We start from the raw sequence: 144,179 nt of genomic DNA, 5'->3' as shown, positions 1-144,179 counted from the left end.
AGGCTGCCTCTGTTTTCCTTCCTTCACTCCTCTGGAGGCTGTCAAAACCTCAGGACTGCATCCCTAGACACTGGGGAGTGCCACCGGCTGAGTGGAATCACCACCGGCACTGGTGTGTAGCCATCGGCACAAAATGAAGCTGTCGGCAGAGAAATTGTTGCCGGCCGGCACCTTACACTGCCGGTCGGCAGAATGTTCCTGCAGAATCTGCAAATGACAGCAACAGAGGGCAAGGCAAAGCATGGCAACACAATTCAAGGCATATATGCACCAACCATGTCCCTTATCATGATAATGACTCAAAGGGGCATGTGCCTCGATTCTCGGACCACCAATCACGCATTTCCATGCATGATGGCCCAAAGAACCAAGTATGCAACTTTGATTTCAAATGCAATGCAAACCAATCAAACCAAACAAGGCCCAATTCCTATCATCAAGTCAAGGAACAAGGCATGCATGCAAGATGCAATGCAACCTAAGCATACAAACTAAGGATGCAACATGGCATGGTGACAAGCTTATGCAAGCATACAAGCAAACATAGGGGCATGCAAATGGATGCAAAGATGGACTTAAACATGAATTAGGCACATCTAAATAGGCCTAAAACAGTAGCCATTAATGCCCAAAAATGGAGACCAAAACACATGCACACATACATATGTTGGAAGGCCAACACTTAGGCACAAATTAGACAACCCTCAAGCACACTTGAAAGGGACAATCATGGACTAAAAGCATGCAACATAAGCTCTGAATATCATGCTAATACATGGTGCCAAACCAAGCAACAAGATAAGCTAACATTCACATGCAAAATGATCCAAATGTTCAAAGCAAGCCAATGAGGCATTGAACTACACTTAACAAGACCAAACATGGCATGAAAGGAAGGACCAAAATCAGAGGTTTAGCATGTTAAAACAAAGCTAAAGGACTACTTAGATGGCATCTAAGTGACTCAAAAACAAAGGCATGCATAAACACCGAAACATGGAGCATTGCTACACAAGCTTAAGAGGCATTAAAGATGCATGCAAGGCAATCAAACAAGCATGGAAATGGGACTGAAATAACATATAAAGTGACCCCAAATCACCAAATCGATGCAAAGATGTCATGCTACACATGCACATACTCAAGGCCAACAAGCCCAAATACAAAGGAGCTATATCAAGCATGCCAAAATCAACCCAAACACTTATGGACAGACCTAAAACATGGCAAAATATGCACATAATCTTCACAAGACTAAGCCTAAAACATGCTCCAACAAAGGCTAACAACCTAAGGCATATTAAGGCATAAACAAGGCATTACATGGCGACTATGCTAAGCATGCATGGAGTACCAAAACCAACTTGAAATCATGTTATATTATGGATATATAAGCATGAAAAATAGCCCAAACATGCTCAACACACACTCAAGCATAATGCTCTCTCAAGAGGCCAAAATATGCCCTTTTCAAGGACAACAAGGAGAGGGGGTGGCCCTCTCCTTCTTGGGACTTCAAGGCATCATCTTCACCACTGAAATCCCTCAAGATTTCAGTGGTGAAGAGACCCCAACACCAAAATCCCAGAGCTAGCACAAAATGGCCTAAAATGAGGCCTTTCAAGGCCTAAGGGGGGTCAACCACCCTCAAACAACAAAACACTCTTAATAAACAATAAAGAGGGCTTAAAAACAGAACTTTTTTGTATTATACAATAAGCACAAAAATAGCTCTAAGATAGGTAGAAAATCAATGCAAAAATGGGGAATAAAGGTGTAAGTTTCTTACCCTTGATGATCCCTTCACAAATGGTGCTCCAATGGCCTCCTTTAGCTTGGATCCAACACCAAAACTTCAAAACCAGTCCCTTAGAACCTCAAGAGCCAAAGGAAGGTGAAACACTAGGTGTTTGTGTGCAATAGTATGAACTAAACACTATTTTACACACACAAGAGGGAAAAAAAGAGAGAGATAGGATGTGTATCTAATCCTAACCCTAAAACCAGAGCTTGGTCTGTATTTTTCTCTCCCTCCAATGTCCAAAATCTCCAACCCTTGCCACAAGAGAGAGAGCTCCTCTATATAGAAGCTTCTTGTCTTGTAAAGCTTACAAGACAAGCTTCATAAGAGGGAGATCCCTCCATACACGTGTATGGAGGGATGCAAAAGTAAGACAGCTGTCTAAAAATATCTGCAAAAGCAGATGAACAGCAATCGGCCGGCCAAAAATGCCATCTTGGCCAAAAAGAGTGCCGACTGGTAACAAAAAGTGCCGGCCGGCAAACTATATTGCCGGTGGCAGCAAACACCAGCCGGTGGCCTCTAGCCACTGCCGGTGATGGGTGGGGATGGTCTACAAGCCCTACCCTGCCCTTTCAAGGCAAAACACAAGTGTTTGGTGCAAAACCAGACACTAAACGGTCGAGTTCGGAGATCCTGAGGCAAGGCACGCGAGCCAAGGCCTCCGGGAACTCCAAACGAACACAAACATGGATAATCACCGAGTGTTCAAACGGTGACGTCCAAGTCTTGAGGACGGTCAAAAATGGGGTGTCTACAATAAGCAGGGGCAAAATAGTAATTTCACATCAGGGACAACCGGGTCGAAGATCAGGATCGGGGTCGGGGTTGAAATGTGTATCCCTATCCCCGCCCCGAATATCACATCGGATTTAATTTTTAATGCCATCCCCTGCCCGTCGGGGGTATTTTTTGAGAAATAACCACTCAATTCGAGGTCGGGGGATCGGGTCCCCATCGGGCCGGGTTTCGATTGTCATCTCTAAGTTCGACAATCATATAGGTGATTCTTACTGTGAGTATCTCTTATACTCGTCTTGATTTTTAAGCCTAAATCAATATATAAGTAATTATTAAAAACGAAACTTATCCTTAAACCCATACATGCAACACATGTTGCAGATACCACCCTCACCATAGGAATGGGTAGAGAATTTTAATCCCTTGGTGATTTCTGGTGAGCCACACATAACTTAGTTGTCCCTGTGAACTTAGTTCTTGGGATCTCCAGTCATTTAAGTAGGATTATCATTATGATGACTCTTATATAATAGGCTTTAATCCCATCTCCTTTTATGAACTGTACACTTGCTCTTTTGTCAAACCTTTTGTTAACAGATCCGCAATATTCTCTTTAGATTTTATATAATCTATTGAGATTATTCAATTTGAGAGCAATTGTCTTAAGGTATTATGTCGGCGACGAATATGTCATGACTTACCATTGTACATATGACTTTGTACCCTGCCTATTGTAGATTGACTATCACAATGAATGCAGATAGCTAGCACAGGTTTTGGCCACATTGGAATGTCTTCTAAAAAGTGGCGAAGCCATTCTAATTCTTCTCCTACTTTGTCTAAAGCAATGAACTCAGATTTCATTATGGATTGTGAGATGCATGTTTGTTTCATGGACTTTCAAGAAATAGTAGCGCCTCCCAGAGTAAAGATATATTCACTAGTGGATTTTGAATCTTTAGTATCCAATATTCAATTTGCATCACAATAGCCTTCGAATACTATTGGATATCGAGTAAACTTTAAGCTATGATCATGGGTAAATCTTAGATATCTAAGAATACAAATGATCACTTTCCAATGGTCTTCTCCGGAGTTACTAGCGTACCTACTTAATTTACTAATAGCATAAGCTATATCACGACGAGTGCAATTCATTAGGTACATTAGGCTTCCAATGATTTGCGATTATTTTAGTTGAGACACTGCATCACCTTTATTTTTTGATAAATAAAGACTGATGTCTATAGGTGTTCTAGCTACATTCATATCATCCTTGATAAATTTACCAAGAATTTTCTCAATATAATGAGATTGAGATAATGCATATCCATCAGATATTTTAGTAATTTTAATTCATAATCTTACATCTGCGACCTCCATGTATTTCATATCAAATCTTTTGTTCAGCATTTGTTTGGTTAATTTGATCATGTTTTGACTACTTCCAACGATAAGCATGTTATCCACATAAAAACAAACGATGACATAACCTTTGTCAGTGTTTTTAACATAGATGTAATTGTCACCTTCGTTTATCTTAAACTCATTAGTAAGCATAGGATGATCAAATTTTCCATGCCATTGCTTAGGTGTTTGTTTTAATCCACAAAGAGATTATACAAGCGGACAAACTTTCTTTTCTTACCCTAGCACTACAACCCCTTCGAGTTGCTCCATATAGATCTCTTCATTTAGATCACCATTTAAGAAAGCTGTCTTGACATTCATTTGATGTATCTCTAGATTATACAACGCTGCTATAGCAATAAACACACGGATGGATGTTATTCTTGTCACGGGGAAATATGTGTCAAAATAGTCCAGACCTTCCTTTTGTCTGTAACCTTTTACCACAAGTCTTGTTTTATACTTGTCTATTGAACCATCAGCTTTCATTTTTCACTTGAATATCCATTTATATCCAAGAGGTTTAGAACCGGGTGGAAGATCCATCAATTTCCAAGTATGATTTTGCATCATGGATTTAATTTCATTATTAACAGCCTCTTTCCACAAATGTGCTTCAGGACCTGTCATTGCTTTCTTAAAGCTTTGAGGTTCATTTTCTAACAAGTATGTTAGAAAATCTGGACCAAAGAATTTTGATGTTCTTACTTTCTTACTTCGTCTTGGTTTATCATCAGTTAAATCCTGTTGGTCGAGACCATTACTAGTCTCTTGTGTTTGATTATCATTAGTTTCTTTACTTCGTGTACAATCATAAGTTCTTTTCTCTGAACTTAATTCGTGTCATTTCTTTTAAGGAAAAATATGTTCAAAAAACACAACATTCATTGACTCTATAATAGTGTTCACGTTTATATCTGGTATTTTTGATTTATAAGTCAGAAATCGGTATGCACTACTATTCTGAGCATAACCAATAAACACACAACCCACTGTTTTTTATCCTATTTTAGTCTTTTTCGAAACATGAACTTCTACCTTTGCCAAACACTCCCACACTTTTAAGTATTTGTAGGAAGGTGGTCGACCCTTCCACAATTCATAAAGAGTACTGTTAGTTTTCTTGTGGGGTATTCTGTTAAGAACATAATTAGCAGACAATATTGCTTCCCCCCACAAGTTCTGCGGTAAGCTTGAACTTAGTAACATGACATTCATCATTTCTTTAAAAGTTATATTCTTTCTTTCAGCAATTCCATTTTGCTGTAGAGAATATGGTGTTGTAGTTTGGTGAATAATGCCATGTTGTGCACAAAAATCATTTAAAGGTGCATCATATTTACCACTTCTATCACTTCTAACCATTTTCATGGTTTTACCAAGTTGATTTTCAATTTCAGTTTTGTAGAGTTGAAACATTTCCAAGACTTCATTTTACTTCTAAGTAAATATACATAATAATATATTGTACAATGATCGATAAACGTTATGAAATACTTTTTGCCTCCTCTAGTTTGAACAAATTTAAGATCACATACATCTGTATGAATTAATTATAGAGAATCGATTTTTCTTTCAACCGATTTAAATGGAGCCTTAGTTAGTTTTGCTTCTACACAAATCTCACATTTGTGATTGTGATCAATTTCAAACTTTCGTATATTATCCAAACCAATTAGTCTACATAAGGTATCAAAATTTACATGTCTTAATCTACCATGCCATAAATTTGACTTAAGAATATAAGCAAAAGATGTGTTATTCTTATTAATAGTAAGTTTTGGTACAACAGTCATTATATTCAATTTGAAGAGACCATCACTCATGTATCATTTACCAACATACATACCACTCTTTGTTAATACAAATTTATAAAACTCAAATACAAGCCTAAAACCATTTTTACTTAACAAAGAACTAGAAACTAAGTTCTTCCGGATGTCTAGTACATACAGTATGTTGTTGAGGGTAAGTTCCTTCCCTAATGTCATCTTCAAGATTACCTTTCCTTGTCCAGCCGCAGTAGAAGTAGAAGAATTTTTCATGAAAAGTTGTTCACCATTTGCTGCTTCATTGTAAGTAATGAACATCTTCTTGTCCGCACAAATGTGACGAGTTGCCCCAATGTTAACCCATCATTCCTTGGAATTTCCAACCAAATTAGCCTTAGACACCACATTAGAGAGATTGATGTCATTTATCTCGTTAGAGATGTAGTCTAATTCTGTCAAATTGGCTTGATTAGTAGTCTTTTTGCTTGTACTTCCGCGATCCTTCTTAGAGCGGTGGCAATCAAAAGCACGATGTCTAGTCTTGCCACAGTTATAGCATTTTTCTTTGAACTTCTTATTGTCATTGTTGTCGCCTTGTTTAGGATCGTTTATAGCAAACTTCCTCTTTTTGTTATGTGGTTTGGGTACATGTTCAACCACATTAGCCTTGGACTCGATGGGATTTTTACCATTCCTCTTTTCAACCTTACGGTTATCTTCATCAACTCTTAGTCTTACAATAAGTTCATCCATGGTCATCTCTTTGCGTTTATGTTTTAAATAACTTTTGAAATCTTTTCAAACCGATGGTAATTTTTCCACTAACGCAGCGACTTGGAAAGACTCGCTCACAAACATACCTTCAGCATGAATATCATGCAAAATTAATTGAAAACTTTAACTCGAGAAATTACTGTTTGGGAATCTACCATAACAAAGTCTAGAAATTTACCGAAAACAAATTTCTTTGTGCCGGCATCCTCTGTCTTGTATTTTTTCTCCAAAGAATCCCACAATTCTTTTGCTGTTTTTGAAAGGCTGTAAACATTATACAGCATGTTGTCAAGGCCATTGAGAATGTAGTTTTTGCACAGAAAATTAGAATGTTTCCAAGCGTCTATAGCGGCAACAACTTGCCGATCACTTTCATCCTCTCTAAGTACTGGAGCTTCTTTATGGAGAAACCAGGCCAGATTTAGAGTTGTAAGATATAACAACATTTTCTGCTGCCATCTCTTAAACTCAATGCCATTAAACTTTTCCAATTTTTCTCCATGATTTATTGGAACTTGAACATGGTTCCGAATAGGGACCACAGTTGTTGTAACAATTGAAGTACCACTTTCAGTTGTAGTAGCCATAATATCTTATTACAAAAAAAAAAAAAAAAAAAAAAAAAAAAAAAACAAACAAACAAATAAACAAAAAACACAAATTAATTTTCTAGTTACTAAAATCAGAAAATAAATTATAACACAAAATAATTTTACTTTTCTAGTTACTAAAACCAGAAAAATAAAATACTACACAATAATTTTCTGTATTACTATTACACAAATTAATATTCTGAAATTTTTAATAACACCAGTATATTACTATTGGTTGTCAAAGAAAATAAACAGTATATTACTACTATTTGTCAAACAGTATATGACTACTATTTGTATTTTTCAACTAGAATATCACTTTGTGAAAGCACAGAAAAATAAATACAATGAAGACACCAAAATTAGTTTGTCATAAGATTATTAGACAATTTTCACTGTATTACGAATAAATTATGTTTGTGTACTTAACACCAAATAAAACACAAAAGAAATAAAAGAAATGAGAGAGATTGTTTGATTACAAAAATCAAACCTAAATATAAATAATAAAAAAATAACAGATATTTATTTTGTTACAAAAACAAAATCAAAATCTGAAACAAAAAAATAATAAAACAAAAAGTAAATTAATTGCTTACCTTATTAATTTTTTGACCAAAAATTTGATCAAGTATAGTGTTTAACACTGTGTCCTTAAGACAGATTCGTCCTCTCAACAGTGCTTTCAGATTGTGGACATCTATCTCCCAGAATAAAATGATTGACAACGAATAATAGCAGCACTATAAATTTTTCGCACAACGAACACACTTTGTATTTACACTCTTTCTCACAGAAAATTCAATGCAACAAAAGGCAAAGAACAATAACAGATTTGAGGATGAAAAAATTGAGTAAAAAACCAAATGAGGGACTGCTTATTTATAGATATAAAGGTGGTTGTACATATTTGAATCCAACAAGTATGGAACCTGTTCGAACAGATAAAAACCTACATGGTTTGAATTAAACAAGTAAGGCACTGTTTCAACAGATACAGAACAGTTTGGGTTTAAAATTTGAATAGATACTGAAACTGAATCTATTCGGATAGAATTTAAACAAATATAAATCTGTTTGGGTGAGAAAAAACTGGACAAATTTTTTTTTGCCAAAAAAATAAAATAAATTCAAATGTTTTTGGCCCAAAAAGAAAAGTATTGGACCGAACAAGCCCAACCCAACCTTACACCACGCACCCGCGCCCAAGCCCAACCTAGCCCACTCGACCGACCAACTGGACAGATAATGGCAGTGCGCTCGTGTGTTTATTTTTGGGTCCAATGGGTCCAGTCCACTTTGTCCATAACCTCTCCCTTCTACAAACTTAGGGCCTTCCAAAGTTGCAAACTCAAGCCTTATAAGCCCATAAAAGTTTTCCTACCAAACCAATGTAGGACAAGCCTTTAATTCAAACCTTTAAGGAATTTTCACCGAAAACTCCATTTCCATAGAGCTCAGTTTGGCTTCAATTTCCCATTCACCCGATAATGCTTTTGAACAACCAAATATACTAAGTGAATCACAACGCGGTATAGAACGCGTTGCCACTTAGATCCGCCAACTTTGGCGCATGGGTCCCACCTAAAAAAATAAACCAAGGTTAAGGAAAAATTTGTTTTTCCAAAACCATTTCTTACATGAACTTTGTAAACATATTAATCACGAGTTTCAGCATCCTAAATATCAATTTAGGGATTGGTATTTTAAAAATCTTGATAAAAATCAATTACAGTTTTACAAAAATCAATTTTATTATCATCTGTCAATATTCTAGAAAATTGTTTCTTTTACAAAATGGTTTTACGAATTTGTCACTATTATAGAGATTTTACCCGACGCTGAAATTAATACTTTAGATAATTTTTTTAAAACATGGTCTAGTATTGAAGGTCGAACTTTTAATTCTTTACATCCACCCACTGAATCTGTGGAGTTAGTATCTAATAACACTAGTAATTCCAAGCCTTTATCTATTTCTACTTCTGTTCGTCCAACAACCCATGAATCTAATTAGGACAATATTGTAAGGTCAGTGACCTTAATGCTGTAATTAGTCAAAATAATTATTCTACCCTCCATTTTCAAACTATTGGATCTCAGTTAACTCATATTAAAGAATCTATAGACATTATACTCACTAAAAGTGACATTCCGCGAACAGTACAATCATCCCCTATTCAACATGTAAACCTCAAACCACCTGTTGCAATCTCTAATTTTAAATTATCATCTTCCTTTAAAAATTAAGAATTTGCTAACTCCTTACTTACCAAAATGAAAGATTTAAATATTAGAGGATCTTTTTCTATTAATGTTTTAGACTCTCTAGCAGACACCAAATTACATTATATTCTCTAACTTCAACATAATTTCCCTCTTCAAGACTCTATTAACCAAACCTCTTTTACTAATAAACTTGCTCCTGATCATTATTATTCTAGAACTACTCCGCAGGATATTTTATATGAAGAAGATTTTCTTCATGAACAAAAATCTTATCATGGTAAAAGCATTTATTCTTGGAACATTGATGGCAAATCCGAATATCAATTTTTTGAAACTGTCCGTGAAATGCTCGCTTATAGTTCTGTTTGTCGTCAAAATGGTATTACTGATAGTCAAATTGTTCATTTTGTTACCACTGGTTTTACTGGTGTTCTTAAAAGATGGTGGGACAATGTACTCGCCCCTACTCAATAATTGGATATTCTCTAATATGTTAAGCAAGAAACTAATCCTTTGACTAATACCCCTCAGCAAGTTAAGGATGTGGTTTATGCCCTTTCCCAAACGATTTTAATGCATTTTATTGGACCAGGTTCGTTGCCTTTCTCTTACCCACTTTCGTTGCTATAAAGATGCCTTTTTAATGAAAGTCATGCAATGAACTGATGCTAATAGTAAACACTGGAAAGCCAAATTTATGGATGGCTTACCTACACTTTTTGCTGAAAAAATTAGTAAGAAACTTAGAAACCAAAATCATGGTACGAATATCCTTTATAATAATTATACTCATGGTTAATTGATATCATTATTGAAGAAGGGTTATCTCTTTGTAATGATTTAAAATTACAATATGAAATGAAAAGAGAAAATCTTATAGGTAAAAAAAAATTAGGCGAATTTTGTGATCAATTTGCCTATGATGTAAAAATTCCTTACCCGAAGAAAGATAGAAAAGTAAAGAAAATAAAAGACTACAAATCTAATTACAAAAAGAAAAATAAATAATTTCCAAAAAAGAAGTCTTCTTATCAGAAAACCAAAACTAAACAAGATTCTAAACCTTACCAAAAGAAAGATAAATCTTCAGCAAAATGTTATAAATGTGGCAAAATAGGACACTATGCTAATAAATGCAGAACTAAACAAAAAATAAAAGAATTAAATATTGATGAAGGATTAAAAACCCAACTCTATAAACTTATGATTAATTTTTCTAAATCCCAAGATAACTCTGACCAAAATAGTAATGATCTGGCAGAATTATATTCCAATAGTGAAACTTCTTATGAAAAACCTGTACAAGAAGGTTGCAGTAATGGTTATTGCAATCTTAATAATGAATATAATTATTGAAAAGCTATAGTCGAAATGAATGGCTTTCTACAGAACCTAGCATTAATGTTCTTACTGATGAAAAAAATCAGTCGTAAATCTTATTGATCAAATCGAAGACCCTGAATTAAAGCTGAATATGCTTGAAGTTTGTTATCAAAAAACTCAGGAACAATCTTCTGAAGAAAACATGCAGCCTAATTACTATAATCTTAAAGAAGTAGTTCAAGGCATTGAAAACAATATTCTTAAACTAGAAACACCTGCTACTCTTAATGATCTTAGTAGATAAGTTAATTTGGTCAAAATAGAAATTAAAGAGTTAAAAATTTATCAACAACAAAACAAGCAGGATATAACTCAAGTAAAACAACAAAACTCTATGCTAAATGATCACCAAAAAAATAAAACAAAAATTGGTGAAGTTTCCGAAGACTCAACTTTTGAAAGTCAAAATTTGATATTACTAAACCAAATAACATATCAGAAATGGTTTATTAAAATTACTCTTGCTACTAGTAATAAATTTGTTATGAGATATGCAATAGCTCTAGTTGGTAGTAGAGCTAACATGAATTGCATTCAAAAATTTTATTCCTTCTGAATATTCTGAAAAAATCACTCAATCATTAACTAATGCAAGTGGTACCAGAATGATTATTAAACATAAACTTTCTGAAGTTCTTATTTGAAAGCAAGGGATTTGTTTGTCAACTTCATTTGTTTTAATCAGAAATATGTCTCAGACATTAATTTTTGAACACCATTTTTATGTTTTTATATGCCTGTTGAGAAAATTGATTCTGAAGGCATTCATACAATCATCAGAAATCAACATAATGTTTTTGAGTTCATAACTGAACCATATACTAAAGAATTGGATCAAATAAAAGATTTAATAATTTATAAAGAAAAATAATTAAATTTTCTACCAAAAAAAAATCCATTCTTAGTATTGAACAAAAACTTCAGCAAACATCTTTACAGAATAAAATAAAAATAATTACTTCAGAATTCCAAATAGAAATTTGTAGTGATATTCCTAATGCTTTTTGGGATAGGAAAAAACATATTGCCACTCTTCCATATAAACCTGATTTTGATGAAAGACATATTCCTACAAAGACTAGACCTGTCCAAATGAAAAAAAGAATATATGGAATTATGCAAAATTGAAATTTCTGCTCTTCTTAATAAAAATTTAATTCGCAAAAGTTATTCTCTTTAGAGTTGTACTGTTTTTAATGTTAATAAAAATGTTGAAAAAGAAAGAGGTGCTCCTCGACTTAGTATTAATTATAAACCTTTTATTGATTCTCTTAAATGGATCAGATATCCAATTCCGAATAAAAAAGAACTTTTACACAGTTTGCAGGATGCTGTTATATTCTCTAAGTCTAAGTTTTATCTAAAATCTGGCTATTGGTAAATACAAATAGCAGAACAAGACAGGTACAAAGCTGTTTTTACTGTACCATTTGGACATTTTGAATGGAATGTTATGCCTTTTTATTTAAAAAATGCTCATTCACAATTTTAGAATATTATGAATGATATCTTTATTCCTTATTCCAAATCTACTATATGCTATATTGATGATGTTCTTCTTTATTCTTCATCTATTGAACAACATATTAAACATTTGCATATTTTTAAAAATGTTATCATTAAAAATGGACTTGTAGTTTATGCTCCGAAGATGAAACTTTTCCAAGCCAAGGTCAGATTTCTTGGCCATAACATTCATAATGGCACAATAATCCTTATTGACAAAAGTATTGAGTTTGCAGATAATTAATAAGATTTACTTCTGGTGCTTGGAAAAATGCATATCTAAATTATCCAACTATTAAAAAATAATGTTTTTATTTATTTATTGTCAAGTGTGTTTTAAAATTTCAAGATAATTTGCTTAATCAACATTTTATTATTCATGTTGATTGCAGTGCAACCAAATCGATTTTCAAAAAAGATGTAGAAAATCTTCTCATAAACAAATTTTCTCCAATTGGCAAAGTCAATTATCCATGTTTGAAGGAGCCACTAATTGCCTCTCTAATTTTTTAACTAGAGAATTTTTGCAGGGATCACATGAGCTGTCTGGTTCGGGGTCGTAACCGTGGTTAGAGGAGAGGAACAACTCCCTTTGCTCATGGAAATATTTATTCGGATCTTATTGAATTTTCTTGGATTACTGTTCAACATAAAAAGAACTCATCAGTACATGAAAGCCCATATTCCACTAAATCCGCTAAAGATGTACTCTTAACCGAAGAATTTGAAACTTATTAGGCAAGTCCCCACGAGGAAACCATTTTATATTCTGAAAATCTAGATATCAAGTGGATGACTGACCCTTGGGAAATCAAGGATTGCTATTTGCATAATCAAAAATTTTGACCTCAGTTTAATCAGTATCGCTATATTTATAAGCAAATGCTTAAAGATACTGCCTCCTTAGATTTTACTCATACTTATTCCGAATAAAATAATCCGAAGTCTGCCATCAAATATAGCAAGGCAGTGATTAAAAGAATTATGAGCCCGGAGAAATGGGGATTAAATCCCAACCAATCCCATGCTATTTATTTGCATGATTAGAAATATAATTATTGGGATTATGCTCAAGCTTTTACTACAGCCTTTTATTATATGAACCCTAACTGTAGTCATTCTTGGTTCATTAAAGTTTGTTCTAAAACATATCAAGTCTTCCAAACTGGTTTTTTGTCTGGTGGGAAAATTTTGGCCCAGATCCATCCATTTTACTAGAACCAATCCACATACCTTTTAATGCTTGGGTTTAAGCTTTTCAGGCTATGCTTGACAATCAATTTTTTTTTTTTGGTAACCAAATCCTTTGCTATTTTTATGACTCATTTCAGTATCCCTTGGATTTGGAGATGGGACCTAGCATGTGATTTTTAGAATAAAATTCCCCTCATTAAGCGAATCTTATTTTTTAAATGGTGAAAGACTCTTGACTCTTCCCAATATGAGATTATTGAACAAATCAAGCTTAATAATAAAGCTTGTTATGGTTCAATACCAAAGCCTTCTATTCCTGAATCATCGGCTACTAATTCCTTTATTCGTATCCAATCTGAAATTAAAAAGCAATATCTGGATATTTCTAATAAAGATCTACTCGTCAAATATATGGAATATATGAAAAAATAATTTCTACAGTCCATGGAAACTAACATCAAAGATGATGTCTCTATGATCTCCGCAACAAGTCAGGACAAGGATCAGGATAAAGATGGAGTTGATCCCACTAATACTTTCACCGTCCTTATAGAAGAATCCCAAGATCTTGACCCAAATGATGATGGTGGGTCCCTTGGTATTTTTTGGGATTCGCTTACTGATATTATTGCCGACAAAATGGAACGTGATAAGGCCCACAAAGGCAAAACAAAAGCTAATCAGTAGCTTTTAATTTCACTATCTATATTGTCCAGGACCAGCTGTCCTTTTATCTTTTGTCTGTATATGCCGACTTATCAATAATCTAAGGCATTATCACCGAGGAGATAAGGATGATCAACTCTAGCCAATCCAGGACACGCCACCTGTCTCCTTGTATCTTAATGTAATAATTCCGAAGATATACTACATGGCTATATAAAGGGAAGGTCTCACCCTTGTTGAGACAAGTTTTTTGAAATATCTTTTTTTTTCTCTCTCTCTCTCTATAATCCTCTTCTACTTGTAAAAGTTTCTTTTATGATATACAAGTGATGTATGGACAACCTAGCATGCTTTGAGTCTTCTATTACTTTGTAAGTGTTTATCATGTTTTATGTCTGCTGATCGATTATCTGAATTGCATGAGACATTAGAATTTCATGAAAATACAATCACTACTTTATTTCCATTCTAGCATATTCCTACTGTATCAAATTGGATTAGTGAAATTAATCAATTAATTGTTTTAACTAAACAAGCTTTGCAAAAAGAAATTCTTCGATTGGCTTTTAGCCAACGACCCTCTCCTCTATCTTAATAATTTATTAATGAGACCATATATGTATTAATTTATAATTAGTATATTGTTCATATGAACAGTAATATTCCTGGGTTTGTGCTAATAGATGTTTATCTTACTTTCTGTAGACCAACACCCCAAATACTTGGTAAGAGTATGTCTAGTACTAGTATATCTAGAAGTCTACCTTACGAGGTTGATATTCCCCAAACTTCTAGAAATTATGTATCTTCTAATCAACATGGAACTTTTATTAAAGGTCTTAGATTTTTAGAAAATTGTATACCACATGAAGTTTATACTGTTACTCCTACAAAATGGCCTATTTCGGATAATGAGCGAAGGGAAAGCCCAACGGCTAGAAATGGCAACGGGGCGGGCCGAGGTGGGGACTACACCTCCCATCCCCGATCCCCGAAATAATATATGCCCCGTCCCCGCCCCCGATCCCTGACGGGGACCCATAGCCCGGCCCCATTCTCGCCCCCGATCGGGGATCGGGAATCGGGGATCTCCGATCCCGAAAAATCCTCAGTGGTTTTTTTTTTTTATATGTAAAAATATGTAAATGGATTAAAATATATTTGTCATATTTGCCAATTAAAAAATTATATAAACATCTAATTCAAACATATTTGTCTAGCAGCATCAATAAATCAATAAATATCTCCTAAACATCCTGTAGCAACATACAAAACGTTCATTACATCCTGTAGCAATATCTTGAAAATTTAGCATCCATTATATCCATTACATCCTGAAAATTCAACATCCATTACATCCTGAAAATTCAGCATCCATTACATCCTGTAATAACATCCTGAAAATTCAACATCCATTATATCCTGAAAATTCAGCAGCCCATACACAACCCACAGACAAAACATCCTGTAGCAACAAAATAGCACAAACAAAACATCTGTCCAGCAGTCCACACACACAAGAAAATTCAACAAGTAGCAAAGATAATAATTAATCCCAAGCACAACCCGCAAGGGATAAGTTACTCAAAAATTGAAATTAAAAAATAAAATAAAATATCCATTACAACATAAAAAATCAAATCCATTGTTTCTTCAATACCCATACAAACCACACAATTTCCATCATCTCATTCAACTTGAATTACTGTTAAATAACAAAAGGAAAAAAATAAATAATTAATACTAATAATAAAATGTAAAAAATGTTAACAATTAAAACAAAAAAGATGACAACTAACACAAAAGTGACACATGACTGATCCGACTCGATCTCATCATCATCATATATAGTTGCATAGCCCACGATTCCAATGTTGAATTTTCTAAAAAGTAAAGAATATAAATTCAGTATTGAAATTATTCCATGGTAATATAAATAATAAAAAGTGAAATAATAATATGTAGATTGGATGAAATAATATCTTTCATCTCTGCACCCCACAACCAACTTTGTGCACACATTAATGCTTCTAATGTGTTTGGATGAAGTCTACTACGATGTGGACTCACCAACCTTCCACTAGTACTAAATGCTGACTCAGAAGCAACAGTGGATACAGGTATCGCTAAAATGTCCCTAGCTATTGTCTGTAAGGTTGGATACTTTGGTCCATTAGCTTTCCACCAATTCAAAACATCAAAACCTGAAGTTCTTGGCAAAACATCATCTTCTAGATAATGGTCCAACTCTGATCTTACATTCTTCATTTTTTTACTTCTCTTTCTACTAATAAACAAATCAAATTCTGAAAGGGTCTCTGTAACAATTTCTAGATGAGTAGAAGAGTCACCAACAACATCAGTCTCCATACCAACTCGGTGCTGATACTCTTGCAACAAATCATAACAAATATGACGAACTCTATCAACTTCATCTTCAGCTTTGTCTCTATAAAGTTTTTCAAAATAAAACTCTAATACACTCATCTTATACCTAGGATCAAGTACAATTGCAACTCTAATAACACCATGTATCACTAACCAATATTTATCAAAATTTTCCACCATTTTTGATGCCATTGTTCTGATCACTTCAATTTCACAAGAGAGTCATTGAGACAGTGTCATCTTAATCTCACATAAAGCTGGGAAACAAACATTGGCTGTGGGATACTTTGTACCAGAAAACAACTCTATGATAGAAAAAAAAATCTTAAACCTCCCACTAATCTCTCTAGCAAACTCCCATTCTTGCTCAGTTGGCACAGTCTTATATTGGGGCACTCAAATTTTCAACCTAGAAAAGACGTCCTTATATAATAAGGCTGTCTGAAGCATCAAGTAGGTTGAATTCCACCTAGTTGCACAATCAAGTCCTAATTTCTTAGTATGTGGAATACGCAATTGGTTGACTATTTCTTCAAAATTTTCTAGTCTTTTTGGTGTTGCTGTCCAATAAGCTACACTCTCTTGAATTTTCTCCACACCCACTCGTATGACATCCAATCCATCTTTCACTATCAAATTCAAAATATACGCACAACAACGCATATGAAACAAAGTACCACCCAACAAAAACGATGTATTACTTAACTTATCCATCAACATGGTAATCATGGCATCATTTGTGGAGCAATTATCAACAGCAACAGTAGAATTTTTTCTATCAATATTCCAGTCCATCATACACTCGAGCAAAGTATCACAAAGAACTTCTTTTGTGTGTGGACATGGAACATAAATAAACCTAAAATATGATATTCATAAACAAGTATTAATAACATGCAAATTGAACTGAATAAGATAGAATTTTTAAATGATTTGCAAATTTACAAAAATATACCTCAAAATGCGACTTTGCAATGTCCATGAATCATTAATAAAGTGTGTGGTGACAGCCATGAATCCTTTCTTTTGATTGCTAGCAGTCCACATATCAGTTATGATTGCCGCCCTACTTTTATTATGCTCCACCAAACTCAATGTCTTCACCCTCTTATAATCATAAATCTTTAAAATATCACTCTTTATCGTATTTTGAGAAGGCACTTTAAACAATGGTTGAAATGCTGCTGAATATCGTTTAAAACCAACATGGTCTACGATGGAGAGGGGATATTCATGCAAGATTATGGCATGTGACAACTCTTTCCTAGCAAAATCTTGATCAAAAATATAAGAATTCATTTTTGGACTCTCTCTACTAAAATTGTTAGTTAACACTTTTTGCCTCATGTCCATCACTTTTTTTCTAGTACAACTTTTATGGTGATCATGCAAATGCCTAGTTCCATTTTTTGAATCACTTCCAAGATGCTTATTACAATAATTACATATTGCCTTCCACACCCCATTGACTTGTTGTTTTTTAAAATGTTCCTACACAACACTAGGTTTTCTTTTAGTTCCTCCACAAGTAGTATTAGACTCTTCTTCTAAATCAATAACATTTTGATTAGAGAGGGGAGACGGTGAGTTCGTAGGTGAGTTTGTAGCTGGCGATGAATGTTGTGACGCGTCACTCTCAAATGGTACTTGAGAGTTAACGGGTCCTTGAGAATTAACGGGTACTTCAAAGTTAACTGGTGCTTGAGAGTTAACATCTGACATTTTTAACCTTTATAAAAATAATATGGATTGAATTAATATTAACAGAGGTAACATAAAAGTAGATTACTGGAACTAAGAAACAAATTAATAATAACTAATAACATCATCTAGTAAAAGAATCAACACATATCTAATAAAGCAAGCTAATAATCACCTCAATTCAGATTCTAATAAGAACTCGATGAATGATGAATAAGCAACTCACTCCTATCAAGAGCCCAAAAATAGTGTAAGCCCAAAAATAGACTGCACCACATGCTTGAGATCACGCCAAAAAGAACCAATAGCAATTTCCTAAACATTTGAAATTTCACATACTATGATAATTTGGAAATTGGAAAACTTTTAAGCTGGTGACACCTAAAGGAGAAAACACAAACTAAAAGCATGCTCACTCAAATTGAAAGGTTTTTTGATTCAATAAAAAGGTCTGATTTGTTCTAAAAATTCTAATGGGCCTTATTGGAAAAGCAACAACATCAGCCATACAACAACAAAATTAAATTTAGTAACCCAAGTAATCAAAAGAAGAAAAAAAAAGAAAAAGAAATATCCAACTAAACTTAGTTCCAATTGCATGCAGGTGCAGTTCTAATATTAAAATGACCCCAGGATAAACTAAGAAAACTCAGCATAAATTTATTTTTCTAATATTAAAATGACCCCCCAAAAAAATCATAGAACTAACACTATCTTTCACCATTTCTCATGTTATCAATGGATTTTTTTTATACTACGAAAAAGGTTTTAGAATTAAATTTATCGATTTATCCTTTAGATTAGTCCTATTTGATCAACTTAATTGCCAAAAGAGGATAGAATGTCACATAATGGTAAAACTGAATCAATTTGAGAAATTAGAGAATTATTTGAATGAAAATTTAGTCTTAATATAAAAAATTAAAAAATTAAAAAAGGTGGTAACAAAAATTAAACTACCTGACATTTTTTTTTTAAAGTTACAATATTTATTTTAAATAAAAATTTAACAAAGCTATGTCCAGCAAACTAAGGGAAAAAATATATCTTCTACTTTTTATTTCAATTTCAACTAAGGAAAAAAAGAAATAGCCAACAACAGTATTGATAAGGAAAAACAAATATATATATATATATGTATGTATGCATGCATGCATTTGAAGAAAATAACCAATCTAACTATTAATAAATAAATAAATAAATAATTATAATTTTTTTTTTTAAAAAAAAAGTCTATCACAAACAATATTGCTGGAATAGTGCAATGCATAACATTTTGTATTGAGATCAATTCATAGTTCCAATCTTTCTTTCTTTTTCTTTCTTTTCCTTCATCTTTCTATCACCAACTCCCAATTTTGCCTTCCTAAATTAATCTTCACATAATTTCAACTTTCAACAAATTAACAAATTTCAACTTTCAACAAATTAATCTTCACATAATTAATAAATTAATTATTTTAACTTTCAACTTTCAACAAATTAACAAATTAACAATTCAACTACAAACAGATATCTTCACATAATTTCAACTTTAGAACACCTGAAGAAGTAAAATACACTCATAAGCCACAATCAATAAAGAGAAAATACCTGGATGAGCAAACCAAATGTCAGTAGTGAGCAAACCAACTGAACCTAATTTCTACACACAGAATAACATCATCAACATCACCATCTTCAATAATATATAAAATAAACAGATCTAAACAGATCTTGAATAAAAATAATCCTTCAGATTCATAATAAAGAAATATATAAAATAAATAAATTTAGAGAAGAAAAAAAAAACAGAGGTTGAAGAAACAGATCTATACACACAGATATATAGATCTAAAATAAACAGATCTATACACTCAGATATATAATATATGTAAACCCTAGATCAAAATCCCTAGAGAGAGAGAGATACCTAAACAGAGAGAGCAGCGACGGAGGAGCGGCGGTGAGGGAGGATCGGAGGATCGCCGATGATGAGAGATGCGCGGTAGTGACAGATGAAAAAGAGAGGGAGAGACTAGTGGCGAGCGAGAGAGAGAGGAGCGCCGTGTGTGAGTGAGAGGCTCGGTGGTGACGGAGGATCGCCGGTAAGGAGGGAGACGCGGCGGTGACAGATGAAAGAGAGATGGAGAGACTGGTGGCGAGCGAGAGAGAGAGATGAGCGCCGTATATGAGTGAGAGACAGAGGCCGAGTGTGTGTGTGTGTGTCTGTGTCAAACCCTAAACAAATACAAGCATATATATATATCTAGGGACAAAACAGTAATTTTACCTCAGGGACTAAGCGGGGCGGAACCGAGGCCGGGCCGGGTCTGGGTCTGAAACACCTATCACCGGCCCGAATATCATCGGGGATGAATTTTTCAATATCATCCCCGGCCCGTAGGGGATATTTTTCGGTGAATAACCACTGAATTCGAGGTCGGGGGGTCAGGTCACCGTCAGGCCGATTTCAGATTGCCATTCCTACCTACGGCCAGTGAAATGAATTTTAAAATATAGTTTCTATGGATATTACACCAGGAAGTGAACTTCGTAACCATATTAACAGCATCCAAAATATCAACAATTTGGGGATTGGTATTTTAAAAAATATGATAAAAATCAATTACAGTTTTACAAAAATCAATTTTATTATCATCTGTCAAAATACTAGAAAAATTATTCCTTTTACTGAATGGTTTTATAAATTTGTCACTATTATAGAGATTTTACCCTACGCTGAAATTAATACTTTAGATTGGAACATTGATGACAAATATGAATATCAAATTTTTTAAACTGTCCATGAAATGCTCATCTATAGTTCTGTTTGTCGTTAGAATAGTAATACTGATAGCCAAATTGCTCATTTAATATGTTTACAAAGTTCACTTCCTGATGTAAAATCCATAGAAACTGTATTTGAAAATTCATTTCATTGGCCGTAGGGCTTTCGCTTCGCTCATTATTCGGAACAAGCCGTTCTGTATGAGTAATTACAGTATTAAGGTCATTGACCTTACAATGTTGTCCAATTAGGTGTGCTAACTATAACTTTGCAAGCACGTCTATCAACGACTTATAGGAGATGCATGCCATGTAGGAATTTAATTCAAGAATGGCAAAACCCCAAACACGACTTGGGTGACGTCCTACTTAATTATATTTAAAACATGGACTACTATTGAAGGTCGAACTTTTAATTCTTTACATCCACCCACTGAATTTGTGGAGTTAGTATCTAATAACACTAGTAATTCCGAACCTTTATCTATTTTTGCTTATGTTCGTCCAACAACCCATGAATCTAAATTATGACAATATTGTAAGGTATTATACCTCTAACAAAATATTCAAGTTGATTAGAGGATATAGAATTTCTAGAAGTTTGGCGATATCAACCTCTTAAGGTAGACTTCTAGATATACTGGTACTAGACATACTCCTACCAAGTATTTAGCTAGGGGTTGGTCTATGAAAAGTAAGATAAACATCTCCATCTTTGTGTTTGAACAATGTCTTGTATTTCATGATGTACTACAGGAATACGAGGCATAGCTTGTTGAAGTTTCCAATGTTAAGGAAATTCAATTGGACAGTTTCAAAAATTTGATACTCGGATTTGCCATCAATGTTCAAAGAATAAATACTTTTACCATGATAAGATTTTTGTTCATGAAGAAAATATTTTTCATATAAAATATCTTGCGGAGTAGGTCTAGGATAATAATAATGATCGGGAGCAAGTTTATTAATAAAAGAGGTTTGGTTAATAGAGTCTTGAGGAGGGAAATTATGTTGAAGTTAGAGAATATGATGTAATTCGACATCTGCTGGAGAGTCTATTACGTTAATAAAAGAAGATCCTCTAATATTTAAATCTTTCATTTTGGAAAGTAAGGAATTAGCAAATTTTTTATTTTTAGATGTAAATGCTAATTTAAACTAGAGATTGTGACAGGTGGTTTGAGGTTAACATGCTGAAGATGGGATGATTGTACTATTCGCGGAAGGTCACAGTCACGACCTAAACTCGCCCCTAAAGGTTTAGTATCATAACCGGCCAATAATCCGTGATTACCAAAGGCCTGCTTAATAGTAATTGCAATAACACAGTATAAAGGGGGCTGGCGAAAGCCAATCAATAATAAGATGATGTCTAATGAGCTGTGGAGATCTGAATAGAAATAAACTTTCATGCACACAGGCGTATTCACAACCACTTGTACCAAAAATACATATGTAAGCCATTATGCAAGTTATGGACATAATCCCAGCATCGAAAACTGTATAAACAGAAGTCTTAAACATTATTTACATTAACAAAGATAAAAGGGCGAATTTGAGTCACCCAAAAAGCCTTGACTCGTGCAAGTTCGGAACCTCGTTATGAGGTACAACGGTTGACTTGACAAAACGTGAGCTCGGGTTGACACCTCTAGCTTTGATCCGGTGCCTGGCCACTTATATATATATATATACAATAAACTGTGAGCTAAAGCTAGTGAATAACGAATGTGTAAAGAGGTTAAGAATGAATGTCCTTTCAGTATTTAAAATAGTCAATTACATTTGTAGATCAGTTATTCAATCAATGTCTCATATTTCATGTCATATCATTCATTTAGAAATCGTAGCAGTCATACGTGGTACATCCAATAGCAGAACAGTACAGTAGGTCTTAATAGACCAAACAGTCAGTTGATGGCCATCAATACAGTAGCAGTAGTTCTAAGAATAGGAACTAACAGAGATCTCTGTAACAATAGCAGTAACAATAACAGTAACAGTAATAGTAGCAGTAACAATAACAGTAATAGTAATAGTACCAGTACCAGTACCAGTAACAGTCAGTTGCTATGGATGCCACGAGTACAGTTCATAAAATATGACAAATATTCATTCGGTAAACAATGTCATTTCAGAAAATAGTACAGTCAATCGTTCAGAAAATAATTATAATTGAACATAGCTTTACAACATTGTTACTCACAGATAACAGGGCAGTAAGCAGGCTATTCAGCTTCCTTGAGGTGCGTAACCTATACAGTTACAGAACGAACATATACTAAATTACACACCCGGAGTTGATAACTTAGTCCTCTCTACTTGTTTTTGGTGTGGTTCTACTTCATTAACCTTATTATGATGTCTTAATCATTGCCTATGATGGAAATATGGTGTAAAATATACTTGAAAATGTTTTTTAAAACTTGCTGAAAACAGGGGTCTCGCTCGAGCGTAGCTTTCTTCGCTCGAGTGGATATACCACATGTTAGTGGTTGCTCGGGCGCACACTCCCTCGCTTGAGCGGTCTGCAAAATGTGAAAAAGTTCTGGTTGCGTGCAATTTCTGCTCGACGGTCGCTCGAGCGTGAGACACAGGTCTTCGCTCGAGCTCAAGTCTTGTTGTTCGAGTGTGCTTCCAAACACGCAAACTTCTAAGAGCATGCAATTTACGCTCGAGCCAACCTTTCGTCATTCGAGCAGAAGTGTGAAAATAAAGGTGATCACTCAAGCGTGGAATCCTTCGCTCGAGCGTGGAAGCAAAATTCTGGGTTTTCCAGATCTGCTCCCAAAGTTCAAAACATGAATTCAACACTCAAAAACTCATCATTTTGGGCCAAAATTCTGAAAAACATTTAGAAACTCATAACACATCATGATTTAAAGATCTTTTCATAAAATCAATGCCCAAAAACATGCCAATTGTACACAAATTCAACTTAAACTTTATGAATGTTTCAAGAATATAACATGCATGAATTTTCTTTAACTTCACCACTTCAAAACATGATCAAACTTGGCAAATTAATAGAAAACACGATGACTTCTTACAATTAAGCTTAATCTAGGACATGCATAAGAGAATTCTTAGCAAACATGCTCCAAATGTAATGAAATGAACATGCATGCATGGATTAATCTTCCTTCTTACTTCTTAAGTTTAATTCTTACATCTCATAGCTCAATTCACTTGATTTCATAGATGAATCAACTTAATTTCAAGACTAGGGACTTGACTTCTTACCTTTGATGTTCAATTGGGTCCTTGATGCCAAATTCTTGAGCTAAATGATCAATCTCCAAGGTCCCTTCTTTTATTCTAGCAATTTCTTTCAATTGAGTTCAATTCTCATGCTTAAGACTAAATCTCCCTACTCTCTCACTTTCTCACAATTTTTGAGCATCAGAGAGTAGGAAATGAGAGTGTAAAGCCAAATAAAGGAGTTAAAGTAGCCTTATATAGGCTTAATTATAGTGACTTAATTAAATTGACTTATATTAATCACATTGGCACTAATTATTTTAATTTTATTCGTTCCGAATCGAATTTTAATCAAACCTGCCATAAAATTCTATAAATCGTAATTAACATATAAGTCAAGTCAATTTTTGAATCGGATGCCGATAAGGCCTTCAATTCGCAAATCGAAACCAAAACATGAGCAGGTCTTTCTACATCAAACAGATAAAATGCATTTAAAGCAACACACTCAAGTAATTAATTTAGGATTTTGTCTTAGTCATTTACTTAACATGCTTAATCAGGAATTAGTATCAATCATGGGTTGGGGTTGTCACAGTCACTTTTAGTGGGTATAATGTCTATAGATTTGTCAATACGAGTTAATTGGGATCCAATAGTTTGAAAATGGAGGTTAATTGTAAATTATTAAAAAGATAAATTACCTTGATCACTCTTGAGATTTTGAACAAAAAAAAATGCAACAAGTATCATAATTTTTATATAATTACGTTAGTATCATATTTTGTAAAATTAAAATGATCGAAAGTAATGCAAATAATGAAAGAATACATAAATAAATAAAAGGGTAAATTGCAAATACACCATTTGAGGTTTGCTTAAAGTACATATTGTCCCCTGTGGTTTGCAAAATTACAAACACCCCATTGTTAAAATTTTTAATTTAACAGAATGAACTAAAAAAATAAAATTCATAATTGCTTTTCTATACAATAATCGAGTTACATAAATTGTTAATTAAAATATATTTCTAATATTATTTAAAACTATTAATTGATTTGATGGTTTATTAGTAAAAAGGACGATTTGTTATGAAATTAGAAACGTTAGGGGATGGAATATAATTTTCAAAACTACATGAGTCGATTTGTATTTTAATCAAACCTCATGAGTTGTATTTGTAATTTACTCATAAATAAATAAGACAATATATTTTTACTATAGAAAAATAAGAACACTTTTTCATAAAAAAAACTACTTATCAGTGGTACTATTAGAAAATTATTCAAAATTAATGAAAAAAATTTATAACTTTAATTATTAACGTGTACAAAGTTTACAATTTATTTACAATTATTTTAAAAAATCTAAATTGAAATTTATAATTTTTTAATCTACATAACCAACAAATTAATTATAAAATGAACAACATAATTAATTAAAAATGATATTTTATCTAAATATGAAAGGTGGTTAGTGTAATTTATCCTTACCCTTATTAGAACATCTCCAATAATTAACTATTTTTGTCATTAATTTTAAAAGAGAGATTTATTAGAAAATCATTTTTCAAGTGTTTTGTATCATAATTCTATAAGATATTATTATAGTCCAATAAGTCATATTATTTGAATATTTGATCTACCAAATCCTAATTCTCATATTTAAAGTATTTTATGAACATTTCTACATTTACAAATATTTTTTGAATGGTTAGCAATTTGATAATGTGAACATTCATATTTTATAATGTGAATATTTACATTGATGTGTGAATGTTCGCATTGACAGAGAAAACATTAACATTACAGAATATTCACACTGTGCATGTGAATATTATTAAAGGTATTTTGATAAGTATGCCACTCATAAGACTTATTGAAATATAATAAAATAATTTGAACTAAATAGAATATAAATAAATAAAAAAGGATTTATGAAAAAGTGTGACATTTTAAAATTGAAGAAAAACTCTACAAAAACTATTAAATTAAATAAGAAACTCTATTTTTCTTCAAATTATAATATAATGAAATTTTTTAAAAGTAAAGTATTGGATTTGTTTTTATTAGTAAAGGATTTGTTTTTATTAGTAAAGTATTGGATTTGTTTTTATTATAAAAATTGATAGAAAAACAAAATGAGTATAAAAAAAAAAATAAAAAAATTATTAAATGGTTGGAGAATTTGACATCAAAAAAATAAAATTTGTTACACAGATCAAATCAAAATATCGGATACGGACCTGATCAGATCGTGGTTCCAAAAACCCTAACCAGATACGGACCTGATCGGAACCATCACGAAACCGACTCATCGGCAACAACCGACGAACTGTGAGACCCCCATAATAAACTCGATTCATTACCAGACGTGAATTTGTAGTGTTCTCTCTCTGTCTCTCTCTCTCGCTCTCTCCATATGCAATTTCGATGGCGAAGAACTACGTGAGAGAGAACGTTCCTCTATCAAGATTCGGCGTATTGGTGGCCCAGTTGGAGTCCATTGTCGCCTCCGCAGCTCACAAGCTCCCCGACGCCCTCCTCTGCTTCGATCTCCTCTCTGATCTCGTTTCCGCCATTGACGAAGAGCCCAAGGTCACTTCACATTTATTTTTCTTCTCCAGATGCTTACTACTTTTTGCGTTCTTTCTTTCTCTTCCATTCACTCGACTTATTTGATTTCATTATTGTTTGATGTATAACTGGCTAATGTCACGAATCATTGCCATTGATGAAGAGCCCAAGGTCACTTCACATTTATTTATCTATCTATCTTCTCCAGATGCTTACTACTTTTGCGGACTACCTCTATCTTCAATTCACTCGACTTATTTGATTTCATTCTTGTTTGATGAATAATTCACGAATCATTCAGAACATACATGTCATTGGCTTTATTTTGATCATAATTTAATCAAAGATTGCTTTCACTATTATTACATGATGTGCAATTGGTTAACTGTAAAATAGCCAATAATTTGTTCACATTTTAATGTTAGGAGTTGATGATTCAATAATGCTCCACTTACCATATTTCTATACTATACCTATTAACTGCATTGAATCAAATGGTAAAAATAGATGGATATTATAGAATATTACTCGTTGATGATTTCATTGGTTTTTACTTTATTTCTGCAAGTAGAAGTGGAAGTGGAAGTGGCCAGTGTAAGTAACCCATTTGAATTTTTTGAGTGTGAAATTTCAGGAATCTATACTTTTATGGCAAAGGAAATGCGAGGATGCACTTTACTCTTTGCTTGTTCTTGGTGCTCGGCGGCCTGTGCGTCATTTGGCATCAGTGGCAATGGCAAGGATTATAATGAAGGGTGATGGCATTTCAATATACTCAAGAGCAAGCAGTCTCCAAGGGTTTCTCTCTGATGGGAAGAAAAGCGAGCCTCTACGAGTCGCTGGTTGGTCAAAATCATTTTATGTTTTATTTCAAATACATGCAAGTACATTGTAATTTATTATGTTATGTGTTGTTGAGTGGAATAATTTATGATTGTTCTCTATAGCATTTACCAGTTTCCTGCATGCCATTGGAAATATTAATGATAAAAGTAGATGAAATCTGGTTAGTTGATTTGTTTGCCCCCTTCTTTTTGGGGTTATTGTTGGTCAATTAATTTCCTACTTTATGTTACTTTGGATATCCATGTTTGTTTAATTGTCCATAGCGCTTCTAGACTTTTCAATGAGCCCAGTGCTTGTAGGTTGCAAACCATAAATAGTGATGCAAATTGAATTTTAGAAAATAATTATTTTTATTTTATTATTTTAAAATTAATATTTGACTAGGAATATTCTAAGTTGGTATAGAATATTATGGTTATTTAGTTTCTTGATTTAATATGATGTAGTTTTCCTATTTTATTAGTTTTTATTTTATTTCCTATTTTATTAATTTATTGTTTTACAAGAATTAGATTCATTATAAATAAAGATGTAAGCCTTAGGGCAAGGGGGAAAGTTTTTGGGAATTAATATTTCTAGTTTTATATTCTTTTGTTCCAACCTTGGGATACTCTGTGAATCAACCAATGTTGAGCTTTTATTCTCGGTATTCTTTGTGAATCAACGATTCTAGGGAGGAATCTTACTTCCAGTATTCTTATTTGAATCAACATATTTTAAGATTGTTATTATTTCACGTTTTGCGTTGCATCAGTTGGTATCAGAGCTTGCTACGTTCCTGCTCCATGCTTAGGAGTCACAGTGGTGCTCGGGAGGTTCTTGTGAAGGAAGATGTAATAGATGATGATTCTAACCTGCTGAGTTTTCATAGTGAAAGATTGATGAGAGATCATGAATTGAAACATTTTAAAAACTCATGTAAACCTAATCATTAAACAAGATGATATGATTAAATGGCCATTCACATCAAAAATTATTCTGGATCTGATTGTGGATTGGAGTAAACCACCGATTTTTGATGATGAACCATTCATTGATGGAACTAATAATATGTTTGATCATATTTTGTTTGTTGGAAGCATCAATCAAAGTTAGAGAAGGGTTGGTGTTAATTTTATTTATGCGGAAGATCAATGTGTACTTGGTTTACATGAGTTAAATGAGTAGTCAAAATCAATTTACAATATGGAGAATGTTGTCTGTGATCCATTTGAAGAGAAATTTTATGAAGAGTTTACAAATTTGAGTTTGAACCGTTCGGATTTGGGCTTTGATGAAGATGTGTTAAATTTGTTAACGAAAGTTGTTCCTTTAATTTTAGAAGACTCTTCTTTGAAGTTTAGATTTGAGAAAATTAACCTCAAATACAAGGTTGATGCGGATCAGTGCAGACGTGCCAAGTTATTTCAAGCAATGGAAACTGGAGGATGAGTTTTCTCAAGAGGGGAAGAACGATGCAGTCTGAATTTTAGAAAATAAGTACTTTTATTTTATTATTTTAAAATTAATATTTGACTAGGAATATTCTAAGTTGGTATAGAATATTATGGTTATTTAGTTTCCTAATTTAATATGATGTAATTTTTTTATTTTATTAGTTTTGATTTTATTTCCTTTTTTATTAGTTTCTTGTTTTACAAGAATTAGGTTCATTATAAATAAAGATGTAAGCCTTAGGGCAAGGGGGAAAGTTTTTGGGAATTAATTAGTGTGTTTGGTTTCAGTTTTTTGAAAACTTAGTTTTTTTGTTTTTCATGTTTTTTTGTTTTTAGTGAGTATTTTTAAAATTTTAAGTATTTTTTTTTTACTTTTTTAGGTGCACCTTACTTAGATGTTTCTAAAAAGTAAAATATTTGTGAAAGCATATTTTAAAAAATTAATAAATGCACAAAAATATCCTAATTTTTTGTTTTTTGGATATTTAGTGAATTTTTTAAAGATTTTTTTCACGAAAATTATACTTTTTAAGTGTATTTATGTTAGGTGTGTCTAAAAATTAAAAAAGTTGCTTAGAATATTAAAAAAATTCAGCAAAAACAAAAAAATACGGAAAACAGGGAAGTGAGATTTTCTGAAAAAGTGTTTTAAAAAAATTGGAAACAAACATGGTGAATATATGTCGAGTTTTATACTCTATTGTTCCAACCTTAGGTATTCTTTGTGAATCAACCATTTTTGAGCCTTTATACTCGGTACTCTTTGTGAATCAACGAGTCTATAGAGGAATCTTACTTTCAGTATTCTTATTTGAATCAACTAAATTTAAGATTGTTACTATTTTGCGTTTCGCGCTGCATCAAATAGCTTGTTTCTTGCTTATTTAAGGTTTCTATGCAATTAGAGGTTGGTTGAGGTGGGTTTGTCGGACAAACTTGAAAGCTTATTAGAGTGGGACACTTTTTTTTTTTTTTAATTTTAATTTTTAACTTGTTTATGCCACGAAATAGGTTGTTGATAAATCAGTATCTAACTGTGTCGGTCATAGTGGTTTGGACTTGGGCAATACTGTAAGAAAAATTGATAGAGAGAGAGAGAGCAAGTGAATAAATTGATGTATTATTGATTGATATTTAATTTATATTACAATGATTCATGATTCCTATATATAGAAGAGGGTGAGTGTGTAGTAGGTAAGGAGTAGGTGAAGTGGAGGTGGTAGTGGTGTAGTGGGTTAGGTTTAGTGGAGTAGGTGAGGTGGTAGTGGTGTAGTGGGTTAGGTTTAGTGGAGTAGGTTTAAGTGGGTGAAGTAGGTGGTGGAGAGTAGGTGGATTTTAACAGCCCCCCGCAAACTCAAGGGGGATAGGAACTAACCAACTTGAGTTTGGAGAGAGTAACAAAACAAGAAAATACATAAAAATAAAAGAGGATAAGAGACACTGTGTGGTCGTGTCAGACCATTGGTGAAGACACTGGATGGTGGTGTCATAACGTTGTAGAGGACACTGTATGGCGGTGTCAGACCGATGTAGAAGACAGTTTATGGGGTCATGTCGGACCGTTGTAGCAGACAATGTTGTGATAGTTGTTGTGACAGTTTACGGAGTCTTGCTGGACCCTTGTAGAAACTAACCGGAATCAATGTCGGGACAGTTTACAGAGTCTTGTCGGACCCATAAAGGAGCTAACCGGAATCAATGTCGGGACAGTTTATAGAGTCTTGTCGGACCCTTGTAGAAATTAACCGGAAACAATGTCGGGACAGTTTACAGAGTCTTGTCGGACCCTTGTAGAAATTAACCGGAATCTATGTCGGGACAGTTTACAGAGTCTTGTCGGACCCTTGTAGAAACTAACCGGAATCTATGTCGGGACAGTTTACAGAGTCTTGTCGGACCCTTAAAAAGTCGCACCCTCAAAAGGTGTGCCCAATTTTTCAAAAGGCGTGCCATCAAAAGGCGTGCCCAATCCATAAAAAGGCGTGCCATCAAAAGGTGTGTCCAGGTTGGCGTCGAGCGCCGAGCGGCGAATGATGCGCGTGGCTGTCTTGGCTATTTAACAAAGGTTGATGCTGAGGCTGAGGCAGACAAAAAACTTCTGAAAATCCTCTGAAAAAACTCTTCCTTTGCTGAGAGAGAAACTCTGTAAGACTCTGTAACCAACCCGTCTCTGAAACACTCAGCAACATGGCCTCTTCTTCCCGTCCAGCTACCCAGAACATGGCCTCCTCTTCCCGTGGTCTGCTCACGCTCTTTCCAGAACTGAACGAGCCCACAAGAGAAATAACTGGTGCGGTGGCCAGTGAACCTCAACCAAACACCTCTGGTTTTGCTCCGTTGAACTTTCCGATGCGGTCGGTGGAGCAAAAAATGGCGGTGCAAACTGATATTGAGGCCAATCAGTATACTCTGAAGTCATGTGTGGAAACCATGACTGCGGTCACAAACTTGTCGCACCGGCTGCAGAGCAGGACAAATGAGGTGCAACAGTTAAACTCCCAGCTGGCTCTGCTCCAACGCATGTATAAGGATGCGCGAGCAGAGATAAGTGTGCTAAAGGCAGAAAATAAGGAGCTGAAGCGGAAGGCCACCGTGATGTTCCGATTTGGAGGTCCGCCATACACTGCAGTGGAGGAGTATGGGGGAGTGAACGTGCTCGGTGGAGTGGGAAACACGGAGGCAACACCGTCAAGGGCCGCCCAGGACGGAGGCAAGAAGAAGAGACCGGCGGCAGAGTAGAGAAGAAAATCCCCGCCTGTGAATGAGGTTGTTGTGTGTGGATTGTTGTTTGTTTGTTTTTTTTTTTTTTTTTTTTTTTTTGGGTGTAAAATGGTGATCGGGGTGAGCCCCGACATGAATAAAATGAGTTTGGTGTGCAGTTCATCTTCTTCTTCTGCTGTTTTTTTTTTTTTTTTTTGCAAAGAAATAAGAATGAAAAAAAAGGGTTCGTGGCCCACGGTTTTGTGAACACCTGCAATGGGTTACATGATGAGGAGGATGATAATAAGAATAAAACGAATAAAAAAAAAAAAAAGTGGTGTGGTGTAAGGTGGTGGCTTTATTTGAAAGACAAAAGGTAGTGGAGGTAAATATTAAAAGAAAAAGAAAGGAAAAGAGAGGGTTTAAAGGTGGACACTGCCAGTGGAAAACATAAGGGTATTGATTAGGTGATATAATAATGCGAAAAAGATGTTGTGGTGGTGGGAGAGATATATTAAAAAATTGATTAATATTTGTGTCTACTCAAGGCTGCTCCTCTGCAACTCACGTGTTGCACACTCATCTCCACGTGCTTCCTTCTCCTTCCACGCTTGCCGACATCACAAACCACATATAATAATCACCTAGTATGACTGAGCAGAAAACCTCGCAGCAGAGATCACAGGGTGGCATCCTCTGTTGACCACTGAGAGTGAAAAAGCTGGTTGAGAAGTTGAGTGAAGGAAGCCATCCTGGTTTCTCTTCACCCTCAGGTTCAATCGGTTTCATTTTGTACACTGCCATGGCAGAGACTCTGAAGAAGGAAGGGGACGTCATGCCAAATGAACGTGAAGCACAGCATCGTTATGCTCACCGTAGGTGCGGGAGAGGCAAGCTCATCAACAGGTTGTTCCAACTCCAAGTTGATTCAACATTTTGTAGGAATGGGTTTTCTCAGCTCTTGAAGACACTCCCCAACAGCAACCACCTGTCAGTTCTGATCACTGCTCTTCGGAATATGATGAGAACATTCTGGATGATCTCTCTGATTTAGATAGTTGGTCTAAAGATGAGGAAAATACAGATTCTTTGTCCAGTAAGGAGAAGACATTATTGTCTTTAGCAAATATGGGGTGCACAGTGGAAGAGGCTTCAATGGCTCTGAATAGATGTGGTCCAGATGCCTCAATTGCTGAACTAACGGATTCTATATGCGCTGCTCAGATGGCAAACACAACAAATGTCCGCCCACAGGAGCTACCTGATGAGCACGAGCCAAAGCCAAAGCCAAGGCCAAATCATATATATAATGGCAACGGTACCCACAGCAATGTTACCTACAAGAGGAAATTTCTTGAAAGTGAATGTTGAATTGGGTTTAGTAGCAGCGGAGTCAAGGTATGTGTAGAGGTCCGGCGGGCGGCCAAGGCGAGGCTGCCGCCCACCGGTGAAGCAGAATGACTAGGTTGTTAACCTAGCTCTGATACCATGTAAGAAAAATTGATAGAGAGAGAGAGAGCAAGTGAATAAATTGATGTATTATTGATTGATATCTAATTTATATTACAATGATTCATGATTCCTATATATAGAAGAGGGTGAGTGTGTAGTAGGTAAGGAGTAGGTGAAGTGGAGGTGGTAGTGGTGTAGTGGTGTAGTGGGTTAGGTTTAGTGGAGTAGGTGAGGTGGTAGTGGTGTAGTGGGTTAGGTTTAGTGGAGTAGGTTTAAGTGGGTGAAGTAGGTGGTGGAGAGTAGGTGGATTTTAACAAATACCACCAATTGTTCTTTCATATATCTCTTCGCTTGGATCATTTGTGGTAGCCTGCAAATGATGGAACTCATAAATGCCAAAAGGGCCACTGTACAAGGTGAATGATGGGGTGCTTCCACTAGGAGCTCGGGTTTAATCTCAACTTAGGATGTGTTGGGGGCACCCTGTCATTGGAAAGTGGGTCACAATCAAAGGCATAACTAGAAATAGTTTTCAGAAGAGCAACCTAACTTGTTATTCACTTATCCAAAACCCGTGCTCCAAATTGATATTCCAATTGTTGTACATAAACAAACACACGTACATATATTATGTGATTGAGTTCCGAATTTCAGTTTTTCCTGCTTTGTTTGTTGCATAGTTACATAATTTTTCTCAGTTATGTACAACCTATGATGTTCTGTGAAACAAATTTGTAGGTGCTGCACAATGCTTGGGTGAATTGTATCGCTATTTTGGGAGAAGAATAACTTCTGGTCTGCTTGAAACAACTATTATTGTGACAAAACTGATGAAGTTTACTGAGGTAAGTCCCCCAACAAATTGCAACTTATTTGAAGTAATTGGTTATTCATACTATTTCTCACATACTTGTCTGTTTAGTTAATGTTAGAATGTTTTAACTTTATATACTGTTATTCTGTATGGGGCATGCTTGACATAGCAAAGATCAATGGAAAAGTAATGGTAGCTGTTCTAAACGAAATTTAGGCTATTTAAAAACTGTGTCAGTATCTTAATGAAAAAGGAAAGCTCTGAAAGGGACAGTGTTGGCTTCCTTGTTTTTTCGGCTTGGAGATTAATTTCCCTTCATTGTATTGTTTTGTAGTTTTTGGGGGATTTGTACATTCTTGTAGATATATAGGATTTGTTTTCTTTTCCTATTTGTATTATTCACGTGTACAAGTTTGTGCCCCTTCTGGCACTTTTGTATAATACTTCTACTTATTAATGAAGGAAAGGTCACAAGAGTTATCCAGAAGAGAAATATTATTTGAAATGGTCCATCACAACTTGGACGGCTGCGTCAGTCATTTTCTTATTTTGAAGAAAGTACGGTTTCTTTATTGCAACTGTTTCTTGGTACAGTTTAAAAACAAAGCCTCCTTTAGTTGGTTCATCAGCGGAAACCAAGGGTTATAAATTTTTAAACAGTTTATTGGATTGTATATTGATGCAATGTTCATAGTTTGTTGCTTCAAATGTGATCCCCATTCATGTCAGATGGTTTTTGTTTCCTCACTCCAATTATTATTATTGTTATTATTATTTTTAATTTATTGTTTACTTCCATATTTAACCACTTGGATCTTCAGGATTTTGTTAGGCAGGAAGCTTTGCATATGCTTCAGAATGCTTTGGAAGGCTCTGGTGGTAGTGCTGCTGCTTCAGCGTATTCAGAGGCATTCCGTGTCATAATGCGGTTAGCTGTTGTGGACAAATCATTCACAGTAAGAATAGCTGCTGCAAGATGTCTAAAGGCATTTGCAAATATTGGAGGACCAGGTTTAGGAGTTGGAGAGCTTGACAATTCTGCTTCACATTGTGTGAAGGTAGGTGTTTTCTCTGTCATTTTCTGTGGGTTTCTTTTTCTGAAATCAGTTCTGTATCTGAGGCTGCATTTGTTAGGCCCTTGAGGATCCTGTTTCATCTGTTCGGGATGCCTTTGCTGAAGCTTTAGGTGCAGTGCTTGCTCTTGGAATGAATCCTGAGGCACAGGTGTCTGTCTCAAAATGTTATATCTGATTATTGTTTTCAGTTTTTGTTGGTGCATTCTCATGTTTCACTATTCTTACTAGGTGCAACCAAGGGGAAAAGCTCCATTTACTCCAAAGAAACTTGAAGGGGGTTTACAGAGGCATTTAGTGTTGCCCTTCATGAAAGGTATTTCCATCTGGATCAGTACTGCACTCATCATAGTTTTTCATTGGGAGTTTACAGGTTAAAACAACCTATCGTAGTCGTCTTCAATTGATGCTTTCTTTTGAATGCCTATTTTGCTAGTTCACCGAGGTTCATTGTCCCCCCAAAAAAAAAAAAAACCGAGGTTCTAGAAAACCTTTAGTGATTTTTCAAATGGTTGGTGGTGGAGGATGTCTGGATCTAAAAGGAGTATGGGAGAAATATTGAACAGGATTAGACCAAATGTTAAGGTCCCATAATGAGAGTTCTGGTTTAAAGGAATGAGAAATATCCTTACATAGGATTCCTGGATAAGGATAACAAATCATTATTACATCCATTGCATTATAGAATTCTTGCTGTGAACAAAATGCTTCTATTTAGAGAACATTTTTATAAATTAATTGATACAATTTTCTTTCATTTTTGATTCTAATGAAATTAGCAATGAGTGGGTGATAAAGGATGGGTGTGGATAACACTCTCCTACTACAAAAGAGCCCAAAACTAATGTGTGACAGTGGTTAAAAGGACTTTCAAGCGCTAGGTATGGTGAGTTTTTGTGGCAAAAAAATATTCATAAAAAATTGATGTATTAAGGGTTTGTATTGGGATAACAAATGGGTGGGGCTTGAGAGCTTTGATTAAGCAAGAAAAGAAGGGATTATGAGGCTGCTCTTGGTGCTGTTCACAGTGATTTTGCTGTTCTGGTTTGTTTTAAATGATTAATTTCTAAGATTGAAGGATGGATTGAATAGTCTTGTTCAATGGGATTTATTGGGGGACAGGTTAAACAGTGGTTCTGCAGAACTGGTTTGGGGGCTACAAAAGCTCTAAATGTGCAGAAAATTTAGAGAAGATGGACAAAGAAGAAGAACCTAGGTATCATACCCAGGTCAAAGTTGCATCACATATGTTGCACGGACTCTTTAAAATAAATTAATACCCGTGTCGGATATCTGACACTCGGACAAGGGTATGGGATATGTATCAGATATTTTTCAACGGACACTTCTTATATAATTGTATATAATATTATTATTATATGTACATATTGTTGTATAATTGCAATAAATATCTTTTTGACCCTGTAAGTTACATATAGCATCATTTAATCTCACATATTTGATTAAAAATAAAAAATGTGACATTTTTTTACCCTTAAATCCATGGTTTGATGAGTCCGACCTTTAGATACATACCCGTACCCGACATCCGTACCCGAGTCCATGTAACATAATCCAAACCAAGCTTCAAAGCTTTGTAGATTTCTGTGAAATTGATCTTATTGTAATTGAACCATTACATGGGCTGACATAGGCTTCTAAGAACTCCTAGATCTAATAGGACTTAACTCCTGATTTGAAAACTAAAGACTTAACTTCTAAATTTTATTTAATCCTACTACAAATCATATAGAAAGAAAGACCTAATAACCTAACTGCACCTGTGTTGGAATTTGGGCAGCTACTACAGCTTATGTCCAGAAATTCTAAAATTATAAAATATCCCTTGCTTATGAAACATTAGAAACCATAGAGAAAGTTGCTTAGTTTTGTACTTGGCCAAAACAACCATAAAATAAGACTACCATGGCTATCGACAAGACTTGACTGGCTCTGCATGATTTTAGCAGGCTTTGCCTGTGCCAATTCAAAAACTTTATGGTTTTAATCACCCCTAACGGTGAATATTCAATAACTATTCTTGTCCTTTTGGTTCCTATTATTATGTTATTTATTCTTCTTAGTATCCACCTGTATCTGATCAGTTGGTCAAATTGCATCAGGTGGGCCTCGGTTGAAAGACATTCGAATTGGCCTAACCTTATCATGGGTATTCTTTTTGCAGGTAGATTCTGATACCCAAATCCCCCCCTCCCCTCTTCATCTTCTTTCCCACGCCCCTTCCCATTTTGTATTTGTGTTTCAAAAGCCTTTGGAATCTTGATATGTTTGGAATCTTGGTATGTACATATGGATAGGTATACATTTGTGTGTGCTTTTATGTGTATCTATATATGCATATATATATATATATATTGTATGCATCATTGAAGTTTTTTGAAATGGTTGGTCATGCTAAACTGTTCAATTTGTTTTGCTAGTTACTTGTGTTATTGTCTGCAACAGCTCTGCACTTTTTCTTCTAAGGTCTGAACTGTTTCATTTTTGTTTGTTTGGTATTTTGTATTCTCCCCAGTAGAGATGACAAGCAGTTGGGGTTGGAAATTTATTTATTTGGGTTTACCTTGCATGCAAGTACTTACAAACTTGCTGCATAAGTGGAGTTGTTTGGAACCAGAAAATGGCGGTCATGGTTAATGTGTTGTATACTTGTGTTTGCTTGGTGGTGTAGATTGATGACCATAGATCTCCTTTATTAATTCTTTACGATTTTAAAATGCTTTTCACTTTTATTGGTTGCTTTTCTCATTTCATGATTGTTGTGGCTAGAATTGCATAATTTGAACTTGTAACTTTGCATATGAACATCCGTCTGCAAATTTTCAGTGTCTGGCTCTACTATTTAGAAGATCATTAATTTCTGTCTATGTTTCTTCAAGTTTTTGTCTATGCTTTGGAAGTGATATTGGAGTTTTTGAATTTGCTTTGTGTTTTTGGCAGTAGTTTTTTCATTTGTGCTTTAAATTATATCTTCCAGGTCATTCGTCTGAAGTATATGCATCCAGATAGCGAGCTTCAAAACTTTGCTTTGCAGGTTATGGAACTGCTTCGTGTGGATAGTTCTGCCGATGCACAAGCATTGGTAATTTTTTTAAAACAAATTTGCAACTTGAACTTTAATTTTCCCCCTAATTTGATGAGATGGTCATTTGAGTAAAGATCTGATCAGCCGTTAGTGTGGGTCTGAATTATTTGATTGATGAGAGAGAACCACCAAAAAAAAAAATATTTTTAACATTATCTTTTGTCACCTAGAATATGATGTTTGTTTTTCATATGGTTGTATGTGTATGGACAATGTTGTGAGATGACATGGCCACATCAGTAAACATTGAATTGGTATGCTGCAATTTATTGTGCAACCTGACAATGATATCGCTCTGATGCATTGGAATCATCTATTAGAACGAAAGTGATCTGATAAAAACTTTTTCATGGTGTAATGCTTTAGTGTAGAAAATTTCATCAAGATGTATTGCTTTTCCACATCTTACTAATAACAATGATGAGGAAAGCAAAAATGGTCAATGATTTTCCCAAGTCGGAAACTTCTTTGTTTGGTAGAGTAGAACCTCAACAGTTTCTCGACTATGAAGCATGGATTGGGTATGGATGTTGGTACGGGTATACCCATGCAACAAAGCATAAAAAAAAGTAAAATATGGGTACGGATTGAATACGTTCATAAAAAATATATTTTAATAATTTGTAGTAGTGCATGATACATAACAAATAGAAATCAAATGCAAAAAATAGTTAAATTAAAGCAATAGACGGAGAGAGTACCGAGAGAGAGATAGAAACTCAACTGATAGAGAGAGATACAATTGCTCAATCTGTAAACACTAAAGAGAACCCTAAATATTCCCTCAAATTTGAGATATTTGCAAAAATACTCTTTATTTTTGGAGTTTTTAAAAATAGGCATAGTACATTTATTCCAGTAACCCTATATTTTTAAAATAATTATATTTATGCCTCGACGCACCCACAAAAGTACCCGATATGTACACATGCTGTACCCAACATTCAATTTTTTTTTTTCTTTCAAAAATACCAGATACATATTTTGCATACCCATTATGCGTGTAGCTGTACTGGATATGTATCCTGTGCTCTTACGAATAATTTTTGGAGTACCCATGGTTCATAGTTTCTCAATAACCCTATCAAGTGCTGACAATTTAATGATTCCTTGAATTTTCTAGTGTGTGTTGGATAATGCATTTGGTTGACACTTTTATATCCACTTAGGAACTTTAAGTCAAAAAGACCTGGCCTTTCACTTATCACTGAACACACTCAGTGGATAGTATTTCTAATTAAAATTTTCTACCACATTATGTTTTACGACCTGATGTGGCACATTCATACTGCTTGGATATAAATGGCTCTCAAGTGGGATCCATTGTATTAATGGTTTTGGGTTTGGCACATCAGATGGCAAACAAAACAAAGGAGGTCATCCTATCATTATTGTAAATTTTAATTGAATAGTTTATGCTCCGATGCTATCCGGAGGTCATCCTAGCATTATTGTAAATTTTAATTGAATAGTTTATGCTCCAATGCTATCTAAAAAGTCTTTGGTACTAATATTCAACACTGAAAAGTACTTGTTCCAAATCCAGTTTGATTAAATCCCCCTTTAGTGTAGAAGACTAAATTTTATAAGGAAGTCCTCAAGTATTGGTGATTGTCATTGCAGTTGACCTGCTTTTTTTTTGCCCCCCTTCATATACAGGTTACATTTGAACATGATCTTAGTAGAGTGATTTTATCTGTTAGTTTGGTTTCTTCAATTTACTTTAGTTAATCAAAAGAACAGTTGTTTATCCCTTAATTATTTTGGAGATTTCATGGTTCTTCTATTTAGATAGCATAGGAATTTGCTGCAAAAGTTGGTCTACGCAACCACACAACTTTTCATTTTTTGTTTTGTTCTTTTTTCTCCTTAATTAATTTGTCTGGGTAATAACCAGGCACATTTAGTCCATATGAGCTGCTTTACAACCTACTAGTTCAATATATTTCACAATTCTGAAACAAAATGTTTTATGTTTTGAGTAAGCATTCTTACATTCCTGTTGTCAAAAATTGGACTGCTACTTTAGTATTTATTTCTATATTGTTTACATTGCTTATGGTTAGACATCTCATCTTATTAATGTTCCATTTCTTGAAACCAAAATTTTCTCTAATGCATTTCCTGGTTATTTGAAGGCTTGCGTTCTTTATATTCTTCGAATTGGCGTAACTGATCAAATGACGGAGCCTACTCAGAGGAGCTTTCTAGTTTTTTTGGGGAAGCAGGTTTACTGAAGGGATTCATTTTAGCTTTTTTTTTTTTTAATTTTTTTATATATATATTTTTGGCTAATTACATTTTAGCGTCTTGTTTAAAATGAACTTAATTCGAGTCCTTAAATCTTTATCTGTTTTGAGATGTGTTCTGTTCAATGACATGGCAAAAGGTTTTTGTTGCAGCTTCAATCTCTTGATGCCAGTCCTTCCATGAAAGTTGTTGCCTTACGTACCTTGTCATATGCTCTGAAAACTCTGGGAGAGGTGAGTTTGTTTCATGATGATGTGAGATGCTACTAGATCTTACTTACTGGCTATCAAGGTTTTAAAAAGTAGCCGCAACCGTTACGTAACGCCGTTATGTAACGGTTTTGGTGGTTACCGCCACCCGTTACAGCCGCTTTTGTAGTATGTTCGAGATTCATAGGTGTGTCGGCCGTAGCGGCTGCCATAGTGATCGTAATGGTGCCGTAACAGCCGTAACGGCCTGTTACGCACCGTTACGTAATGGTTTTGAACTATTTCTTTTGAAAAAACAAAAAATAAGCTGAAAATGGGGGAAGATGGATAGAGAGAAGATCGAAGATCAAGAGAGAAAATGAAGGAGGAAGAGATAGAGAGAGAGAGAGAGAAGAGGGAAGATAAAGAACATGCTATTGATTTGTTGAAACTGTAAGACCTATGCTATTCTATTCAGTTGCTATCACTCAACCATTTTATTTGTGTGTCTATCTATATATTGTTTAATAATAATAATAATAATAATAAAGTGTGGTCATTATCTATTTGGCTTGGTTAAAATATGTATATATATATATATATATTTAGGCTCTTATTTATTCTTTTATTTTTGTCATTGTTTGTCTTATATATAATAGTTAGTGATTGATTTTTTGTATAATATAAAGTCATTAATTATTAAAATAAAATGTAAAAAACTCAGTTTATAGTGATTTAAAAATATGAAATAGATTAGATCATACTTAAAAATTTACAAAAATTGATCAATATTTATTTTAAACCCAATAAATATGATCATGGAAAAAAAAATATGTGTATCGGTAAGTTTTTTTCAAATTGTGCGAAAAATAAAAAAATTTACGGTTCCGGTTATCGCAACCGTTACGCTACGGCCTTCCCCCCCCCGCAACCGCAACCGCAACCGCTCCACCGGCACCGTTACGTCAACCGCAACCGCTTTTCAGAATCTTGCTGGCTATGGATCTGTGATCAAAGCATTTTGCTATTTTTTGTTGGCATTTGAAACAGTATCTAGAGATGAAGGGGGTGTTTGTTTGGGCTTTTTTCAGCCAACTTATAGCTTTTAGCTTTGGAAAAGTTATTTTGGACTATTTGATTAAATTTATTTCAAACAATTTCTGATTCTAACAACTTATTTTAACTCAAAAAAGCTGATTCTGAGAAGTTGTTCACCCCTTGCTTCTGATTATTAGCTTCTGCTGTGGATATGTTAATTTAAGGTTGTACTCTTAGATTTTTTTATTTTATATTTTTTAAGAAATAGAAAAAGACCCAAATGGACTATAGATTATTATTATTATTATTATTTGTGAGAAATGTAGACAAGTAGTGTATAACAAAAAAATAAAAGTTAATTAAAAAAACTATTTCACAGGTTATTTAACAAACACTACTCAGCAATTCAAATCTATAATCCAACAGGTACACCAAACAGATTAACAACTTCTGATTAAAGTCATAATTTATAATCTATTAAGGTATAATGTATAATCTGTTTTAACAGCTATACCAAACGGGGCCGAAGAATTCTACAACTGCATCAAATTTTTCCTTCCCAATTTTGATTTTATGGTAGTAGTGTAGTACAACAACAAAGTGGATTATGGGGCCAATTTTAACAGGACTGTTTTTCTTTAGAGATCTTGTGCTTATGTAATAATTTGCTTTGTCAATCGTAATGGTTATTGAGGATATGATAAAGTTGTCCCTTTTCTAACAACTTAAACTTTTAGATGAGTTGGTAGTCAATAATTCAACATGGTATTAGAGTAGTAATAGATCTTGTGTTTGAATCTCGCCAGCCACCTGATACTTATAATATTTGATATTTGTATGTGTTTGGCTCGCTCATGGAGAAAAGTCTAACCACACGTGAAACATGGTGTTGGGGATATAAATAATAAAGTTGTTTCTCTTTCTAACAACTTAAGCTTTTTGATGAGTTGGTGGTTAACAATTCGAAAATGATTAATTGTGGAAAGTAAAAATGTGCAAAAGTCAAATTTTAGCATCAAATTTGCAATAAAAAATGCACACATCATTGGTAAATGACTTCTTGAGATTAAGGAAAAGAATCTAGCAGACTATAAGTAGCTGCCTAAAATTTGTGAATGCACTCCTTTGCTTGGCTTTTGCATATTTGGTTTCTAAGATATACTGTTGTGATTTGGCCTGATTAGATAGTCATATGTTTTTTGTATCAAGTTTGTTTTCAAGGGAACTGCATGTTTTGACTTCTTGGAACTTTTATCAACACAATAGTTTTTTTAAGAGTAGTGATTTGATCTGTCATTTGCAGGTTCCGCTTGAATTCAAAGAAGTTCTTGATGACACCGTTGTTGCAGCATTGTCTCATTCTTCACCACTCGTAAGATTTGGGCTGTGCTGGTCTTAGTTTATGCTTCTTAGTAGTTTTTTATTGGATATCTCATTCTTCACCAATTGTAAGACATGTGATTCAGTAGTAAGTCGGATATCTACTTAAGATATATTCATACAATAATCCGTTTAGACTTTTGTCAGAGTCGTGATTTCCTTTCTCGTTGCTTTTAAGGTCCGAATATTTAAGATGTATTCATCAATAATCCCTTTAGACTTTTGTCATAGTCATGATTTCCTTTCTCATTGCTTTCAGGAATTTGTTTAGAATATTGGATATGTTGAAATTGTGTGAATTCATATAACATTGGTTCAATAATGATGTGATCGTGATTAAGTATTTCATGTATTAAACAAACTTAAAACTTTAGCTATTATAATTTGAGATCACTTGCAAATAAAAATTACTTTACCTCCCTAAGCTTTTTAATAATTTCAGTGATTTCCTTTGATGTTCAAGAAACAACACTTACATGCACACCTCAAGTTTGCTAAATGATCATATTTCTTCCATTTGGCAGTTAATTGTCAAATATGGCAATATAAAGTAATGACATCACTAAAATTTTAATTCCATTAATTTTTTTCCCTTGCTATTTGTAAGAAATAATGTATAGAGAAAGAGAGAGAATAAATTGTATGTATTATTATTGATTGATATATTGATTGATAGATTACAAGATGCATTAATTACAATTCCTATACAATCTATATATAGAAGAAAATGTGGTAGTAGGTGTAGTGGAGGTGATAGTGGGTTAGGTGAAGTGGAGTGTGTAGTGGAGTAGAGGTAGGTGAAGTGGAGTGTGTAGTGGAGTAGGTGAAGGTAATGTGGTAGTAGGTGTAGTGGAGGTGATAGTGGGTTAGGTGAAGTGGAGTGTGTAGTGGAGTAGAGGTAGGTGAAGTGGAGTGTGTAGTGGAGTAGGTGAAGGTAAAGATGGGAAATTCTAACAGCCCCCCGCAAACTCAAGGAGGAGAGAAACTAACCAACTTGAGTTTGGAGAGAGTAACAAAACAAGAAAATACATAAAAATAAAAAAAAGGATAGGAGACACTGTATGGTCGTGTCAGACCGTTGGTGAAGACACTGTATGGGGTGTCATAACGTTGTAGAGGACACTGTATGGTGGTGTCAGACCGATGTAGAAGACAGTTTATGGGGTCATGTCGGACCGTTGTAGAAGACAGTTTATGGGGTCATGTCGGACCGTTGTAGAAGACAATGTTGTGACAGTTTACGGAGTCTTGCTGGACCCTTGTAGAAACTAACCGGAATCAATGTCGGGACAGTTTACAGAGTCTTGTCGGACCCATGAAGGAGCTAACCGGAATCAATGTCGGGACAGTTTACAGAGTCTTGTCGGACCCTTGGAAAAGCTAACCGGAATCAAATGTCGGGACAGTTTACAGAGTCTTGTCGGACTCCTAAAAAGTCGCACCCTCAAAAGGTGTGCCCAATCTTTCAAAAGGCGTGCCCAATCCATAAAAAGGCATGCCATCAAAAGGCGTGCCCAATCCATAAAAAGACGTGCCATCAAAAGGCGAGCCCAAGTCATAAAAAGATGTGCCGGACATGATGGCGAGGCACGTGAGAGCCTTGACTGGCGCGCCCGTTTGTCGTCTGGCGTCAAGTGGCGCGCGATACGCGTGGCTGCCTCGCTATTTAACCAAGGTTGATGCTGAGGCTGAGGCAGACAAAAAAACTTCTGAAAATCCTCTGAAAACAACTCTTCCTTTGCTGAGAAAGAAACTCTGTAATACTCTGTAACCAACCCGTCTCTGAAACACTCAGCAACATGGCCTCTTCTTCCCGTCCAGCTACCCAGAACATGGCCTCCTCTTCCCGTGGTCTGCTCACGCTCTTTCCAGAACTGAACGAGTCCACAAGAGAAATAACTGGTGCGGTGGCCAGTGAACCTCAACCAAACACCTCTGGTTTTGCTCCGTTGAACTTTCCGATGCGGTCGGTGGAGCAAAAAATGGCGGTGCAATCGGATGTGGAGGCCAATCAGTATACCTTGAAGTCATGTGTGGAAACCATGACTGCGGTTACAAATTTGTCGAACCGGCTGCAGAGTAGGACAAATGAGGTGCAGCAGTTAAACGCCCAACTGGCTCTGCTCCAACGCATGTATAAGGATGCGCGAGCAGAGATAAGTGTGCTAAAGACGGAAAACAAGGAGCTAAAGCGGAAGGCCAGTTTTATGTTCCGATTTGGAGGGCCGCCATATGCTGCAGTGGAGGAGCAGGGAGTAGTGATCATGCCCAGTGGAGTGGGAAACACGGAGGCAACACCGGCAAGGGCCGCCCAAGACGGTGGCAAGAAGAAAAGACCGGCGGAATAGGCGAGAAGAAAAATCCCACTGTTCCGATTTGTGTTGGTTGTGTTTTGTTTTGTTTTGTGTTTTTTTATTTTTATTTTTTTTTATTTTATTTTTTTTTATGGTGTAAAATGCTGATCGGGGTTGATCCCCGGCATGAAGAAATGACAAGTTTGTAAAATGTTTTTTTTTTATTTTTTTTTATTTTTTTATTTTTTTTGTTTTGGGAGTGTTTTGTTGAAAAAATAAAAATAAAATGAAAGAAAACAAGGGAGAAAGAAAATAGATAAAAAATATTTATAGATGGATTATATGAAAAACATCAGTGCGATTGTTTCAAAATAAAGTGGGGTATTTAAAAAAGAGGAAAAGTGACTTGGAAAAAATAAATAAAAATAAGTGATTTTTGAAATCAAATGGAGGAGAGAGAGGGACAAACCCATGTGATAAAGTGGAGAGAGAGTCGGTGAGTGGGGTGCAAAAGGTGAAGGAGAAATGATGGATTGAAAATGGTTTGGGTCAAAAGTGGACACTGTTAGTGGGGAACATGAGTGCATTGATTATTTGATATAATAATAATAATAATAAAAATAAAAAGTTAGAACAGTTGGAGAGAATGAGTGGAGTATGGTAAGGGTTTCATCCAAAGCCAAAATTCCTGCAGCGAATCACTTCGCAAATCCTAGCATGAGCTTTTTCTCTTTCCAGGCTTATTCATGAATTTCCTGGTGATTTCAAGAGCCTCTGGTGGCATTGTGGCAGAGAACACCCCAACCTGGATTTTGGGTGGCAGCAACTGAGAACACCCCAACCTGGATTTTGGGTGGCAGCAACTGGAAAATATCATAGATCTGATTTTTAAAAACCTCGTGACAGCATTTCATCAGCTTCATCCAAGACAAACATTTTGATGTAAACAGGGCGAAGTGATTGTCTCCGCAACATGTCAAACACACGACCAGGAGTACCAAGAACAACATGAACCCCACTGGAGAGAATGCGCTGATCTTCGCGCACACTAGTCCCTCCAACACAAGCATGAACCTTCACACTTTGCTGGGCAAGTTCAAGAGTGGGTGGAAGAACCAAAGCTTGGCACTCAACCAAGCTATAATCTAGCTGCTGCAGAATTCCAGAGCAGAATGTTGCAGTGTTTCTAGTTCCAGACTGTCTCGTCATATGAGGTGAAGAATTCTTCTCCATCAGCCTCACACATGACTACAGTTGCACAAATCTTTGTTGATTTTATCAGCGGAATAGGTTGAGGTCCGGCGGGCGGCTAAGGTGAGGTTGCCGCCCGCCGGGGAAGCGAAAATACTAGGTTTTAAACCAGCTCTGATACCATGTAAGAAATAATGTATAGAGAAAGAGAGAGAATAAATTGTATGTATTATTATTGATTGATATATTGATTGATAGATTACAAGATGCATTAATTACAATTCCTATACAATCTATATATAGAAGAAAATGTGGTAGTAGGTGTAGTGGAGGTGATAGTGGGTTAGGTGAAGTGGAGTGTGTAGTGGAGTAGAGGTAGGTGAAGTGGAGTGTGTAGTGGAGTAGGTGAAGGTAATGTGGTAGTAGGTGTAGTGGAGGTGATAGTGGGTTAGGTGAAGTGGAGTGTGTAGTGGAGTAGAGGTAGGTGAAGTGGAGTGTGTAGTGGAGTAGGTGAAGGTAAAGATGGGAAATTCTAACACTATTTTATTTACAAATATGGATTATATCAAGTACTCTATTGTATATTTTTTTTGTTGGGAAGAACCTAAATGGGAGCTAGGATGTGTTGTCCTCATAGAGGAAATTAGTTGAGTTGGAGATAAAAGGTAAGATAATTATGGATAAGAGAAGGTGAAAAAATACCGAATTTTTCCTTAGGTTGGAAAATGCGCATAAGAGGTCCAATCATAGAGGGAGATGAAGACATTAGGGAGGGGGTGGTTCAATTTATCAAAACCTATGCTTGGAAGGTGGTAAACGGCCTTATTTTGATGGGTTGGACTTTGGTTCTACCTCAGAGGATGACACAGGTGGGTTGGAGAGACCTTTATCTGTGGAGGATGTGGAGGCTGCTTTGAAAAGTTGCAATGGGGATAAGGCTTCCGGGTCTAGAAGGGATCATAGGATGTCCATGGCTTTTCTCGAAGCCGGATGGGAATTTCTAGGTATGATGCATTGTTTCCATGAGTATAACTTTTGAGAAGACTCTTAATGCCTGTTTTATTTGTTTTAGTCCTCGAAATGAGTGGTGTAGTAGAGCTATGGACTCTAGATTTGTCAACATCATGGGATGTATGTACAAAATAAGTAGATAAAGTTCTTACTCTTCGTATGTAGTTTTGCTGGCTAGTGAGGTGGTGGACTCTCTTAGACACAGCGAAATCCCTGGTGTAACTTGTAAGTTAGACATAGAGAAGGCATATGACCATGATATTTTGAGGGAGATCTATTATTTTTGCTTTGTATACTGGTTACATATGGAGGATGCAGCCCTTATGGCCCCTTTTATGAATATATACTTCATCAACAAAAAAATAAAAAAATAAAAAAATAAAGGATTTGTTATTTTCTCTTTATAGGAGGCATGCAAGCAGTTTTGGCTATTGCTTGGGTTCAATTTATGATTGGTTGTAGTGAAATAGATTGGAAACTCTTGAGCTGATTTTATATATTGGATTGCCCATGGTTTTGATGACAATGATTACCAAAGGATACATTGCAAATATAATAACTTAATTGAAAAATCTTTTATTAATTATAGGGTTCTTATAATCCCTTTGCTTTATTGTAATTTTTATGCTTTTCCCTTGCTAACACAATAATGACTGGAATATTTTTGCTAGGTTCGGGTTGAAGCTGCATTGACTTTGCGTGCACTGGCTGAGGTTGATCCCACCTGTGTTGGTGGTTTGATTTCTTATGGGGTGACCACACTGAGTGCACTTAGAGAAAATGTTTCATTTCAAAAGGTAATTTGACAAATATTTGACGACTAAGTACGTGATATGATGAGTTTTGCTGCTGTTTATTATTTCTACTAGGATTTGCTTCTGTACTGCTGCTGTTTATTATGTATTCATGGAATTGTTTAGACTAGGATATCCATGTGGAATCTTCTTTTATAATCTCACCTTTTTCTGAAGAACTGTGGCCCCTTTTGAGTTTATTTTTATTTGATCTCATTATTCTCTTATATCTTCCTTTTGTTTTCTTGTTCCATGTAGCGCTTTATCAAAATAACTGCAATCATATAGGTTTGGCAACATAAACCCTTTTCTTGACATTCCATTACGTGGAGGAGACCATTTCTCATGTTGGTGCACATGGGAGATCTTGCAATGCACTTCAGGAGTAACATAACATGCAGTGATGCATAAAACTTCCTAACTCACAAAATACTTTTAAAAAGTGGTCGCAACCGTTACGTAAAGCCGTTACGTAACGGTTGTGGTGGTTACCGCCACCCTGTTGTGGCCGCTATAGCGGTGTGACGGAAATTCACGTGTAACGGCCGTTTCGGTGTTACATAATGGCCGTAGCAGTACCGTAATAGTCGTAACGGTCCGTTACACACCGTTACATACTTTTATAATATTCTGAATAACTTCATTTCCCAAAAAAAAATTAAAAAAATAAAAGCTTACAAAAAAAGAACAAATGTTCAAGTGATCCGAGTCCAAAGAAAAAATCTTACATGAATTTACATTAGCATGTAAAATAAAAAAAATATAAACAGTAGTTGTATTTATTTTTATAATCATTTTATTTAATATTTAATTATAAATATTTTTTATTTTCTTACTGTAATGTGTTGTCTAAAAAATCTTTAAAAAACTCAAAAATATTTTTTGTTTACGGCACATTTTTTATTTTTATAATCATTTTATTTAATACTTAATTGTAAATAATTTTATTTAGTTACCTGTAAAGTGTTGTTTAAAAAAATGTCTCAAAAATAATTTTTGTTTATGGCACAATTTTTATTTTTATAATCATTTCATTTAATAATTGTGAATATTTTTTATTTAATTAGTTAAGGTATTGGTCAAAAATAATTTGTAGACATTTAAAATCAATTATTTTTAAAGTCATTAACTATTGAAATAAAATGTAAAAAGTTTATTTTATAATGATTTGAAAATATGAAATATATTGGATCATACTTAAAAATTAACAAAAATTGATCAAAATCTATTTTAAACCCTAATAAATGTGATTCTAAAAAAAAAAATGCGTATCGGTAAGTTTTCTTCAGATTGTGTGAAAAATAAAAAAACAATCACGATTCTGGTTACCGCAACCGTTACGCTATGACCTTTATACTCTGCAACCGCAATTGCGCTACCGCAACCGTTACAGCGACAACAATCGAAACCTTGTTCATTCTACTATATAGTGACAACCCCCAAGCATCCGTTTATGTTCTTTCCTATTTTTGGACTTCCTATACCCCTCTCTGAGTCTTCTACTTCTCTGGTAGTTAACTGTAGTGTTACCGATCTTACTATGTAAAGCTATTGGCACAATGTTCTTTTTCATGATTTAGATGTTGATAACGTGGTTATGTTGTTCCCTAGGCTGTGACTCACTTAAAAGCTGTTTGGGTTGTTCCTCTTATAAGAGTGTTGCTAATATTTTCCACCAAATTTCTTTGAATCTTTCACTTCTTCGGACGGACCTACCTAAATTACTTCCCACCTCTTTTCTTTGAACTACCACCTTAATCCCAACTATACCCATACTTCTTCAGAACCCCAACCCCATCAATCCCTTTCTCCCCTGCCATTCCCACATTTTGAAACCCCTTTCCCAGCCTCCCCTGCCTTTTTCACCACCCTCACCTCCAATAGCCCCTCCCCCACCCCTCCCCACCTCCAGCGCCACCCCCCAACCCTCATCCCACCACCTTTGACGCCAATGCCTCGCGATCTTGCTCTCTTCCTCCCGCAGATCCTATCGCCTCCCTCCTCTTCCTCCTTTGTACCCCTTCTTCTTTTTCTTGTCTTGGGTGATCTTTCTTTCTCTATCTCTTGGTCTTATGATTTCTCTCTCTTTTGCAGAGAGTGGCGAGGATGGGTTGGGAAGAGATGAGTGTCGCGGTGAGGGTTGTTGGTGGTGGCTGCGGTGCGAGGGAGTGGGGTTAGGGTTTGGGAGGTTAGGGATGAGGACAAAAATTGAAATTTTAGGATGGTGTAAAATTGTAGTACAAAAAAATATGAAAGAGTAACGGCCCAAAGAAAAAAGTGGGGTGCTATTAGCAGCACTGCTCTTATAATAGTGGGATGCCATGATGGGTGCTCTAGAAAGCTTAGAAGCACAGGGAGTATATAATACTTTGATTTTGATGGGTGCTCTCTTGGGTGGACTTGAACCCTTTAGTTGTAGTAACTGCAAAGCCAGATGAATTGTTAATGGAGCCTCTACTGCAGTGATGCAAATTGCATGGTTAAAATGTGGCGGATGATGTTTATGGAGCCTCTCTCTCTCTCTCTCTCTCTCTCTCTCTCTCTCTCTCTGTCTCTCGTTAAATTAAAAGTTTTATACGTATAATACCCACCAGAATTTCTGTGATAAAGTCACAAAGAAACTGTTGATTCCTGTATTTTGTGATTAGAATAATTCCTTTTACCAAAAACATGATTGTCCACCTGTGAGTGTACAATGAAGTCTAGAAAGTGTTGTCCTGCTGTTGCTTCTATTTATAAAAGGAAACAGCTTGTTGTCACAGATAACTTGCTGGTGGGTATTCTGCTTATATCCATGCATTTCTTCCTGAGTAGACCCACACTGAAGATTGATTTCTCTCATCCAGTATTTTCTTATTGTGTATTATCCCAAGTTGGAACTTTTATAGCGTGTAATTTTTGTGGCTTTTATTACACCATTTCAACTGAATAGTTTTGTTCCCTTCTCGAAAGGTGTGACCAGAGTGGATTTTAAATTTTTCTTGCTTTCCGTTTAGGGCTTTGGGAACTATTGTGTTTGGTGTGGAGTATTAATGTAAAGTATAATAATGATTGAAACCAAAAGGGTACTTTGAATCTTGACAAAATACTTTCAATTTATTTAAATAATTGACAACACATCAAATTTAAAATGGCATGGCATCAGGTTGAAATGTCAAAATTTGGTAAGCATACCAAGATCTAAAATCTTGCTTCATGAATCAAACCCTTCTAATTAGTAAAATATGTCTGCATCTAATCTGGAATAATTGAGCCTGGATTTCATACTTGTTAATGAAGGACGATAATTTGGAGGTGCTTTATTTTGTCATTTTCCTTTGGTTACTGCTCATATTTTGTTTACTCATTTGATGTGCTATAAAGAATATTCTCAATTTTGCTCTTTTGATTTTATTTTTCGTTATGGTTAAACTGTTCTTAGCCATATACATTGTTTTGGTTTATAGACTGTATCCCCTATATTTTCTGCAGGGAAGCAACTTGAAATTTGAACTTGATTCTTTGCATGGGCAAGCTACAGTTTTAGCAGCACTAGTGTCTATTTCACCGAAGTTACCTCTTGGTTATCCAGCTAGGTATTGTTTTTGTTCTGTCTTGTATTTTGCTCTCTTTACATTCTCAAATGCTTATACTCTTCCTGAAGGAATCATGATAATTAGTATTCTGTTTTGTTCATTAGTGGATCTCTGAGATCACCACAAATTTATTTGACTAATTATTATTTTTTATCAGCAAAAAAATAAAAGGCACTGAAGTAGGTTGTTCATTGTCATGGATAATGTATATGCATCTACCAATTTTCAGGAACTTTGAGTAAGAATGAAGATTACTTTGGATATTCATTGGATAAAGAGGGCCATGATGTGGTTTTAATCTTCGTTGATACTCCTATGAACCTATTTGACGCTTTTCCAAAGCTTAAAATTTTAAATTCAATACTTTTATATCCCTGTGATCTTTGGATTTATTTTTTTTTGATAAATCTGTGATCTTTGGATTTATACTTTTTTAACTTTTGAGGAAGATATCCAGTGATCAATGTTTGTTTCAAATTTGAAGTTCAAAACTATTTGTTAAATGGGTTTCTTGTGTAGGGCTGTTCCATGTAACAAAATAAAGTGCTTCTGATCTCTGTGTTGATGCATCTGTATAAATTGTTATTGTTTATATCCATATCTTCCTGAATCATGTTCCAATTTATTACTGCATTATGAGTAGTTGAGCCTTAACAAAATGACTGATTATCAATAACCCCTTGTTAATTGGCATTACTGTATGGATGATAAGAGCCATAGTCATCAATTATATATATAAATTCCAAGAAAGCTTACTGCCATTTGGTAAAATGAAAAAGCTGTAGGTCAACTTGGTAAATTTTCTAACTAGAGCAATACTAGTTACTTGGTGTTGAACAGTTTTCACGGCCAATAAACAGGTAAATATGTAAGTGAGTAAATAAGCAGTTATGTTTTGTACATATGATTATTTAGGTGCGCTTCTATAAGCATGATTTTTTTTATTAGTTGTGTTGTTTGGTCTCCTTGCAAGCATAGCTGTTCTGAAATGGAGTTAAAATGGTGTGAGAGTTCTGATTCACAGTATGAAAAGTAATGTAAGACAAGCTCATGAAGTAACTTTATGGATCTTTGGGGGACTGGTCACCCCCACATCAGGGGCAGTGTACTCTACTGCATTTTCAAATAGTTGTGTATATTTTGTAGTCATGGGATTAGTTGTATATATGCAAATTGCTAAGTAGCCAAGAAAGATATATAATCCTATTTCATGACAGAACTGTTAGTATGTCCTGCTAGCATGCTCTTATGCATACATGAACTCTCATGTTTGAAACCTGGTGAGCGAAGTTCTGTATATTTTATCGGATATTCTTTAAATTCAATCCTCGATTAAATATTAAATGTCTGTATCTGTGGATATGATTCTGAAACATTCAGTCCACACTACAAGGGAATCCATGGACCCTTTTAAATGATCAGTTGGTGCAAAAGCTTGAGCTGTTAGGGAATAGGCCTAACAATTTATGTAAAGCTCTGGCCTTTGCATGAATTGAGTATTCCAGGTCTCGAAGCTACAGTTATAGAAGCCAAGCTTTGGTTCTTATGATTTATGATTTTCATTATGAGTTTTGTGTTTGTTCGATTGTAGAGTCAAGGAAAGATAGATTTGATGCTCTACAATTTGTGTGTAGAGTCAAGGAAAGATAGATTTAATGCTCTACTATTTGTGTTCCACATTGTTCTCTTCCTGCATACTGGTTGACTTTCTACATCTTTCCATTGTCATCATTATTACTACTTCCCCTCCCAACCACACTTAACTAGGATCTGAACTAGTCTGGTTGTTACCTTTTGCACTGATTTGACAAATTTGAATTTCAAAGATGTATCACAGTGGCCATTTTCCAGTTCTTTTTCCAAAAATATAATTTTATTTTAATCTTTTAAGGAGGCCTAGTCGTTTGATAGTGGATGTTTATGCTTATTTTTGTGCTTGAAGTGATACGGTTTTCTCTGATGATGGTTTGTTTTAAACAGTAATGTCACTTGTTATTACATACAGATTACCCAGGTCGGTGCTTGAAGTTTCTAAAAAAATGCTGACAGAATCTAGTTGGAACCCTATGGTTGTGACTGTTGAACAACAAGCTGGATGGTTACTGTTGTCATCACTATTGGCTTCCATGCCAAAGGAGGTAGTTAAACATCTTTCAATTTTTATTTGTGTATTTACTGATTTTTGTTTGTTAACGTGCCATGATGTTTGCAGGAGCTTGAAGACCAGGTTTTTGATATTCTTTCTTTATGGGCAGCATTGTTTACTGGAGATGCAGAAAATCAGATTAAGCAAACTGAGGATCTGACATCTTCTATTTGGTTAGCGAATTCATAAGCTGCTTTTCTATTTGAGTTTTTTTCATTACCTAGTACCATATAGTATATGTCAAGTTCTATGTTAGGTGTCACTTTGTCCCTGTCTGAATCTGCAGCTGCTGAATTTATAATTCTCTTACAATAGAACCTCAAACTAGCTTGGGATGAATTTCGTTATGGAAAATTAATACCATTTTGAAGAATGTTTCCTATACCCGGATGGTTTATCATCTAGGAATATTGCAAAGTCTGATATAGTTGAAGCAATAAGGCTTGGCTGTTAGCCTTGTGCGCTATTTAGCTGCCTCTCCAATTTAGCTAGGCATTGGACTAAGTTAGATTTACTGTCAAAGAAAAACTTTGATGGAACTATTTTCTTGCTTTTTTTTTTTGTGAATGTAGAGCCAAGAGTTTCATCATTTTTTTCTTTACTAATAAATTAGGCCCTAGATATTGTATTCTAGTCACCCATTTTGTGTTTGAAGTGTGAAATTTAGATAATATACTTTCATAGATATATAGATTTAAAGAATCTGTGTATGTAAATATCCATGCTTGTCATTTATGTATGTCCTTAGTAATGTATGATGTATCTATGGAATTGTCTCTGTTAATGATGTAAATGAAACTATTTGTACCGGAGGCTGACCTAGTAAAATCCTTTTTGAAGTTGTATTATTTGTTTTCTTGGTGGTCTTCCATGATTTCCAATGACTCATGGTTATCATATAGGCACAATTTGAATGTTACTGGAATTTTTTTGTTAAATATGAAATCATTTGTTTAGCTTTTGACATGTGAACCCATTTTCTTCTCCTCTGGTAGTGTGCGGTCTGCTGCAATTGAGGCACTTATGGCGTTTGTAAGATGCTTTGTTTCTTCTAATGCTGTGAACAAGGGGATTTTGCTTCAACCAGTGCTACTATACCTAAGTCGGTATGGTCATCTATGTTGGAATGTTCTCATTTTAAATTATGTTTCTGTTGTCACTCATACAGAATTCTTTTTCTAATTTTGTTTTATGTTTGTTTCTGGGTTGTCTTTTGTTACAACTTGTTTTAAGTTTCATGAAAGAGTTTGTTTTATGAGTTTGACAAAATTCAGTATCTGGTGGAATGCAGAGCTTTGTCCTATATATCACTGGTAGCTTCCAAAGAACAACAAAATGTGAAGCCTGATATGGCTATGTTAATCATCAGAACACTGATGGCTTATTTGTCCCTCTCTGATCCAATGGCATATAAGGGTGATCATCCCCAGATTATACAGTTATGCACTACCCCATTTAGGTAATTATTTTCTTTCATTTACTTCTCTATTCTATAAGTTGCTATTATTTACTTCATATATGGTAAATAAATCATAAATATATATATGCACCTTTCAATCATGCAAATGGTGAAAGGAAAATTTGTATCTTTATTGAAAACTGATTTTTCCCCCCTCTTCATCGTGGATTGGAAAAGCAGTGATACTTCTGGATGTGAGGAAAGCTCATGCTTGAGGATGTTGTTAGACAAGAGAGATGCGTGGTTGGGTCCTTGGATTCCGGGAAGGTGTCTAGTGTTTTTAAATTGTGGATTTTCTCTCTCCTTTTGAAATTAACAATTTTAAATCCTTTTAAGCTGCATTTTAAATTTTTTTACCTAACAAAATAGTTGGATTCATTAAATCTTCTATTCATAATAAAGTCTTGCTTTGTTGTTCCAAATAGTTTCATTGTCCCTGTAGGCAAGTTGCAACTCTCGTTAAAATTTTAACTTCCTTTTTTCTTAAATGGGTAATCTAGGGATTGGCTTGAAGATGAGCTTCGTGCATTTCAAGGTGGAAAAGATGGTGATTTACCCTGTGTATGGGAGGATGAGCTTCCTAGTTTTCCTCAGGTAAAAGTTGGGCTAATTTCAATATGTGAAGTTATTGTCAATCTTGTTCTTGTCAATCAAATTGTTAAATTCATTGTGTTAACTTTTTCTGTAAGGTTTGTATGCAAATTTTGTGAGATTTTTTTGTGAGCTTTAAACTCTAGGAGCGTGATAGACCTTACCCACTCTTGGAGGAGGGCGGTTAGAGTGAGGAAGAGAAGAACTGGTATGGGGCTATTCTAGTTGGCCAAAACCCACGCACCTCACTAGGTGGTCAAGGATACAAGTCTTGCCGCAGGGAAATCTCCTCCTACCCCAAGCTTGGCCTTCGATATACCCCAAAGAAAAGAGTGGGGAAGAGAAGAAAAAACACTTGCTTTTTGTTACCTTTCCCTTTGATGTGGGCTATTTAGGGAGAAATGGGAACACAATTGGAGGACTTTGGATGGGGTGGATGAGCCTCCTTCTAAATTGAAGGGTGAAATTTTGTCCATTTTGTGTAGTTTGTTCTCTAGTGTAGTAGATTCATTCTTGAACCAATTTTTGGACTTCTTAGTGTCTTTTGAGAAAGAGCTAATGAATAGGAGATTTTGTTGTTGTTGTTTTGTTTTCTTTCTAGCTATGAAGCACGGACGCCTCTCTGAAGGCAGCGTATGGGTGTCGGACACGGACATGCGTTGGACACACAGTGGACACGTGTCGGGCATTCTACTTAACGTGTCCCCCCCCCCCCCCCTCCAAATTTTTTTTTGAATTTTTCCAGTTGGACACGCTTGGACACGTTAGAGATAGAGAAACCCTAACTTGTTGAAGGGAGAGAGAAACCCTAACTCGTTAAATATAGAGAGATAAAATCCCTAACTAATTGAATACACACAGAGAGAGAGAGGGTGAAGAACATGTTGAAACCCTAAATCGAGGTATGTTCTTCAAATCTGTCTTCATTTCTTCAAATCTGTTATTCTTCTTCTTTTCTTCTTCGTTTTTCTTCTTCTTCTTCTTCTGTTCGTTTCTCTTGTGTGTTTGTGTGTTCGTCTCTCTCTCTTTCTCGCTTTCAACTTTGTCTCTCACTTGTGTTGAACTCATACTCTGCCTCTTCGACTCTCTCTCTTCTTTCTGCGTGATCGTCTCTCTCTCTCTCTCTCCTCTTCTCTGTTCTATTCTTTTTTTTCCTCTATTTTTTGAGTATTCTTATTTGCTCAACTTGAACATACATAAAATAAATTATTTTTATTTATAGGAAAAAATTAATTTGTAACTGAAATTTGATATTAAAGTAAGTAAATAAATAAAAAATATATTTTTTGATTTTACATATAATAAATAAATAAAATTATATATATTAAGTGTGTTCCCAATGCGTCGTGTCCTCCATTTTTTGAAAATTTGTGTGTCTGTGTCGTGTCCCATGCCCGCGTCCATATATCATAGCCTTCTAGTGTGTATAGGGCATCTTGTCAGTGCCTTTTCTCAATAAACTTTACTTACCAAAAGAAAAAAAGAAGTTTATTCACTTCCTTTCTATATTGAAGCAATCTCCAGTTGCTCTGATGAAAATGGTACCCGCAGAAATGAGATACAGAAGAATTGGCTTTTATTTTAGTTGGGAGGGTACAATAGAAAGGAAAATGCTACATATAATCCAATTTCTTACCTCATTTTCTCACTCGAAGACGCAAGTGAGTGGGTCCCATATGCATTTATGAATGTGGGTCCCATTGCTTTGTGTCCGGAGTGAGAAAAGGAGCTTAGCATTGCTCCAATAGAAAGTACTTGGTGTGGAGTACAAATTTGAAATGTCACTATTACGCATGTTGATTTCTGTGCTTTAGTTTCTTGATTCGCTTCGTATAAATTTGCTTTGTTCCTTTCAATCTACGTTTCTAATTTGTGGATTTCTAACATGAAGCCGGAGACTGTAAGCAAGATGGTGGTGAACCAAAAGCTCCTTTGTTTTGGGACCATGTTTGCTTCTCAGGTAGGTGAATATGTGTGGTGGTTTGAGCTTGGCTGTGTTTGTATTACTCAGGAGGGTACGTTTGGATTTTGTTAACTCAATCTTAATTTTATGTATAACAGGATAGTGGTGGGATGTTGTCACTTCTTGGCATGATTGAGCAGTGTCTTAAAGCTGGGAAAAAACAAACTTGGCATGCAGCCAGTGTCACCAATATATGTGTGGGGTTACTTGCTGGATTGAAGGTGCTTATTATCCTCTGCCATCTTCTTAAAGCATACTGTACATGGTTATAGTGTGGCTTACATTTAGCCCATTATTGTGCTTCCTCAGGCTTTGCTGGCTTTACGCCCCCAACCATTGGGATCAGATGTATTAAGTTCAGCACAGGCGATCTTTCTGGTTTTGATACTCTTCTTGATTCTTACTTTCATTACGATTACTCAAGAATCTCATCAGCAAATATGTATTACATTTTTTTGTATTTTACTTTTTTACTTTGTCAGAGTATTCTGGCAGAAGGGGACATCTGTGCATCACAACGCAGAGCAGCATCAGAAGGTCTTGGTTTGTTAGCTCGCCTTGGAAATGATATGTTCACTGCTAGATTGGTCAGTTTCATTATTGATATGACATTTGCTTCTCCCATCGATATAGTATATTAGTGCTTCTTTCTTTTTTTCTTTGTCTTATTTAGTTAGAGGCTCTAATCATTCTTAGGGTTTTGGTTTGTTAAACCACATAATAGGTCTCTCCTGTTATTCAATTGTGTATTTAGTTGCCATTGGACTCTCTCTCTCTTCGCTGTATTCATTTTCGTAGCTGAACTGGTTCTTCTGATAAACAGACAAGATTGCTTCATGGGGATGTAACGGGGGCAGCTGATTTATCATATGCTGGATCAATTGCTTTTGCACTTGGCTGTATTCATCGCAGGTAAATTGTTAGAATCTTTTCTTAATATATATGTTTTTGAATGAATATATATCTATTTATATTCACTGCTACGAGGTTGATTTTCACCCTCTCATTCTGCATATTTCATCTGTTTAATAGAGATATAAATACAACCCCAAGGGGTTGGCTTGGTGGCAAGGCCTTGAGTCTTGAGGGTGTGCTCCCTCCAAGGTTGACGGATCGAAACCTTTGGGTGCTAACAATTCCTTGGGGCCATCAGATTGGGGGAAACCCTTGAATTAATTGTGGTGCACTTGCGGAAAACTCCTTGTTGAGGGCCTGTGCACCCCTAAGGATTAGTCAGGCTTTGATCTGGACACCCCGGTGCCAATAAAAAAATATAGAGATGTAAATACTGACATATGGATAATTTTGCTGAAAAGCTATGTAACATGGACTCTTCTAAATTTGTGAAGTCCATGTTGGACACTTGACACTCTGGGTTAGGAAATGAGATGTGTGTTCGACATGTCTAGTTGGACATGCATCAACAAATATGTTTAAGCATTGAAGTCTACTACTAAACTATGCACAAGACTACGATTTTATGCACATCTATGTTGATTTGTTACCACCAGTTTACCCTAAATAAATGTAAGAAGCATTTAATAAATATGAAATTTATTAGTGTCCTGGTGTCCTTGGGCATGAGAATTAGATAAATTCGACAATTTGACACTTGCTGCACTCGACACTCTTACCAAAATCCATGTAACATAGCTGAAAAGTTTTGATGGGGATTTTAGCTAATGAAGATTTAATCTTATCTATCTTCCCTGCAGTGCAGGAGGAATGGCATTGTCAAGTTTAGTTCCTGCAACTGTGAACTCTATCTCTTTGCTAGCTAAGAGTTCAATAGCTGGTTTACAGGTCTGGTTTTTGCATGGTCTTCTTTTGACCATTGAAGCTGCTGGCTTGTCCTACGTATCACATGTTCAGGTATTTTTATTCCTGCACCATTGTGGCAGTGTCACACTAACTTTTGGAAAGAGGTTGTAGTTAGGTTATTTTACACTTTCTTTTCCTTGTTAACACCCCTTAATCTTGGCAGTTTCTATTTACTTACACTCATTTTTTAATTGCCCCTCCTCCAAAATTCAAAATACTATTTCATCACAACCTTTGTAACCCAAATCTAACATCATCCCTAGCCTTTCATCCTCTCTCTACACCCCCTCTTAACTTTTCAAACCCTAACTCCACACTCACCCACTGCCTTCTTCTTCCCAGCACCTCTCCTTCTCCGTCAACCCCTCTTCTGCCACCATCACTGCTTCTCCCACCCCGCAACACCCTTCCTCACCCTACAACACCTCCCCCAGCCCCTCCCCTTCCCTACCACCACCTCCTCCACCGCCTCCACTGCCTCCTTGATTCAATCATGACCCCTCCTCCTCCTTTGCTGCCTCCCATCCCCCCACCCCAAACCTTGCTGCCCCATGACCACCACCCGCCATCCCAGCAGCCCCCCAACCCTTGCAGCCCCCTCACCTCTTGTGGCCCCACTGGCAGAGAGAGAAAGATCTCGGCCTTGTTTGGTTTAACTCTCAAAAACACAATTTTTGAAAAAAATTTCCAAAATTTTGTTTGGTTGGAAATTTTTTGAAATTTTTTTCCAAATTCACTTTATCTCTCCTACACATCAATCAATCATTTTTTCCCTTCTCTCTCCTTCTCAATCACTTTTTCTCTCACACATATCTACTCAACTACAACAAAATATCAAATTGTTAAAAAAAATACTGTATTATTGATTGTTGTTATTTTGATGTGTTACAAGATTGATTAATTACAATTCCTATACAATCTATATATAGAAGAAAATGTGGTAGTAGGTGTAGTGGAGGTGATAGTGGGTTAGGTGAAGTGGAGTGTGTGGTGAAGTGGAGGTAGGTGAAGTGGAGTGTGTAGTGGAGTAGGTGAAGGTAAAGATGAGAAATTCTAACAGCCCCCCACAAACTCAAGGAGGAGAGAAACTAACCAACTTGAGTTTGGAGAGAGTAACAAAACAAGAAAATACATAAAAATAAAAAAGGATAGGAGACACTGTATGGTCGTGTCAGACCGTTGGTGAAGACACTGTATGGGGTGTCATAACGTTGTAGAGGACACTGTATGGTGGTGTCAGACCGATGTAGAAGACAGTTTATGGGGTCATGTCGGACCGTTGTAGAAGACAGTTTATGGGGTCATGTCGGACCGTTGTAGAAGACAGTTTATGAGGTCATGTCGGACCGTTGTAGAAGACAATGTTGTGACAGTTTACAGAGTCTTGTCGGACCCATAAAGGAGCTAACCGGAATCAATGTCGGGACAGTTTACAGAGTCTTGTCGGACCCTTGTAGAAACTAACCGGAATCTATGTCGGGACAGTTTACAGAGTCTTGTCGGACCCATAAAGGAGCTAACCGGAATCAATGTCGGGACAGTTTACAGAGTCTTGTCGGACCCATAAAGGAGCTAACCGGAATCAATGTCGGGACAGTTTACAGAGTCTTGTCGGACCCATAAAAAATCGCATCCTCAAAAGGTGCGCTCAATTTTTTAAAAAGGCGTGCCATCAAAAGGCGTGCCCAATCCATAAAAAGGCGTGCCATCAAAAGGCGTGCCCAATTCATCAAAAGGTGTGCCGGACATGATGGCGAGGCACGTGGGCGCCTTGGCTTGCGTGCCCGTTTGTCGGCTGGTGGCAAGAGGCGCGCGATGCGCGTGGCTGCCTTGGCTATTTAACCAAGACGAAGGCTGAGGCTGAGGCATACCATTCTGAAACCTCTGAAACCAACCCTTCTCTGAAAAACTCTGCCTCTTTGGAGAGAGAAACTGTGGAACATTTTGTAGCCCAGAAAAATGGCTTCGTCTTCCCGCGGGCTGCTCACCCTCTTTCCCGACCTCAACGAGTCAACAAGAGAGAGAACTGGTGCGGTGGCACTGGAAACTCAACCAAGCGCCCCGGAGTTTGCTCCGTTGAACTTTCCGATGCGGTCGGTGGAGCAAAGAATGGCAGTGCAGTCGGATGTGGAGGCCAATCAGTATACTCTGAAGGCATGTGTGGAAAGCATGACGGCGGTCACAAACTTGTCGAACCGGCTGCAGAGTAGGACAAATGAGGTGCAGCATTTAAACTCCCAGCTGGCTCTGCTCCAACGCATGTATAAGGATGCGCGAGCAGAGATAAGCGTGCTAAGGGCAGAAAACAAGGAGCTGAAGCGGAAGGCCACCGTGATGTTCCGATTTGGAGGGCCGCCATATGCTGCAGTGGAGGAGCAGGGAGTAAATGTGCTCGGTGGCGTGGGAAATCCGGAGGCAACATCGTCAAGGGCCGTCCAGGACGGAGGCAAAAAGAAGAGACCGGCGGCAGAGTAGAGAAGAAAAATCCCACCTGTGGTTGTTTGTTTGTATTTTTTTTTTTTTTTTTTTTTTTTTGTGGAAACATGGTGATCGGGGTGAGCCCCGACATGAATAAAATGAGTTTGGTGTGCAGATCTTCCTGCGTCTTTTTTTTGTTTGTTTGTTTGTTTTTTTTTTTTTTTTTTTTTTTTTTTTTACGGAAGATAGGATGATGCTCATGAGTTGTATAATAAGGAAAATGGATAGAAAAAGAAAGATAGAATAAATAAAATAAAATAAAAATAGGAGTAGTGAAAATATATTATAAGAAATATATATATATAGTTAAATAAAAGAAAAGGGAAAAGAACGTGGGTGCACATGGGCTTGGTGTGATGATGCATTAGTTTAAGATGATGCATTAGTTTAAGATATATATATATATTAAAAAAAGAAATGTGAGATGGAAATTGGGTTGGTGTGCAAAGCCGGTGATGCGGTTTTGTTTTTCAAAAAGATGGATTTAAAATAAATATAAAAAAAAAAAGAAAAAGAAAGTGGAGACAAAAGTGGGAACACATGTGCTGGTGTATGGTTTAAAAAAATAATGAAGCATTATAATAATGAAAACAAAGGTAAAGAGTGGTTTAAAAAATAAACAAAGAGGATGGGTCCTCTTGAACTGCTTCACACGCTTCTTCACAATCTTCTTGGTAATCAAAGGAACAGCCATTGTTTCTGGTGTCGACGCTGCGGAGAGCCTTGCTCCTGTGAACCCTAAAACTGCGAGGAGGATAGATAAAACTGCGGAGAGCTGGCGGTTCTCCGTCGAAACCAACGACGTCGGAATCTGGACACAGGTCCCTTCCAGGTGCCAAGACTACGTCCACGATTACATTACCGGCGTTCGCTACCGTTCCGACTCCGAGATGGTCGCCAAGACGGTGGAGTTCGCCGGAAACGGCAAGGACGCCTGGGTTTTCGATATCGATGAGACTTTGCTTTCTAACCTGCCGTACTACGCGCACCACGGATTCGGATCAGAAACATTCGATGAAGTCTCTTTCGATGAATGGGTGGATTTGGCTGAGGCTCCTGCTTTACTGGCAAGTTTGAAGTTATACAAGGAGCTTCAAGAGATGGGTTTTACAATATTTCTTCTGATTCAGGTAAGCCGGCCATTGTGTACAAATAGAAGAGGAGAGAGAGAGCATCTGGTGACAGATCCTCTTGAGGCCAGAGTAGTCTCAGTTGGGTTTATTGAAGGTGGTGGATTCGAAGAAATTTCAAGGTATGTGTAGAGGTCCGGCGGGCGGCCAAGAGGAGGCTGCCGCCCGCCGGTGAAGCAGAATTACTAGCTTCTCAACCTTGCTCTGATACCATGTTAAAAAAAATACTGTATTATTGATTGTTGTTATTTTGATGTGTTACAAGATTGATTAATTACAATTCCTATACAATCTATATATAGAAGAAAATGTGGTAGTAGGTGTAGTGGAGGTGATAGTGGGTTAGGTGAAGTGGAGTGTGTGGTGAAGTGGAGGTAGGTGAAGTGGAGTGTGTAGTGGAGTAGGTGAAGGTAAAGATGGGAAATTCTAACACAAATCATCCCAAACTCCCTTACTCCAAAACTATTTTCAAAATATACAACCAAACAAACCAAAAAAATTTCTAAACTGTTTCCTCAAAATTTTTTTTTGAAAATTTATCTCCCAAAACCAAACCAAACACACCCCTCAATTCTAGGGTTTGAAGGAGGAGGAGTGGCTGGGGTGGTGGTGGTGGGGAGGGAAATGGGGCTGGGATTGGTGTTGGTCTGGTAGAGATGGTGGAGAAGGGGGTCGGTGGAAGGAGAAATTAGGGTTTGATTACTTTTTGCTAATTTTAGTGAAGGATAAATTGTAATAAAAAAATGAAAATTTAGGTGTGCAAGTACTTATTTTTCTGGTGTAAATAGAAGCTCCCCATAATCTTCCAATGTGACACCTGTAGCAAGTCTCATGTGTGCAGGCAACTGTGTGAAATGATATCATTCATGTTTAGACATGGATGCTGTCATCTTCTTAAGATAATATTTCGCTGTTAAATGCCTCGTGGTAGTTTCTTTTTCTGTTCTTTGGGGAAGTGTGTTTACATTGCTTTACTTACGTAGTTAGTTCATGAGAACCTGATTATGAGTTAACACTTCTCTACACGGTAGACTTATGTTCAGCTATTGTCATTTCCCTTCTTATTTACTTTCCTTTCTCTGTGGTCAACACCCTTGCTATTGTCATTTCTCATTTATTTTTGTTTCTATGTAGGCTACACTTGGTCTTGCTATGGATATTCTTTTGTCTGAGGAGAATGGATGGGTTGACCTTCAACAGGGAGTGGGCCGTCTCATAAATGCAATTGTTGCTGTTCTTGGTCCTGAACTTGCTCCTGGCAGCATTTTCTTTTCACGTTGCAAGGTTTTTTTGTTTACCGTTTTCTGCTAACTTTAGAACTGCAGTAATCTGGCATCGAACTCTTCCTACACCCTTCTTTTGTTTGATTGGTTATGTAATTTGTCGAACATCATTCTAATAATGCATTTATTTCTAGTCTGTTGTTGCAGAGATAAGCTGCCAGCAAGAAACAGCAACACTTCTTGAGTATGTTTGCCTATTCTTGTTGCTCTGGTTATGTCAGTAACGAAGTAATCATGTGTTTGTATCCTGTTCATGTTATTGTTGTTGTTACTGTTATTTTTTGTCTCCCCTTATTCTCTGCTGATCTACTTGTCCTCCATACTGGAAAAGGTGCCATTTGATAAATTTAGAGAAAACCAAGGTTATGGAATGATTAGGATATCATCCCCTATTTATATTAATGAAGTTAATAATTACAAAGTGAGCCTTAAGCATAGAATAATTACAAAATAATAACTAAAATAATAATATATTATTCTAACACTTCTAACATTTCCCCTCAAGCTGGTGCGAAGATATCTCTCATGCCTAGCTTGACTAAGATTTCATGAAATGGTTTACTCCCAACTCCCTTGGTGAGGATGTTAGCAAGTTGTTCATCGGACTGCACAAAGGGAGTACATATTGTGCCACTAGTGAATTTCTCCGTAATGGAGTGGCGATCAATTTTAACATGCTTTGTCCTGTCATGTTGAACCGGATTGTGAGCGATGTTGATAGCGGCATTATTACCACAGTATAACCACATGGAGCCCGTCTGATCAATACCTAGATCACTTAACAATAACTTGATCCATAAGAGCTCACACACCCCTTGTGCCATAGCTCTAAATTTAGCTTTTGCACTTGACCTATCAACCACATTCTGTTTCTTACTCCTCCAAGTAACTAGGTTGCCTCCAACAAAGGTGCAATATCCTGAAGTCGATCTCCTGTCAGTCACTGATCTAGCCCAGTTAGCATCTGTATAGGCTTCCACACGAAAATGATCATACTTTGAAAAATAAAGACCCTTACTAGGAGCAGACTTCAAGTACCTTAAAATTCTCATAACAGCCTCGAAGTGAATCTGATGAGGAGCATGCATAAACTGGCTAACCACATTGACAGCTACAGCAATATCAGGACGGGAGTGAGATAGGTAAATGAGTTTACCCACTAATCGCTGATAGCTCTCCCTATCAACAGCTGCTCCTCATTCATCATTCCCTAATTTCTGATTGGGTTCCAGTGGAGTGTCGCAGGCCTTGCGGCCAAGCATTCCAGTTTCTTTCAACAGATTAAGCACATACTTCCTCTGTGAGATAAATATGCTATCCTTGGAGTGAGCAACTTTAATTCCTAGAAAATTCTTAAAGTTTCCCAAGTCTTTGATTTCAAACTCACTGGCTAAATATTTCTTCAAGAATAATGCTTGGGACCCCCTTTTGGGGGTCACCCCCTCACCCCCTTTGCCACGTGGCAGGTGGTGATTGGAGGAGCAGGAAAAAAAAGAAAAAGAAAAAGAAAAGGTAACCAATGAGAGAGAGAGGGGGTCAAAGGGGGTGGGGGGAAAAGGGGGGATGAATCATTACTCTTTCTTCAATAAAGGAATTTCCTCACTATCATCGCCTGTAAGGACTATGTCATCTGCATAAACAATGAGTGCTATAGTCCTACCAAGTGAGGAATGTTTCACAAACAAGGTGTGATCTGCCTGACTCTGTTTGAAGCCATATTTAAGCATAGCCTGAGTAAATCTCTCAAACCAAGCCCTTGGAGACTATTTGAGACCATATAATGACTTCCGAAGCCTGCATACTTTGCCTTCTGTCTGATGATCCTCAAAATCAGGAGGAATGTCCATATATACTTCTTTTTCAAGGTCACCATGGAGAAAGACATTCTTTACATCAAACTGATGAAGTGGCCAATCTAGAATAGTTGCTAGAGAGAGAAGTATTGATTGAATTTATCTTAGTTACGGGTGCAAAATTCTCCTGGTAGTCAATGCCATATGTCTGACTGAACCTTTTTGCCACAAGTCTAGCCTTGCAACGCTCAATAGAACCATCAGCTTTGTGTTTCACAGTATACACCTATTTCCATCCCACAGGTCGTTTGCTCTTAGGTAACTCAGTCAATTCCCAAGTGCTATTCTTCCTAAGTGCTTTCATTTTCTCAATTATAGTAAGTTTTCACTCAGAGGTAGCAAGAGCATCCTGAAAATGGTTAGGAATGCTAACAAAGGAAATATTTGATACAAATGCTCTACATGAGGACGACAAATGAGAGTAGGACACAAAATTTGAGAAAGGATGTTGAGTACAAGATCTCACACCATTTCTCTTGGAAATAGGAACATCAAGATCAATGGACTTAAGAGATTCAAAGTTACTTGAACTCTCATCAGAAGCAGGAGATGGTAGTGGAGGAGCATAAGTGGTCTCTTGTATCCAGTTAACTTTCTGTTTGTCTTTGTTCCTGACATAAACTTGCCCTTCCCTATCTTTGGTAACATTGGGTTCTGCAGTCTCAGTAGGAGGTGGTGGTGCAAGAACAACTAGTTCCACCATAGGAATCACAAGAATCACTTCACTCCAAGGCTCCCCTTGAAGGGAGGACTGGGACACCGGAGAGGACAAGAAATAGGACTGGGATTCAAAGAATGTGACATCCGCGGACACAAACCACTTACGAGAAGGAGGGTGATAACACTTGTACCCTTTTTGAGTAGGAGAGTACCCAAGGAAAATACATTTGGGAGAACGAGGGTCCAACTTACCACGAGTAGGAGAGTGATTAAGGACAAAACAGACAGCCAAATATTTTGGGAGGAATAGAAAACAAGGACTGGGAACCTAGGAGGACTTGAAGATGAGCTTAGTTTTGCAAGACCTGGGTAGGAAGATGATTAATAAGATGGGCAGCGGTAAGAACAACATCACCCCAGTAGGACCGAGGCATACTTATAGAAAAACACATGCACCGAGCTATGTCAAGAAGATGGCAATTCTTGTGTTCCGCCACCTCATTTTGTTGAGGGGTATTGGTGCAAGAGGTTTGATGGATAATGCCATGAGTAGAAAAATATTGTCCTAACCCAGAATCTATGTATTCACCCCCATTATCAGAACGGAATATTTTGACAGTGGTCCTAAATTGAGTACAAATCATTTTATGAAAATTGTAGAACACAGAGAAAATCTCACTCGTTTTTCATGAGATACACCCAAGTAGTACGAGAAAAATCATCAATAAATGTAACAAACTAGCGATGACCTTTCACAGACACAACACGAGATGGACTCCAGACATCAGAATGTATTAATGAGAAAGGAACTAAACTTTTATTAAAACTGGGAGCAAAAGAAGCTTTTTGGTGTTTGCCATATTGACAAGACTTACAAAGAAATTCAGACATATTATTGTTTGAAAAAACAGTTGGAAATAAGTGCTTAAGTAAATAAAAAGAAGGATGCCCAAGACGTCGATGCCACGACCATATATCATTGGTGGTAGTGTGACTCGTGGTGGAATAATGAGCAAGTTTATCCGGTTGATCCAGGAAGTAGAGACCATTTTTTGTACTACCATTGCCAATCGTCCTCCTCGTGATAAGGTCCTGAAAAAGACAATGATCAGGAAAAAAAATGTTACACTACAATTCAAATCCTTTGTAATATGACTCAAGGATAACAGGTTAACAGAAAAATTGAGAACATGGAGAACAGAAGAGAGAGGTAAAGTAGGAGTGATATGGACTAAACCTTTCCTAGAAATAGAAGAAATAGTACCATCTGCAATCCTAACTTTGTCCTGACCTGAAGAGGGCTTATAGACAGAGAAAAAGTCAGAGGAACCAGACATGTGATCTGAGGCACCAGAATCAATAATCCAGGGAAAAGACATATGAGACAGGAAAACACAAGGAGAATAGGCTAAGTTACCTGAGCGGGCAAACGACGAGGAAGGCGTACTAAGAGCAGTAGAAGACCGGCGGTCTAGCAAGTGACGCAAAACATCCTCAAGATCATGAGTAGTCATGCCAGAGAGACCATCAGAAGTCTGGCCAACGGAAGCAAAAGTAAAATCAAGTGTATCGACAGTACTAGACTAATGAGCCTGTGGATAGGAGCCACGTCCTCTAGACTGGCCTGACCAACCTCCTTTAGAACCAGACCGATCACCTCGACTCCCGGATGAAGTCCCATGAAGCTTCCAACACGTTTCACGAGTATGCCGCGGCTTCTTACAGTAATCACAGAAAACAGACTCCTTGGCGGCAGATGGAGGGATGGGAGTCAGGCTGAGGCCATCTCTAGAGGTAGACAGTAATGCTGAGCGGTCGGTAGAGAATCATACTCCACATTGAGACCGGCCAGAAACTTAAAGACCTTTTCCTGTGCAATGAACTTCCGGTGCCTGACTAAATTAGCAGTGCAAATAGGCTTATAATCCTGCAGGTGATCAAGGCGTTTCTAGCCATTGGTGAGGAAGGTGAAGTACTGAAGAACCGTTTGCTCCCCTTGAACAGAGCTCTCAATAGAGCGGCGTAACTCAAATGCCTATGAGAAATTCCCTTCGCGGGAATAGGTGGTAGCCACAACATCTCAAACATCCTGGGTAGTCTCTATAGATAAGTAGCTCTTGCCAATGTCTGGTACCATCAAATGAATAAGTCAACCCATAATCAAATAGTTGGTAATCTTCCATTGGTCATAACCTGGGTCAGTTGTGCTTGGTGCCTGTATCCTGCCATCTACATTCCCCATCTTCCCTTTGCTCTTCAAAAACATAATCAAAACATAGTCATGGTAGTAGGTATAGGGAAACTCTCACTCCTAGGCGTCTGAGAAGTAGTGGACAAACCGGTGGAATCTGCCATAGATACTGTACTACCGAACCTTCAACAAAATTAGTACCAATCACAAGCTCGGAAGGTGGAGGAATACAAACACAATGACTACGAAGAAAATTAAGAACTTAAAAACTCATTAACCTTTTCTTCTTCTTTTTTTTCTTTTTTTTCTTTACTGCATTATTTATTTATTTATTTATTTATTTCTTGTTGAAGTAAAGAAAACCTAAAAAACTAGGGTACTAGTATTTGGTTACAAGTCTACGAAGGAGCAGATGACCTGGTCAAACAGAATGTCGAAGAATAGAAAGGCTACTAGTGTGGTCGAAGAACATTGATAGGGAAAGAGTGTCGCATGAGGCCACTGAAGACATGGGGCCTATCGGCTGGGCCAGAAAAGCTATTCGTGGCAGTCGGCCAGGTGAGACAAGGCCAAGAGGCCTGTCGGCAAAGTCCAACAAGGGACGTCGATGCTTGTGGTAAGGATGTCAACCAACCCAGGTAAGGTTCAAACCCTAGGGTGATCTTGATGCTGATGTTGATCAACCAGGGTGAGTTTCAAACCCTAGCCAGACATCAACCCAGACTCGAAACCACTTGGGTCTTTCCCAATGTGAGTCGAAACCCCTCAGGGTGGAGTCAGTTGCTGAAGGATAGTCACTGGTGGCGTAGGATGTCTCCGTCTGATGGCTGATGGCTTCGATGAGGAACAAGAACTGTATGGATAGATGGATTTAGGTTTAGGGTTAGGCTCTGATACCATGATAAATTTAGAGAATATCAAGGTTAGGGAATGATTAGGATATCATCCCCTCTTTATATTAATGAAGTTAATAATTACAAAGTGAGCCTTAAAGCATAGAATAATTTCAAAATAATAACTAAAATAATAATATATTATTCTAACACTATTAATTCTGTGGGATAAATTTCCCATAGAATTTAGGCAAAGTATATGGGCCTTGTTTGGTTTGCGTTTCTGAAAAAAATTTGGAAAAAATTCTCTACAAATAAGTTTTCAAAAGTAATCAAACCAAACTAATTTGCCCAAATTTTTTTTCCAAAACTTGTTTGGTTTACAAGTTTTCCAAACAAATATCTCTCTCATACACATCAAATCAATCATTTTTCCAAAACTCTCTCTCAAAATAATTTTTCAAAACATCTTTTGAAAAAAAACCAAACCAAACAAATTTTCGTACTTTTTATCTCAAAACATGTTTCTCAAATACAAACCAAACAAGCCCATGGTTTTTCAGTTGTCTTTTTTTCCTTTCCTGCTTTAGGATTTTGTGGAAATTTTTTTTGTTGTTCAGGAATTTGTGGAAATAGTTTACGCTTACTGTTATTTTACTGTGATTTTGGTAGGAGTGTTCGTTTTACACAACAACTTGTACTTTTTGCCCCACAAGCTGTTACTGTGCACTATCATGTACAAACTCTCCTCTTGACTTTGTCATCGAGACAGGTACAATTGCCATTTGTTAGATATTCCTTAAATAGTAGTACTTGCTTGGATCTAAAAGAAATTTGTTTCCTCCACAACAGCCAACTTTGAGGCATCTAGCTGTGTCCACTCTGCGACATCTCATAGAAAAAGACCCGGTCAGTAATTAAGAGTTATTTTCCCTAACATGATTATTGATTTTCCCTTCTTGTAATTATGCTACTAGAAAATCAGTAAACATCACAGGCAGTCTTATGGTTCCAATTTTTCACGGGTTTATTGCTTGGAAATATTTTCTCTAGGTTGCGTTTGTATTCATGGATTCAAAATAAATGTATTTGGATGTCATTATCAGAGAAATATACCTTCAATTTATATTGGATAACCTACATTTCTTTTATACCAACAAATAAATGTTAGGATTTGAGTGTATATTATGAGTGGATTTTAAATGATAGGTAAACATAGTTATTTCAAAGCCATTATAAAAAGGATTCTAATTGTACGAGAATCCTATTATGATATATCAATTTCAAGCCTTTCCCTTAGGTCTTTAATCCAACTCTAATAGCAAACTCTAATAGGAATTTGCAAATTAAAGCCCCAAATCTGTTGATTTTAAATCTATCCATCCAAACACAACCTTAATGTTTTGAAACTTATTGCTTTGTAAATCAGATGATGTTGGTAAGATCCGATTTCACTCTTTGTTTATTACTTTGTTATAGTGATTAGCAAACTTGGTTCTTGAGTCTATTTGTTAACCATTTAATTGTTGTGTTTCTATTTGTTTAACTACAAGTTCTTCAGATCCAAGTGCTGATATTATACTTCACAGGCATCTGTTATTGATGAACAAATTGAAGATACCTTGTTTCATATGCTTGATGAAGAAACTGACACCGAGTATGTTGGCAATGCATTTTTTTTGTGAAACTTGAATAGCTCTTTTTCTAGTATCTCTGATCTTTTCCCCCTTTTTTTTTGTGTTAAATATGTGATTACCATGTCATTGCCTTATGGTCACTTGTGCTGTCTCTATAATTGTTCCAGTTAAGTACTCTGTTTCTGTCTATGTATTGTTTTACAGTTGCTGGAAATGTTGCCCTCAAATGTTTATTCTTTTCATCAAGTAGTGGTTAGCAAGACATCTTCCTTTCATTCCATCAGAAGCACCTTTCTACTAAATACTGATCTTCCTTACTATTATTCAGAAAGAGAGCAAGGAAAGTTGGGAAAACTTAGCAATCTTACGATGCCACTATCCATAAGAATTCTTGCTTACAAAACCTATTGTGTTGATGTCATTGTTGCTGCTGCTGCTGCAATTATGGGCAGCGTGGGTAACATAGACACGGATATGTGACACGACATGGACATGCCGACACGTCAATTTTAAAAAAATGTAGGACACGACACACTTCGGATTCTTTAAAATTGTATATTTGTACAAATTTATTATATATCATATATATATATGAATAATTTAATCAAAGATAATGAAAATTATGTAAAATAACACTATTCCATTATAGATCATTTGGGATTCTTTAACAATTACATTCTAAAGAATGCAAAACAATTATAGAACATCGTAACATACATGATGATTCACATTATAAATGTTTCAAAACATATTAAAAGTGCATGAGTTGTGTTTCGAAGAATGCAAGCAAAACATTGTTATTGTGAAGGGATTCATCACATAGGACATGCAAAACATTATCCTGTGTAGATAAGTGCTCACTTTTAGGTGTCCTTTAAATGAAATTTATTTGTCAAATATAAAATTACCAATAGCTTTTGTCTTTAGCATTGTATTTGTATTATTCTGCATACATCCATTGCTTTTGCTTGTGCACCTTTTGCTTTATTACTTAATTATTTTCTAGGTCACTGGTCAGTGTTGTTGTAATTTTATTTGTAATGTCACTTTTTATATTTTGTGAAATTGTGTTAATATTTATTCCCAATATATGAAAGATGTGCTTTATTATATATTAAGCTTCATGTGTGAAATATAAAAGATTTTCTACTTTTGTGACTAGTTGCTGCCATTATACTCTTAGGACATATATTGGGGACCCTTATTCACACTCCACATATGGCTTTTGCACTCTACATTTTGTTTTTTTCTAAGTCACAAGGTGGATTGTGAGCAGTAAAATATAGAGTGTGGATATCAAGTCCCTATGTATATATTTTATGGACTATATTTTATACAATAATTTTTAAAATTTGAATATTTTTATTCTTTTAGGATTGGAAATTTGGTGCGTTCCACAATTATGCGTTTGCTCTATGCATCATGCCCTCTATGTCCATCCCATTGGCTATCAATCTGTCGTGCCATGGTAGGCTTTTCTCTCTATGTGTTTTGTTTGTTACTATGCTTTGCTAATTATTCTAATTGGTAAAACAAAATAATCTGTTGAATGATTACAAAGTTGCAATAGGTAATTAGATGGCAACAATGTGGACTATTTAACTGCGCATCCAAAATTGTGTTGTTCCATTTGCTTTCAAGGTTACTGGGATTTATTGTTGAAGTACTTGATGCCAGTTTCCCTTCCACGAAACATAGTATATTTTCTTTGAGTAAGGTCTATCTCATCTTTAATTGACGTGGTGGTTATTTAACAGCATTATTCTTTATTTCATCAACAATTAACTTCCGTCAATGTACTTGAGACCTTTCATTTTTCTTCTATTTTCTATATTTCAACAGCCCAAATGAATTGGACCTGAACTTCTAGATTTTCGAGTGCATGTTGTGTAGCCATAAAATCTTCCAGATAGTCATAATACTATTGGATCCACTATGGGTCTTTTTCTTTTAGCCAAGGGGAGTCCTGCAGAATGTGTTCTTGAGATTTAACAAAATTCTGTGTAGGATAGTAAAGAGTAAGTATAGCACTGACTTTACTAGAGGAGGAAGTAGTTGCAATTTGAAAATTGAAAGATTGACATGGAAGGCTAATGATCATTTAAATTTGATTTCTTCAATGTTAAGTGATGGTTACAAGCATAACTTTTGTTAATTTTTTAGCATACTCTTCTCAATGACTCCCATATAGGTTTGCTTTGCAGTATAGGAGGATGGGTTTCTGGTAATCATGTTATCTTGTTTATAACATTTTTTATGGTTTTTAGTTGCAAAATTAATCCATATCTGTCATATTAATGGCTTGCATATCTTGCAATGCACACAAGGTTTTATGTGCTTTATGCCTATGTCTGCTCTGAGTACTATTTCTTCGATATAATTGTTATTTTAATTATATATTTGGTCTTTCGTCCAGGTTCTTGCTACATCTACAGGAAGAGATCCTGGGACCAATGGCAATTTAGAAAATGATCCTGATGGCGACACAAGATTGAATTTTGGAGATGATGATGAAAACATGGTGTCTAGCTCTAAAACCTCATCCTTTCAAGGTTATGGATTTGATTCAACCAGAGTAAATACCAAAAGAGATAATCATCTCAGATATAGGACCCGAGTTTTTGCTGCCGAGTATGTGAACTTGCTTTTGCTGTTTATCTTTGAATTATAATACGGCCAAACTTAATTGTCTTACACATTTATGTTTGGTTTCTTGCTTCCTTATGTTACTTTCTCCTGCTTTTGCAAGTGATATAAGATGTATATCTATATATCTTGGAGCCTCATGTGTTCTTTAGTTGCTTGAGAACTTCTATTTAGATGCAAGTTACTATCATCTATACATTAATGTGAATTAGTCATCCTGGATTCCCCATTTGGATTATATTGGTTGGAATGTCCTTCAATGAATCTTCGTTTGGCATATACATAAAAATTTATTTTTTTATGTATGAAAGTACGTTGTTTATACTCTTCCACAAACTATAAAGGAATTAATGAATAGTTCATATGCACCAACAAGTTTTATTGAAAATCCCCTATTTCTGGTTATGTTTCATTTGGAAGTTCAGTAAATATATACTGCAGTGCATTTAGTTCCCAAGATCAACTAGCGAGTTCATGCAATCGTCGTGCTATGTGCCAGTATCAGCCAAATGTATGTTATTGTAAAGGCATAGTCACAAACTGTGTAATTGTTTCTCATGATCCTTTGTTTCATTCCATGTCCATGTTCTTACATATTTCACGACTTGATGTCACTTCCATGAATGACTCATGTTTGATGTACGCTGTATTAGATATGGGGCTTTGTGCATGTTTTATGATTAACTCAAGTTATTGAATATATTTGCTAGGTGAATGTCTACATGTGTTGGATACATCTCATACCTTTACCTAAGCGTTGAGTGTTTGGCACTGGTACTTTATACATTTAGAAGAGTCCATGTAACATAGACTCAAATTTTCAAATGGTGCCATTCATGCTAACATACATCTTGCGTGATTGGGGGTTATAATACTAGTAGCCACTAGAGACACATTGCAATGCCTTGGGTTCAAGTATACTTGTAGCCACTAGAGACACATTGCAATGCCTCGGGGTCAAGTTTCTCACGAGATTAACAAACAAACGCAACCAAAGATTTTGGGCAGAAAGAGAGGAGATGGAAAGATCCCCTTGAAGGACATTAGAGGGCATTCGGTTAATCAATTAGGCATAGCATCGCCTGAAAAAGGATTTTAGGATGTTCGTAATAAATATGAGGAAGCATGCAACCTCAAGGATATGGTATTTTTTCTTTCAGCAACACTATTCCATTCAGGTGTAACTACTACACAACATGACTTATTGACTTATAGAGAATGGCATGTTCATTGACTTAGGCATGAAAGTCCTCATCAATATACTCAGTGCTATTATCCCTCCAAAGGATTTTAGTTTTGGCATCAAATTGGTTACTCACCAATTTATGAAAAATTTTGAAATAAGAGAAAACTTCACTTTTAGTGCAAAGTAAACAATCCCAAGTAACATGAGAGCAACAATCAATAAAGATAACAAGTCAATGATAAACAAAAGTAAAAACAATATGAGAGGATCCCCACACACCAGAATGAATAGACATGAAAGGGGATGAGCTTCTATGATTAGCAAGAGGATAAGAAGAGCCTTTGTGCATGCTTGGCAATCATCACAAACGAAGCTTCTTCTATGACAATGCTTCGCTAAACCAAGGATACATTTTGTAATATGCCAGAGGAAGGATGTTCCAAGTGCCTATGACAATGCTTCACTAAACTAAGGACAAGTTTTGTAATATGCCAGAGGAAGGTTGTTCTTAGTGCCTATGACAATGCTTTAAGTTTGCATCTTTTGCTTGTAGGTGCATAATTAATGTTATAGCGCCACTGCCACTTGTTTGATGTAATAATTTTGAACCTAGCACTAGGATGTTTTTATTGTTCTCACTCTAGCTTTTCTTTGCAAGTGATTACCTTTGTAAACTTGTTCACCAGAACTACAGTTAAACCATTTTTATCATTTTTTGAGATTGGTTCCATCACCATTCATATCACATATTGCTTTTATCTGAATGTAGTAGTACTTTGGAAGAAAAAAAAACTTATATTGATTTGCAAGCCTTTTTTGTACTCTTGGAACGAGATATATTTGAGTTGCCTTATAGAAATTACAGAAGTTCCAAGGTGTGTGAGAATATTGTGTATACCAGTGTTTTTAAAGGCTCAAGGCGCACTAAGGCGCTGAAGGTCTCTCGGGGCCTAGGCGCAAGGCGCAAGGCGAGGCGTGAGCTTTATTGAAATAAGGCGCACAGTCTTCGTAAAAATAGAAAAATTAATATAGACTAAAATAATTAATTCATAAATAAAAATTATTATGATTATATGATTATACAATTAATTCAAAAAATAAAAATAATTAATTATTATGATTATAACAATTTCAGTATAATGAATGTAATGTATCTAATTTATTTATTTCAGTATAATCTATTTATGTAAGAGTCGCACCCTCAAAAGGTGTGCCCAATCTTTCAAAAGGCGTGCCATCGAAAGGCGTGCCATCAAAAGGCGTGCCATCAAAAGGCGCTCCATCAAAAGGCGCGCCATCAAAAGGCGCGCCCATGTTGTCGTCGAGCGCCGAGCGGCGCATGATGCGCGTATCTGCCTTGGTTATTTAACCAAGACGGATGCTGAGACTGAGGCAGAGACAAAACCTGCTAAAAAATCTCTGAGAGATAAACTCTGTAATACTCTGTAACACTCTGTTGCCCAGGCTGAAACCGCTGAACACTTTCATTCGGAAATACTCTGTAACCAACCCTTTCTCTGAAACACTCTGCAACCCATAACATGGACTCTTCTTCCCGTCCAGCTACCCAGAACATGGCCTCCTCGTCCCGTGGTCTGCTCACTCTCTTTCCCGACCTCAACGAGTCAACAAGAGAGATAACTGGTGTGGTGGCCAGTGAACCTCAACCAAGCGCCCCAGGTTTTACTCCGTTGAACTTTCCTATGCGGTCTGTGGAGCAAAAAATGGCAGGGCAAACGGATATTGAAGCCAATCAGTATACATTGAAGTCATGTGTGGAAACCATGACTGCGGTCACAAACTTGTCGCACCGGCTGCAGAGTAGGACAAATGAGGTGCAGCATTTAAACGCTCAACTGGCTCTGCTCCAGCGCATGTATAAGGATGCGCGAGCAGAGATAAGTGTGCTAAAGGCGGAAAACAAGGAGCTGAAGCGGAAGGCCACCGTGATGTTCCGATTTGGAGGTCCGCCATATGCTGCAGTGGAGGAGCAAGGGGGAGTGAATGTGCTTGGTGGATTAGGAAGCACAGAGGCAGCACCGTCAAGGACCGCCCAGGACGGAGGCAAAAAGAAGAGACCGGCGGCAGAGTAGGTCGGTGGGTGGCCGTCGGCAGAAAAGAAAACAAATCAGTTGTGGTGGTGATGGTGATCTTGTGTGGTTTTTTTTTGTCTTTTTTGTTTTTTTTGTCTTTTTTGTTTTTTTTTTTTGTTTTTTTTTTTTTGTGGTTGTGGTGTAAAATGTGGATCGGGGTGAATCCCGGAGATGAATAAAATATGGTTTGTTGTGCAAATTGGAAAATGGTTTTGGGTTTTTTTTTATTTTATTAATATAGCACAATTTTTAACATAAGTAAATATTTAATATGTATATTATTAATTTTTTTTTAATAAGAAGAGAAGAGAAGAAGAAAAAAAATCATTAATTTTTTTAATATATATAGTATTTTATTTATTTCTTAAATTTTAAATTTTTTTTTATAAATATTTTTATTTTGAAACATATATATAATTTATTTTAAAACATATATATAATTTATAAAGGTATATATATAATATATAAATAAAAACATATCATATATATAAATATAATTTATAAAAACATAAATAAAAATATATAATAAAAATAAAAAATAAAAAATAAAAAGTTATAATAATATAATATAAATTATAATTTATACTATACATATATCTATACATATATATAGAAACAGAGTCGAAGAGAGAGAGAGAAGAGAGAAACAGGCAAAGTGAGAGAGAGAGAAGGCGAAGGCGAAGGTCGATGGAGGTCGTCGGAGCTCGTCGAAGGTCGATCGAAGCTCGTCGGAGGTCGATCGAAGCTCGAAGGTTGTCAATCGACTGTCGAAGCTTCAAACTCGACTGGTTAGGGCAAACTCGACTGGTCGGAGCTTCAAACCCAGCTGATATGGTACATGAGTTCTGATCCTCTGTGATTTTATGCCATTCGAAAGCTTCATCTGAGTCGAATCTGAGTCGTTCGATCTGATCTACAGATTAAACGCTCAGTCGCGCCTAGGCGAGGGCCTTGCGCCTCTCTCGCCTGGCTCAAGGCACGGCTAAGGCGCTCGCCTGGCTCAAGCCGCCTCGCCTGGTACCTGTACAGGCGCAGATGGTGCGCCTCGACTCGCCTTGCGCCTAGGCGTGCGCCTAGGCGCGACTTTGACAACACTGGTGTATACATGTATATATATATGGTAGTGTAGTGTGTGAATATTCTGAGAGATTAGGTGAATATTTATGTTTCCTTTTTAGTTTTAGCGTTAAGAGTACTATATAATCATGTGTATTCATTGTATTTTGCTACAATTGAATATACAAAAAACGTGCAGAATTCTTACATGGTATCAGAGCCAAGTTCGAAACCCTAGCACTGTCAATTATTGAGTTTCAAACGACCTCTCTCTGCCATAAGAATTGTGATTGTACCCACATCGTAATCAGCATCGGTTCTCGTCGAAATTAGGCTCATCTAGCATTGGAATCATCGTACCTCAGCCTTTGGTTCATGTGATTGGTCCATCTGATTCGCACACCTCTTCATCGCATGTGTGACTCGCGTGGTGACCCATTTGGTTCAAACCTCTTCGTCACTCCTCTGACTCGTGTGGGTGACCCATCGTGATTAACTTAGCTTTTTTCTGGTCCTCTGTTTTGGAACTTCTGGTTCTCTGGAAGCTCTGTTATCTGGTTGTTTGTTCGACCCATCTAATTGTTTCATCTGGATTGACTAGGTTGAGAGAACGACGATTCAGTCGTGAAGCTTCTCTGTAACAATTTCGCTCTCTTCGTGGTTCTCTGATTTCGTGGGTCTCGATATCTCTCTCTCTGAGGTTGGGTCTCGATTGGTATTTGACCTATTTGATACTATTTTACTGATATTATATTTAGACCTAACACTTTTCTGGTTATTACATCGCGGTTTTGGATTTAGGGTTTATTACACTTGAACCCTTCAGTTTTTTGGTTATTATGATGTCTCTGGCTTCTGACGAGTGTGCCTTCTGCCATTAGAGGGGTTATTGGAAGTACCACTGTCCCAAGAAGGGACGTCTACTTGCCTCGTTTTTTTAGCAGTCTCATAACCAATTCTGGGCTCCTCCCGCTACTTATATTGCATCTGCTCCGGCTTCTGATCCTGGCTTGGCTTCCTTGAGTGTTCGAATTAGTTAGCTTCAGCATATCCTGTTTACCTCCAAACCCTCTCCATCTGCCTTCAGTGTTTCCTTTCCTCATTTAGGTTTGCTTGGGTTTTCTTTAGGTATCTCTCCGTCTGTTTGGATTTTTGACTCTGGTGCCTTTCATCATATGACTCTCCCATATCTCTTTACTTCAAAATTGTACTTCTCCTCCCTTTCCTATTACTGTTAATGCTGCTAATGGGTCTGGTATGTCTGTTATATTTGTTGGGTCTATCTTACCGTCTGCTATGTTTGCTATTTCTATTCCAACTGTCTTTTATGTTTCTCAGTTATCTGTCAGTTTATTATCTATCAGTTAGCTTGATGCCTTCGGTTTTGATGTTATCTTTTTTTCTTCTATCTGTTCTGTACAGGATCGGATGTCTAAGCAGCAGATTGGGACCAGCCGTAGAGTTAGAGACCTCTATGTGGTGGAGAGCTTACATTTGCCTATGACAACCTCTCTAACTGCCTTTTCCTCTTTTCAGTTAGATTCTCTGCCTAGTCCTTTCTACTTGTGGCATTCTAGATTAAGGCATTTGTCTGCTGATCGCTTACGGCCTTTAGCTTAGTCTGATATATTGGGTAAAGTTTCTCCTAGTGAACTTACTGAATGTCGAGGGTGTAAACTTGCCAAAATGACAGCCTTACCTTTTCATAAAAGTACTTCTATATTTGATTCACCATTTTTTTTAGTTCATATTGATGTTTGGGCCCTTCTCCTGTTCTCATCAAAGGGGGTTCTGCATACTATGTGTCATTTGTTGATGATTGCACCCGTTACACTTTGGTTTATTTTATGACTCATAAGTCTGACTTCTACCAGATATATCGTACTTTCTAGTCTATGGTCACTATACACTTTGGGTCTACTATTAAATTGTTGCGGTCTAACTTGGGTAGGGAATACTTTAAAATTGAATTCTGTGAATATTTGCCCAAATTGGGTACCATTCACCAAATTTCTTGTACTGATCCACCTACCCAAAATGGTCGAGCTGAGCGTAAACACTGTCATCTCCTTGAGACAGCTAGGTCTCTCCTTCTCTCTGCCTCCGTTCCGGCTCCGTTTTGGGGTGAGGCAGTTCTTAATGCTGCTTTTCTTTTTAACCGTATGCCTATCCCTCTTCTTTCTGGTCGGTTTCCTTATGAGGCTCTGTTTTCTCAACTTCCTAATTACTTTCGTGTTTTTGGGTCTGCTTGTTTTGTCCTTTTATCCCGTAAAGATAGGACCAAAATTAGTGCCCGGTCTATCCTATGTGTCTTTTTGGATTATAGTCTCACTCAGAAAGGTTATCGCTATTATGATCTTGTTTCCCGTCGCCTTTATGTCTCTCGCCATGTTGCCTTTCTCGAATGTCTACCTTATTTTCAGCTTCCTCCTCTCACCGCCCCAGTTTTTCAAGAGGATTTGTGTCACGACCCGAACCCGCCCCCATGGGTTAAGGACGTAACCGGCCAGTAATCCTAAGATTACCTACGGCCTCAAACCAAAACAGACTTAACACATCAGAGTAAAGGGGGCCAAAAAGGGAAGCAAAAATTTAAAATTTTGTCCATAGAGCCGTGCTTACATGCACATCAACAGACCATATTCAGTTACGTTAATAACCCACATCAAAAGTACAGTTTCACAAAATTCATTACAGACAGGATCATCCAAAGCGAGTCAACCTATGACGGACTATTTACAGATATACATAAAGTCCTTGCCGACAAGACAAAATATAATTACATAACACAAAAGGCAATGGTAGGTCTCAAGAGTGAGACATAAGGCTGACTTCCTCAAAACTCGGATTTTTCCTAGCAGACTTCACTGGGGCTGGGTTTGGACTTCCCTTGGCTCACCTACAAACACATAAATGAGCATGAGCGATAGCCCAGTGAATAATATCAAATGCAGAAATTACATAACAATGTAAAACAACATGTTCCAAACGGCCTTTGGCCCAATTCACATTTCTACTTAACATATATATATACTTATACAAAATTTAGATCAAGTGACTGTAGTTCCAACATACTGGCCTTTGACCCATTCAGGTTTCCTTTCTTGTCAAAACGGCCTTCGGCCCATTCATTTATGTCGAAACGGCCTTCGGCCCATTCATCTCTGTCAAAATGGCCTTTAGCCCATTCATTCACGTCAAAACGGCCTCTAGCCCACTCATTCATGACAGAACGACCTTCGGTCCATTCATATAGGTCAAAACGACCTTTGGCCCGCTCATTTACATCAAAACGACCTTTTGTCCATTCATTTACATCAAAACGACCTTTGGTCCATTTTTTTGCATCAAAATGACCTTCGGTCCATTCATTCTTATCAAAACGACCTTTGGTCCATTCATTGATTCCCGTCAGACTTTTGTCCATAATCCCAATTAACAACTCATAAAGTTTATAAGGGAATAACAATTGGACATTGACAAGCTTTCAAATATTGATATTACTCACAGTGATCGGCTTGTGGATTTGCCCTAGAGCTTGACCCTACACGTTTCATGAACACAAAAGGGTCATTAACAGTTCAATCCGTTCTTTAATTCACATATTCCTCTTTAGGCTTTATTATTATCTCATTAACTCATTTACAATGCTTAACATATGCCTAAGAGTGCTTGCAAGTGAAAGAGAACGGAAAACAGAACACAAAATGCAAAAAACAAGATTTCAGAAAATAGGGTACCCACTCGAGCGTGGACTTCCCCGCTCGAGCGGACCCTTAGGTCTGCAAAAGTACTGGTTGCCTTCAATTTCAGCTCGAGCGTGAACTCGGCCGCTCGAGCGTACTGCCTGTCCAACTCATTACCAATGTAACCATTTCATGCATTCAAAGCTTCTACTTCCATGGATTGTACATGCATGTGACATATAACCTTCATTCTCATCTCATATGATGAAAAGATGGTCAAATACATGGATTTCAACCAAAATTGCAACATGAGTCATGTAATTCAAGCTCAAATATGCAAATTCAAAACAATACATACATGCATGCATATATAGTCTTCAAATTCCTCAAAACCAGCTCCTTTCATGTTCTAGATCACAAATTAATCTTCAATTCACGAAATCACAACTCAAATTCATGAGTTAGGGGTTGGTTACTCACCTAGGAGCTTTAATCTTCCAAATTCTAGTCAATTCTTGAGCTAAATCTTCAAATTCCCAAGCTAGAGCCAAAAATTGCTCAAGTCTCTTCCTTTCTCTCTCTATAGCCGGCCTCTCTCTCACTCTCAATTGTCTAACTCAGATTTTGAGTTTTAAGAGAGCTAAAGAAGAGTGCAATGCAAATATACAACAAGCCCCACTAACAATTATTTTAATATAAAATAATGGGGTACTTAATTTATCAATTTAATCAGTTTAAATTGACCAGAATCAATTTTCAATTAAATTTCACCGTAGGCTCTAAAAATTATGCCAATCACAATGGCGTAATCAATTTCTGGTTCTGTAGCCGATAAGGCCTCCAATTTAATTTCCGAAGCGGTAAAATCAAACAGATATTCCTACGGTGAACAGATAGAAATTCAAAACCATATATTTTCACATAATGGCATACAAAACCATGCTAAACACATGACCATAACAACTTAAGGACCAATTAGCATAATACAGAACAGGGATGTCACAATTTGGTTCATATTGATCCGTTTCTTTCTAAGGTCCCGTCTGATGAGTATATCTTCACAGTTCCTCCTGGGCTTGTTCTATCTTCTCCTCATGCTTCACCTCTAGTTGCTTCTCCTCTTTCGGTTTCTTCTTCTCCTCCGTTGTTAGTTTATTCTCGTCGTAAGGCTCCTTCTCCACCGGTTGTCTCTGCCCCTGTTGTTGATCCTCCTGCTTCTAACGACTCTGATCCTGCTACCCACTGATATCCTACTCCAGCGTGTCATGCTCCAAACAGGTTGGGTTGGTCTAATACATGTTTTTTTGCTTCCTATCGTACTTTTTTGTCTACTATTCACTCTTTTTCCGAACCTCAGTCTTACAAGGAGGCTTGCCAGGATCCTCATTGGGTTCAAGCTATAGAGGATGAGTTGTCTGCTTTACAGAAAACTAGTACTTGGGAGTTGGTTCGTTTGCCTACTAGTAAGAATCTGGTTGGTTGCAAATGGGTCTACAAAGTCAAGACTTATTCTGATGGTTCTCTTGAGCGCTACAAATCTTGTCTAGTTGTCAAAGGTTTCTCACACGAGTATGGTATTGATTATGAGGAGACCTTTGCTTCTGTTGCCAAGATGACTACTGTTTGTACTTTGATCTCTGTGGATGCTGTTTGTTCTTGGCCTCCTTATTAGATAGATGTTAAGAATGCATTTCTTAATGGCCATCTCACTGAGGAGGTTTACATGCGTCCTCCTCCTGGCCTTCACCATTTCTCTGGACAGGTTTGTCGCCTTCGGTGTGCTCTGTATGGTCGAAAGCAGTCTCCTCGTGCTTGGTATGATCGCTTTTAGACTGCTGTTACTGAGCTGGGGTTTCATCCTTGTACCTAGGACTCTGCTTTATTTCTTCTCCACACCTCTGCTGGATTTGTTGCGTTATTACTGTATGTGGATGATATGATTATCACTGGTTCTGACTCTTTTGCTATATTTGAGGTCAAGTAACATCTTTTCCGCACTTTTGAAATGAAGGATCTAAGCCCATTGCGGTATTTTCTTGGTATTGAGGTAGCTTCTTCTCCCGAGGGCTACTTTCTATCTCAGGTCAAGTATATGCCAATGAGGTTATTCATCGGGCCGGTCTTACTGACACTAAGCTTTTTGATACCTCCATTGAACGTGATGTAAAGATCAGCCCTACTGATGGTGTTCTTCTGGATGATTCTACTTTATATCGAAAGCTCGTGGGTTGCTTAGTCTATTTTACAGTTACTCGTCCTGATCTTGCTTATGCTGTTCATGTGGTTAGCTAGTTTGTCTCTGCTCCTCGCTCCACACATTGGGCTGCATTGTTTCGGATTCTTCGCTATTTCCGAGATACTATATTTCAGGGTTTACTATTGTCCTCTACTTTCTCTCTGGATTTGGTGGCCTATGCTGATTCTGATTGGGCTGGTGATATTACTGATCACAAGTCGACGTCTGGTTTATGTATGTTTCTTGGCGATTCCTTGATCTCTTGGAAAAGCAAAAAACAAATTGTTGTTGCTCGCTTTACTGTCGAAACTGAGTATCGTGCTATGGCTCATACTACTGGTGAAGTTGTTTGGCTTCATTGTCTTCTTTCTAACTTGGGCGTCCTTCAGCCTTCTCCGACCTCCCTCTATTGTGACAACCGTAGTACTATTTAGATTGCACATAAAACTGTCTTCCATGAACGGATTAAGCACATTGAGATTGATTGTCACTTTGTTCGTCAGCATCTGCAGTTTGGTTGTATCTCGTTTCTTTTCTTCTCTTCGGCTCTGCAACTTGCTGATTTCTTTACCAAGACTCACACCACTGTCCAGTTTCAATTTCTTCTTGGCAAACTTTTAATGTTTTTTGCTAAAACACCTTGAGTTTGAGTTGAGGTGTGAGAATATTGTGTATATGTATATATATGGTAGTGTAGTGTGTGAATATTCTGAGAGATTAGGTGAATATTTCCGTTTCCCTTTTAGTTTTAGGGTTAGGAGTACTATATAATCAAATGTATCCTTTGTATTCTGCTACAATTGAATATACAAAAAACATTCAGAATTCTTACAGTGGGATGTCTGCACGTACCTCAGGCCATTTATGCACTTTTCTTCATGATGTATTTATCTTAATAAAGTAATTCCTTGTAGGTGTTTGAGTCATCTACCTGCAGCTGTTGGGAAGGATCTTGCTCATTTTGACCTCTGTGTGGCAAGAAAACAATCTGCTAATGGACTGACCTCTGGTGACTGGCTAGTCCTCCATGTGCAAGAGCTAATATCGCTTGCTTATCAGGTATATAAACCAATTATCATTATAATAGTTCAATGCTTTGAATAATTTCTAGGGCTTGAAATAGTTGTTTAAGCTGAAATATTTTCATATGCCACTTGTTGCAGATAAGCACAATCCAGTTTGAGAACATGCGGCCCATTGGTGTGGGACTTCTAAGTACCATTATGGACAAGGTATTGGTCTGTGGAATGCTGATTCTGCAAATCTTGTAGGATTTATTTATTAGTTGATGATTTATCTGAAAATAGATGTGTATCCTTTGTTATAGTTGTTTATTTGATGATGATCTTGCTTCATTACTCATAGGCTTGTTTTATCATTCTCAAATATCAGCTTGAGCTGCCAAATAACTTAATTTTTGGTGTCATAAGTTCCGCCCGTTATATGAAGCTGATGATTGAGAAACTACCTGACATGTGATAAGTTTCAAAATTGCTGATAAGATGATGACTACTGAAGGACTAGCCTATTCCTTAGGAGTGACAATTAATCCATGCAATGAATTACTATCTATGATCTTGTTTTCCATTCTTTTACAAGCTTGGTGGCATTTAATGGAGGGGATAAATTCTATGGCTTGTTTGTTTGAAGTGTGTCTTCTTACTTTCTATTCACTTAGTACCATGCTGAGACTCCAAAATTTACAAAAATGCTCTGATAGTTCATTTATGTCTTCTGTTGTGTGAATTACAGTTTGAAATGATACCAGACCCTGACCTTCCTGGACACCTTCTACTTGAACAGTATCAGGTATGCTGATTGAACTTGCATTAGGTTTCCTTCACTCTTCCTTCCATTTCAAGGATATAAATTTTTCATTGCTGAAACATGTTTCTTATTTGATGCAACTTCAGGGAATGGTTTTACAAAATATGTATATGTGTTTTCATAGTTATTTTTTATTTTCTTTCTTTCATGGATTTGTACTAAATTAATTCTGTACCATTTTTAGGCCCAACTAGTATCTGCTGTCCGCACTGCATTAGACACATCCTCTGGCCCTATTCTTTTGGAGGCAGGCTTGCAGCTGGCTACAAAGGTTTCAGAATAAAAATGAATATATATCTTTGATATATTCTAATTAAATTTTGCATATTAATGATGGGGTATATCTTGTAAAAATTTCAGATACTAACGAATGGGATAATTGGTGGAGATCAAATTGCAGTTAAGAGAATATTTTCATTGATATCACATCCACTGAACAACTTTGAGGATCTTTACTATCCATCATTTGCAGAATGGGTATCATGCAAGGTATATCATTTCACTATTCACCAAATTGTTCAATGTAAATTAAGAAGGCCAATTGGTGGATCTGCTCCAAATTATTCAATGTAAATTAAGGGTTGGTTTGGGAATAGGCTATTTTAGTAACTTTTTGGCTAAAATAAGAGGTGAAAAAAATTAGTATGCTTGGGATGATTTTTTGGATTTTTACAAAAAAAAAAAAAAAAAAAACGTGCACAAAGTAGAGAGGAAAGGGAATTTGTGACTTTTTTATATAGTTCTTTGGCCTTTTGGCTTTTTTATTGACTTTTTTACTATTATTGAAACTTCCCAAACTTGCCCTAAGAAGGCCAATTGGTGGATCTGTTGTGTTTCCTATTTTTTGTTGAAGTGAACTTTCAGCAATAGCCAAGTTCATCCAAGGAGCAGAAGAGGATATTATGTGGCTCACAGTTTTACACGGATAATATACATATATATTGATATATCTATGTATGTACATATGATGGTGAGTTGTTTTTTTATTTTTTATATTTACTAATACTATTCTTTTTTGTTGTCTAGATCAAAATAAGACTTTTAACCGCCCATGCCTCTCTCAAATGTTATACATATGCCTTCTTGAGGAAACAACATGCTGGGGTTCCAGATGAGTATCTAGCTCAATTACCATTATTTTCAGGAAGTTCAAGTGTACTGGGGAAGTACTGGATCTCAATTTTAAAGGACTACAGTTATGTCTGCTTCAGATTGCATCTTAAACAAAAAGTAAGCTTATTATTTGTGAAACCTGTTAGTATTGTCTTTGTGTCTTCCTTCTTCCATCTTTTAAATGTAAGCATAAACACGTAGAAATGTTGTAATTGTTTCCTCTGTCCGAAGTTATTTTGTTTTCTGTGACCTGTTTGCAGTGGAAACCATTCCTTGATGGAATTCAATCACCTCTGGTTTCAACAAAGTTGCAGCCTTGTTTAGAAGAAGCCTGGCCTGTAATCTTACAGGCAGTTGCACTGGATGCAGTTCCTGTGCATTTTGACATGAATCTATCTTCCCAAACAACTGAGAATAACTCAAATAATACCTTCATCTCTGGATACAGCATGGTTCAATTGAAACCAGAAGAATTTCAATTTCTGTGGGGCTTTGCTCTACTTGTTCTATTTCAGGGACAAGATCCAACCCTTCATAAACATTTGATATGCCTGGGTTCTGCTAAAGTCAAATTTGGTGGTGACTCTCCAGTTGAAGATACAAACCCTCTGGCTTTGAAGTTATATGAGATTGTGTTACCAGTGTTCCAGTTACTCTCCGCAGAAAGGTTTTTCAGCATGGGTTTTCTTACTGTGGATATCTGTAGAGAATTGCTGCAGGTGGTAGTCTATAACTATTCTTTTTGTCTTATAAACACTACATATATAAATTTATTTCTTTAATTCATCTTTGTTGTCTCTCATCTGTGAATTTATCTGAGCTGAATGTTCATGATTTTAGTTTCATTTGAAACTACTGACAAAGGTATTCATTCGCTTTGTTATTTAGAATTGACCTGCCTACAATTGAAAAGTCCATCCCACATTCTCCTTAAGGGAAACTGGAACCTTATAACTAGCACAGATGGGGCAACTCTAGGCGATGTGGGACACATTCCAACACACCTTCTTGGACAACATACAATAGCCAGATAAACGGCACACCAATCACAGACCCAACCAAGCTCTGATACCAAATCGAAAAGTTCAACCCACACTTCTCCTTAGAACCCAGGTTTTAAGGAAAAAGGAAACTAGAGCCTTATAACTAGCACAGATGGGGCAACTCTAGACAATGTGGGACACATTCCAACACCTACGCAACATACAGAACATCTTGCCTAGAAATTAATGGTTAATGTAATCTGCTAGTCAAAATGTCATTTTGTAGTTTGCCAGCTTTCTCCTGTTAGCATCAAGTGCGTCTTTCATTAAAGACTCCAAAATGATTTTTGTATGTGACTTTGAATTATATTTCTTCGAGATTTTGGAGATGTGGTTGCATTTTCTGTGTTTCAGTCCTCTAATAACCCCTTTTTTGAAAAAACAAAAAATAAAGAAAGAAATTGGCTACAACCTCCTATTAGTCTTTGTCATTGTTGCCACGTAGATGAAAGATTTAATCTTTTCAATATGTTTGGCATGTTTTGGCTGAACAACTTCATTTCTATGGAAACATGTGAGTTTGATGTTCCATCATGTTTTTCTTTCCATAACCAGGACATAGAAACATACTAGGCCATTTCAGTGGCAACAAAAGGAAACTTTTTTATTCATGACTTGAAGTTGCAAAAGTGTTAGGTAATTAGGTGAAATGTTCAAGGAGGCATGATCAGAAGTGTGTGCCGATGATACTACTGTTTCTTGTGAGGCAGAGGAAAAGCAGTCCAGTATTTACTTACTGTTTTGATTTGCTTTGAGGCAATATCAAGGTTGCTGTTTAATGCTAGGAAAGGCGAATTAATCCCAATAGGTTAGGTGACAAATTTTCAGGGATTGACCGCCACTTTGGGGTTTAGAGCGGGTTCTCTTCCCTCTGTGTATTTAGGCTTCTGCTGGGTTCTACCTTCAAGGCCATAGCAGTGTGGAATAGTGTTGCACAAAATTTGAGAAAAATTGGGAAGGAGGAAGAGGCAATATTTGTCCAAGGGTGGTGGATAGGGTGGAGTTGTTGAAAGAAGGGGAGGTTCGGATGGGGATTGTTGGGTTTTATGAGCATTTGTTTGGGAGATAGAGGGAAGGATGGCGCTTGGGGGTTTGATGGTGTGGAGTTTAGTGGGATGTCGAATTTTGATTAGTTGGAGCAGTCGTTTTAAGAAGAGGAGGTGATGGGTGCTTTGAAGGGAATGAGTGGAGATGAGGCTCCGGGCCTAGATGGATTCACTATGCCTTTTTTCCAGCATTGTTAAGAAGTTGTAAAGGGGGATGTGATGGCAGTAATGTGACAATTTTATTAGACATGCCAGTTTGAGGAGAGCTTCAATACGACTTTTATTACTTTCATCCCTAAGGTTGGAGGGGCTGGGGATATTCAACAGTTTCAGCTGATTAGTTTGTTGGAAAGTGTGTACAAGTTTCTAGTGAAAGTTTTGGCCAATAGGGTTCGGTTGCAAGTGGAAGATGTGGTGTTGGAATCACATAATGCTTTTGTGGGTGGCCGTCAAATTTTGGATGCAGTGTTAGTGGCTAATGAGTGTGTTGATTTTCCTTTGCGAGCGGTAGTCAGGCGTGATTTGTAAGTTGGATATTGAGAAGGCCTATGATAATGTTAGTTGGGATTTTTTTGATGTCTGTCATGGAGCTGATGAGTTTTAGGAAAAAGTGGCGGTGGTGGATTTGGTTTTGCATTTCGACGATACGAATGTCTGTTTTGGTGAATGGGACGCCAACGGGTTATTTCCAGACGTTTCGGGATTTGCGGCAAGGGTATCCATTGTTTCCTTTGTTGTTCATTCTTGTCATGGAGGTGCTGAGTCAGTTATTGTCTTGAGCGGTGCAAGACGGTTTGTTTACAGATTTTTCAATGGGGGATAGGGTTCATGTTTCTCATCTTTTGTATGCTAATGATGCTTTGATTTTCTGTGGGGTTGATTCAAAGAAATTAGGGAATTTGTGCTATGTTTTGCTATGTTTTGAGGCGGTCTCAGGTCTGAAGGTGAATTTGGCCAAGTCAGAATTAATTGCGGTAGAAGAGGTTGGCCATCTTTCGACTTTGGCAGCCATTTAGGGTGTAAGGCTGACTTTGGTGAAGAGCATATTGAGTAGTATTCCGACTTATTTTATGTCGGTGTATGTCATTCTTGTATTAGTGGCTCGCCGCTTGGAAAAGTTGCAACGAGATTTTCTATAGGGAAGTGTTGGTGGGGAGTTTCGGTATCATCTCGTTAGTTGGGAGCAAATTTGTTGTCCTAAGGAGGATAGGGGGTTGGGGGTGAGGAGGTTGTGTAAGTTTAATTTGGCTTTGTTGGAAAAGTGGTTTTTGAGGTTTTCCAATGAACGGGATCAATTATAGCAGAGGGTGGTGGCATCTAAGTATGGGTTAGGGAGGGGTGAAGGGTGTACCAGGGAGGTGGGGGTTCTCATGGGTGCGGATTGTGGAAAGGAATTTGGTTAGGTAGGGTTGAGTTTTGGGATCAAATCCAGTATCGAGTGGATAATGGAGCGCGTGTGCGATTTTAGAAGGATCGGTGGTGTGGGGAGATTACTTTGCAGAACCATTTTCCTTTGATCTTTCAGTTGGTGGTGGATCCTGATGTGATGGTGGCTTCATATTTGGGTGGAGGAGGTGCGGGCTGGTTTGGGATATAGTGCTTCGACGGTAGACTCAGGATTGGGAGTTTGGGTAATTGGTGGATTTGTTGGCTTTCTTATATGAGGTTAAGGTCGGCCGGGAGGGGGAGGATGTTTTGGTTGGGGGGGTTCCACATGCGAAATGTGTTTTTTTCGTCTCGTCTTTTTATAGGACTTTGTGTGGCGGTGGTAAGAGGCCTTTTCCTTCGCGTCACGTGTAGGTTTCTAGTGTTCCGTCGAAGGTGGTTTTCTTTGTGTGAAAAACAACATTTGGTAGAATTTTGATTGTTGATAATCTGATCCTTCGACATCATATTTTGGTGAATTGATGTTGCATGTGTTGTGCGGATGTGGAGGCAGTGGATTATTTGCTTATTCACTGTCTAGTTGCTTCTCGCTTGTGGGTGCTTGTTTTTTGGTTTGTTTGGAGTGGTGTGGGCTTAGCCAAAGCAGGTTATGGATGTGCTTTGTTGTTTGGTGGTGGTGGGGGGGGGGGGGGTGATTGAGTTAGGAACTGACTGCGGGGAGCCTAGGCGTTAGCTCCTTTGTGTTTAATGTGGTTGCTTTGGTTAGAGCGGAATTGTTGGGTTTTTTAAGGGAGTGCTCAGTCGATTGTTCAGTTAGAGTCTCGGTTTTGCAGTGCTTTGTACAGTTGGGTGCCGAGAAGAGTGGATCCTGATATATTTGATGTTTTAGACTTTGTTGATGATTTAATTGGTTAGGTCCTTGTTTGAGGGGTTGGTTTTGTATTCTTTTGGCATCTCCTTGATGCTTTCTTAATAAATCTTTATTTATCAAAAATATATATATATATATATATATTTGTCCAAGGGTGGTAAAGTTATTTTGATTTAGATTTATCTAGTCTTCCTACTTTACTTTATGTCTCTCTTCACTATGCTAGCATTGGTGAAGAAGATGCTAGAAAAGTTTCGAAGGAACTTTTTTTGTGGGGAGGATTTTAAATATCATCTAGTGAATTGGGATAGAGTGTGTACTCCAATAAAGAAAGGTGGTTTGGGTCTCCGTCACTCAAGCATTTCTAGTCAAGCTTTTTAAGGAAAGTGGCTATAGAGATACGTTTTTTTAGGGTTGTCAGTTATGGAGAAGGGACTATACTGTCTTCTGCCTGCCCTTGGGAAGACTAAAACAATAAATGGTAAATTATAAATACATTCCCTGAGGTTTACTTTAAGTACAGATTACCCCTTATGGTTTGAAAAATTACAAATACTTCCTTGTTATAATTTTTTATTTAATAGAATTAAGTAAAAAAATAAAATTCATAATTGTTCTCATATACAATAATAAAATTACCTAAATTATTAATTGAAACATATTTCTAATATCATTAAAAATTGCTAATTGACTTGATGATTTATTAATACAAGGGGCGAATTGTTATGAAATTAGAAATATCAAGGGGTGGAATGTAATTTCCAGAATCACAGGGGCAATTCGTATTTTAATCAAACCTCAGGAGGTGTATTTGTAATTTACCCAACAATTAAAATAGTAAAACTAAATCAACACGAATTAAGAAACTCAATAATCCTAGGATATTCTATGTTATTGGATTATCTATGTTAGATGTCTTCCTTCTCCCAGACTTGTTGCAATTTTAAAGCATTTTATCATTATTTTTGTATGTAGGTTTTTTCATATTCCATTTGCTCGGAGGATACATGGGATAGTCTTGCAATTTCTGTCCTTTCAGAGGTAAATTTTTGCAAATATCTTCAACTAACTTAGGTTTTAGAATGGAAACTGATGAGTATCATTGAGAATCCTGGAAATGTGATGTATTTGTAGAATGATTCACAAGATGCAAATACAATTGTTGTTGCAATGTTTATTATGATATCAGATTATTTTTTTTAAATTTAATTTTTTTTGTTTTTTTTGTTTTTTGAGGTCATTATCTATTGCTATTACCCTTGCTATATTTAGACTTGCATATTCAATTTCATATGAAGATCCTTATATACATTGTTTACTACTATTTTGCATTCATGAAGTTCTTTCTTTGTCTGAATTTGAATTATATTCCTAATAAAACGTTGTGTGGATATTTACGGAGTGTTATTCAATGTTTGGCATGTCAAAGCCATAGGATTATATATTAAATCTTCTTTTGTTTAACAGATTGTCCAGAACTGCCCCAAAGATTTCCTTGAAGCTGAAAATTTTGCATCTTTGGTCGTGGAACTTTGTTTGGCTTACCTTTTTAAAATTTTTCAGAGGTACCATTGTTTGTTTATATGCTTCGATTGTTTTTTTTGCGAATGGGGTACCCATGTGTACGTAAATGTATTAAGTTTTTTTGTCCAAGGCTTCTCATTTAAGGTATTTACTGAATTAATAATCTTTCTCTGAATGATTGTTGCTGTTTTGTTGTCAGTTATGCTGCAACTTGTTCAGATAATTCAGACTGGGAGGATATGATTTCTGTGTCGCTTACTACAGCAAAGACACTCCTTGTACGTCTTGAACCTGAGGTAGGTTAAACAGATCCTTACTCCCGTATTTATTATGCTTCTTGATCCAATCTTTACATTGCCTAGTTCTCTCAGTTAGCAAGTTGATATCCTCATTTTGTTTAAATTTCTTGTTGGTGAAATGCAGAGGCAATTAAAATCCATGTTAGCATTTCTGTTAATTGGTTACAAATACATTAAAGGAGCTTCAACTGAGTTATGCTTTTCAAAAGCTAATGACTTTGTCCAGTGCATGAGTTCATTATTGAAGACACATATTGATGGTGAGCACTTCTCCTGCTGCATGCTTTGACTTCTATTGTATCCCTCAGTTTCTGATCAAAAATTGATTTTTTTAAATGCGTAAATGTTTACTTAGATCAAAATGCAAATCTACAATAAAATTCAAATTTAATGAAATTGAATCGATCCTCGACCCTCATAAAATTCTATTATGAGTATGTTTTTACGCTTAGAAGTCTTCACAATTTGATATCATTTTTTTTTTTTTTTTTTTGTGGGTAAATAACATTTTGTATCCCTTACCATTTCATCAAAATTTCACTTCAGTAATTGTGGCAGGATAAACTTTAGATTTAGCCTTTATTAACCTCCATAGGAATATGGATGGAAACTTAACCTCCTGGCCTACTTAATAGTTTATTAGGTGAAATCTCAAGGACTGAGGGTGAAAGTGTAACGTAAGTTAGGTCATGCGATAATTGCATGCTTGCTGTCCATTAAACTTAACAACAAAGATAACAAAGGGTTGACATTGAAATTTGACAAAAACTTATGATCTGTTACTATTCCAAATCAATTTTTTTTTTTTTAACTAATATATTGGAAATTATAGGGATCATGGATGATGAGGTCCATAAGTTTTGTGGTCATACGAGTTGTTCCTCTAAGAAGAATTACTGTCAAAGATTAGATTGCTTTAATATGTTGGTGTCGCAACTGCAAACGAGTGTGGAAAATTTTAGTTCTTTTCGAGAGGTCTTTAGATTATGGATTATTGTTACATGAATAAATTTGTAATTATGTGGCCGGACAGACATTCAGCAATTTTCTTTCTTACAGCCATATGGGGCTATTAGATCGTCACAGTAGACTTCTATCATTGATTGATTGGCCTGGTAATCATCTATGGGAAGATTTGGGTTGTGCAACTGATTCACAATTAGCTCTTGGCAAGGAAGTGGAATTTGAAAAAATGAGTTGGGGCAGACATAACAAGCTTTAGTTCTGGTTAGAAGAAAAAATGCTATTTGGGGCCATAACATGTATCCTTTCACAATTTATCAGCTTTGTAGCAAAATTTGTCCTCTTTAGCAGTATGGATTACTTGACCCAAGTATCTACTTAGTACCGAACATAATAAATTTTAATTTTAATCCATTTTCCTTGCTTCCTCTTATGATGGTTAATCCATATTCACCATGTTTCTAGATATTTTCAGCTGCACCATTGGTTAGTCATTTGTGGCTTTTAAAATCACTATGTTATTAGCCAACATGAAAACTTCTTTGAGTTACACGAAGCTTGTAAGCATTGTAGCTGTTCTTAGATTATTATAGTTATTTACGCCAGTGCTTTCAAAACTCTCTGGACCATAACATTTTTGTTGACTACCTGTTGATGTTTGTTTCAAATTCCATTCAATCTCATGTAACTGCTGTTAGAATTGAAGTTCATATGGATAACCAGATCAAGTATAGTAGGAACTTTGGCAGACCTTTCAGCAAAAAATGAGAAACCCCTTCCTTAAAAAAGATTAAAGCAGACTTACTGAAATATTGGTGTGTTCTTTGATCTGTTCCTTTCTAGTTTTTTGGCCATTTTCCTTCTGAAGGACTTCTTGTTCTTCTTTAGCTTGTAATCTTTTTGTTATTATAGTAAGTTAATAGTTTTGGTTTCTATAATATGAAGATACTCATCTTTGCTAAACACACCGTTGTGTGTAATATGATCCTTGTAGGAGGTTCCAATGTCAAGGAAAATGCATTTTAGGCAAATCCTGTATGTGATTATGGTTTGTTGCTTATACATATTGACATATTGCATGGAATGAAATAATTCTCTGAAGAAGAATATGCCTTAGTGTTAACATCCTCTGATATACCATTGCATCTGCTGGCATAACAGTTTTATGGGTTTTCTTACTAATTTCTATATAATTTGCTATAGGAGGAGTTGTTCCAAGTGGTTTGATGCTCGTTTATTGTAAATGTTCTGTAGGTAGCTAATCGGTTGGTTAATTGCAGATAAATCTAAATCAGGTGATGATGGCATTTGCTACATGAGAACCATAATTGGAGCTTGTCTAGATGTGGTTGCTAGTTTAACAAAGGATTGCATTGAGAGCATTCATCTATTGGAGAAGAAAAGGTCTAGCACATGCAAGCTGCTGCAAATGAAGCTTGCTTTTGCCCTCAAACAAATGCCTTTGTTAGCTAAGCTGGCTTATGAAATTGAGTGTCCAGGAGAAAACCAAGAGAAAAATCCCATCTTATTTACTGTCATCCAACATTGCTCTAAATGTATCCAGACCATTCTTTGTGACACCAACATACAGGTAATAAATTTCAATACATGCAGTATCCGATAGCTAGACATTCTAATTTCCCAATCACCAGGCACAGCTAAAGCAGCTGGTGGAACTTGGTGTGTGCAGGTTCAAGCAATTGGTCTGCAAGTGCTGAAAAGCATTGTACAGAGAGGCAACAATTCCGAAAGCAACTCTTTCCTACTGTTCTTTAATGGGGAGCTTCTTAGAGATATTTTCACTATAATTGACAAAATGCTGAAGGTATTCTTTCCTTCATAAAAAACTCACTTGGTCAAAATTAAGTTTTCATTACTCTAATAGAGCATTCCAATGCTATTGATGACAGAAACCCATAAACACAGAAGCAGTGGCTATTGCCAGTGAGTGTTTGAGAATCTTGGTGATTCTGCAAACATTGTCAAAAGCAAGTGAATGTCAGAAAGGTCTTATGAATCTGCTTTTGGAAGCTATTGTCATGGTTTTCTCAGCATCAGATGATGATCTTTCTCAGGTAACACGAACCTTCAAAATTCACTTATGATTACTTGTGTCTGTCATCAACCTTGTGCTGATTGTGCATATTACTGACATGCAGGAACTCAATGATTTAAGAAGCACTGCTAGAAAGCTTGTTTCTCAACTTGCTCAAATTCCTTCCTCAGCAGTTCTTTTGAAGGATGTCTTGTTAGCGATGCCAGTTTCAAACAGACTGCAACTTCAGGTGCTTTTCTTTCTAAATCTAATTGTGCAGAAAAAAATGGAAAAGAACAATTAACTGCTGTCTCGTGTTGACTTTGAAATGACACTTCTTTTATTGATCATCTGAAGAGCATTGATTTGGGGGTGAGAATAATATTGATATTCATGTTGCCTTTCTCGAAAATAAATAGATAAATCATTTTCTCTTAAATTTTTGGAAGTTTTGTACCCTTTTATTCTGCAGCACTGTTTCAGTGGTTGAATCCTAACATTTTTGACAGTGCCAACATCCTCCAGCAGAAATGTTTGTCTAGCATTCCTATTTGTTGACCACATCTAAGAATTATTTTTGGGATCTCTTCCTAGAATCCACAACCTTTACCATCCACATCTATTCTTAGCTTGTAAGAAAACCATCTTGCTTTCAGTTATATGGTAGTCTGAGTAGAAGTTCTTGCCTGTATCCTTTCAGGCCACGTTTGATTCGCGGACATTATTAAGCAGAATATGTTATGGAATTTTGTAACAAAAGTGTAGAGTTTCCCCACCCCTCTCCCTAGAATAAAATGATCCCACATATGCAGGATAAAAGGCCCTCTCGGGATTAGTTATATCGTGTCAGAAAGTTTGAACCAAATGTGGGATTATTTTACCTGAGTTTATTTAATCTGATCCAGTCCCCTTATTTGCAAATCAAACGTGGCCGCGGAGTATAAAAAAATTAAGCCCAGTTTTAGTTCCCATTGGATGGGGGTCTGAGAGGGGATCCTTTCAGAGTATCAACTAATAGAAATGTTTTCTTCCATCAAGGTTTTCAGTCTATTATATACCTCATCTGATCAATGTTGACCAAAGAAACATTTATTTATTATTCCAGAAATAATGACTTGATCTGAACCACCATCCAACAATAGCTTCTGCTTTTGTTTGGAAGAAAAAAAAAAAATCTTTCTTGATTGTTCCCTCCCCACCCCCAACCCCAACCCCAACCCCAACCCCCTGCACGCTCATGGGGGATGTAGCTTCTTGAGTTTTGACCAAGAGACAGCAAAATCTGAAATTCTGAATTACATTGGTGGCTGCTGTCATCAGTAGTACCAAATTTTGTTTGTGTATGCAAGTAGTATTCTGTATTCTGTATTTGATTTTATTCTTGACCTTAAAACTACATGGAGAATTTAAAGGAGAGGATTGTTTATTTAATCAAGGAAATTTTCATTTGACTTCCAATTTTGCTTTTCCAGGGAATCATTCGTGCTTCTGTTACCCAAGAACACAATACAACACAAATGAAATCCACGATGCCATCTTTGGTGATAAAGTTACCTGTGCAAACAGAAGAAACTAGAGAAAAAGGCCCCACCACATCAACTTCTATAGAGCACTTTGATGATAGTAGTGAGGAAGAGGAAGAGGAAGAAGATGATTGGGATACTTTCCAGTCATTCCCTGCCTCTACAAATGAAGTTGTGTCAAGTTCAAAAGTTGAAAGTTCCATAGAAGAACCTGCCTTGGTTGAAAACCCTTCAATTTCAGATTTTAATGCTGGAAGCAGTGACTTCCAAGACCACTCTGATTCCGTGCCTCCAGACAATGTAAAAGAAGTCACTGATGCAGATCAAAAGTTTATTGAAGGGGAAATGATATCTGATGCAGGTGGTGGCAAAAATCAAATAAAAGAATCTCATTGTTCCTACTATAGTAGCCATGATACTGAGCAACGTAATGGTCACCATCATCAGGAAAAGGATGGACCAGTGCCAAGCCCTGATGATCAATCATTGTCTGATCTTCAACCTGTTGAAGTTGCAGAAGGATTCACTGAGCCATGTGATGATCACTTCGAGGAAAGAAGGCAGACGTTTTCCAGCAATGAGAATCAACAGACATCTGATCTTCAATCTGTTAACGTTGCAGAAGCTTGCATTGAACCATTTAATGACCACAACGGGGATAATATTCAAGCAGAACTAAGCTGTGAAAATGACCAGGTCTCTGATCTTCAATCTGTTGACTCTGTACAAGGATATACTGAACCATTTGATGATCACCATCAGGATGGAGATGAAATAGTTGCCTTTGATTATGATAGTGATCTAGCCTTGTCTGATCTTCAATCAATAGAAGATGCAAAAAGATCAGTCCAACTCAATATAGCAGGTGATGATGAGCAAAGCAAGAGGAGTCCAGGTGAAGTAAATGATCTTCCAGGAAGCTCAGATCCTCTGCATCCTAAAGTTTTTTCTGATTTCAAACACCCCATGGTAACAGAAGATAAAACACAGGTGGGGTTGAATGTGGAAGCTAATGAAGAAGCTGCAAACAAAATGACAGCTAAAAACGAGAGCGCTGACATGCATGACGAGAGTAGTGAAGGTTCAGGATTACCAGAGGGAGTAGATAATAGTACACATGTGGAGTCGAATGTGGAAGCTGATGAAGAAGCTACAAACAAAATGACAGCTAAAAACGAGTACGCTGACATGCACGACAAGAGTAGTAAAGGTTCAGGATTACCAGAGGGAGCAGATGATGGAGAGAAAATGGAAGTTGCTAGTGACATTGATAGAACTTAGGTATTTGTTGCAAGGAGACTAAATTTTGTTCAAAGTTGGTGTGCTATATAATCCAGGCACAATGGGGTGATGGTCAAATTTGAGATTCCTATTATACTTGAATATGGTTTCGAGTCTCAAGTGAATTGTAGTGTCACAAGTGCATGTGTACAACAGGAGCATACCACTGTGAGCTCCGGTTTCAACTTATCTGGGTATCCTAGATAATCTACCGGAGCTAGAGCTATTGTATTGTTGGAGAGTAGAATTGTTTGGGAGTTCTGAAGTAATGATTTTTTGAAATCTTGGTTTACTCCATTCTTCAGCATTGTTTTGGGGTGATCGAGGGGTGGGGAGACAAAAGTAACGAAGATCAGTTAGGCGATTCAGGAAGGTCAGAATTCGTTCCGTAAGTACAGCGACAACTCATATGAAGGTATGATGTTTGTACCCACATAAAGAGACATGGTGTGTGAACTTGCTGCATTTCATTTTGTTTTGTACTTATTGCAAGCTATTCACAATGCTTATTTGCAAGATTCTGCTTATCCTTGTTTTATTACTTGAACCGGTCTCCAAAGGGTTCATTTGTTTCATCCTCCCTTGCAATTTTTCGCCATTACGTTAAATCGTTGCTAATTGATTTCGTAGATGGCTAATCTTCATTTGATCTTAAACCATTTCTGTACTGCCACATTATTTGCTTTGTCCAGTAAGGTTAGGAAATTGCATCATTAGAAAATTTATTCATGACCATCTGTTAAATTAGGCAAGACACTAGATATCTCAACGTTTTACTATGGGGGCCATTGCTTGGTACATTAGGTTTGAACCTAACTTTTGGCATTATTCCTTGGTACAGTCCAGTTTGTTTAGTGTGTGAAAAAATAAATAAAAAATCTAGGACAAATATGATGCACAAGTGCAATAGGATAGTGCCATACAAGAATCAAGGGCGGCGCCACAGGATGGAATTGATCAACTGACCCATCAACCAATATTAAAAATTAATAATAAAAAAATATTTCTCATATTTATTTTGTCTATGGAAAATGCTTGGGACCCCCACAAAGGAGGATCCCCACGATCTCCACTGATGTATTGACCATTGATGTGTTTGAATTTTTTTTTCTTCTATCTCTTATAGTGACATAAATGGTTCAAATTATTTTGGAGTTGTGGGGGTTGTGTTTTGTGAGAATCTCTATCATTATTGTTAGTCTATTTGCAAAGAGCAATCGTAGAAGTTATGCATTTGTTTTTTTATGAAGTCATTGGTATGAATGCTCTGAAGTTTTCGTTTATTTGGGAATTAAAATTTAAAATTTTCTTTGTCACATTATTGGAAATAAATTATATATATAATATTGAAAGGAGTGATTTTGTTATATATATGTACACATTGTACAACTTAATCATTGACACATTAGGGGGGGAAAATTCTAGAGCCGCCACTGACTAGATTTGGTCTGAAAATATACAAATCCATATACAAAATAGCTCTCTGTATTTCTCTTCAATTTCATGAGTTTTCTTACATCCCATAGTAACTGCTCAAGTTTTCGTTTAAATGGAAAATACTTCTGTTCTTTCATAGTCGCTTAGGCTGCTTGAGCAAGATAAAGAACCATTGAATATTTGAAGCCTATTGAGAATAACAAGTACCCACAGATTTTTCATTTTGGAAGACCTTATTTTTTGGCAAATATTATAGAAAACGTATGTGCATTACAAACAGTATTTGAGCTGGCTATAATCCCAAGATTATTTCTTCTTTTTTTTTTCTTGGGACTTCGGGACTTTCAACTGAAAAAAATCATGATATCCTTCCTCTTTTGACACTGACGATGACATTGAACAGAACATTCAATTTATAGAAGAGTTAGGTTAGGGATTTTAAATAAATTATCAAAATTTTTATTAAATCTCTCACGTAGGTGTGAGATCTGCACACGTGATTTGTGTGGGCCTTATACCTATGTGATAGGTTTGGTAAAAAATTTGATAATTTATTTAGGATCCGTAACATTTTCTTTTACAGAATTGATCTTCAACCATGCAAGTATTATACCCCTTGATATTTGTGATATCACTCTACCTCTTGTGACTCTGACTCTGATTGATTTCACCAAGGTTTTAAAAATCGAACCGAATTAGTTGGTTTGGTCGGTTGAACCATTAATCGGTCGAAGTTTCAGTCTGGATAAACTTTTTAAATCGTTCCAATTCAAATATCGACCTATTTAGAGAGAGCTGGAAAAATTGACGGTTGGACCGCCGAATCGGTTGACCCAGGGATGGGTCAAGTGAACCGGCCGGGTTGATAAAATTAAAAATTTCAAACGTTTTTTTGATATTTTTTAACTTTTTTTTTTAATTATTTCTTTTTTTCTTTCTTTCTTATTATATATATATATATATATATATATGTAAAAAAATTTTAATTAAAAACTCTCTTTCAAAAGTCTCATCTTGTGAGGAATTCCATTGAGAGTTTAAAATTATTATAAGTCTTTACCTAATTATAAGAAAAAATTCTTTAAAAAAACTCGAGAAATGCATGGGAGATTTAATCAAATTTATTGGAGAGAGACTTGAAATTTTGATGTCTTTTCAAAATTTTTGCTCTTCTTTCAATCAAATTATTTAAATTAAAATTATATGGAAGGAATATTGAATATTTGGTTTCCTATTGCAAAATTAAAATTAATAATATTTTAAAATATATTATTATATTTTTTAGTAAAAAAAATATTAGGAGAAGTATTTAAGAAAATTTAATATTTTCAATTTTTTTTAATTTATAATTTTATTACTTGTATTTTATGTAAATATAATTTTAATATATTTATGACGTCATTGTTTAATTCTGGTTGAATCTGACGGTTGAATCGGTGACCTATTCACCTAATTTTTTTTCAATTCACTGACCAGTCTGATTTTTAAAATATTGGATTCCAAATAAACAATTGTGAAAGTAGGATGAAAAAAAAAAATTGTATTAAAACGAATACAATTGTATTAAAGTTGTACCCCTGACCTAGGAGGCCATGGTGAAGGTTCGAGGCTGTAAGGCCATCAAACCTTGGAGGCCTTATAAAATACAACTTGGGCATGTCATCTTGCTCAGATGAGTGTTCCATGTGAAATTTTACACACAGCTCTTGTCATTCATGTCCTGCAAGAACACACAAAGGTCATGTTAGCATGAAAACTGTGATATATTCTCCTAGCAATTCTTTTAATTGTGTGTTTGCGCAAATTCTTTATCACAAATGTATTTATGTTGTTCTAGCAAGGCAATATGAATTAAGATTACACTCTAAAAAATAGAAGAAATGCTTTTTCTTATATGGATAGGAAATCTCTATGCATTTGTATTGTGTAATGATGTATAAATATCTTCTGGCACCGTTATATCGCCATTTTTTTTATCTTTTCTTTTTTCCCATATAAAAGCAACAATTTACAAAACAAAATTTTACCCGATTTTTGGTCTCTAATACTAGAATGTTTGCACCGTGTTGTTCTTCGTCATCTTTTTCTCCTCCAATGTTGTTCTGACGGCAATTTTGGTCCCTCACATCGACAAAGATAGAGATACCCATTACAGCTATGAGAATGTTTCTCTATCTTTGTTTTCAAGTTTGAGAATGTGTGATACATGCCCTTGGGCTTCTACTATTTATAATGGCTGGGAGTGAAATGCTAGACTCCTCTTTCCATGCTGACCCCAGGCCACCTAATGTTAGGTTATGTTAGGTGAGGGAGACTATCTCATTTTTTTTTTTTTTTTTTGGGGAAGCTTGGTGCATTTAAAACTTACCCTCTTTTACTGACACTTTGGAAATACTTTTTGCTGTTTAGCCCTCATGCTTAGGAGCTTAAATGATGTTTAAACCACTTCAACGTGAAATGTTTTATTAATAGTAATTAGTAATTTGATTAGTTCAATTAATTTCTCCAAAAGATAATTATTAAATTTGTTATTGTTGAAATGCAATTCTGTAGTTTAAGTTATGATTGAATTAAACTGCTTTTTCATACCATGTTTTCGAATATCACTTTTTAGTTTAAAAGTCAAAAAATTATTTAAAAAATAAAAAACTTAACAAACTATACAAAAAAGTCAACGATTTTAATTTATAAAAAAAAATCAAATATTTTATTTTATCTCTACTATTTGCACATCTTTTTATAAAAACCTAAAAAATATCTCAAACTTATTAATTTTTTTTACCTTATATTTTATCCAAAAAATTAAAAAGTTACTAAAATAGTTTGTTTTTAAATGTCTAACTAATTGTTAAATCTTTTTTTTAAAAATATATATTAGCTAATGGAAAATGCACTATAACAACTCATGACCCAAAATTGAAAGGAGTAGGATATATTTGAAACAGAAGTGATTTAGACCCCCTCAAACTTCAACCTCCACCATTCCCCACATACACGTGGCAAGTGGTGATTGAAAAAGAAAAAGAAAAAGAAAAAGTGACCAATCAAAAAAGAAAGGGGGTGGGGGAAAGGGGGTCCAAATCTTTATTCTATTTGAAATAAGGTCTGGACGGTCTCCTGTCCAAATTTGGAAAGTCCGATCTAATTCGGTCCATTAGGCCTACTTTTGGATCCTTGTTCGATAATCAAAATCGTTCATATTTTAAGATTTGTTGAGTAGATTATTTTTGTAAAAAATCACTTCGATCGGATAACGAATACTATGTATTCAGATCACTTTTGTCTAGAAAAAAATGGACGGTTAGAAAATTAACGATTCATAAAAAAGTGATCCAAATACATAGTATCCGTTATCCGATTGAAGTGATTTTTTACAAGAATAATGTACTCAACAAATTTTAAAATATAAACGGTTTAGATTATCGAAAAATGATCCAAAAATGAGCCCAATAAATCAAACTGAACCCTCCAGTTCGGATGGTGTGCTGGAGCCAAGCCCCAGCCATTGAAATATCTCCAAAGTAAGATGCTAAAACAAAATATTTCTACAAATTTTTTTCATTCACATAGTGTATCATCCATCAATAATAAAATTATACACAGCATGATAAACCTTACGGCAAATTATAAAAAATAAATAAATAATAATAATAACAAATAAAATAATCATAATTTGACCCTTACAACAAAATATATTGTATTTGATTTTATCAATGTAAATCTTAATTTTTTGATTTGTTTTTAATCAAAACCATTAGCTTATTTTCATTAAGTAAAACTAATAAAAAAATAGTATTTTAATTATTAAATTCAATGTAGATATATATATATATATATAATGTCTAAAATATCTTCTTCTTCTTTTTAGTTGAGTTTAATGAGTAATTTTTTGTTTTTTTGGTGTCAGTTTTAGTTAACAGAAAAGTAGCCAAATAATTTAGATTAAAAATAAATCAAAAATTTAGAATTTAAATTAACAAAATTAAAAATTTAAGATTTATTTTGTTACATTGGTTAAACCTTATGATATTTTTAATTGTTTTTTCATAATTACTATTTAAATGTAATTTGTTCTTAAAAAGAATTGGGCAAATTACATATACACCCCTCCAGGTTTGGTTAAATTACAGATACCCCCCTGAGGTTTCGGAAATTACATCCCGCCCCCTGAGGTTTGTATTTTCATAACAATTTACCCCCTGAGGTTTATATTTTATAACAAATTACCCCCTAATTTCTTATGCAAATATAGCATTCAGGGGGGAATTCGTAATTTCTCAAACCTCAGGGGGGTATCTGTAATTTTGTCAAACCTGGAGGGGTGTATATGTAATTTGCCCTAAAGAATTTGTCACGGTCAAATATGGGGCTTGATAATTTGTTATTTGATGATAATATTATTTGTCGATGATGCGTAGTATTATAATCATATTTATATTTGTTGGCCTTTTTAACTTTCGAAGGTTATTATTGTAATTGCGAGCGTGCTAGTAAGGATCAATCAGTCCTTATAGAAATTTAATTGCCAACCAATTATCAGACGATTGTGTTTTAATTCTCTCAGTCTCAATGAAGAGGACTTTTACTGGTGGCTTGATTTAGGAGAATTAAACAAAATATCGATCAAATAAAAAACAACTGAAGTATTTCATTAGAACGAAAAACTTACAATGATTCAAACTCAGCCTCGTAGAGGTTTACAGCGACAATCTACTTGAAACTACTCCTATGAATGAAGTGCAGTGCAGAATTTAAATTTACTAGAATGTAAAGAATAGGAAATATAAACCTAAGTAAAGTAGAATAAGACTGGTTTTTGGATCTGAGTCTGGGGGCCACTTTTCTGGGGCCTTCTCTGCTATTTATATTGCTTAAGGACGACTATCGAACTGTATTTCCAACCGTCGAATTGCTCCTCCATGATCGCTGATCATGTTGCCTCAAGATTAGCTCCATTACGCCATCACTTGCAGTTAGGCTTCCCTCTTAAATTTGAATTCAAATGTGAGTAACCGATGATGCCACATCACTTTGTATCTCTCTGCTGATCCACTGCTACTCAGATCTCGTAACAACCAATACTAACTGCCACGTGTACGATCAGGATCGAAGATTTGAATAGTCTTCCCATACTACTCTTATTTTGTCACGCGTCGAATTATAATTGGCTTGTACAAAATATGTAGTCAACATTACCCCCCGCACTAATATACCAAATACTTGGTGATATTAGTGGACCCAGGTCTTTTTCCCACGTCTTAGAATGTGCATGGGTTTCGCATTTTCCCAGAATGCAACTATCATTTACTATCTGCATTAAACTCTCCTTCAATCTTTTGAACACCCCCACCACCTTAGCATTCGAACAGACTGATACATTTTATGGCCGAATCAATTTTCTCCTCCAATGATCGAACAAACGAAGAGTCATATGACGATGTTGTTCCTCCTAGAAAGAACCTCTATGCATTAATTAGCCACATTTACCCACCTTTCTATATTCAGGTCATGGATGCCTTTGCAAATTATCAACCCTTGGACTTCGAACATATTGCCCTTAATCCTTCAATTCAGAAACTCACAAATATGGATATGGGAAGTTCTTCCTCACACTTGGACTACGAACAAACTGTTCTCAATCCTTTGATTCAGAAAGTTACAAATATGGACATGGGAAGTTCTTCTTCACAACCTTCTGCATGGGACAAGGCTACGACTTATTCCTCTTCTGGGGCTTCCGACTGGACAAGCTGGTCAAAACCTGAGGCCTGTGATTTGAGGGAACGAATCAACCATCACTTTGTCGAATTTACTGACCCCTTAGAGTTCCCTTCTTATGCGCGAAGCTCGGTGGTCTATCCCAACGTGCCCATTGACCATCGACGCAGTGTGGAGGAGAATCTGCTTATGGCATGGTATACATCCTCTATAACTACAAAGATAGTGCACGCCGCCCGACGCTTAGAAGAGGCACAAGGGTACAATCCATCATTTTTAGCCCAGAAGGCAAAGATTTGTTCTTCTAACTGGCTCGATTATATTAATGCCCTTGTTCCTTCTGCCCTTGTCCCATCTTCTGAAATAGAAGCATCCACACCTTCCCCTCCGCTAAATCCTTGCTGGACAGAGAGATTGAGGCTTGCCCTTTCTGCAGATAAGATCTTTCCACCCTATAAGCCTCCACCTTCCCCTACTCCAGCTGAGCGGAAGCAAGCTCAACTTCTGCTCGTGGCTTTTTCTCACTTGCCATTCAATGTTCTTGAGGACGAAGTCTCTTTCCAGAACCTTCGATGGGTTTGTGATATTCTGACTCGGGGTCATGTCCTCAATCCCCTCACCCAAGTAGAGCTTCACATGTTTTTGGATCAACTTCCATTGCTTCTCTACTGGCATCGGACCTCTATGGCCACCACACAATCTTTAGACCAACTTTCGTCCCTTCGAATTCATGCCCAGTACGAAGCAGAGAACTTCATTGAAGAATTTGATGATTTCAAAAATAAAGATTTTGTGTACTGGGATAACTTAAAGATAGACGAATTGGAACAAGGATTGAGAGAAACAACATTCAAAATAAATGCTGAAGAGCTATTTTACGAAGTGAGAGCACATCAACTCAGGTAGCCAATGTTAGAAGAAATAGAGGATAGAATAAAGAAAGAACAGAAATTCATTAATCATTGTTGGACTAAATTTCATGATCTTGTTATTTATTCTATTCCCTATTTTTATGAGCTTGAGTTTGTACCCAAATAAGGCCATTCGATGTAATTGCTTTGGTTTTTAATACCATTAAGACTTTTTCTTTGTTTGGTATGGTTTGATCTTATCTCCAGTTGTCTTTTAAAAGCAAATTCAGAGCATCGAACTGAACAAGCTTATCCTTCAAACTTGGACTCGGTTGTTTTAAATGAAATACTAAAAGAACCAACAATGAACCCGTTCAATTTATGGAATATAGTTAACAATTTTTGTTGATTTTTAAAACAATCTTACCTTTTAAAGCTTGTTTCGATCATAACCAACATATGGTCATGGTCAGTATGATCAATTAGTTTTAAATTGACCATTTTTCCTTAGAATAACAGTCCTTACTTTCAAAAAATATGAAAGCTCTTTTTAAGGCTGCACTGTTTTGTCTAGAAAAAGCATCTTTCTTAATTATAGACCAATTATTGGTTTTGATGTTTCGAACAGCAATTCCCACCCTTAAGGGATCACAAGTCTTGCTTCGAAGAACATTACTTTTATTGAGAAACCTAAAACAGGTCTTTAATCCCTTTGAAGTAAATGAATACTTGAGCATTCTTGCATCCATTAAGTACGGAATGTGTTTCGAAGCCGGCTTCGTAGTTTCGAAGCCGTTGTTATTTGACTCTTGACGCCAAAATCTGGTTTCAAAGCCAAATATTTTATTTCGAAGCTGGTATTATCATCTGGGCTGTGTTTTTTCCTCCAAAAGTATCAATATTTAAGGAAACTCTTCGTATTCGTACTTTTAGCACTTAACAATTTAAGCGATATATTTTCCATACACAAAGGCTTTTAAAACCCTTTTATTTCGTGCTCTGAAATCACTCGCTCGTTCAACACACAAACCCTTCTCCTCTGTTAATCCCATCTTTCTTGCCTCTTCCTTGCTACTTGTCACCAATGGCTTCTTCTTCTCTCAAAATGCTTGCTGGGGATCATATAAGCCCAACCATGGCTTTGAAAAAATGCATTGATGAAGAGATTGCCAAGTTAACAACTGGTGAGTCAAGCGCCATAGACGGCCGCCTCTTCGTCCCTCGCCACAATAACAAACAAGAATACGTCTTGGACCCCATCTTTCGAGAGGCTCTGGCTCAACTTCCAGCTTTATACCCTCGGCTGGAGGACCATTTTCTTCTCTACGAAGGAGGGCTTGATTAGAGAAATTGGAGGGCGACCCGACCTCATCGCTGCTGGCCAACATTGAGAGCTGAATGGGAAGAATGGTATGACAGAGTGGTACCTGTGCGAGAAGACGACCTGCAAGAGCTCTGTATTCTCGATGCCCTCCGTCTTTCCAAGTTTATCATTCCCGAAGACCCTTTCTTGATTCCTGCTGCTCTTTGTTTTTGAAACATGGCCTTCAATTTTTTCCAATTTCGGTGTGGCATGATAGCTCCTACCGTTCTGGATATTTGCCATCTTTTAGGGCTTTCACCCCTTGGCTTTCCTTTCACTCCCAGTTATCCAGACCTCTCTGTTAAGTTCTCCCTTCCACCCTTAAACTCCTCCTACAGTGATTTTGTAAAGGCCGAAAATAAAAGGGTAGGTCCCGTGAGGGATAGAGAACTTTTTTCCTTCATTTTGTATTGGTTGTGTAAATTTCTTTTTTGTACATCATCTCAGAGGATTATGCCTGAGTTTGCTCCACTTGCGAAGGCACTTGTTTTGAAAAAAACGTATAGCCCTGGCTTCTTACCTCTTAGGCCATGTTTATAGAGTCTGTTCCCAATTTTGTGAGAAACCTCTCGATGTGAACCAAGTGGTCCCCTTTGGGTGCTCCAACTTTGGCTCTTCGCCTATTTCACTGATTTGCATCCCAAATGCTTAAGATTCCTTATTCAGGACCCTAGCACTTATGGGGAGAAGTATGCTAGGATTGTCCTTTATCCTGCTTCATTTGCTTATTACCTCACTTTTTTTCACCAACTCCCTATTTCTCTATCTCCCACCTTCTTTTGTCCCTTTGATGCCAGCAAAAGACCTGCTTGGCTGCAAACATTTTTGGCTGATAAAGAATGTTCCACCTCACCTCACAAAGATATGTGGGCTTCTATTTTGCTACTAAGGGAGCTGTTTATTGGCACTTTAAACCCTTGAGCTTATAAATGTATAGCTGAGGTGTATTGCCCTTTTCAGTTTGCCAGGCAGTTTGGGTTTACTTAGGGGATTCCTGTTCCACTTTGTAGTCTCTCGAACGTCCATCTTACAGCCAGAGATCTGAGAATACCCAGATCAAAGCTGGAGGCAGCTACATTCAGACTGCTGAAAGAATTATATGAGTTCACATTTGTTCCATTTCTTCCCTATGGCTTGGTTTTGAAAAGATTCCAAAACTGGTGGTCAGTAACATGGAAGTGCGCCTATCAGCGCACCCTCACGATTTACTAATAGGGTTAGGAGTGCCTTCTAGGTCTAAATCAACAACAGTTGAGAACATGCCTTCTCTTTCCACAGTTGCCCAAACTGTTCCTGCAGCCTCACCCCCTCCAGCTAGAGTCACTAGAGCTGCTTCAAAAAGAGGTAAGTAATTTCAGGTCACTTTTCTTTTCGACTCTTTTGTTTGCTTCCTTTACACTCATACATTTTGGTGCAAGGTCTTCACAAGAAGAATCTCCTAAGAGAACTGAAATTCTAGCCGCTCTCAAGGACAAACAACAGCAGAAAAAGAAAAGAAAGCTGGTACTTACTCCTGAAGAATCTGAATCCCACACCGAAGAGAGGGAGATTGAAAAAGAACAGGAGGTACCATTGCAGAGGAAAAAGAGGAAGCAAATGACTATCTCTTCTGCTGATTCAATCGAAAACCCTATTCCTGGGACAGCTACCAAAGCAGCAGAAAAAGAACTTGCCCCTAAAGAGTCTGAATCCCATCTTGAAGAGAGAAAGGTTGAGAAAGAACAGGAAATGCCAGCACCAATAAGGAAAAGAAGGAAAACGACTGTCTCTCCTTCTGACTTCGTCGAAGACCCTATTCATGAGGCGGCTGCTAAGGCAGTGGAACAAGAACATTCCAGGGCCATAATTATCTTTGAGAGAGCTGAGAAGAGACGGCAGCAGCAATTCTTAAGAGATGAAGCTACTGTTGCTGATGCAATCCAGATGGAGGCTATAAGAAGGCAACACATTGCTGAACACTACTCTCTTCGAAACTCTCCCATTGCTGCTATCACTTTTGAAACAAGTAACTTCTTTCAAGCCTCTACTGTTTCCCTCTTATCAAATTTTGGTGTTGGACTTGACATTGCTGAGCCTATTCTTGGTGCTTCTCTTCTTTTGCAGCAACAACTCCTGAACCTATTCTTCCAACGAGGACTCCCTCAGTTCCAGTTGAAGTTGAACAGATGCAAAATGTGAGGAATCTTCAGATAATCCTCCCACTTCCTAAGCCTACATTCAATGTATCCTCCTTGGGGCCAAGCATTCCTGCATCTCTTTCTTTTGGATTAAATCCATATCTTCCTTACTTGTCTTTGGATCTACCTCAATTCATTTCTCTTTCGAGCCTTGCTCTTCCCCCTCCTCCTAAACAAATTCCACCTGCTGCTCCATCCCTGATGGTAGCTGATTCCCCTACAGAGGGTGCTGGTAGCTCTCCAACCCATGGTTTATTACCTTTACCTACTTCCAGCTCTTCTTCTCTTGACCTACTGGTGGCTAGGACCATAGAGACAGCTGAAGATGCTCCATCTATTTCTCCTATCCCCATGCAGTCCTCTGTGCCTTCCACAACTACCCTTTCTGCACTCTTCATGTCCACGATTGAGGTAGATATCTTTGAAGTGAGACTAGCTAGTCTCTTTGACATGCCCTCTATTTCTCCAATAGCCAATGATGAAGCTGAGCCATTAGTTTTGGCTGATTCTTTACTAGAAATTTTTCAGAGTCCTTCTTCCAGTAGTAAGCCTTCTATACGTCTGATAGATTTGGACAACTGCCTGGAACTATTGATATCTTTTTCGAGGATTCCTTTCGAGGCTCTAGAGAGACCTATAATAAAGAATGGCTTCCATCAGTGTTGTAAAATTGTTGAGCAATCCGGCATGCCTGTCTCAAGTCATCTATCTCAGGCAGCAGCTACTATTGACTTCTACATCAATATTTACTGTGCTGCCAAGGCTGCAGAGGAGAAATTGGTCAGAGATCAGGACTTTGTTTCAACAGTACATGCTGAGATATCAGAGCTGAAGGGACAACATTTCTCTGTCTCTCAATTTTGCACTCAATTACTGGAGAGGAAAGCTCAGCTTAAGGAGGAATTATCTGTAGTCAACTAGGCCTTAGCCCGAGCTGATACCAAGTTGCAGATTACCAACCAAGGACTGGCCGATCGAAAGTAAGAAATGTCTACAGCCATTCAGTTGTTTTCATCTTTTAAAACTAGAACATCTGTCATAAAAGAACAACTGAGGCATTGTAATGATTTTTGGGCCAATTTATGGCAGAACGTATTCAACTCTTTATGAAAAACAAATTCTTATTTATCATTTGAGTATTTTTGTGTTCTTGTACTTGGCATTTATTTTTCTCCTTGTGTTTCCCATATAGTTGGAAAATAAGGCTTCAAATACCTACCATTAATCTTTTTGGGATGTACATATCCATTCAAATTTCTCAAATGGTATGCTCCAAAAGGAAGGACTCTGTGGTATGGCCCCTCCCAGTTAGGTGACCATTTGCCAAATTTATGGCTTTTAATCCCTATTGGGAGTATGGTTTTCCACACCAAATCAACTTCATCGAAGCCAATGTATTTGACTTTCTTATTGTAATTTTTGGCTGTTTTCTTCTTTTGAAAGAGAATGCTATTTAATGCCAGAATTCTAGCTTCATCTATTCCTTCTAATTCCAAACACATACTCTGATGGTATTGCTCAAGATCTAGCTGGTCTTGGCATCTTATCCTCAAAGACTTAACAATAATTTCCACAGGCAATACAGCATCATGCCCATACACCAAGGCATAAGGAGCAACTCCTGTGCTTGACCTTGGGGAAGTTCTATAAGCCCACAATACATCCAACAATAAGTTATGCCAATCCCTAGGATTGTCTTCCACAACCTTTTGTATTCCTTTCTTCAAGGACTTATTGGATGATTCAGCCTGGCCGTTGACTTGTGTATAATAGGGGGTGGAATTAACAAGGTTAATTCCAAACTCTGCCACAAAAGACCTCACCATTTTCCCATCAAACACAGTCCCATTATCAACAGTTATAGTTTGTGGGATGCCAAACCTATGGATTAAATCCTTGATGAATCCAATGACCTCAGTCTGATCTACAACCTTGTATGGCTTAGCTTCGACCCACTTGGTGAAGTAATCAGTAGCCACTAAAATGAAACAATGATGCTTCGAAGAGGGTGGGTGTATTTTTCCCATCATATCCATGGCCCATTCTCTGAATGGCCAAGGCTTTACTACTGCATGCAGGTCAGTTATGGGCACATGCCTTATTGTGCCATGCTTTTGACATGCTTGGCAACCCTTTGCATATTCTATACAGTCTTTAAGGATAGTTGGCCAATAGTAGGAATGCCTTCGAAGCAGTCATCTCATTTTCACACCAGGCTGATGAGCACCACAGATGCCTTCATGAACCTTAGCCATAGCTGTTAATACTTTTTTTGGGCCTAAACATTCCAGCAATAAACCATATCCCCCTCTTTTGTAGAGAGCATTGTTATATATGATGTATTGCATAGATTGCAATTTAATTTTTCTGCTGGCCTTTGAGGATGGGCCAGCCAAGTACTGCATTATTGGATGCCTCCAATCTTGTTCCTGCAAGTCATAATGATTGACTTCCAGGACCACATTTCTTTTATTTAAGGGTGGTATAGATTTCTGGTATGTTGTTTGGCTTATGTCCCTTTGAGTATTATCCCTTCTCTTGAAATTCGAAACTTTCTGAGCCACATCATTAGCTCTATTATTCAAGAATCTTGGGACATGTGTTACATTTGCTATTTGAAATTGAGAAAGCAGATGTAATGCAACAACATAGTATGGCAACATGCTTATACTTTGACATTTGAAAATCCCTTCTACATGGTTAACCACCAATTGAGAATCTCCAAATATGTCAACTGCATGTACTTGTAATCCAATAAGAATTTCCAATCCCACTATCAAGGCTTCATATTCAGCTTGATTATTAGAACAAGTAGTTTCATCCACTCTGAAACCATGTGTGGTTTCTATTCCTTGTGGTGACTTAATCACTATACCAATTCCAGTTAGGCCATTGGCTTTCGATCTATCGAACCACATTTGCCACGGCTCAACACTAGCCATACCAAGTTCCATTATCTCTTGGCTCTCTGGTTGAGATGGATGGTCTGCCAAGAAATTGGCTAAAACTTATCCTTTCACTGCCTTTTGGGGAATATATTCTAAATGAAATTCTGACAAGGCTAATACCCATTTGCCAATTCTTCCCCTCAACATAGGTCTAGATAACATATACTTAACCAAATCTGTGGTTGCAATTACCTAGACAGTTGTAGACAAAAGATAATATCTTAACTTCATTGTTGCAAAACACAACGCAAGGCAAAGCTTTTCTACAGCTGAATATTTACATTCACAAGAATTTAAAAACCTACTAAGGTAATAAACAGCTTGCTCCTTGCCTTCTTCATTGTCTTGGGCTAAGAAAACTCCCAATGAATCTTCTGCTGCAGCTATATACAACTTTAAAGGCTTATCGCCCTTTGGTGGCATCAGCACTGGTGGGTTGGCCAAGTAGGCTTTGATTCCTTCGAAAGCAATTTGATGTTCTACTGTCCATACAAATTCCTCTTCATCTCTTAACCTTAACAAGGAAGAAAATACTTTAGTTTTTCCTGCAGTGTTAGAAATAAACCTTCGAAGAAAGTTAACCTGTCCAAGGAACTTTTGTAAGTCCTTCTTACTTGATGGGGGTCTAGCTTCAATGATGGCTTTGGCTTTATTCTGGTCAATCTATATTCCTTTCTTGTGTACTACGTAGCCCAAGAAATTTCCAGATGATACGCCAAAAGCACACTTAAGAGGATTGAGTTTCAACTTGAATTTTCTCATTCTTTCGAAAGCTGCTTCTAAGTGAAACAGATGCTCCTCCATGGATTGGGACTTAACTACAATATCATCAATATAACACTCTAAATACCCTCCAATGAGGTCTTGAAAGATAGTGTTCATAGCCCTCTGATATGTAGCCCTAACATTCTTCAGACCAAATGGCATTTTAACCCATTTGAAGGTGCCAATATTTCCAAGACATCTGAATGTTGTTTTGTGAACATCCTCCTTCGCAATGCAAATTTGGTTATAACCAGAGTGTCCATCCATCATTAATAAAATTTAATGCCCTGCTGAACTGTCTACCAGCAAATCTACTATAGGCATAGGATACTCATCTTTTGGAGTTGCTAGATTTAAGTTTCTAAAATCAATACATACCCTCATTTTACCATTCTTTTTAATTACAGGCACAATATTAGATAGCCATTCAACATATCTGGCTGTCCTAATAAAGCCTGCCTTAAGTAGTCTAAGAATTTCTTCCTTAACTTTCTGAATCACTTCTGGACCTATTCTTCTTGGTTTTTGCTTGTATGGCTGAAGTTAGGCTTCATAGGGAGCCTATGTTCTACTAATGACCTATTCAATCCTAGTAGTTCATTATAAGACCATGCGAAACAATCTTTATATCTCCTCAGAATAACCAACAACTGGTTCCTGTCAGGAGTATTCAACCAAGCACTTATATAAATGGGTTGTTGTACAGAACCTTCCCCTAAATTTATTTCTTCTAAGGGGTCTTGAATCTGAGAACTTACTGGAGCTCCTTCTTTGATTCCTTCTGGCTTCGAAGCAATCTCCTTGCTGTGTTCTGTTCCTAGGTTATTTGATTCAACCTCTTTACCCTCCTCCTCATAGACAAAGTCTGTCCACAAGGCTTCTTCTTCCTGTATTTCCTGGATTTTTGTTTCTATGTCCAATGCACAGTATTTATCAAGGGCCAAAACTCTGGCTTGTTGCTGCTCCTGCTTGTAGCCAATTATCATGGCTTCTTTCTCTTGCTCCTGCACTTTCTGGACTATTGACTTTACATCCAATATTGAAAACTTAATTAAAGCCAAAGACTTGGCTTCTGATGTTTCACCTTGCTGCCTACAACCAGGCATCATTGTCATCTTTAACGACCACCTCTTCATCAGCACTCTCCTGGACTAAGTGCTTCAGGTGTGTCACTTCCTCATCAGCCGTCACTTCGGCTGAGCCATCAGATTTCCTCAATATACTGAGTGGTGTCACTCCTTTAATATACAACTTGGCCTCTGCGAAATCTGCGCAGGCTATGAAAGGTTGAGGATCTGCATCAATTTCCTCTGTCTCTCCATTGCCTAGGGCCATCATTATTTTCTGATGCAAAGAGGAAGACACACATTTGTTAGTGTGGATCCAATCTTTACCAAGTAAAGCATTGTACTTAGCATTACTGTTGATGACGAAGAACGCTGTCATGCAGTCCCTGGTTCCCACACTCAGGTTGATGGGTAGAATTCCCTGGGCCATTTGTTTGTCCACAGCAAAACCAGCAATGGTTGTACTGGTTGGGATTAACTTGGGATTCCTTTTTCCTAATTTCTTCAAGGAAGATTTCGGTAGTAAGTTCACCGCTGCCCTATTATCCACCAAGACTCAGTTCGACTGTATCCCATCAAAGAAGGACTTAATATACAAATGCTTAATATGTTGTGTCATAGAATTCAAGGGATATTCAAAAGGATACGAGAGGTTAATTCTTACCACTTCTTCACTCTCATATTCAGTTTCCATTGGGGTAACCATTCCGGAGTTATCTTGCACCATACTCACTTGTAAGTCTTCGCTAGAGATTAGAATTGGGTCAATTTCTTGCCTCTCTTGATTCTCATCTCCAGCTTGGAATTCATGCGGTAGTATGTGTACCATGTTCACTGACACTGAGCCAAATTGGATGGCTGGCTGTGTCTGCTTCTTCTTTTGGCCACCTTGTTCAGTTACTCCAGAAGCATCTTCCATGCTGTTCTCTGGTACTTCATCCTTTGAATGGTCTGTTACGACTGGTTTTTCAACTAGAAATGTTTGTTCAGCCATGAAGGCTTCGAACATTTCTTCCTCAACCATTTCTTTCTTTTGGCCTAAGCCAACTTCTGTCTCTGCCTCGCTGTCACTTTCCATCAATGCCTTCTCTAATCCCGCTAAACTGGACTTCTCTCTGGCTTTGAGTTTAGAGTGAACTTTGGCCAACTGTTCTCTGTTGCAACCCATTTTGCCTTGTAGAGTTGGTTTTGGAGTATGGTCAGACTTTGGATTCTTCTTTCCTTCTGTCTGTACCAATGAAGAACTCTCTCCATTCTCTTTCAGGTATCGCTAGTACTGAGTATACCTACGCTGAATTTTTCTCCTTTGTGATCTAGAAATTAAAGGGACCATATCTGGTTCCTTCGTTTTTGGGTGCTTAAGCAACACCCAATTGTTTGGAGCCACCAAAGGAGGCTTAACCATCCTGCCTTGGTTTCCAATTACATCTCTTTGGGTAAACACTTCCCTAGGTTTATTCTGAATCACAAACCAATCTGGGACCCCAGGTACCCACGAACCTACTGACCCTGCCGTTGAACTGCTTCTTTCCTCTTTCGAAGTCATCTTCGAAGCTAGCTGTGAAGGCCACTGCTTGGTCTTGACTTCATGCTTTGGGCCTAACTCAGGCCTTCGATGAAGGTTTCTGTCCTGCGTGAGGCTGGTCTAAGAGGCCAATCTCTGGCTTTGATCCCATAAATTGAACCTCTCTTCAATCTCCTCTCAGAATGACTACTCTCCATTCTGTCATAATTAACTGGCCTGGATTCATGTAAAGGCCTCTTGCCTTTGGAATGCATCATATCAGCTGTTGGTTCACCCCTCAATGGCTGCTGCCTGACACCAGATGGATATGACCTTTTATTGTAAGCATTGGTTGGTTTAGGACGTCTCTACACATCCTTGTAGTATTGCTTCCCATCAATCAAAAGTCCTTTCAACCACTTGTAGCTTAGTTTGCACCTAGGACACATCCTCTGCATTACAGCTGCTTTTAAGGAATCGTCATCCAGTGCTTCTTCCTCAGAGTCTTCCCTCTGGTGTGGGAAACCTTGTCCAATAGCTGGTAGATTTCCAGTGTCTTTCTTGGTAGCTGTCTGGTTAGCCACATACGTCTGCACATTGACTTCTTCTAATTCTTTCAAAGACAGGTTCTGAAAATCTGGCATAATGACATTGGCTGCCACCTCTCCAATTTCTGGAAATGGATTACTGTCGATCCCCATGGCCTTTTTAGCTTTGGCTGAGAATTTCAAACTTCTTTTCCGAATTTTTTCTTGGATCCTGTCTCGAAAAACAACACAGTTTTTAGTCGAGTGAGACCAAAAATTATGCCATTTACAATATATTTTTCCTTTAAGTTTATCAAGAGATGAAATTTTAACCCTTTTTGGTAACTTAAGGAAGTTGGCTGCGAGCAAATGATCAAAAATGTCATCTGCCTTAGTTAAATCGAAAGAGTATTTTCTGTGAAGGTCTTTCTTTTTAAACTGCTGGTCAATTGTTGTATCCTTATGAGTTAATGCTTCACATATCACAGGTTCTTTCCCCACAATCTCTGCTGCATCAATCTCATAGTTAGGATCTTTGTAGTATGTCTTGTATGATGCATTATTTCGATCTTGTTCCTCTTCTAGTAATGCTTCATACCTAGATACCTTATAAGTCAGTTCCACTAAGTCCCTGAACTCTGTTGAGTCAAACTTCTTTCGAAGCCTAAACTCTAAGTCATTTTGAGCCAATCTTACGAATTCTGGCTCTAGCAAGATGACTCTACATTTATTTTGAGCCCTTTTAAATCTGGCAATAAACTGAGTAGCCTTCTCTTCAGGCCTTTGACTCAATCTTGCCAGGTCTGCCATGGAAACCTTTGGCTCTGATTGGAAGAATTGGGCATGAAATGCCTCTTCCATTTGCTGCCAAGTTTGGATTGAGCTAGGTGTAAGGTTAATGTACCATACAAATGTTCCTTCAATTAGAGAATTTGAGAACAGTCTTAGCTTCATATAGTCATTATTAGTAAATTCACCGCATTGAGCAGCAAACCTAGCAATATGCTCTACTGTTGATTGGTTTTCACTCCCATAGAAAAGGGCGAAATCTGGTATCTTGAAACCTCTTGGGTATTCATGTACCCTATCTATCCATTCTGGATATGATTTTCTATATACAGGAGTCTGGACCCCCCAAGCCATCGGTCCACACATCTCCCTAACGATGTCAGCAATTTGGTCCCTAGGGACCATATTTTGTGCCTGTTGAACTACTGCTGGAGGAACAAACACAGGATTTGGTGGACAAACTTGTACTTGTGGTCCTCTTGGTCCATAAGGTGGTATGTTTGGGACTGGTTGTCCCTGTGGTGCAGGTTGCTGTTGGGGGTGTGGGTAACCCCTTTGAATTTGTCCTGCGAAAGGTGCTGAAACTGGTGTTGTGTCTCTTTCATTTGTAGGAAAACCTTCCAACCCCCCTGGGTATAAATTCGAATAAGGGATTAGTGAACTCCCTTGTGCCAGGTATGGCTTCGAACATGGGATTTGGAGCCATTCTTACGCCATTTTCTTGTACTGGGCCAGTTCCACCAAATTGCATGGCTTCACTGTTAAGTACTGAGACATTTTGACCTACTACAGGCCTTGAAATAGGTTCGTACCAAGATTGAGGTGATGGTCTTTCATAGTTCTGATTACTAGTTTGACCATTAGAATGTCCATTAACTTGCATAGGCTGTTTATCTCTAACCAATCTTTGCTGAGGGGCATTCGAAATTTCCTCCATGTGTCTTACGTTTGTTAGCTGGTGGTTATTCATTCGATCCAAAAAGAATGTTGCCCACCTTTCCATTATGCTCATTAATTGTTGTCCCATTGCATCTATTAAGCCACCCCATGGATTCATTGGCTGAGTAGATAGGACAGTGGATGGTCCAATTCCTTGGTCTCGTCCAATATTACGTACATATGGTACTTGTTCGGAAGTACTGGTCTGTTCGACCATAGGTTCTGATAAAATGTGAGTTTTCACAGGATGTATTATCACATTATCCTCTAGATTAAGTATTTCTACCTCTCCTTCCACGCCTTCTTCCAAGCGCTCATTTTCTCCTTGTCTCCTGCGTCTAGCCATTTCAATTGGTCCCACCGGGCGTGCCAAAAATATATGTTGGCCTTTTTGGCATTCGAAGGTTATTATTGTAATTGCGAGCGTGCCAGCAAGGATCAATCAGTCCTTATAGAAATTTAATTGCCAACCAATTATCAGACGATTGTGTTTTGGTTCTCTCAGCCTCAATAAAGAGGACTTTTACTGGTGGCTTGATTTAGGAGAATTAAGCAAAATATCGATCAAATAAAAAACAACTGAAGTATTTCATTAGAATGAAAAACTTACAATGATTCAAACTAAGCTTCGTAGAGGTTTACAGCAACAATCTACTTGAAACTACTCCTATGAATGAAGTGCAGTGCAGAATTTAAAGTACTGAAATGTAAAGAACAGGAAATATAAACCTAAGTAAAGTAGAATAAGACTGATTTTTGGATCTGAGTCTGGAGGCCACTTTTCTGGGGCCTTCTCTGCTATTTATATTGCTCAAGGATGACCATCGAACTGTATTTCCAACCGTCGAACTGCTCCTCCATAATCGCTGATCATGTTGCCTCAAGATTAACTCCATTACGCCATCACTTGCAGTTAGGCTTTCCTCTAAAACTTGAATTCAAATGTGAGTAACCGATAATGCCACATCACTTTGTATCTCTCTGCTGATCCACTGCTACTCAGATCTCATAACAACCAATACTAACTGTCACGTGTACGATTAGGATCGAAGATTTGAATAGTCTTCCTATACTACCCTTATTTTGTTACACGTCGAATTGTAATTGGCTTATACAAAATATGTAGTCAATAATATTTAAATATTTTTTTTCTATCTAAGAAGGGAAAAAAATAAGATTTTTTTTTTTTAGATGTTTAGAAAAATAAAAAATAAAATGAGATTTATTCAACCATTTAAGTGTCCGTTTTTACTTTTTTGTGGCTCTCAAAAACGTCAATTGGAGCCTAACCTTGTTCTTGTTTTTCTTTGTCAACACCCTATCACCTATTAAAACAAAATAAACATTTTTCTTTTTCGGATTTTTTTTGTTTTAGATGAGGTTTGAGAAGAGTACAAACCCACACGCATGCAATTAAATGCTGCTCGTGTGAGGTAGCTTTCAATGAGAATGTGAGCCCAAAACCCACTTTTAAAAGCCCAAAAACAAACCAAACCCAACCTGAATTCATGTGAGTCATCGTGTATTTCACGAGGAACCACGTGCCTCTTTTGCTGGCCCCCTGCCACCTTCTCGTGTTGTCTAAATCGCGTCTGGATCCTCTAGAGTCATTTCCTCAAGTGATCCTCTAGAGTGGTCTTTTATGGCTCGACATGTGTCTCATTAATGGAATCAATGGTTGAGATAATTCCTCGCAAAAACGAGATCGTTTTGGTGGCCAACCCAAAAAAAAAAAAATTTTTTTTGCAGTTTGCAGATCGAGAGGGAGAAGGGGAGAGAGCTGAGGAAATAAGATTTTGCAAAGATCGATTTTTTTTTTTTTTTTGCAGAGATCTAATTTTTTGAAATCTCTATGTCCTCTAGTTTTTTTTTTTTTTTTTTTTATCTCTATTCTTCAAAAAAATCACTTTAATCTTTATTCTTCAAGAAGGTTCAAGGACATAGAGATCTTGCAGAGATTTTGATGGGCCTGAGAGATGAAGAAGAAATGGGTGGATTTGCAGAGAAACCCACATGAAAATGGATTTGGTGTCATCCATGGCCATAAACTTCTTGAGAAGAACTAATTTCATCTGAAATTTTTCACCAAACTTCCTCAGAAGAATATCTCCATCTCCTCCACGGTGTAGAATATCTCAGATGAAAAAAAAATTTCACCAAACTAATTTCATCTGAAATTTTTCACCAAACTTCCTAAAAAAAATTTCAGATGAAAAAACTTCCTGAGAAGAACTTCCTGAAGGTGTCATCCATGGCCATGAACTTCAGATGAAGAACATGAAGAAGAAGAAAAAGAAGATGCGAGTGAAGAGAGGAATGAGGAGAGAAGGGGGCGACAGTGGGTGGTGTGGGTTTTGGTGATGGAAATCTGAAACTCAGCCCTTTTCTCTCTCTCTCTCTCTCTCTGAAATGCTTTGTGTCAGATCTGCAGAAATTTTGAATTAAAGTTTTTTTTTTTTTTTTGAAATTATTAACCAAAACGACATCGTTTTGATTAGTTTTATTTTGAGCCGTTGGATCACTCACTTCAGAGATCACTTCAGGGAATCCAACTCTAGAGGATCCTGATACATCTAAATCACCCTGCCCAAAATCAAAAGAATCATTTAGGTGTCCTTTTGGAGAGTTAGCTTTTTAACTTTTTTTTAATTTTTTTAATTATTTTAATTTAAGTTAAAAAGTTTAGTTTGAGAAAAAAGTTTTAACTTTTTAGTTTTTTTAGTTTTTTTTGTGAGAGAAGAGTATAATGATTATGGATTGAATGTGATGTTTTATTTTTTGTGATTAAAATAATTTATTTTTTCTTTTATGACTAAAATAGCCAAAAAAATCTCAAATAACTCTTTCCAAATGGAGCCTAAGGCTCCGTTTTGAAACCTGTTGTTTTAGTAATTTTTTATTTTTTTAAAAAAAATATATAAAAAAAATAAAAAGAATGATGTAATAATTTATAATGATTATTTTTACTTTTTCATTAAATGTTTGGCTGTTTGTTGGTTTTTTTACTCAAAATAGAACAAAAAATGAGAAATTACAGATCAATTTATTTGATCAAAAATATTTACAAAAATATAAAGGTGTGTGTCATAAAAAATAAAAAAAATAAAAAATGTAAAAATTACACTCCAAAAAGTTCTCATCTTATAATAAACGTTTTTCCAAACAAATAACATATGGCAACAAAACAAATAATTAATTAATTTGAAAAAAAAGAAAGAAAGAAAGAAGGAATGACATAAATAACATTAAGTGAAAATGAAGGGACGATTACTTTAAATCAAATGTAAGAACATCTTTAAAGAATTATTTAAATGAGGTAGGTTAGTTATTTAATTAGTATTATCATATTTTAGTCATTTTAACGGATTACAATAGTTATTTTAATAAAAATTTTCAAGTCTAGTTACATTTGAAGAGTCTTGTGAGGCTTTTTAAACAATTTGTATGCAGTGGCAGAGCCAAAAAGTTAAATTAGGAGAGACACTTATTAATTACAATATCAAAAAATTTTACAAAAATATTTCACGCAAGTTTTTACAATTAATTTCGAGAAATATAAAAAAAATAATATTATTTATAACTAGTGTATCATGGACAATATAAAAAAAATATGAATATAAGTCTTAAAATAAATTATATAATGATAAATTATTTTTTTATACAAAATTTGATTAAAAATTCAATATAATGGTAATATCACGTCATCATTAGCATGCGATATCACCAGCTAATAGTAAATAAACACATAGTGAGTGAATATCACATGTCAAATGTAACTAACAATCCAATAAATTTTATATCTTTATAGTGAAATTACTTATAATTGCATGCTAATAAAAATGACATCACCGTTACATTTAAAATATTCATAGATAATATGGTTTATAGTAATTCCTTCATTTTCAATTAAAACAACAATTATTATTTTCATAATTTTTAAAATGTCATTGACATTTTACTCTTCCTTTAATTTAAAATATTTTCTTTATATTTGTAAAAAAAAAAAAAAATCACAAAATCCAAGGAGGCACGTGACCCCTCCTGGTCCTTACGTGTCTCCGCCACTGTTTGTATGTATAGATTACTTATAATTGCATGTTAATAAAAATGACATCACCGTTATATTTAAAATTTTCATAGATAATATAGTTTATAGTAGTTCTTTCATTTTCAATCAAAATAAAAATTATTATTTTCATTATTTTTAAAATATCATTGACATTTCATTCTTCCTTTAATTTAAAATATTTTCTTTATATTTGTAAAAGAAAAATAAAAAAATCCAAGGGGGGCACGTGACCCCCCTGGTCCTTACGTGTCTCCGCCACGGTTTGTATGTATAGATAGGTAAAATAAAAAGGAGAGTTAGAGTGAATAGATAAAAAAGAAATTAAGCAAAATAAGAAATTACAATTTTTATATTTTAGCTAGTAAAATAGAAAAGTATGATTAGAATTACTCCAAGACAGCAATGACAGTTTCAATTTTGTATGTATATTTTATGTGTATTTATCTGAGTCATATAATTTTTTCATTTTATTTATTTTTTTATTTTTTTTTTTTGGATAAAAGTGTCATATAAACTTGATCATTCACCAAATACAGAAACAAAAACAATTCTAGAGAAATTTCACGGGGCATGGCTACTTAAAAAATTTATTGATCACCCTGACAACTACAACACGATCATACGGCTCTATAATTTATTTAGATACTGTTCCATAAGTGCCAAATAATTATGATATTTAATCAATTTAATTTTTGATATAAATGATTTATTCGGATGACCTTATAAACTGAATAATTCTTATTATTGAGATGGAATTTTTAGTGAGCTTCTTGAAAAAAATTAAATGATCCAATTGCAGTTGAAATAATATTGTCCTTGACTAGTTTTGTTTGTTGGAAACTATATGTTTAGGAACAGACTAATTTAATTAAAAAAATTAATATATAAAGTTAATTAATTTTTTATATTTTTTTAAACACTTTTTTTGTAAGAAAATAAAAAAAAACACTAAAAAAAATTTAATTCCCAAACAAATAACCATAAAAAAAAAAAAAAAAAAAACAGATTGTCATGTCGTTGTAGATGTGGGTCTAAAACAAATTTAAAAGCCCAACAAACATGTCTTATTTGAAGCCCAATGCGTAAGGAAAAACCAACAAAAGCTGCTAACACCAAGACTACTAAGCATTCATTATCTAGTTAAATTTGCATGTTAAAAATGTTTGGCAATTGATTAAAAGTTATAAATATGAGACTTAATTTTATGTGTTAGTTAAATTTGTATGTTAAAAATGTTTGGCAATTGATTAACAGTTATAAATATCAGATTTATGTCTTATTTGTCAATTATATATTTTAGTCAAAAAGTCACTATAAATTATCACATCACTCTCTCTATTTTGTATATATCTTTTTATAAAAAGTTAAAAAATTATTAATATAACTTATTCCCAAACAAGACTTTAATTTTATGTGTTAAGTTTTTGTTAACATATGGAATGAAGGAGCATTTTAGGTCTCGTTTGAAAATAGACTATTTTAGTAATTTTTTGATTTTTTAACTTAAATGTGAGGTAAAAAAAAACTAGCATATTTAGAATAATTTTTTAATTTTTTATAAAAAAAAATGTGTAAAAAATAAAGAGAAAATGAAATTTTTGATTTTTTAATTTAAGTTATTAATTTCTTAATTTTTTTAAAGACTTTATAATTTTTAAACTAAAAATTAATGTTGTCAAATAAGATTTTAATAATATAGATAGAACGTATGTTAGGTGAAGAATAATACCGACATTGAAAAGGCGGGGTGTGGATCACACGTCACAAGATGAATAATAATAGAGATCGTGAAAAAAATACAATAAAATAATACTTCATAAAGATTTCTTATATTTTGATTAATATATGATTTTTTTTTATATATATAATTCGACAGTAAAAATGTTTTTATGATCACTTTCATAATATTTTTAAAATTATTCTGACAAGATTGATGCTCTGAAAAGTCGATGAGTGGAGGGCACACCCCACATGAATCAGGATCGTCGGACGCCCTTCTCGGCGGCCGTTCCCGGCAGCCCCCCAAAACGACGTCGTTTTGGGGGTTTTCTGATTTTTTTTTTTTTTTTCTTTCTTCTTCCTTCTTCGCAGACCAGAGCAGAGGGGAGGGGAGGGGAGGGGAAGAAGAGAGAGAGAGGAAGGGGAGGGGAGGGGGTCTCGCCGTCGCAGGTCGTCCGACCGTCGCCTCGCCTCGCCTCGCCTCGCCTCCGCCGTCGCAGGTCGTCCAGCCGTCGGATCATCGCCTCGCCTCCGCCTCCGCCTCCTCCTCCTCCTCCTCCTCCTCCCCCGGTGATTATGGCCCCCTCCAGTCCGGCCCACCGGCGACTCGCCTCCCCTCCCCCTCTCTCTCTTCTTCCCCTCCCCTGCCCTCCCCCCTCTGGTTTGTTCGAACAGGAAGAAGAAAGGAAAAAAAAAAAAAAAAAATGAAAAAAACTCCCAAAACGACGTCGTTTTGGGGGGCTGTTGGGACGGCCGCCAAGAAGGGCGGCCGAGAATCCGGGCTCCACCTCACATGTTTGAATTATTAAAAAGCAAGTGGAATGGGCACATTTCACGGGTTGAATTATTGAAGAATGGTGTGAAAAGAGCACGTCTCATAATATGAATTATTGGAAGAAAATTGTTAAATAAATTATTAAAGATCTCAGGCCTCGTTTGAAAAGTGGTTTTTTTAGTCAAAAAGTTATTAAAAAATTAAAAAGTTAACAATTTATATCAAAAAGTTAAAGATTCTATTTTCTCTCTATTTTTTGTACATCTTTCGTAAAAAGTCAAAAAGTCATCTTAAACATACTAGTTTTTTTTAAATTACATTTTAATCAAAAAGCCAAAAAATTACTAAAAAAGTATATTCCCAAACGAGGCCAAAGTGTGGGGTTTATAAAAGTATAGATATCACATTTATGTAAGACATTTAATTATTTATTTAGTAGAAAATTTAATATTCCTAACATTATCCTATATAGATTCTACACATAGAAAGAGCAAAGAAAAAACAAAAATTTTGGAGATCAAAAAATTTCAAATATTTTACATGACTCACATGAATCTGGATCTGATGTAGTGCGTGTTCCCCATGTAAAATATTGTGTCAAATTTTTAATAATTAAAAAAAAAATTCTTGGCATTGCTCATTTTAATTAGTTGAGTCTCACAACTATATAGTTCGCTATAGATAACATACTTTGGGCCTACTTGGGCCTATTTTATTCTAATATTAGAGTGTAGGATTAGATTGTTAATCTAGTGATATGCATATTTCACGTTTGAATGACATAAAAGATGGCTTGCTAAATAGGGGGTGTTTGGGAAAAAGTTTTTTTAGTTTTTTTGGTTAAAATAATATTAAAAGATAAAATAGATTAAAATAGTCAATAAGATAAAATGTCACATCAAATTTATAATTATTTTACTTTTTCTTTCACAAACATCACATCCAACTACAAAAAAATCTAACTATCTTTCAAAATATAAAAATTTTAACCTCCTAAAATAGTCAAAAATTAAAATAACCTAATAAAATAGCAACTTTCCAAACACCTATATAATACGTAAGACATCTAATTCCACAAAAATATAGAATATTCGATATCATTGGAAAAGGTAAGTATTAACAATCTTACATATATTTATTCTACTAATTAACTTGAATAATCAATTCAATAGTTAGGTCTCTTTTGACAAAAAGATTAAAAAGTAATTTTTTTACTTTTAATTTTTTTGGGATCACATTATAAAAGTAACTTTTTGACTTTTAATCTTTTTGGATCATATCATCTCTTTATTTTTTTACACATTTAAAAAAAACAAAAAATAAAACATAAAAAATTAACTTTTAACCAATTTCTCAAAACAACTCATAATCCTACAAATTATTAATTCTATCACTATTAAACCAGCCAATTCAAATAGGCCATTTGGCCCTGTATGTTTTCAGAGATAGAATTGAAGGGGCTGATAGTGAGGGGATTGTTAGTGATGAGACTACTAGTGAGCGGATTAAGAAAAATTGTGTTTGTTTGATAACCAATGGAGTAGTAATAGTTCATGTTTGTTTGGAGAGATAAGGATGGGATTAAACATGTGAAATTTCACAAATATCCTTTTTGCATATTATCAAATTTGGACTCATACCAAGTAAAGAATAAATAAATTTTTACTCAATATTCTTCTTCTTCTTTTTTTATTTTTTTAATATTAAAGAATCTAATTATCAAAATATTTATTTATTCAATGCTTTTTTTTAATTTTTTTTTTATAATATTAATGAGTCCAATAGCAAAGCAGATTTGCCACCCAAATAGTAGATTTGCACCCCATTTGATATGTCACTTGATAGAAATTGTAATAAATTTCACAGGGCATCATTTTAAATTGTAATAGATTATTTTACAGGGCATCATTTTGCACCCTATCATTTTGATACCTCATTATAATGGATTTGCACCCTATTTTTCTGTTCTTGTATTATTTTACAGGGCATCATTTTAAATTGTAAAATTTTGTTATTGTATTATATATGCGTAAATTTTTTTTAGTGAGATTTGTTAATTTATTAACAAAAAAAGAGAAGGAAAAAGAGAAGAAAAAGTAAACAAAAGGTTAAGTGATGGACCTATTTATGGTGTTAGGTCAAAGTAAAAAGAAGTCTCAAAGTCAACCCAAAAGATCAAGTCAAAATTTCCAAAAAGTAGGCCGAAAATCGGATTGAAATATGGAAAAAAAATATGCAAGGGTCGACCCTTGCAACACAGGGGTCGACCCTATGAAGAAAAGCTTATGTTTGACAGTATGCAAATGGTAGACCCTTCCCAGACTGGTGTCTACCCCAATTTCCAGCAAGCAAACTTCAGAAACAAATGGTAGACCCTTTCCAGACTGGTGTCTACCCCAATTTCCAGCAAACAAACTTCAAAAACAAAGGGTAAACCCTTCCCAAACTGGTGTCTACCCCAATTTCCAACCAACAAACTTCAGAAACAAAGGGTCGACCTTTCCTAGACTGGTGTCGATACCAGAACAAGATTTTTAAGTTCTCAAACAACTTTTCTACGTCACCAAGCGTGAACGAGCAATTCCAACAAGTTTAAATCCATTTGTACTCCTCCAAAAAGTAAGATATAACAACACTAAAGATTTCCAAAATAAAATAAAGGATTCAAATACACTTCCTCAAAGCTTTGAATGACACAAGTGCTACAAAAAGGCTAACAACACAGATGTCTAACAAACATAGATTAAACTGTTGTTGAACATCTATTCAAACATCTATTCAACACCTGTTCAACATCCATATCTATAACAAAAATAAATTATATCTGTTCAAGACAATAGATAGCTGTTCAACACTTGTTCAACATCCATATCTATAACAAAAATAGATAAAACTGTTCAACATCCAGAATCTATATATGTTCAAACATCTATTCAACCAACACCTATTCAACATCCATATCTATAACAAAAATAGGGAACCTAAACAACACAGTAGCACAACAGCAACAACTCAGCTCAACAACCCAATAGCCCAGCAACAGCTCAGCAACACATCAGCTTTGTTAACAAAAATTCTTATGAATGTACTCCTACTGAGATTATACATTTTTGTAGTACTGTTTGCACCTATTTTTCTCATAAATGAGTTTCACCGAGCTTATAGAAGGTAGCAAAATTCAAGTCCAAAGCTTCATGATTTCCTTTTTCAAACCACCAGGCTGCTATGCCATCCAAATTTCTTGGGCTTATCGATGAAGATCCCCACAATTGGATAAAAGCACTCATTCCAAGCCCTGCTGCATAACAACAATAATAATACATGAACTTCAGATTTCCTTTTTCATGGACTGCATAACAATTCATGAACTGCAGATTTCCAGATTTCCTTTTTCAATAATAATACATGAACTGCATAACAACAATAATAATATATGAACTGCATAACAACAATAACTCATGATTTCCTTTTTCTCATACATTCCAAGCCCTACTGCATAACAACAATAATACATGAACTGTAGATTTTCTACTACCAAGTTACAAAAACTAGCCCAACACAGGAGCAACATTTACTCAACAAAAAGACCATCATAAAGTATTGCAACAGCAAAAACTACCAAACTTATAATATTTATGCATCACATAATTTATTACAAGTCATGTGGGAAACAAAAAGACCATCATACAGTAGGTGCCACATTCAAATATGACCTTCCAATAGCAAAGAAACCCACTCCATCTTGTCATTTTCATCTAAACTGAAAAACAAGTCGACTTTGTCTTCATCTTTCACTATCATAGATGCTACCATCAATCTTTGGGTATTACTTATTAGTAACTTCAGAAATTCTGCATTAACCAGCCTCCTCTGTTGGGATAGGTCATGTGAATATCTTATTCTATGAGCAATCTCCACCATCGTAGTATTAGTATTCTCAATGAATGATCCAAAATTTTTTGCCATCTCTGATAGTTCAATGGGAATCCTCTCAGCAGGTCGAGCCCCTTTTTTTTCCAGTTTTAGTAGAGTCAGCACGATTAGGAACATTACCTGCAGTAAACATTGAGTAGTCCGTATCATCCATGTTCATACTAAACTGTTCAACAGGAGACTGTTCTCCTTCTTTTGTAGTTGCATTTGCATCCTCATTTTCCATGGCTGCAACTACATTAGTAGGATCCTCAGCCAGTTCACCAGTCGCCATATGTGATTATCTAATTATTAAAAAGAACAAATTGATTTATAAGTACAGAGACATACAAATAACAACATAAAAATGAGATTTACCCTAACATAGTTCTGTCATATGTCGTCACTATCAACAAGCACCATCTTATGTTCATCATCCCAACCAAAACCACTTATGTTTAACATATCTTGAAGAGTATTATATTGTTTTCTCCACAATTCAATCTTCAAGTCGCTGTGAGGACTGGCTCGAAGATCAGTTCCAGAAAATGCACTTAAGATCTTCTTCTCATATTCATTGTAGAAGCCTGCCCTAAACTGATTATTATCAAGCTTCCACCTGGGATTACTTGCTGTTACATCCTTCATGGTTGTAATGAGGAAGACTTCCTCACGATGATTCCAAAATCTTCGAGGTTTCCCCTTCTTACGAGAATTAGTGGTACTTGTGTCATCCATACCTATATATATGTATATCATAAGTTTAAATCATAATACACATGTCAATCATAAATAACAAATCAACTTACACAACATTTGTTACAAATACCACACAAAAACTAAACAAATATGGTTCGAATTACATGGCATAATAAACTCTCACTATTACATAAAAATCATCATACAACACTAATTTATTGACCTCTGCTTGCTTGCCATTCATTAAACATTTGGGTTGCCAAGGCAATTCTCCATTCACTCCATTGATCAGATACTTCAATAGCATCAATCATTTCATCTCCTAATTCAGTAGCTGGAGAAGGAGGATTCATTTCCTCGTTCTCATCATCATCAAGATCCATAGGCATTTCACGTTGTATGAGATTGTGGAGAAGGCAACATGCAGTGATAATACGAAATTGAGTCTTGATTGCAAAGTAAGAATAAGTCCTCAATATTGTCCACCTCATTTTAAGTAGTCTAAAACACCTCTCAATGACGTTACGAGCAGAAGAGTGCCTCATGTTAAAAAACTCTTGTGTAGTTGTTGGGGCACCCCCTTATCTCCATGTGGAAAGATGGTAACGCTGTCCTCTATATGGTGCAAGAAAACCCTCCCCATTTGTGTAACCCGCATCTATGAGATAGTAGTGGCCTGTAATTATGTAAGATGGTTTCACACTATATATAACAAAATAATTGTTTAATATAGATATAGTGTACTTATATATATAACAATATATAATTATCATACCAGTAGGGACTTTTAACCCATTGGGTCTATTGACAGCATCTCTAAGTACCCTAGAGTCAGAAGGAGATCCTTCCTATCCAGGCAAGACATATATGAATTGCATGTCTTGGGAGTATACACCCAATACATTTGTGGCAATTTCTCTCTTTCTTGTTCTATACCTTGGTTTGTCAATTGCAGGGGCAAGAACCTTAACATAGGTTCCATCTAAAGCACTGTAACGCCCTCAAAACAAACTCACAAATCATACATTCATGATACAAGAAAGAGATATCATATTCCATACATCAGAGTATTAAGTACAAAAGTATTACATGTTGACAACAAAAGTAAATGCCCTACGGGCTTACAACTTTCCAAGTCAACACTTGGGTTCAACAAAAGAAGAGTTCTAGCTCTTTATACAAAATAAACCCTTGGCTTGATTTACGTGTAATACAAAAGAGATAACAACAAAAAGATCTTTCAGCCTCTAAGCCTCCCAAACTACGTCCTTGGAGGTGGCATATCATCTGTACCTGAAAATGATGTCTTATAAAGGGTGAGCCAAAGCCCAGTAGAGATATACTAAACCAAATATGAGAAATAACTAAAACATTAGCATTCGATAAATGTTCAACTCATATAAACCCACGTACATCTCTTCCATAACCAATTTATATTCACATGCACATTTATGTTCCATTAACCAATTCATATCATAGACATGGTTCTCTATTCATCCAAACAGTTTATAATGAGACTACAACTCATATTGACAATTCAATACTTCAATTCATCTACGTTATGCAAACACAATTGGGATTTTGGGACTTTCACCCTGGACACTCCGGCCAACTTAGTTATCAATGCAGTCCATCCCCTATCTCCTCTCAAACAGGTTTGAGAGTACATCCCCCAAGACAATTCTAAAATAAAAAATATTATAATATTAATATAGGTAATACAAAAATATAATATGCTAATTAAGCGAAATTGTAAATATATTATACTTGAAAATAGCTCCACCTATCATCTGTACAATTAGCAGTTATTGGTTCGGGCTTCTTAAGGAGGAGACCATGGAGGTGCAACACAGCCTTGAGAACATTATTGAAGTGCTTACTAACTGTTTGACCACTCCGCATGAAATTAAATTTAATTTTGCGGTTCTTAGTGTGATGTGCAAGCATATTCAAAAACATTACTACTTGCTCCTCTAAAACGACATACTTTGAATCAAATAATCCAACACTTCGCACCAAGCCGCATAAAAGCATGAAAGTACGCCTATTCATCCGAAGTTGGTCATGACAATTTATGTCACTATCGTTGACCAATTTATTCAAATGGTCAGTTTGTTTTCCATAGGGGTGAGGTGATCTAGGTAGTTGCAACATAATTTCTTTCTTCTTGAATGCAGCATGTAAAATCACTATATACATAGCATATGCATAATTAATGGATGAAACAACATGTTGGAGGGCTACAAATTCCTCTATCAACTCTTTTCTCCCTTTCTTAGTGGCATAATTATTATCCATCTACAAAAAATGAATAAACAATAAGCGGCTAAAATCAGCATAGAAAGTAAAACAAATAATAGATAATAGTATTAATCACCAAGTGGAGCATTGTTCAAATTTTTTCATACCACATGTTAACAATATGAAAGTAATATTAATTTCCTATAGAAAAGAAATGGAAAAGATCATAAAAAATAAAAGAACATAAAGAAAAAACAAATAATTCGGTGCCACACAAAATTAGAACTACATTGATGCACAAAAACATCAAAGAAAATGAAAGATATTTATTTTCAATGGAAACCCAACCTAAAATATGCATAATTCCCTCTCAGGTGAATGTTTTTGTGCAGGGTGTATCCTTTAACAAAATTATGAGGATGAATTTTTTACAACCACATTGGTGTAATAGGTGAAAGTGCTCTTCTTCATGTCATTCAACCCTGCAGAAATATGTATAATTTCCTTTAGTTCAATTGTGAGGATGAATTCTTCAGGTCACTCTGCCCTGGTGCAATATGCATAATTTGCTTTAGTTCAACTCATGTGAACCGTTTGTGCTGGGAGTATACATAAATCAAGGATAAATTGTTCACAGCCATATTGGTGTGTAAATTTTTTGTGAATAAGATAAACAGATATCACAACAATAATCCACTGAATTTTTTGCTCAAATGACCAAACCCAATATTCATAAAGCGTAAATATAAATAAAAATTACACAAACATGAAGAAAAACACTAATCTTGACATAAAAAACCACTCCCAATCTAAAATTCAACTTTTGTAAATTCACAAATTGAATGACAAATAAGAGAACATGCAGTGATTCAATGGGAAATTCAACGAATCTTCGAGGGTTCAGATCAAATTGAATGGTGATTATGAACTGCAGATTTTCTAATTAGGGCAAGCATCTACCTTCAACTAATAAGAACATTACAATTGAAACAGGAGGCCCCCAGTTTGAAATTGAATTCAATTTCCCAAAAACCCAATTGCACAAAAAAAAAATGCAACTCCAGACTGAAACAAATATCTTCAAAATCCACAGAATTATAATAACAAATCATATCAAATTCTGGGCAAAACACAGACCTTCCTGAAAAATTAATGGGATTTGAAACCCAAACTCTGATTTAGAAAGAATAATAGCATGAGGGAATATTAAACTAATGATAACCGAATAATTCTATTCAAAATTCTTAATTTGCCCAACCAACAGAACCAAACCCAACTGATATATATATAGAAATCAAACCAATATATATATTAAACTAATGATAACCAAATAATTCTATTCAAAGTTCTTAATTTGCCCAACCAACAGAACCAAACCCAACTGATATATATATATATATAGAAATCAAACCAATATATATATATAGAAATCTGTATATATATATAGAAACCAAACCCAATTCCAATTGAGATCAAACCAATATATATATATATATAGAAATCCGTATAAATATATATATACATATAGATGAAGCTGCCAAGTCTTTTCATGAAACCCAATATGAATTCAAAACAATTACAATCAAACTACATCTATATACATTTTTTAAATATAAAATTCATATTTTTCAAATTCCCACAATTAAGAAATTCACTGTAATCTCTCATTTCGATTGATGTATTTGAAAATCAAAAGCGAAGAAAACAACAAAACAATAATGAGAGCGAATATTTCGATTCTAAAAATAGTAAAACGATTTGTGTATATATGTGTGTGTGTATATATATATAAACAGTACGGAAGATTGAGATGTGGATATAAAAAGCAAAAAAAATTACCAGCAGATGCTCCACAGAATCTGAAGATCGAAGATCTGAAGATGAGAGAGAGGTAGGGCACGCTGTGAAGGAGAGAGAGCTCCTTTTTGCCTCTCCTTCTTGCTGTTGTTGCTTCTAAGGATGAGTAGGGCAAACTTCAAATCGAAAATCTGAAGAAGATGAGAGCTTCTCTTTACCTCTCATTCCTCTTGCTGCTGCTTCTTCAAGGATGAGCTAGGGCAACAATGAGTAAATAAGTAATCTTTCTCCTAATACCAACGGACTAAATTTTCAATACCAACGCTTGGGGCAGACTATGAATCCTGTTAGCAAGGCCCATCTTTAAGCCTCCAGCTTAGCAATCCGCTGTCCAACCCTACAAACAAACATAACATTAGGTGGGCCCCACCTCTATCTTAATCCCCTCCCTTCTTCTACACCCCAAAACAAACGAGGCCTTTGAGAATAGCAACACAAGTTCAGATAAAATCTGACACTAACTTGTTAGCTAACAAGTTGCTCTTAAATCCCCTCAACAACTTTTGTTCTGTCTTATTGTTTTTCATTAAATTGCAAGTTGGGCAAAGATTCAAAATTTTCATGATAATTCATTTACTTTTCTATGGTCTACCTCACAACTATACTATACAAACACGTAGCAGGGAATTCAACCACGTATAGTTTATCGTTGGTCCAAATCATTGATTTATCTCCAAAAAAAAAAAAAAAATTTTTAAATGAAAAAGGCTGTAAAAACAAAAAGAAAAAATAAATATGACTAAGGGATTGTTTAGGATGTTCAAAGTAAATGCATTTTTTGACTTTTTATGAAATGTGGGTTAGGTATGGGTTGGGTTTGAAGTGATGTGATAGAAAGGTGATGTGACTTAAATAAGATGATGTGGCTTAAATAAAATAATGAATTTTTGACTTTTTTAGGGAATGACAAACAAAACCTACGGAAATATGTTTAAAAACTGGTTTCAAAACATTATATATTTTTCAAATTTCATGTAAAGCTACATATACACTGTCGAATTTGAAATGGCAGAAAGCTTTTTTGTTTGACTTCGTGTAAAATTATTGAATTAGAGTTGTTATATATTGTATATGTAGAGCTCTATACGCCTTTAAACCCAACAAGAAAATTTTATTTCACATGGATGTGCTTAACTGTTTCTTTTTTCCATATCTCAATATCATCAAGAGTTGAGAATTTTGGATGCCACCCTAATCTATTTCAAATAATAATAATTACAAAGAAAATGAAGAAAAAATAGAGACACATAATATTCTGTTAGCAGATGTTTTAATATTATAATATGTTATAGGTCTGATTTTCTTTTCTTTCCCTCCAAGTTTTCTTTGCCTTTAAGTCAAGTTTTCCTTCTTCTCCAAGTCTTCCAAAACTTGTCCACCAAGTCTCCAAGTCAAGTTTTCATTCTTATCCACCAAGTCTCCAAGAAAAACTTGGCCACCAAGAAAATTTGCCCTCCAAGTTACCTCTCTTATAAATTGAGCCTTTCACATCTCTTATTAGTAGCTCAAGTTTCTATTTTGAGAGATTATCAGGCAAAGAAATAAAAGGTGTATGTGATGAAGCATTGGGTTCAAGCAATTGTGCAGTATTGGTGAACCATACGACTTAGTCAGGCTGTTGTATCCTGGGGGAAACAAGTCATGGGTTTTTTCTGCTGCACCGGTGTGAGGCTTTGCCTAACCGCAGAGGGCTTGAATCTCCGTAAAGAGAGCGAATTTCCCTTGCCTCAGCCCTTAAATAGTTATTGTAATTTTTTATTTGTATTTTCTGGTGTTTTATTTGTAATTATCACCAACAATTTTAAGGAGATTCAAATAGTAAAATTCATGGAGCCAGTATTGGAGAAGCCCAACGAGAATACCGATGATCTCAACAAGCCCTTCCGGTTCAAGGGAGCCTATTTCAAGAGATAGAAAGGCAATGTGCTTTTCTACCTCAGTCTCTTCAAGGTGGCCTATATTCTGACCAAGAAAAATTCGAACAAACTCTCCACTGAAGAGATGATTGACGAGGAGTATGCCGCTCATCTTGGAAAAATCGAGAAATACAACACAGATGAGTATAAGTGTCGGTATTATCTTTTGAATTATCTTTCGAATCAATTTTATGATTATTATGATACTACTTACACCGCTGCCAAGAAAATTTGGAAAGTCTTGCAGAATAAATATGACACTGAGGAGGCAGGCGCTAAAAAATATGCAGCAAGCTACTTTTTCCTCTATCATATGATAGATGGAAAATCAGTGGTGAAGCAAGTACAAGATTTTCATATGCTAGTGGCTGAAGTTAGATTCGAAGGCATAAAAATTGGAGACAATCTTGTTGTAGCAGGTATTATTGACAAACTACCATCATCTTGGAGGGAGTTTCAGAAGTCAATACATCACAAGCAAAAAGAAACGTCCTTTGAGACTCTAATCACACAGATTCGGGTGGAGGAGGAAGCGCGAGGACAAGATGCGCTTATGACACAAGAGCAATTCACTGCAAAGGTAAACTTAACTTATGAAAATACTTTAGCTAAAGGTAAATTTCATAAAAATAGCCACTTAAAGCCAGTTAAGAAAATCTAGAAAAATACTAGAAGGCCACAAAATAAAAATTACCCGAGGCAAAATAAATGGAACTAAAAACCCCCTTCACAAGATCTGACAAATGTGACATGTTTTGTGTGTGGCAAAAGTAAGCATATTACTTGAACTTGCAAATTTTGGAAACAACAGTCTCGACCACAGGCTAATGTTACCGAGGAACCATTTGTGGCTATGATTACAGATATTTTTATGGTTCAATCTGTGGAAGGGTGGTGGGCAGACTCTGGTGCCAATAGGCATGTCTGCTATGATAAAGATTGGTTCAAAGATTTCACTCCTTTTAATGAGGAGAGGACTGTTATGCTTGGTGCCTCCAGTTTAACCAAGGTGCTCGGGTGTGGGGATGTTGAGCTAAAATTTACCTCTGGACGTGTGCTTGTTCTAAAAGATGTGTTGTACACACCGTCCATGAGGAAAAATTTGATGTCGAGTTATTTGCTCAACAAAGCTGGTTTCAAGCAGACTATTGAATCTAACTAATATGTAATCACTAAAAAAGGCATATTTGTGGGGAAAGGGTATGCCTGTGATGAAATGTTTAAATTAAATATTGAGAATAAGAAAGCACATGTTTCTATTTACATGTTGTCTTCTATGAATTTTTGGCATGCTCGTTTGTGTCATATTAATAGCCGATATGTGGGAGTCATGAGTAGTTTAAGATTAATTCCCAGACTAATAAATAAGTTTGAGAAATGTGAAGTTTGCAGTCAAACAAAAATAACTCAAATGCCTCATAAAAGTGTGGTGAGAAATACTGAATTGTTAGAATTAATTCACACTGATTTATGTGAATTTGAAGGAATTTTAACACACGGTGGAAATAGATATTTTATCACTTTTATTGATGATTTTTCAAAATATACTTATGTATACTTGTTGAAAAATAAAAGTGATGCTTTTGAAAAATTTACAGAATCCCTTCTTGAAGTTGAAAATCAATTCGGTAAAAAAATTAAAAGATATAGAAGTGATAGAGGCCAGGAGTATGAATCTTTCGGATTCAACTCGTTTGCTCAGTCTTTGGGAATAATCCATGAAACTACTCCACCATATTCACCTGCATCTAATGATGTAGCAGAAAGAAAAAAATAGAACTTTAACTGATTTAACAAATTCTATGCTAATTGAAGCAGGTGCTCCTTCAAATTTGTGGGGAGAAGCAATTTTATCTGCATGTTATGTTATGAATAGAGTGTCACATAAAAAAATAAAAGTTACACCTTTTGAGTTGTGGAAAGGGCATAAGCCAAATTTGAGATATTTGAGGGTTTGGGGTTGTCTAGCTTTTATTAGACTTGTGGACCCTAAAAGACCTAAATTAGGTGTGAAAGCTGTCACTTGTACTTTTCTTGGATATGTAACAAATAGTATAGCCTATAGATTTTTTGATATTGAAAACAAAATAATTTTTGAATCAGGTAATGCAATTTTTCATGAAGAAAAATTTTCTTTTAAATCTAAAAATGATAGGGGTCAAAATTATCAAGAAAATATTTTATCTGAAACCGGTTCCTTTACTCCTCTTTTACAAAACCAAGATACTATAGTTTTTGAACCTAGAAGGAGTAAAAGAGCCAGATTAGAAAAAGATTTTGACCCTGATTATCATGTTTTTAATGTGGAGGAAACTTCATTAACTTTACATGAAGCTTTGGCATCTCCTGATTCTATTTTTTGGAACGAGGCTGTAAATGATGAGATGGAATCATTGTTATCCAATAAAACTTGGGTATTAGTAGATTTACCACCATGTAGTAAAACTATTGGCTGTAAATGGGTTTTGAGAAAAAAACTTAAACCGGATGGAACTATTGATAAATATAAAGTAAGGCTTGTTGCAAAAAGTTTTAAACAACAAGCAAATCTTGACTTTTTTGATACATTTTCTGCGGTTATTAGAGTTACATCAATTAGATTATTAATTACAGTGGCTGCAATTCATGATCTAAAAATTCATCAAATGGATGTTAAAACAGCATTTTTAAATGGAGACCTGGGTGAAGAAATCTATATGAATCAACCTGAGGGTTTTGTGGAACCAGGTCAAGAAAACAAAGTGTGCAAGCTAGTTAAATCCCTATATGGCTTAAAATAGGCCCCTAAATAGTGGCATGAGAAATTTGATTCCTGCATGATTGAGAATGGCTATAAAACGAATTAATGTGATAAATGCATCTACTATAAATCTTAAGAAAATTCACTTCATTATTAGCCTATATGTGGATGATTTACTTATATTTGGCTCTAATTTGCATATCATTGTGAAAATTAAAAATATGCTTAGTAGCCATTTTGATATAAAAGATCTTGGTAAGACTAATTATATTTTGGGAATGAAAATTACCAAAACCTGTGATGGTATATTTCTTGATCAATCGCATTATGTTGAGAAAATTTTGAGAAAATATAATTTTTATAAATGCAAGCATATTCTTACTCCTTTTAATCCTCATGTGCGTTTATTTCCTGTTAAAAATGATGAGGATGTAATTAATCAAAAGGAATATGCTAGTATGATTGGTAGCTTGCGTTATGCGGCTGACTGTATTAGACTTGACATTGCCTATGCAATTGGAGTACTTAGCAAGTTTACTAGCAAGCCCAGTTGTGATCACTAGCTAGCCATTTGAGCGAATTATGAAATATTTATCTGGTTCCATAAAATATGGCTTGTTTTATAATAAGTATCCTGCAGTACTTGAAGGTTACAGTGATGCCGATTGGAATACCTTGTCAGGTGATTCATTATCAACCACTAGTTGCTTATTTACCTTGGGAGGTGGTGCTATAAGTTAGAAATCGGAAAAACAAACCATTATTGCTAATTCAACAATGGAGGCTAAACTTATTGCTTTAGCTATAGCCAGTGAAGAAGCAAATTGATTAAGAGATTTGTTAAATGAAATCTCTTGTTAGGAAAAACCGATTCCACCTATATTGGTTCATTGTGATAGCATCCCAGCAATTGGTCGAGTTAATAACCGTTATTATAACTGTAAATTCAGACCTATCAGAATAAAACACAGTACTGTGAGATCTTATATAAATAATGGTATCATAAATGTAGATTATATTAAATCTGGTGATAATCTTGCAGATCCATTAACTAAGGTCTTAGCAAGAGATAGTGTCTGGAATACATCGAGGGGGATGGGGTTGAAGCCTATTGAATATAGCAAGAACCATGTGTAAGGATACTCAACCTAGGGACCAGAGATCCTGTAAGTGGGTTCAAAGAAAAAAACGATCATATGATGACCGTGAGAAATGCACTAAATTACTTTTTACCCATCCGTATGATGTAAATGCATTTATCCTGTAACATTGTAGAGGTTGAGTTATTAAAAAACTTTTAATGAATTTCTGTAACTCTTATTGAGTGGGGTGTCATAGTTACAGGAGTAACCTTGACAGAATTCACCTATGTGAGTGTGGTAGTGGGGCCACTACTTATGAGATTTGGGCTAATTCTCAAACACACTCATGAATCTTGGGATCGCACAAGGCCGTAATGTGCTAGCTCTTAAAGCTTATGTGAACACCGGGAATATTATGTGTGTGCAATAATTATTTATTTCCCTTAAGCAGTCATAGTTCAATGCTGAGCATACTATTGGCTCTGGACTAGCTATTATTGTTTCACTAATGGAGGTTCAATGCAAAGCACACCTACTATGATGCATAATATCCTTCTTTGCCTAATAATCTCAGATTTTGCTACCTATAATATTAAAATATGTGGGGGAATGTTAGCAGATATTTTAATATTATAATGTTATAGGTTTGATTTTCTTTTCTTTCCCTCCAAGTTTTCTTTACTTTTAAGTCAAGTTTTTCTTCTTCTCTAAGTCTTCCAAAACTTACCCACCAAGTCTCCAAGTCAAGTCTCCAAGTTAAGTCTTCATTCTTATCCACCAAGTCTCCAAGAAAAACTTGGCCACCAAGAAAATTTGCCTTCAAAGTTACCTCTCCTATAAATTGAGCATTTCACATCTTTTATTGGTAGCTCAAGTTTCTATTTTGAGAGATTATCAGGCAAAGAAATAAAAGGTGTATGTGATGAAGCATTGGGTCAAACCAATTGTGCAGTATTGGTGAACCATACGACTTAGTTAGGCTGTTGTATCCTGGGGGGGACAAGTCATGGGTTTTTCTGCTGTACTAGTGTGAGGCTTTGCCTAACTGTAGAGGGCTTGAATCTCCTTAAAGAGAGCGAATTTCCCGCGCCTCAGTCCTTACAATAGTTATTGTAATTTTTTATTTGTATTTTTTGGTGTTTTATTTGTAATTATCACCAACATATTCTATAGTACGTTTAGGTGCAGTTGACGCTGTTGAAGATATAAAATGCTAAAGTTGTCTCTCTTTTTAACAATTTAAGAGTTTAAATAAATTGATGGTTAATAATTTAATATGGTATCAGAGCAGACATTAAATCATGTGTTTAGTAAGAATTCGTAGAAGGGAAGAAGAATTGAAAGAAAAGAACAAAACGTTGCACTCTAATTGTTGCAGTCGATGGAAAATTGAAAGAGAGAAAGAAAATGTTGCACATTAGCTGTCATAATCTCGATGGACAATTTAATAAGAAAGAGAAAACATTGCATGTTGGTTGTCACAACCTTGATGGGCCTTTTTTGTACAGATAAAATACATATCATTTGTCCTTTCAAAAAATATTTTCATTATCATGAAAAGGTTTATAACTTAATGTATTAATGTATATCATTAACATGTAATTATTTTCTTAAAATTGGACTAAATTGATTTTTCAAGATAGTGACAAGAAGAGTTTACATAGCAGAAAGAAAATTGAAAGAGAAAATGTTGCAAATTGGTTTTCACAGTCTTGATGGAAAATTGAAAGAGAAAGACAAGACGTTACACGCTAGTTGTTACAACTTTAATGGGCTAGTTTTAAATTTTTGTGTTTGATTAAGTTGAATGAAGGTAGAAGTGACTATTCAATCATAATGTTTATGTTAATTTAATTGATTAAAAAAAATTATAAAAAATATATTACAAATTGAATTATCATTCATCAATACAAGACAGTATTCATTTAATAAAAATATACTTTATTGTTTGTTGGCTATATAATTTATATAAGCCAATCCCAATTCAACATGTGGTATGGAAAGTGCAATTTGGGGAGGTAATGTAAATTGCCAACCATAGTCAGACACATGTCAACCCATACTATTAATAATGGGTTTGCGTAGCACTAGAATGATCGAGGGATATAAGGTGACGTGGCCTAACGGTTACTCACAAGGTTCAAATTCAAAATCAAGAGGGAAGCCTAACTGTAAACATGGCGTAGTGCGACTGACTGTGAGAGAGCACAATCAGCAATCATGGAGGGATATTTCGACGGTCAGGAGCCCACTTCGACGGTTATCATTAAGAAGTATAAATAGCAAAGAAAGCCCTAGAAAGGAGGATCCAGACTTAGATCAAAAAACCAGTTTTATCTACTTTATTTTCCTTTCCAGTTTTTTACAGTTCTTTACATTTCTGTACTTCAAATTCCTATATTGCACTTCATTCATAGGAGTAGTTTCAAATAACTTGTTACTGTAAACCTCTACGAGGCTGGATCAGATCATTGTAAGTTTTTCATTTTTACTTAATGAAATTCTACAATCGTTCTTCACTTAATTTTTGTTTACTAAATTCTCCTAAACAAGCCACCAATAAAAGTCCTCTTCATTGAGACTGAAAAAACTAAAGCACAATCGTCTGATAATTGGTTGGCAATTAATTTTCTGTAAGGACTAATTGATCCTTGCTGGCACGCTTAAAATTACAATGCTAACCTTCGAAAGCCAAAAAAGCCAACATATATTTTTGGCACACCCAGTGGGACTAATTGAAATGGCTAAACATAGGAGACAATGAGAAAATGAACGCCTAGAAGAAGGTGTGGAAGAGGAGGTAGAGGTACCTGATCTAGAGGATAATGTGATAACACATCCTATGGAAACACTTATCTCATCAGAACCTATGGTTGAATAGACCAGTAATCCAGAACATGCACCACGTGTCCAGAAAAGTGGACGAGACCATGGAATTAGACCATCTACTGTTCCATCTGCTCAGCCAATGAATCAATGGGGAGGCCTAGTAGATGCCATGGGACAGCAGTTAATGAACACAATGGAAAGATGGGCAATATCCTTTATGGATCAGATGAACACCCATCAACCAACTAACACAAAGCATATGGAGGAAATTTCAAATGTCCTTTAACAAAGATTGGCTAGAGATAAGCAGCCCATGCAAAGTAATGGACATACTAATGGTCATACTAGTAATCAAAATTATGAAAGACCATCACCTCAGTCTTGATATGAGCCTTTTTCGAGGCCTATAGTAAATCAAAATGCCTCATTACTTAACAGTGAAGCCATGCAAATTGGTGGATCTGGGCCAACACAAGAAAATGGCATGAGAATGTTTCCAAATCTCATGTTCGAAGCCATACCTGGCACAAGGGAGTTCACTAAT

The 144,179-nt window shown here is 36.1% G+C and overlaps 1 protein-coding gene and 1 long non-coding RNA gene across 2 annotated transcripts; one reads left to right on the top strand and one right to left on the bottom strand.

Moving 5' to 3' along the window:
* Positions 1-26,297: 26,297 nt before the first annotated feature.
* SWEETIE (HEAT repeat-containing protein) lies at positions 26,298-100,286 on the top strand. Its single transcript, XM_028228878.2, has 48 exons — positions 26,298-26,725; positions 27,339-27,546; positions 33,877-33,983; positions 34,774-35,010; positions 35,087-35,176; positions 35,257-35,341; positions 37,149-37,210; positions 38,024-38,128; positions 40,270-40,359; positions 40,534-40,614; positions 42,911-42,979; positions 48,155-48,280; positions 51,749-51,852; positions 53,858-53,990; positions 54,065-54,171; positions 54,994-55,104; positions 55,290-55,457; positions 55,638-55,724; positions 55,958-56,051; positions 57,940-58,008; positions 58,110-58,232; positions 58,321-58,389; positions 58,494-58,598; positions 58,835-58,923; positions 59,727-59,883; positions 64,575-64,724; positions 64,858-64,907; positions 70,933-71,032; positions 71,113-71,169; positions 71,850-71,917; positions 73,272-73,365; positions 74,314-74,528; positions 85,715-85,859; positions 85,964-86,032; positions 86,553-86,609; positions 86,812-86,898; positions 86,988-87,116; positions 87,654-87,857; positions 88,001-88,459; positions 93,062-93,127; positions 93,554-93,651; positions 93,810-93,906; positions 94,034-94,169; positions 96,153-96,463; positions 96,563-96,697; positions 96,783-96,947; positions 97,032-97,157; positions 98,380-100,286. The coding sequence occupies exons 1-48, from the start codon at positions 26,561-26,563 to the stop codon at positions 99,709-99,711; spliced, it is 7,191 nt and encodes a 2,396-aa protein (XP_028084679.2). The 5' UTR covers positions 26,298-26,560; the 3' UTR covers positions 99,712-100,286.
* A 2,382-nt stretch (positions 100,287-102,668) lies between these two features.
* On the bottom strand, positions 102,669-103,407 carry LOC114285597 (uncharacterized). Its single transcript, XR_003637292.2, has 2 exons — positions 103,176-103,407; positions 102,669-102,868 (listed from the first exon to the last, which is right to left on the bottom strand). It is a non-coding gene; the product is annotated as an uncharacterized LOC114285597 (long non-coding RNA).
* Between the last annotated feature and the right edge of the window lie 40,772 nt (positions 103,408-144,179).

The sequence above is a fragment of the Camellia sinensis genome, chromosome 1 (genome assembly GCF_055761805.1).
Source record: "Camellia sinensis isolate YWXY chromosome 1, ASM5576180v1, whole genome shotgun sequence".
Lineage (NCBI taxonomy): Eukaryota > Viridiplantae > Streptophyta > Magnoliopsida > Ericales > Theaceae > Camellia > Camellia sinensis.
The sequence above is the reverse complement of the archived record's forward strand: the minus strand, read 5'-3'. Positions and strand labels throughout refer to the sequence as shown.

Coding starts and splice junctions, on each gene's coding strand:
- SWEETIE (XM_028228878.2), top strand. CDS start 26,561: ATGGCGAAGAACTACGTGAGAGAGAACGTTCCTCTATCAAGATTCGGC. Junction 26,726..27,338: donor CCATTGACGAAGAGCCCAAG/GTCACTTCACAT, acceptor GTGAAATTTCAG/GAATCTATACTTTTATGGCA. Junction 87,117..87,653: donor CAGAATGGGTATCATGCAAG/GTATATCATTTC, acceptor TTTGTTGTCTAG/ATCAAAATAAGACTTTTAAC.